The 144,179-nt window shown below is 36.5% G+C and overlaps 4 protein-coding genes and 1 long non-coding RNA gene across 15 annotated transcripts in view; 3 read left to right on the top strand and 2 right to left on the bottom strand.

Moving 5' to 3' along the window:
- Positions 1 to 7,025: 7,025 nt before the first annotated feature.
- LOC104598642 (Protein kinase superfamily protein) lies at positions 7,026 to 17,736 on the bottom strand. The gene is made up of 6 exons (XM_010260810.3): positions 16,002 to 17,736; positions 9,536 to 9,657; positions 9,088 to 9,284; positions 8,826 to 9,000; positions 8,381 to 8,515; positions 7,026 to 7,415 (listed from the first exon to the last, which is right to left on the bottom strand). Exons 1-6 carry the CDS (start codon positions 16,327 to 16,329, stop codon positions 7,206 to 7,208), a joined length of 1,167 nt encoding a protein of 388 aa, XP_010259112.1. The 5' UTR covers positions 16,330 to 17,736; the 3' UTR covers positions 7,026 to 7,205.
- An 8,444-nt stretch (positions 17,737 to 26,180) lies between these two features.
- Positions 26,181 to 64,210, bottom strand: MCCA (methylcrotonyl-CoA carboxylase alpha chain). 4 transcript variants are annotated; one of them, XM_010260811.3, is made up of 16 exons: positions 63,776 to 64,210; positions 52,970 to 53,091; positions 52,505 to 52,652; positions 48,968 to 49,105; positions 48,602 to 48,697; positions 48,459 to 48,518; positions 42,650 to 42,742; positions 42,457 to 42,568; positions 32,717 to 32,821; positions 32,072 to 32,208; positions 30,640 to 30,874; positions 30,389 to 30,555; positions 29,942 to 30,058; positions 27,875 to 28,117; positions 27,692 to 27,787; positions 26,181 to 26,521 (listed from the first exon to the last, which is right to left on the bottom strand). In XM_010260811.3, exons 1-16 carry the CDS (start codon positions 64,115 to 64,117, stop codon positions 26,513 to 26,515), a joined length of 2,220 nt encoding a protein of 739 aa, XP_010259113.1. In that variant the 5' UTR covers positions 64,118 to 64,210; the 3' UTR covers positions 26,181 to 26,512. The 4 variants fall into 4 exon arrangements, with proteins under 4 accessions (XP_010259113.1, XP_088745748.1, XP_088745747.1 ...); XM_088889622.1 differs by lacking the exon at positions 63,776 to 64,210 and adding an exon at positions 53,771 to 53,961; XM_088889621.1 differs by lacking the exon at positions 52,970 to 53,091 and having other exon boundaries at positions 63,776 to 64,180.
- Positions 64,211 to 73,604: 9,394 nt separating this feature from the next.
- Positions 73,605 to 81,338, top strand: LOC104598645 (uncharacterized). Of its 4 annotated transcripts, XR_735416.3 has the most exons (6): positions 73,605 to 74,594; positions 78,366 to 78,467; positions 78,839 to 78,881; positions 79,508 to 79,594; positions 80,820 to 80,948; positions 81,029 to 81,338. It is a non-coding gene; the product is annotated as an uncharacterized LOC104598645 (long non-coding RNA). The 4 variants fall into 4 exon arrangements; XR_016077222.1 differs by lacking the exon at positions 78,839 to 78,881 and having other exon boundaries at positions 73,610 to 74,594; XR_735415.3 differs by lacking the exon at positions 78,366 to 78,467 and having other exon boundaries at positions 73,623 to 74,594.
- A 21,569-nt stretch (positions 81,339 to 102,907) lies between these two features.
- Positions 102,908 to 111,879, top strand: LOC104598646 (protein tesmin/TSO1-like CXC 2). 2 transcript variants are annotated; one of them, XM_010260813.3, is made up of 11 exons: positions 102,908 to 103,095; positions 104,100 to 104,260; positions 104,356 to 105,139; positions 106,656 to 107,140; positions 107,257 to 107,331; positions 109,314 to 109,494; positions 109,581 to 109,676; positions 109,759 to 109,825; positions 110,170 to 110,335; positions 110,431 to 110,804; positions 111,490 to 111,879. In XM_010260813.3, exons 1-10 carry the CDS (start codon positions 103,045 to 103,047, stop codon positions 110,801 to 110,803), a joined length of 2,439 nt encoding a protein of 812 aa, XP_010259115.1. In that variant the 5' UTR covers positions 102,908 to 103,044; the 3' UTR covers position 110,804; positions 111,490 to 111,879. The 2 variants fall into 2 exon arrangements, with proteins under 2 accessions (XP_010259115.1, XP_010259114.1); XM_010260812.3 differs by having other exon boundaries at positions 110,431 to 110,826.
- A 16,118-nt stretch (positions 111,880 to 127,997) lies between these two features.
- NET1D (kinase interacting (KIP1-like) family protein) overlaps positions 127,998 to 144,179 on the top strand; it is a 17,325-nt gene continuing 1,143 nt past the window's right edge. The window contains exons 1-6 of one of the 4 annotated variants that reach the window (XM_088889208.1): positions 127,998 to 128,130; positions 128,285 to 128,488; positions 129,054 to 129,347; positions 136,860 to 136,970; positions 138,320 to 142,584; positions 143,961 to 144,179. The exon at positions 143,961 to 144,179 is cut by the window's right edge and continues 1,143 nt beyond it. In XM_088889208.1, the coding sequence (XP_088745334.1) occupies positions 129,245 to 129,347; positions 136,860 to 136,970; positions 138,320 to 142,584; positions 143,961 to 144,179 (4,698 nt within the window). In that variant the 5' untranslated portion in view covers positions 127,998 to 128,130; positions 128,285 to 128,488; positions 129,054 to 129,244. Of the gene's footprint in view, positions 128,131 to 128,153; positions 128,489 to 129,053; positions 129,348 to 136,859; positions 136,971 to 138,319; positions 142,585 to 143,960 lie in introns of those variants that run through there. The other 3 variants (XM_088889209.1, XM_088889210.1, XM_010260816.3) reach the window with 3 other exon arrangements.

Here is a 144,179-nt window from a genome sequence, read left to right as displayed (position 1 = left end):
GTTTGTGACCTCGGCCAGGCCATTCGTCTAGGGGTACCCCACCGAGGTGCACTGTTGCCTAACGCTGAGGGAGGTGCACCATTCTCAGAATTTAGCGTCATCGAATTGCTTTCCATTGTCCGTGACCAGCATGTGGCGGAGGCCGAAGAGGCAAACGGTGTTCTTCCATAAGAAGCTCTGAATTGTCTATGCAGTGATAGTGGCTAGGGGTTCAGCTTCCACCCATTTAGTGAAGTAATCCACAGCAACGACGAGGTACTTCCTGCCTCCCGTAGCCTGAGAGAAGGGGCCGAGGAGATCCATCCCCCACATGGCGAAGGGCTAGGGGCTGCTGAGGGCCGAGAGAGTGGTCGCTGGTTAATGGCAGAGGTTGGCATGTCTCTAACACTGATCACATTTCCGCACCAGCTCGGCCGCATCCTTGTGAAGTGTTGGCCAGAAGTACCCTTGCCTTAAAGTTTTCTGGGCTAGGGTTTGGCCGTTGAGGTGATTGCCACAAATGCCTTCGTGAATTTCCCGGAGCACATTCTCGCCCTCCTCCCTATAGAGGCATTGGAGGTAAGGCAAGGTGAAGGACCTCGTATACAACTTTCCTTCTAGTGAAGTGTAATGCGCTACCTATCATCGAAGTTTCTGGGCTTTGTTCCTATCATCCGGTAGCATTTTTGTCAGTAGGAAGTCGATGATACGATCTATCCAAGATGGTTCAACTTCCACGGGTAGTAGTTGGATCTCCTCTATGGAGGTTTGGGCTAGTCTTTCCATTCGCACAGAGCGGTTGAGGGACACATCCAAGTTGCTCGCCAATTTGGAGAGGGCATCAACTCAGGAGTTCGCGGGACTTGCTATAGAGAGAAGAAGCATTGGAAGTGGTGGGCTAACTCTTGAACTTTGGCGAGGTACTTAACCATGCTTTGTTCTATGGCCTCATACTCACCGTTGACTTGGTTCACCACCAGTTGCGAGTCGCTAAGGACTTCGACATGCTTGGAGCCGAGGTCTTGGGCGAGCTGCAACCCTGCCAAGAGGGCTTCATACTTGGCTTCGTTGTTTGATGCGAGGAACTCGAATCTCAGCACATACTCTATGACGGTATTGTCGGGAGTGAGGAGAATGAGGCCCGCTCCACTTCCTTTGGCATTGGATGAACCATCAATAAAAAGTCTCCATGTGGGAGGACCACCCTGGCCGATCGTTCTTCTTCTAGCTCTTCTTCGCGATGACGACTGAGGGGCCCGCTGAAAGTGCTTTCTGCTATGAAGTCAGCCAGGGCTTGCGCTTTGATCGCAGGCCTCGGCCGGTATTGTATGTCAAACTCTAACAATTCTATTGCCCACTTAATCAGGCGTCCCGAAGTCTCTGGCTTAGCGAGGACGGCCCTAAGGGGTTGATTTGTCAAGACTACTATGGAGTGGGCTTGGAAATATGACCTAAGCTTCAGGGTACCGGATCTCAGCGCCAGTGAGGACCTTGCTGACATAGTATACCGGTCTCTGAACTCCATCATCTTTCATTAGGACCGAGCTAACAACTTCGTCCCTGGCTGACAGGTACAAATACAGGGTTTCTCCTAACACTGGCCGAGCAAGGAGCAGGAATGAGGCGAGATACAGTTTAAGCTCATCGAAGGCATGTTGGCATTCCTTCATCCATTGGAAATCTTTCAACTTCTTGATGGCGCGGAAGAAGGGATGGCAGTGGTCTACCAATTTCGACATGAAGCGGTTGAGGGCGGCTATTTTACTGGTGAGCTTCTGAGTCTCCTTCACTGACTGAGGGGGTGCCATGTCTAGTATGGCCTGTACCTTGCTTGGGTTGGCTTTGGTTCCCCTTTGAGTGACGACAAAGCCTAAGAATTTCCCTGAGGTAACCCCAAAGGCATACTTGCTCGGATTGAGCTTCATGTTGAACTTACGCAGAGTATCAAATGTCTCGGCCAAGTCTGAGGTGTGCGCTTTGGCCTTCAGGCTCTTCACCACCATGCCGTCCACGTAGGCTTCGACGTTCCTCCCCATCTGATTCTTGAAAATCTTGTTGACAAGGCGCTGGTAAGTGGCCCCTGCATTCTTGAGGCCGAACGACGTCACTTTGTAGCAATATGTGTCATGCTCAGTGATGAAAGATGTCTTCTCCTCGTCTTCGGGGTGCATCTAGATCTGGTTATTCCCGGATAAGGCATCCATGAAGATGAGTAGTTCATACCCTGCATTGGCATCGACGATGAGGTCTATCCTCGACAAAGGAAAAACTATCTTTCGGGCAGGCTCGGTTAAGGTCTGTGAAGTCAATACAAATCCACCATTGTCCATTCGCTTTCCTTACCAAAACCACATTAGACAGCCAGTTAGGATAATGTACCTCACAGTTGAAGTCGGTGTCAAGTAGCTTGTCAACTTCCTCTCCTATAGCCTTCCATTATTCCGATGCAAAGTTCCTCTTCTTTTTCCGAACTGGCTTAGAGCTCTGGTCCTCGCTCAGCCTGTGAGTAATGACCGTAGGGTCAATTCCAAGCATGTCAGCAGCGGACCAAGCAAATATGTTGGCATTAGTTCTAAGGAAACTCACTAGTTCAGATAGGCGTTTAGGGGGGAGGTTGGCCCGACGCGAACTGTCCTCTCTGGGGATTACTCATCCAGGGGAACCGAGACGAGGTTCTCGGCTCATTGGTTCCTCCCGGGGGTCGAGGCCCTCCAATGATAAGGCCTCCATATTTTTTCCTTTTAGTGTCGCCAAGTAGCATTGGCAGGCGATCTGTTGGTTCCCACGAACGACACCGACGCCGTGCTCGGTGGGAAACTTAAGAGTCAGGTGATAAGAGGACATGGATGCCCCTAGTGCATGAAGGGTTGGTCTTCCCATTATTACGTTGTAGGGAGAGGCAACCTTCACCACTAGGAACTCATGCATCCAAGTCACCTGGTGTGGCGCTGTCCCCACCGCGATGGCAGGGTAATATTTCCTTCTGGCCTGGTGACGCTACTGGAGAAGCCGACAAGAGGAGCGTCAGCTGGCTGGAGCCTCTCTGGCGTGAGCATCATTCTCTCATAGGTGTCATAGAAAATGATGTCGGCTGATGAGTCGCTATCCACTAAAATATTCTTCACCATAAAATTGGAGATGATGGCTGCAACCACGAGGGCATCATCGTGGGGGACAGTAACCCCCTTTAGATCCTCGTTAGTGAAGACAAGGGCATGTGAACCTCTCGGGCTCTGTGGAGAGTCCAGGTATTTCTACTTCTTTGGGGCAGGCTTCTGGATGTTGAGCTGTTTGGCGTAGGCTTTTCGAGCCAAAGTCGAGGCTCCACCTAAGGCCATACCCCCGACAATGACGTTGATGACGCCTACCACTTGCTGGTGCTGCTGCTATTGTTGTTGGGATGACGAGGCGCTGGCCTCTCCTCCGACGAACTACTTGAGGTGTCATCGACGAATGAGGGACTCTATTTCTTTCTTTAGTTTGTGGCAGTCCTCGGTGTCATGTTCGGTGCTGCGGTGGTACTTGTAGTACTTCGTAGGGTTCCCCCTCTTGGGGTTCCACTTTAACTTCATTGGCCACTTCACGAACTTCTCTTCCCCTATCTGCATCAGAATCTGGGTGCGGGTGGAGTTGAGTGGCATGTAGTCCCTGTGGGCCAAGGTGGTGGGCTTCTTGTTGTCTTTGTCGCCATTGTTTCCAGGGTGGTGCTGGTCTCCACTTTTCCTTTTCTTCTCCGGGGGCCCGTCGGGGCGCTCGGCTGCCCTTGCTTGGTTGTCTCTAGCCGAAGCCTCTTCAGCCGCGATGTATTTCTGGGCCTTCTTGAGGAATTTGAGTTTGGTCTTTGGCAGGGTCTTGACAACCGAGCACTTGAGAGCTAAACCAGGGCAGAGTTCGTTGATGGCTGCATGCATGGAGACCATAGGGTCGAGGTCTCGAACTTTGAGCTCTTCTTTCTTGAAGCGGTCGATGTAAGACCGCAAGCTTTCACTCGGCTCCTAATTGAGCGACATCAGAGATACTATGCTCTTCTGGCATCGCTTGCTACTGATGAAGCAGGCAAGGAACATGGTTGTAAATTGCTCCCACGAGCTTATTGATCAAGGAGGAAGAGTGGAGAACCAACGACGAGCAGCTCCCCTGAAGGTAGCCTAGAAGGTCCGGTACGTCAAGGCGTCGGAATAGCCATACAGTATCATGAGCACTCTGAAACCCTCCAGGTGGTCATCGAGGTCAGTGCTTCTGTCATACGTCTCTAGTGTGGGAGCCTTGAAGTGTGGGGGGAGAGGCTCCAAGATGATTTCCTAGGTGAATGTGTCCATGCGATCAGTAGAGCTGTCGTGACTGGTTGGGGCGTTGGCTCGGCTCTCCTTAACTTGGCGGAGCTCGTCCTTGATGGCCCCAATCTCGGCTCGCAACTCAGCAATCCCTGGGTCGGCATGGGCATGGGCCCTACTCTTGTCTTTGTGGACCCGATGGGTGTTGGCTCGGAATCTCGAATACTCCAAGGCAGGGCCGCATGCTCCTCTGCGGGTGCGACGGTCATTCAGAATGTCCCTGAGGTCTGAGACGGGAGGTGGAGTGGGATGGCGTCGGCTCTCGCCTCGGGAGTGAACTCCAGGGCAGTCGAACTACCTACCATCATCCTGGGGACCTCCCTACGACAGCGGTGGTGCTATTCCGAAGATTGATGATTGTCTTCGGATTGAGCGGGCACACTCTCCCTTCGGCTCGGAGGACAGACATTCCTTCGATGTTAGTCTGGGAGGTTGTTATTGCCCGATTCTGATGGTTCGGCCAATGGATTACCGTGGCCGAGAACCGGTATCTCGATGTTCTCATGCTAACCCTGATCCTCTGACTCCCCAGCGGGACAATCGCCTTGAGAGGGACCTCCTGCTCGGGGGCAGACTTCTTCCATTTGTAGGTAACCAGGTTTGGGGTGTTCCTAGCTCTCCTCACCATGGCTTCTGAGCTTACAGGGATTTTGGATCTTAGAGTGTTATTATTGTTTATCCTAAAGTGGGGGTCGTTTTAGCAACCACTTTCCCACAAACAGTGCCAATTGTTGTCGTGTGGTTTGGCCGAGGGCAACGAGGTAAATTTACTCTTCAAGTTTCGAACTTTATCCGAGGACCCCGAGGCCTCGAAAGAGGTTGACCAAAGTCGAGGACAGCAAACCGTGGCAAGGACTAAGGTAGCCAAGGACTACTGGTTGATGCAAGGTCCCTGGTGGCCTGAGGTACTGCAAGACATAGAGTGTCAGAGGCCTCGAGGTGGATACCCGAGGTGGAGGCTCCGATGCTCAAGTTAGTATGAGGTGTGAAGCTGGAGAGAATGCGAGAGTGCTCCTGAAGAAAGTCCTCGGATGCACTAGATCTCCCAGAATTAATGTTAGGCAGATAATGTATGTGTAGGAAGTAAATGAGTGACTAAATGTTGGAGTTACTCCGTTCCCGCCCCTTTTCAGGGGTAGTTACCTCTTATTTATACTCGAACGTGCTGGTGATAGGTAGAGATAAATGCCTCGGATGAGAACCGTACGAGATCAGGCTGCAGGCCCTGACAGTACGCCAGATAATTAAGTGATTGGCTCCATACGAAGACAGTAGGGCTCTCACCTACTGTGATTGACGTTAGCAGGCGTTAATGGGCTGGGCCCTCTAGTCATATGTGGGCTGGGCCAAGCTAACCCACATCTCATACCATCGTCAAGTACAATGTTTTTTACACCGACGACCCAAATAGCAGCGATATCCAAATCTCTTTCCAATTTTAAACATCCACAAAAAGCCAAGCCATAGCTTCATTTTCCTCCAGCGATGAGCATATAAAGGTGTAGTTCTTCCTAATTCCTATCAACTCCACATCCCTTCAATGAATAAGTGCCATGAACACTAGTATTATGTTGCCTTGATGGTTTTCGTGCCTCCACAGAACACAGAAGCAGTCTTTCATTGACTCCAATTTTGATACATGGGTATCATGGACGGTCCTGTCCTGTACCAATGCCTTGTAACCTGACTCATGCCTGTGAACTCACCATGAGGGGTTTTCTGCAAATTTATCTTGAGCAATCGCCGGTAGGGGTGTATCGGGCAAGTTGATACTTTTTTACTTTTTTATTTTTTTTAAAACCAGTTCAGAGGGCCAGTTTAGGGTTCCTCCACCCCCTAAACCAATCAGACCCCTGATACACCCACTATAGGGACGTATTGGAGAGGTCCCGAAATGATACATATCAGCTGATACATGTGGATACTTTGAACCTTGAATCAAATTCACTCGACAAAATAATGCTACATCGAATCTTTTTATGGACTACTTCATAATTCCAGGTTTTTGCAGAGATCAAATCAACCCCCCACAACACCCGACAGCACATCCCCGCCATGTATTGGAAACATCTCCCAATAATAATACAAAAAATAATGATGTCATCATTGGGAGGTGTTCCCACTACAAGGGGGAGATGTGCTGTAAGACATTGTGGGGGTCTGATTTGAACTCGTTTTTGCACAAAGATCAATGAGTTCAGCAACCTTCATTATATCAGCCACAATAACATTTCCCTAACATGCTCAAAAACTAGATCTGCTCCCAACAAACACTTCCAACAAGTCGCCCAAGACAATAAACCACACATCAGAAACATCTCCCCATGAATGACAAGGGTCCGGCCCCTGTTCCAATCATATGAGGTCAGCTACATGGATCCTGTTATGATGTTAATGATAATCAAGCATCATTTCTGATACCTCATGCTCAGCAGCAAATTCAGCACCGTGATTGAATGAATATTTTTGGGTGCATTTGGATCAATACACCTACAAATGTTGATTATTTAAAATGCCCCAGAGTTGCTAACTTGGCCAATCATGGCGTTTCAACACCATGTTTTTTAATGTCCAAGCTTCAACAGCAAATCCACACTCCTGTATATTATATTCAGATGCATGGGAGGTTATATGATAAACAACAATTTAATGGTCTATAAAGCATATATACCATTTGATATTAACGTTAGAAAGCTTTGGAAAGATTATATATTGCGGGAAAAAATAAAAACATTCAATAATTCTTTGCTTGTGCTGTGGTCAATATACAACAAAAAGGCCAATTGCCAGTCAATAATCTCACAACCGACTGGGCAAGTTTGCTAAAACATTTATAGACATACTTTGGAATTCATTTCATCAATAAACACAATGGAAAAGAAGGGAAGAATATCAAGGACCACGAGCTGCGCTAAAACAAAAACAGCCATGGGGAACCTGGTCCTCTGGTATCATGCCGCCTCCTCTGCTTGTGTCAACTGCTTCCAACAATCTCACCACCTCATCCATCTCAGGCCTTCTATCTGCATTTGCATCCCAGCATTTACGCATGATATTTGCAAATGAGTTAGGACAACATCTAGGTATTTCTGGTCGCAAATTCTGTCAAAAATCACAAGTAAAGCTCACATCAACATCAATAATTTCAAGTAACACCAACCTACAATTGTAATTAGACAAAGGCATACATTCTAATTATATAAACTTGATTTTTTTTTATTTAGAACACATAAATCTCCATGTTGCAATTGCAAAAATAACAAACCTTATACGCATCATAAAAGACTGCAATTTGACCAAGGTAAATCAATTTAACATAAATTTATGTTAAAAATTGCTAGGAGCCGATAATAGATTTTGCCACTCTAATAAATATAGGAATAGATGACATGCATAGGCTGTTGATAACAATAAGACACTGTTTTTGAAGATTAAGTTGTGCATTTGACCTGTGATATTATACATATAAGAAACTTGGAATAATATAGATGAATTGTAGAAAGCAATTATAATACATAATCTTAAGGCTGCAAATGGATCAGACCAAATTGGGTAATATCTAGATCCAAATTTGATTCATTAATATTCGGATTGCAATTGGATAATGGATAGCATTAATGAATTAAACTAAAATGGGAAAAAAATTGAAAACTTGTATGAATCTTGAACCTATGACTATTTAGTAAAATACATCATTGAAACCAATTTTACTAACAAATAAAATATAAGTTTTTTAAGTATATATATATATATATATATAAATCAAACCAGAGGATGGAATTCAGACCACCCTTGACTGGATTGAATTTGAAAACTTGTCATCTTAAACAGTTGGGACTACCAGAATTTACCCATAGCAATTAATAAGTGCTGACAAAAAGCACTTATATGGTCCACATAACAAATTGGTCAACAAGGAAATTGAAGCATATCAGTTAGATCCACCAGCATCAAAATGTTCGACTTCTGAAACACTGAAAACCATCTATAAAAAGAAATATCGAATGACAGAATGTGAAACAACAGGCAATACAAACATCCAGATGCCACTAGCAATTTTCTACTACCTGTCGTACAACTGCAGATGAGACTTCAGAAAAGCTAAGATCAGCATATGGCATGTCGCAACAGTAGATTTCCCATAAACATATGCCAAAACTGTAGACATCACATTTTCTATTGTAAGGCTTACCATCAAGGACCTGCAAAGAGTGTTGTTAGTAATTTTTCAAGTCAAAGAAAATAATTGTAGAAAATAACAAAGAAAGAACACAGTTCTTCCAAGTTCAAGTACTCTAGTTGCAAATTCGGAAAAAAAAAAGTACTCTAGTAGTAAATATAGTTTATGTGGTGTCAACAAACTATTTGCCATATTCATTAGACATCTTCTAAGGTTAACAACTTATCCTTTTAATTTTTAGATAAATGAACTCAACTATCATTGAAGATGACCCAAATAATCTAAAATTTTATTTCATAAATGTCTAAATATCTACAAAAAAGTGAGGATACCTCTGGGGCCATGTAGCCAAGAGTACCAGTTTCACCAGTCATGTCCCTTGGATTTTGAGCTTCAACACGAGCAACCCCAAAGTCCGCAATTTTTAAATTTCTATGAGAATCTAGCAACATATTTTCAGTTTTGACATCACGATGCACAATCTTCTTTGAATGTAGATAACTTAAACTGCAAATTAGAAGAAAACTGATTATTCATTTATCAAAAAATCCATGGTACAAACTTTTCAACTCAACCATAAGAAAGGTTACTCACCCTCTAGAAAGGTCCAAAGCAAGTTGTATCACAATTTTATATGCAAGTTTTTTCCGTCTGTTTCTTATCAAAAATTGCTTTAGTGTCCCACCTGGAAGATATTCCACAACCACACAACATGCTCGAGAAGGAAAAGAACTCTGACCCTCACTTGAAGGAATCCTAAGATTTGAGGTTCCCATTGAAGCTCCAACAAACTACAACAAAGAAGATACATACAAGTTACAAGATGACCTTAGAGGTTTTAATATGATTAACAAAAAATAAATTATACCTTGCACTTTTTTTGGAATATTACTATTTCAAATCTTCAATTAAAGTCATACATAAAAAAATCAAATACATTTCAAACCTTCAATAGCTTCACCTTCATATGATTAACTGCTCAACCATCCAGGACTTGAGGATATGGTGTATGTGCTTGAAAAGTATGAACAAAGAAATTTACCTTCGTAATATTGGGATGATCAAGCTTATTCCAAACAGCAACCTCTTGCCGAAATGATGCCCGAAGAGCAGCAGTTTCTGCACTAGTGGCAAAACCATCCTCTCCCCAATCCAATACCTTCACTATAATATTGAAAATAATATTGTATTGTGAGATTTTAATTGGGACTTAGATTCGTTTCATAAATAACAGTAAATAATCCATTCAAAGTGCTAAATGTTTGTAGTTCATACGAGCGGATGGAATAATATTTTAGCATTATGCCTTAATAAAGCCACCTCTCATTCTCTCAACAGGATAACACAGATAGTATATTGTATATAAATATTGAAAGGTAATGTAAACCAACAACTTCAAAGCAACCGACTAGTAAAGCCAACAATTAAATATCAAGTGAAGATACTGGCTACATGATAACATCAGCAAAATGAAATAAACAAAAGGCATAGGTCTTGGGCATGGTCTCTTAGTGTATGCCAAACAAAGACCCTCCTCCAAAAATGTATGCCCACATTCTAAAAATAAATATTCAACCTAACCATCTGCTTCATTATAGTATGAAAAATAATACCATGTAAAGAGTGCAGTTAGATGAATGAGTTGTTACTGTTGTGAATTAAACCACAAAAGTTTAAGCATCAATACTAATATTAATAATCTAACTAATTATCTAGTAACTTCCAACTAAAATAAGGCAACCCACTATCATTTCAGTTAACACCAAGGCATTAAATTTTGGTTTTTCTTTTTCAATTGGGTTTCAACTAAGAGACCAAGTTCTATTCAAAATTTCTCTGAATTTCAATAATCTGTACATAAACAAGAATTATGATATTAGCTGTTACAACTCCTAGCATTGGGATTGGAGTTGAACCCTATATAATCTTCTCTAGTTGCAACCCTTGCAGCTCCTACTCTCCATGTAAAAATAGTGACCTCATGGAGTCAGGGGTCCAAAATTGATAAGGATAGACATCCCTGATTACAGCAACAGGAATGAGATATAATTATTTGCAAATGCTCTGCCCATCAAAAAATAGTAAGGGGTTCATAATATGAAGTTGGCATACTCCAATCCACCAATTTCTGAACATTGCCCACCTATCACGTTAAAAAACACTAAACTATTTTTCAATCCAAAGGTTTTTAAAAAAGGTTATCAGATTTAACCAAGTTTCCCTTCAATTGTTAGAAAAAAAAAATATATTGATAATTATTTTCTCTTGTATGCATTTCAAAATTGCATCTTGTAAAATTATGTTCTTTATAACCAATAGTAATGTTACTAATATACGAGTCCGGGTCTGATGAAACAAAAATGCTGTATACAACACCCAACAACTGCACATCAAGAACATCTCTTATGTCATTCGTGCAGAGATGTTCCCAATGTGCAGTTGTAGTGCCTTGTGCACAGGATTTGGCCAATATTTTGTGGTCAAGAACTCCTACTATACTTTTTTTTATAAATATATACTTCCCTAGATTTTAGGATAGAAGAAAAATACTTCACAGGGAATAATATTTTAGAAACCATCTTTAATGAAATAAAAGTGTCTTAAAGATCTAGGAAAAAAGAGCTTAAGGTTAGGAATTAGGATATCAGGTCTCTGGAAGAGGATAATTTTATCCTGAAGGAGAGTGCATAAGTGACCAATCAGTCATCTAAATATAAGAAAATTTTTTATGAAATTATAAATTTTTTTGAGAAAAGATGATGTAAATTTTATTAGATTTCAGAAATAAAAATACAACAGAACACCCAAGGGGAGCCCCTTGGGAATCAGACACCCCCCCCCCCCCGAACAAGATTACAACCCAAATAAGCTTCTTGCCCTCAACAAAGCCCCTATGGCCGAGGTATGGAGCCCTTTTGCAGCCACAAATTATAATTTTTGACGAAATTACAAATAATTCCATGAACTTCCTATGTTTAACTCTATTATTGTTAATCCAGGAAAAAGTAAGAGTAGATGCACATAGTTACCAAAAAAAACAGAGAGCAGATGCACATAATAAAATGTTTCCCCTCAATCGGTAACCTATAGTATCCCCAGTGTTTTAAAAGTGCAAGGCGAGGTGCACCCCTTTTTGAAGCAAGGTGCAAAAATACAAAAAGAAAAAAATCAAAAATTACCAAAATGCCAAAAAAAAATGCAAAAAGATAAAAAATATTAAACATAATATTAATAAAAAATATAAACTTAAGTTTTAAAATAAATGTTTGAAAAAACCTATTACCTAAAATTAAAATACATAAACATAACATGTAAAGTGAATTCAAATGAAAATTTAAAAATAAAATCAAACATACAAAACATCTTTAAGCATGTAAAACCCACAATCTTTTTATTTCCTCAATTGCATTACTTCAAATAGTTAATGTGATGTAAAATGTCTTGTATTCCTAATTCTACGAGCCATGTTTGTACCAAGTCCCTCGAGGCAAGTGCAAACAAGTCCATGTTACCCCCTATTTGCTAATGTTGTTCATTTACTCATCCTAATAAAATATCTTCTTAAAAGGCAATTAAAATTTTAAAACCTTTTCTTTGTATAGGGATTAAGACTTTTTAAGACCCTAACATGGACTTCTTTGGGCTTGCCTCGAGGGACTTGGCTGGGTGTCCGGGGGGCAGAACCCACAGCCCGTCTGCTAAGTTCAAAAAAGAACAAAAAGCACAAATAATAAAAAAGTGCACGCCTGGGCTGAAGTGGAAGGCGCACTAGGCGCCCGCCTAGGAGCACCATGCGTGTGCCTTTTGAAAGTGTTGCGCCTAGGGCCAAGGTGAGGCACATACCTTAAAATGAGCGTTGCCTGAGACGTGCCTTTTCAATCACTAAGTATCTTAATGTCATGTATAACAAACCAGATGGAACCACTGACACATAAATGTAAATTGATAAGAAACAGCCAACCAAGTACAATCATAACCAGTCTTATGCTCCCTCCACCATTTTCTTTATCATCTCTCACTTTCACCTGCTTCTGAACTACCAATTCTACTCTAAAATTCTAAATTGCTTTCCTTATGCAAAAACTTAACCCCTTCTATTGTCATAAAGAAGTTCCTAATAATGTCCTTTCAGCTACATTTGTAATTTTGAATTTCTCATTGCCATGAAACAACTCCAAATTGTATTTTCTTAAGAAAAGTGAATTGAAGTGAAATAAAGTGCCCGTTTTCTCAAAAGATAAAAACAAAGGTTGTGCAATTGGCTTCAAAAATTTAGTGGGACTTCCATAAATGTTTCTCTCATATAGAGTTTTTTCCCTCTAGAAAACATAGAAAATTAGAATACTATTTTCAGAGAAAACATAGTAGCACCTGCAGATATCCTTTCTTTTTCAAGCTTTATGCTTTAGAATCTAGGTTGGACCCTCAACAGTCCAGTTAATTTAAAATTTTCTAATTCCTTTTTGTTGACAATCAAATGACTTTATGAAATGGTAAAATTCCTTCATTTTTTTATTTTATTTTAGTTTTTATTACAGCTATGAAGCACCCAGCCAGACATGAAATTACTTCACAAGGGGTTTTAAGATGTCAAAATGCAAAACAATTTTTTCTAAAAACTTAGGTTCTAAACCATATAGAATAGTGGTCCAAAACCAAAACTTGAATCTTTGGTTTTGTACCAAACAAAATTTCTAACAACTAGAACCAATTTTCTTCTACCTAGGAAAAAAACGGAATAAATAAAACATGTAATGTTACATCATCATCATGTAAGCCTTATCCCAACTATATGGGGGATAAGGTTTTAATGATGATGTTAAATACAGAAGAGAATAGAATATTAGCATGCCTTTTTTATTCTTGTAAATAATTTTAAAGATGCTATATGTGCAAAAGAAAGAGATATTGAAGGGGAATTGACAAATGAACTATTAGTGGGAGAGTCTTTTCCAAAGAAGAAGAGGTACAATGAAAATTTTCCCAAGGTATGATTGGCATAGGGCTGCAAACAAGTTGGATCAGATCCGATTCGAATCCGATATCGATCCATTAAGAGGTGGATTCGGATATCCCTCTTGATCCTACAAATCGGATTGGATCAGAAAAGCCGATCTGTTAACCTAACGGATCGAATTCGGATATTGGCTGATCCTATCCGTTGTGGCCCGATCCGATCCATTAATTATGAAATATATATTCTATATATTATTTATAAATTATAAATTATATATTTTAATATATTATTATATTATATAAATAATATAATATATTATTTATATTACATAATATAAATATAAATATAATATGATATTTATAAATATAATATAAATATTATTACATTCAAATTCGAATTCGAATCATGCTTTTGAAAATCCGACGGATCCTTATCGGATTCGGATCAGTCGGATTTTCTTAATGGATTGGATCAGATGTGCCCTTACCAAATCCGATCCAATCCGTTTGCAGCCCTAGATTGGCAATTTCAGAGGCATATCAGTATAGAGTGGAATTTCTAATAACTGGCAGAAATAGGAATTTAGAGAGAATTATGGGGTCAAAGATAAGAAATAGACCACATATCACAAAAGCAAACAAAACTTAAAATCATAATTCAAGGAGGTTCTGCATGTCTATGGGGCAAAAGAATCAAAAAGAGAATAATAGAAAACCATGAAATGAAAAATGCTCCACTGTTGCACCATAGTCTTGGTACTAGCACCACTTTTGGTGATACACACACCCATAAATATTGCATGCAAGCATAATGGATTGCCTCTACAATATGAAACCCATGCTATAGAACGACAATATATGCTGAATTGGTTTTCCCAAGATCCTCTTATGTATAGAGCGCATCGGGCGTATTGTACCGTATCATATCTTTAGGGGTCCAATACCCCTGTTTGCAGGTGTTTTTGGGAACCCTTTTTTAATGAATAATATATACAAAAAATATGTATAAAACCGAAATTTGGAAAAGAAAAAACATAAAAAGTGCATGGCTTAAAGTACTGACACACCTCTGCCGATACACAGGAGTGTATCGATACTTTGAACCATGTCTAGGACAGATTATGAAATAAAACAACATGCATGACTCCTTTTCTGAAAGAAGACACTATATAGTATAAAACAATGGAACAAAATCCACAGATTGTCGAGTAAATACAAATATGAAAGTTCAGTAAATTCAGAGTTCCAAAATTCATCTCTGATATCTCCACTAGGAGTTAGTGTCCAATATTCTATAACAGGTAAATACGCAAAGAGTAGTTGCCATTAGGAGCATTAACTATTAGGTATTCTACAGTCATGAAAAAAATTATACATTAGAAAAGTGTGACTAATTTTCCTCACATTCATAAGGAGCATAAAAATTAGGCTTGAGCCATAAAAAAGTTAAGTAAGAAGGTATAACTTTTCTTTCAGTCTTTATACATTAGAAAGCTGACTAATTTTGGATGCAGAACGCATGCAAATATGTGTGTGTGACACACACACAAATACACAAACCCAAGACTGTACATAAAAGACATCATATTCAAGCCTATGATTAAGAAGAATACAATACAATAGGACCAGGAATCAAGGTGCATTTTTCAACAAGTGGATCATCACTATGGGTCTGTGGGGCCAAATGAGTGCTGGCTAGGGAGAAATTAAACCATACAAAGGCAACATCTTATACATATATTCCATGCATAACTTACCAGTTCACCACACACATAAAGGTGCCTCTCATTCCTTGCATCATCTAATCAATGTAAGATTTAATTTGCTTTTTTTTTCAATATTTTTTGCTGTCTACCTCAGATTCTATACAAGAAAATCCTATTCCAGGAGCTAGACAATAAGTTTATATCTCTTTTCTGTAAAGTTCTTTACTCTATGCATTGACTAGCCCTTATTGAACACATTCATACACAAGGAAATTTGTCTAACTGATCCACAACATTTGGACTCAGACTTTGTTGATTTTCTCTCAATTTAACTGATCTAAGACTTTGTTAATCAATTAATTGGCGAATTAACTATTGAATTCATTTCAAAACCTTCTCTGCTACAGATGAGTTGAGGACAACTAATATATATAGGCAAGAACCAGGATGGTTCTCTTGATAGATATTGTATAGATGCTTCTTCTACTAAGAACAGGTTGTCAATGAAACCTTCCAGTTCATATTGACATGAGCCAGACAAGGCTCTCCAAATAATGTAGTATAGATATTAATAGAACTTTTTTCCCAACTACTATATGGACTTTTTTAATTGAAGAAAGGAGTTATAACCAAAACAATAATCAAATCTTGGAAACTAAATGAAGAACAAGCTATGAAGGTTCAAAATCATAATTTTGTTTTTGATAAATAGGTTCAAAATCATAAATTTAGACAGTGAGAAAACAGATAAACAAGACTAGTACAAAATCTAACACCAGGACTAAATTTTCTCCAGGTTCATGCAAAATCCAACTAGGATGTGATGAATAATGACAATAATGTTACCTGCAACATCTTGCCCATCATAAACACCTCGAAAAACAGTACCATAAGTCCCATGAGCAATAACGTTTCTTATGTCCAGTTTAGAGAGATCAATTTCCCACTCTTCCTTTGTCCTTGGGAGCTCCTTATTTCTTGACCAGACCATGCTCAGGTGCTTCTCCAGCTGGACATCCAAGGCCTTCAAATCAATCTTATCTGCTCTGAAAAACATATCATTGCTACTCATGCTTCCCACCCCCCTCACTTTTGGACGCAAGGCTCCCTCTCCAACATCAAAATTCTCAGCTGCTCCAGCACTTCTACCTTCCACACCGTTCCTTGAACCCATTTTTGTGAATCCTGAAGAAAATTTCAGAAGCCCAGAAAAAGGATACCGGGAAAAACCACAAACACTAGAGAAAACCTCAAACCAGCTAAAAAGGCTCAATCAATTGCAAGCAATTTGGCAAAACTCAATCCAATTATAATCAATAAAGACCTAATCAACAAAAATTCTCATTGTGCTGGCATCATTACAATCGTTGACGTAGAAATTCCCTGCAAAGAGTGCCAAAATCAGAGAAATGAGACCAGAAAGGGAAGACAATTTAATGGGAAAGACCACCTTTGCCTCTCAATTCCTAGTTAAAACCGACCACCAGCTTTTTCACTGGGTCAAGCACCAATCAATTTTTTTTCTTCTCTATTCTGTGGAAGAAAAAAAGAATCCACAAAAGATCCAATAAACCCCGAATTTGCAATCCCAGTCCAGTTCCAATTTCCTCCTGTATCGACCTAGAACACCAAACTAATAATTATAAACACAAAAAGAATAAATAAAATCAAAACCACTAGAAAAGGAATTGATCTAATAAACCCTGAATATCCTAATTCCAACTCCACGATATTGACTTAAGACCCAACAAACAATTCTAACCACTAGTGAGTTTTTCCCTTGAAAAAAAAAAAAGAAACTAAACCAGCACGCCAAGGAGAAAAAAAAAATAATGGCCTTTATCAGCTCAAAATTGCTAAATTCATTGTCAGCTATACTCCCTTCTTTCTAACTTAAAAATTCCCACCACTAACCTGTAACGACTCAGAACAAAAAAGATAAAAATTTTAAAGTAAAAGTGAACAGCCCACCACCCACGGCAATTAAACCCAACAAAATTCCAAACGAAAAAAGGCTCGAATTCAAAGACCAAAAAAAACCGCCAAATGAGGAAAAGCAAACCAACGGGATGAAAATAGATAGATAGCTAAAGGAAAAGAAAGAGCTGCGTTGATAAAGAGGGGGGATGATAGAGGGAAGGCGAGAGCGAGAGAGACGGAATGGTTGACCAAAATTGAAAGAATGGGTGGTTAAAGCCTCAAGTCGAGTGGCTTTTGTCAGATGGAAAACGCAGTTGTAGACAGTAGAGCCCATGACATCATTATCGACATCAGCGGCTCAATCTATTGCGACCGAAAGTAGGGTTCCATTGGAAGAGATTTAAAGCAAAAGCAAATAATATATATTTATTTATGGAAATTAAAATAATTAAAATAATTAAAAAAAAATAGGAGGAGAAGAAACAGAAGAAGAGCCGGATTAAGAAAATGAAAGAAGAAGAAGAAGAAGAAGCAGAAAAGAAGGAAGAAGAGATGAAAGATGAGAGTTGAGAAAACCGCAGCAATCAAAACCTAAAATCAGACACAGCAGGGAAGAGGGCGTACTGCGTACAAGTGCAAAACTCTCTTCCCAGTTCCCTCCCTCTCCTTTTAACGAATTTACCGGTTCATTAAAAGAATTCTTTAAAGGACTAAACTGCCCTCCTTGTGACAAAAGTACTCTTTATCCTTTTATTTATTTGCCTTCACATGAGGTGGAGATGGCCTTAGAATTTCCAGATTTTATCAAAATCAATGTGGGGAATAATATAACCACATCACCCTAGGAATGTCTGATGATATCCACACAAGTGGACCATATAACTATCGATCTATTCTATTACCATATAATAGAAGCAAAAAAAAAAAATCTATTACCATATAAAAGCGGATACGTCTATCCCTCATGCAATTAAATCAAAATATCATGTATCAAATATTGTTAAACCAAATATCCAAAAACAATTACTGTATAAAATGGATATCTGATTTGATTATATTATCCCGGTTTGGAATCAGTTCCACCCGGTTTCTGAATTGTTCGAACCATCGTTAATTCGAACAATTAGATCGTTCGGCCCCGGGACCATACAAGTAATTGGTTCCATTTCACCCTCAACCTTGTCCTTGGTCAAAAACCATTGATTTGGTTAATGACTTGTTGATTCAAGCGGTCGAATTGTTGATCCGTTCAATGGTTTTTTGTTTTTTATTTTAATTTTTGTATTTTTTCAGTTGAAATTAGTCATCCGTTTGAACCTTCGACTCAAAAATCGGTGGTCAAAATGGTTCTAGTTCTGAGTCGGTTTTTAAAACTTTGTATACATATATAATATATAATTAAATATATACAATATGTTAAATTATATATATATATATATATTTTTTACTATATATTAAATAAATTAATATTATTTATATAACAGGTTTATTATAATCGGGTCCACCGGGTTAGCCTAATTGTCTTATGAACTGATTGGTTTGGTTGTAGGTCTAAAATTATAGACCCTAACGGGTCCAATTTGGTTCCAGATCTGGGTCCTTAGTATTTATTGTGAGATCGGTTTAGGTTCCACCTAGACCTGACCCATTAACAACCCCAGACAGATTATGAAAGTTAAATTTAAATACCACATATCTTATATGGTTAATAACCTAATATCTGCACAAATGTGTATAGCACATTAGCACGTGATTTTACAATAATTGTTCTAATATAGGATTCAATTCAACTATGATATTAGAAAGAGATGGTACCGGAAAAACTTACATCCAATTCATGAATTGATCAATCAGATGGTATTCATCAGAATTCATGAGGTGTTTTAATTGATCAAAGCTCTTTGGCACCATGTCTTATCATAGATTTTTGGTTTTTTATATCATATATCTAATATATAAGTGGTTAATCCCACTTTCAAACAAAATCTTTCTTCCTCAGCAATATATTTACTCACTCTAAAAAAAATAAAAAGAGTATGAGCTTTTACCTCCATTCTCAAAAAAGATTAATGGTAGTTGACTTTACTAAAAAACAAAAATTCATTTCAAATAATGTAAGATCCATAAAATAGATTATTATTTAGAAATAAAATATAATTTGATCTCTAAATTATATAACAAATTTATATATAAAAAAATATCAAATGAAATAATAACATAAATCTACAACATAAAAAATGGTTGTCTAACAAAGTTTACCAAAATACTGGCCCGGTACTTAGTATTGGGGTTTATTCTCTACTTACACATTAGAGGGGATGAAGGGGTGGAATAAAACAGAGTGCATGCAAGGTCCATGCCTATGGTTATGCAAATATGATCTTATGTCTCATATTCAATAGCAGTGCAACTTGGCAATCTTAGGTTGAAAATTTGTTAAAAGTTTAATGGCACGTAGTGTAAATGCTTTAATTTGGGTACCTAACTTGCACCACTGGATTCGAAAGGACACTAAGGCTCCACTACGACCATCCTGAGACCTTACCAATTAGTTGGTTAGCACTTTGGACGATCTAAACTTTTGGGTCATTAGATACGAGTATTCTTGAGGGATAAATTAAGTTTAGCCAGGTTTATATTATCTATGGGGATGTTTGGAACCGTGGCTGTTTTTAAAAAAAATGGTGTCATATTGGATTTATATAGGCGTTTCAACAAACGCCCATGTATCTTATTGTTTGGTTTAGCCGATTATTAAAAAATTGGGATTCTATCGATGCATGAAATGACAATTTGACGTTTCATGCATTGGTGAACCGTTTCTCCTAATGGTTGACTAATGTGTATCCTATGTGGTGCTTACCTATCAATACATACATGAAAAACGGTGATGAAAATCACCTTACCAAACATCATAGTGTTACTCACTGCCTATGTGGCAAAAGCGTTTTTTTTTTTTTTGTGTGTGTGTGTGTGTGTGAAAACGGGTATTGGAAGCATGGGCGTTTTTTCTTGAAAATTGGTCCCAAAAAGTGCTCATACTTCCAAACACCATGTATATTATTATAAAGCATTTTTAACCCACCGTTGACCTGATTGGTTGAATAGTTCAAATTATCACTCGGAGAAGATTTCAGGTCCAGTTCGAGTAAAACCCAGAGAAATGTCAAACCTTGCTAAATTTGTTAAAAATCATCTGACCTAGATGGTTGGACTGTTGACCCAGTCAACCTAGTGATCAGGTTGTAGGTTGCATACTAACTGTGTATGCAAACTTTGGGAGGCCATAACTTTGCACTCTGATATTTGATTGAACTGGTTTTTTATTTTGGGTAACTTTTCAAGATGTATGTGTCCCAAGGTATCGTAGGTGTCTTGCCCCTCTATTTTTGTGAAAAAAAACCATTTTTTATAAATAAAAAATTAAAAAACTGAATTAAAAACATAAATTAAATATACAATAATACATATATCATATTCAAAATATAATTATACATTATTTATTGATAAAATATGTATTTGTACACACACACTTAAAATACATACGCGTTGACATGGCACAATCTGAACCGTTTGACCTGGCCGGTCGAACCTAGGAATGACAACAGGGTGGGTTCAGGGCAGGGATCATATTCCCCGTCCCCGACCCCAATTCTGAAATTAACCCCCATCGAGGATAAAATTTGTCTTCCATCCCCGATCCCTGACAGGGATGGGTTCCCCATAGGCAAGGTTCAAAGTATCGACACGTATCAGCCCGTATCATGCTGATGGCTTCCCAATACACCCCTACAGGGGTTGTATCAAGTCAGCCACTAGTTCAAAGGGTAGCTAGGCCTTAAACCGGCCCATCTGAACTGATTTTGAAAAAAATAAGTAAAATATATAAAAAAAAGCATCGACATAGGCCGATACACCTTACTGACATATGGGCCCGTGCCGATATTTAGAACCTTGCCCGCAAGGACTCGAATCCTTGAAATTTTTTATATAACAGTTTTTTTTAATAATTTTACTTAAAATAAATATAATTTTTAAATTATAAATAATGTTTTAAATATCATATATATATATATGTATGTATGTATGTATATATGTGTGTGTGTATAATCGGGAGCGGGGACCTCAATCCCCATCTCCCAACCCCGATTGGGGATTCCTATTAATCCCCATACCCATCCCTGCCCCCACAAAAACAATCCCCATCCCTGACCCCACCGAGAAGGGGAAATTCCCACCCCTAGTTGAATCGGTGACTACAACCCGAAGGCAAAAATAGTTTGGCCTCCGAGTCGTTTTTAAAACATTGTTCTAAAGTACATACTTGCCTTGATATTAATGAAGATCATAAAACTTAAATTTGACAATATATCATTAAAATATGTTTACCTTTACTTGCACACATGAATAAATATCCTAACATCAATATCATATAATATAAATTATTATATCATTAAAAATAATATATTTAATGATAAAGGCCCAAAAGTTGGCATATATATATATATATGTATATATGTATTATTTATTTTATTTATGTTTATATTACTTTTTTATAATTTTTATAAGAAAGTATATATAAATATGATGAAAATAATTAAAGAAAATACTTAGAATTTTTTTTTCTTTATATAAACTATTATATTATTTTTAATTTTCAAAAATTAAATTGGATCAAATCATATTCGATATCCGATATTATTAATGGATTCGGATTTGAATCGATATTTGTGAAATCGGATCGAATTTACTATTTATACTGTCATATCGGATTGGGGATATATGTTGAAAATCCTATGCGATCCCTTTGCATCCCAAGTTTTCCAGGGAATCTTGGGAGTTCTTTCGTAATCGATGAGAAAATTCACATAGTAGTAAGGGGAATTTGGTAATTGTACCTGGTTTCTTACGGTTACAGATTAAAGCCTTAAAGGGCACAATCGTTGAGGCTGACCGTTGTTGATGCGCTAGAAAGGGAAAATGTTAATAATTAATCCTAAAAAGAGGAAATAATAAAAATCAAACTTGTCGAATTTTCGGAGTCACCCATGATATTGCATTGAAGGCCAATATTCCTACCACTCTTTTTGGACGTTGGAACCCTATGAACTTTGATAGAAAATCCGACACGACACAAATGACAAAAAGGAGGGAGTAGGTGATAGAAAATGCAATGTATTAATCAATCAGTACCATACCGAAATGGTATGGTACCTAAATAAACTGACAACCACTGAATTGAAGTTTTTCCAGGTTGTATACCTTAGATGCCATAGAAATTTATGTAGGAGAAGTGCCCATGTATTAATCAATCAATGCCATTCATTTGGACCGGGGTATATATATATATATATATATAAAGTTATAAGTTTTTTATATTATTCTCTGATTTCAATATTAAAGTCTAAACCAAAGTTCAAAGTATCAATATGAATCACAGCATATCGTATAATATGCATTCATTGGTATGCTAATTAATAATTACTAAGATTTAAGGCATGTGGTTATAATTGATAATTAATATCCTCCCTAAACATGTTCAGGTTCAAAGTTAGACGGTGGGAACATTTTACATTGATCCTTTGAAATGTACAACAAGCAAACTTTTTGCACATCGATAAATTGAACCTTTTTCTTTTTCTTTTTTTTTTTTAAAAAAACTTAACTTTGTATCACTGATCTTCTTCAAATTGTATCAATAAGTGGTCTACATTTCTTGCAACAAGCAAGGATCAAATATCAATATGATCACATCATCGATGCTGTTAAAATAAAAATTAAAAAAAAAGTAAGTATATATACACAGTATACTGATACCCAAGGTGTTGGTATCCACTGTATCCATATTTTGATTATTGGGAACAAGAAAGGAGTGTTAGTTTTTAACTGTAGGTCATGGATTTCCTTTTCAAAACTTCATACAAACAATTGCTAGAGCACAAGTCAAACCCTTCAATTCTCCCTCAAAGGTTGATGGTCTTATAGTTTTGCTTTTGTGCAAAGGAACTGGATGTGTTGTGTCCAACCACTTCACCGTCCTACTCATTGATCTGATGGTGAGGAGGTACCAGAACAGCCCATCTTTCTTGATCGTTTAAAGTGTCAATGGACAAGCTGATCCCACATCACATCATATTCCTATTGTAAATCTAATGGTGATGAAGTAACGGGCCTGCCTTTTTCTAAGTTGTGGAATTTGTAGGGTTCAACTATGATATGGAAAAGATATGATATTGAAAAAACAGCTGATCAATAAATTGGAATCATAAACATGATAGTGAGTCAAGTGTCATTTATTAAAATTTATGAGTGGGTTTTGATTGGTCAAAACTCTTTTCATATCACATCTTTCCCGTATCATAGAATTTTTTTCAGAATTTGTAATAGAAATTCAACCAAAAAGTCGTATGACCGTTATAAGTAGTACTGCCAATTCAAAGAAGTAGTTTAAATTATGGTTCAAAGTATTGATAAGGGTATAATGAAAGGCAAATTTAAAAGATGCTATAACATGCTAAAAAGGCATGGATATATTAAAAATTAGGGTAAAATACAAGAACTTCCCTAAAAGTTTATGACAATCATAAAAACCTCCCTTATAGTTTCATTTTAACAAATACCTCTCTTGAACTTTTGAGAAACTCAACAAAAATCTCTCTTCTGTCACCTTCCCTGATGGAAAATGTTAGACTGATGCACCATTTTTTTCCAAATACCTATCTACCCTTTTATAAATTATTTTACATACAAAATGATTGAAATAACCCTATTTTAACTTGACAAAAACATTAGAAGATGAACGTTAAAGCAGGTTTTTTGTCAAATTAAAACATGGTTATTTTAGTAATTTTGTATGTATAATAATTTATAAAAGGGTAGAATGGGCATTTGAAAAAAATGGGTGCACCAGTCTAACGTTTTTCGTCTAGGAAGGTGGGTGAAGGGAGGTTTTTGTCAAGTTTCTCAAAAGTTTAGGGGGGTATTTGTTAAAATGAAACAATAGGGAAGGTTTTATGATTGTTAGAAACTTCAGGGGAGGTTTTTTGTGTTTTACCCTAAAAATTAAAATCGGTATAAATAATCTAAAAAAATTCATATAATTCTCAAGAATACATCTACATTCAAGGTTCAGAGTATCCAAACAACGCTTGAGTGTTTCAACTTTAAGATAATCCCCTTTTTTATTATTTTTGTATGATGTTTCAGGGTTGAGTATAATAAGAGAGGGTCTAACCATTAAACCTATAGATCTCCCCACCCCCACCCCCACCCCCACCATCAAAAAGAAATAAATAAATAAAACCCTCTAAACCAAATTTGGGCATGTTTGAAAAACTGATACATATCATCTGATACGCATCAAAGCTTGCAATATTTTGAACCTTATATACAACACCAAATTCAAGTTTCAAATGGTTATAAATAAAGTATTATATAGAAGGCAGAATTTAATAATTTATATGAAGCCTGGACTACCAAAATATACTTGGAGAAACATTTGAAAATGATGGAAGAATTATGGTGTAATTTAAATAAAGAAAAAAATTAGTTTCAATGATCAATTAATTAAATTACTCCTTAATTCTCTATTGATATAGTATTGACAAGAAGATGTTGGGTTGGATAAAGATGGCTTAAATGTTACGCATGTGTCATTGTAACAAATTGTAATAGTATGTATAGCTTTGTAGTAAGAATCTTTCTTTCATATAAGTAACTTGTATTTGAATATTTATGAATATATGCTTATAATTTTTAGCTGCGCTACTTAATAGTCAATTCAAATTTAAAATAGGTCTATACCAACTAAGTATTAATTTGTTATGCAAGGTGCCAACTGGCATATTGATAAGGTCTCTTATTGGTTGTAGCAGAGACTTGGGATCAAATCCCACCTGCACTAAAGTTGGGAGGGATGGGTTATGGGCTACCCCCCTTGTATAGCCCTATGGGGCAAAAGGAAACTGAACATTGATTTGTTATAATTTAGAAAAAATCTATGATACAAAAAAGACATGATACGGAAAGAATTTTGACCAATCAAAATCCACTCGTGAATATTGACAAATCCAACTGATTGGTTAACAAATTTATGATACCAGTTGATTGGTCATAAATTTTTCGAATATCTTGTCTTTTCGGTATCATAGTTGAACCCATAGGGCAAATTATGATGCTAGAAAGTATGGGTTTGTAACAGTTTTTAATAGTTAAGCATCTGCCTATCGGCACCGAAGCAGGGTCATTTCAATTTTCATCCAAGCCACATGCCATAGCAATAAGCCCAAAAATCATTATTTTATCAATATCTAAATGTTGGTTCAAAGTGTTCACCAGACACCAGCTGGGCAATCAGCCACTAGTACGATCCTTGTTACCTTTGCAAATCTGTGCTTTACTTTTCAAGTAAATTTGTTCTGATTTTGGAAGAAAACCCAAGGCATCACCATCAATCTTTTGTCAAAACAGAATATAAAAATCACACTAAGAAATGATGAAAAGAAAAAACTGTTTTGATACCAAGTCTCAACTTGAATATATATATATATATATATATATAACCCCAGGTGCATGGACCATCCCAATGAGCATTGCCACCCATCACTTTCATTACTGTCATTGATGCGTCAGCACCCATGCCATCTTGTGGTGCATTTGAACTTGCACGCGCAAGTTATAGCAATGAAACCGGTTATGTTGCTAGTTTCTCCTTCAAATCTGTGGACTCCATGTAAAGGATTCCCACTTTGTAGAGTCAGCAGAATCAGCTGAGCCTACCATCCAATAATTGACTTCTTTTTTTTTTTTTTTCAAAAGTCAGCTAATCAAACTTTGCTGGGGAAATAGGGAATAGTGATTATGAGTGGGTGAAGAAAGGTTTCAAACCAGGCCTTTCGTATCACAAATTTTATTCATTAAGCTCATTATTACCTTCTTCCACTCGGCATTTCCTCCCTGGAGTGTATCAGTGCAAGAATTAGACAATAGTATAAAGTGATCCACTAGGCAGCAATTGAAAATACATAGCCGGATAGCCCTATGATCCTAGTATTTTGATATTAAAGTCCATGAAAGGTTCTTAATAGGAGGTTGCAAAACGAAAAATTAAAGGAGAAAGGTAACATATACATCTCCAATATTGATTGACTAATTCTTTTGTTTTTACAAATTGAGAATATACAAGATTCCTTTTGATTTGCAGTAATGACAAGCTTTAAGCCATAATTTATATGGTGACACTTGGTTTCATATAAAGAAATAAAAACTACTAAAAGAAAATATCTTCATTTTTTCAAGTTATTTATCATAAGAATTTTCTTACCGAAGCAACGTAGATTGGCCCTGCTCGCTGCTGCCATAAAGCAGTTCAAACTCAGAGACAAACTGAGGCCTTGTCTGAGCAGCGCTTTTCTGGACAAAGGAGCTCAGTACCACTGCTATTCATCCTGGAACATGGAGTAAAAGTCACTTCATCATGTGTAAAGTGCATGTGCCCCTATCCACATACAGGCTACCTGCAGGTTTGCAGGGGTTGAGCCGGGATTATTCATTTCAGATGGCCACCGTAGAAACCTTAAGGCTGTGTTTGGTTTGAAGGAAAAGGTAGGGAAAGTAGGGGGTACAGGTTTCCCTACCTTTTCTTTCAAACCAAACACAGCCTAAAAGAAAAATTAGGGAGCCACTCTATTTAACATGAGCCAAACCTCGGGCCTCCTATCAACCAGATGAATATCAAGGGTGTTTTTCAAAACTTAGGCAGAACATCCAGAACCCTGAAAGTTTCACCTAAACAGATTTTCAACATGAGTAAATACCCTGGCACACTAGATTTTGTGTAGTTTATTATTATTTGATAAATTTGTGATCTATTCTCCAAAGCTAAATTTTTGCATCTAAAAGACCATGAACACAAAAGATGTCAAATGTGGAAATAACCAACCAAATAAATATGCAATAATGAAACTGGAAGAATTCTAGCCAATCAGAACCACCACCCCCGGGTGATACCAGTTCATTGGTTTTCAGTTTTTTAGGCATCATACCTTTCTAGTATCATAGTCAGACTCCTTCACAAAATGTAACCATGTAAGCACTGTGGTGAGGTTCTATTCAATCTCTTCCAAATAAGAAGTGATTTTGTCTTTCAAAAGCTTGAACTCAATATGCATACCAGTATTTATTATCATAGAGTAAATAGTAGCACAAAAAACAAGTGCACCAAACAGTTTGTATAGATCATAAAGAAATACAATTATAGGTTTCTTATCTCCTGAACTATAATGGTTATTGTTTACTTTTTCCGTTTGTTGGCTTAAACTTTCTTTAATAGGCTTATTCTTTAATTCCATTAGTTACAAGATAAAAATGGCATATCAACATCTGCCTCCCAAAAAAAGGAAACAAAAAGAAGCTGGTGTACCTCACCAGTTTTTAAAATTCTTTCACCTTTGTAAGAAAGAACTGGGCATTTAAGCCCATCAACATATGACACATGAGCAAAACAACTAGTAATTTTTGCTTAGATTGACCCTGCAGTATGACAATTTGCAGGCATCCTTGATAATCTCTAGTGTCTATAGTATCTTTGTTACTCCCTGATGTGCAAAGAGAGTTACCTTAATACTGAGGAGAATACTGCTGTCAAAAACCTGCTGGCCATTTTTGACTTGAAACCCACGGACAAATCCAGCACATGGTGCCTTGACAACATGCTGGAACAAGCAGAAAAATAATCAGCATTTCTTCTATCATAAAAAAAAATAAAAGATGTAAGACAGAAACATGCATGACTAGCATACCTCCATTTTCATTGCTTCTAAGACCAAGACAGGCTGCCCTTCCTTCACTTCCATCCCATCCTTCACCAGTAATTTTACTACTAAGCCTGCCATTGGTGCTACCACAGTCCCTCGAGGATGGGATGCTGCTTCAAAACTTTGCTTATCCAGAGAGCCTTCATCGTTTGACAGATCAAGACCTATTCTTTGTCTAAAATGATGATGATATTTACCATGCCAAATATGGATGTGCTTAGTATACCCCTACAGCACAACCAAAAAACTCCAAATGAGAAAAAGAGGCTAATATTTTTCTTTGGCTATATTTTTACTAAAGCAGAAAATTATCAAAGAAATTTGCTACTTAGGTTGGCAAAAGGAAACTTTTGTTTTTCTTTGTTTTCCATTATTTTCATTTTTGATGAGTAGTGAAGGATAAATTTAGTAGCTTGAGCTGTAGTCTACATCCTAGTGAATATTACTTGCATAAATAATTCAAAAGGAAAATCTGTTAGGACCCAAGCTTTCATAAACGCTTATGCAAAACTCCCATGCCAAGCACATTGTCATGATTACAACACTCAGACTAGGATGTCAATAGGCCGGGTTCAGTACATGTTTGCCTCAACCCTAACACAACCCTCCACTGTCTCCACCCAATCCTGACCCAACCCAAGTTAAGAGACCACTGTTCCCAAACCCGCCCCAACCCTATAGGGTTGAATCCGATACCAACCCAACCTGACCCAGGTAGTGCTAAGAATCAGTACGAGAGGATTTTTAACCAAGAAAAAATAAAAATTAAAGCAAAAAGAGTTTCTGAAAGAAAAAAAAAAACAATTAAATTAAAGAAAACCAATTATGGTTATAATTATTTTATTGAACTTAAATTACTCCTCATATTCAATTTCAATGTTTGATGAAATTCCAAAGAATTTTCATTTACAGTCCAGATGTAAAATTGGTGAAATGGACATTGTTATAATTTTTAAGCTGTTTATTAACCCAGCCAGCATCCATGGTGGGACAAAGAAGCAATACAGACGAATAAAGGAAACAAACAAATAAGAAGAAAATAGTCGGTCAGACCTGGATTTGAACATTTATTAAAGAAGCAAGAAGAAGAAATGCTCTCTGTAAGAAAACCCAGTAAAACTAGCTCTTTTATTTTATATTTGAGGAACCCCAAGTTTTTTAAACGTGCAAACAACCAGAGAAGCAATAGGTAAGAAAAAATTCATTTCTTAAAGAAGGAGATGACTTACTGGTGAGGTTCCGAAGGAAAAACTTTTGCTAATGTAGTAATGTATGAAAGAGGGGAAATGAAATAAAAGAAAACCCTTGGGATTTTCAGCTGGAGCCTGGAGAAGTGTCTCCACTGGTGATCTTGAGAGGATGTTGAAGATGATTTCAAGAGGGAGGTCTTCCATGTTCTAAATGTGAAGAAGAATCGGCAATGACAAGCAAGAAAAAAAAAATTACTTTCGGTGAAGAGAAATTGGTAGTGCAAGGAGGCCGATGCCTATTTCATATATATATATTTATACACTTGAGTTAAATTAAAGAGAAATGATCAGAATACCTCTGTTCATTTTACCAAAAACAAAACACCCATTGTTGCACTATATATATATATATATATTAAAACAAATCCCTCAGACTAGAGAGCTTCTCCCTTAGACAAGTGTCCTATTAGTTTCTCAAGAAAGAGCATCTCAAAAGTGGTTACTCCCACTCCAAACAAAAGCTTCCTTCCTCAGACACGTGTCTACCCACTCAAAAAGAGTATGAGCTTCAAATGGTAGTTATCTCCATTCTCAAAAAGGTTAGTGGTAGTTACCCCCACTAAAAGAGGGAAAAAAAAACAAAACCTCATTTCAAATGATGTAGGATCCATAAAGTGGGTTAATTTTTATAAATAAAACTTGATTTAGTCTCTTATATTAAATAACAAATCTATATATCGAAAAATATCAAATAAAACAATAACCTAAAATTGCAACATAAAAATGGGTATCAAATAAAGCATATTAATGGACCACCTTTCTGATAGGTAAATGAAAGAATGTGTTTGCAGAAAGAGTTTACCTGGGTATAAACAGCTAAACTAACATCCATGCTTAATCCATCAGTTTCAACTCTGAAATCATGATGTCCAAGGTATAGAACTTTAATTTCTATCCCACGAGAATCACCATCTCCTCTCTGTTGGGTGCATATACAACACTTTTTGAGTAAAAAAAAAAGAAAAAAACTTAAGGCTATGTTTGGTTTGATATAAATAAGAGAGTATCAGAAAGTTGAGGGGAATTCTTAACAATTTTTGTGAAATTCCTTGAGAACTTTCCCTCAAGTTTGCTCTCTCATCTTCTATCAAACCAAACACAGCCTAAGAGTAAACACAGGGATGGAAATGAACAGAGAACAAGTATAGGTAGAACAGAAAATCTGATGCAAACAGAGAACAATCTGAATTTGAAGTACAGAAATTGGAATTGAAACCATCTCTTTATGAATATTATAAGTAGGATTTACCTCAATGAAATAGTTCCCATCTGGTTGATATTTGATACCAAGCTTCAAAATCTTTGAGATACTGTTATCATACTCATCATCCCACTCAAGTTCCATTGTACACCTTGCAGAATGATGGACTCGGAAAGGTGGATGAGCATACCATAAAGAGAGTAAACTACTATCCCCTGCAAAAGCTTGTAAATTTGGATATTAAGACACCATGAATAGTTCAGTAATACCACCCAACATGTTTATATCACTGAACTTACCAGGAAGACTTTCCCTGTAAGCTACTTGTTCCTTTTTGCAAATACAAGCAGCAACCAATGTTGCACCCAGTGCAGCAGCATTATATGCATCTTTTGCCAATATTTCATTAGATGGATCGAAAAATAGGTCATCTTTAAAATGCTCAATAAAGTGAGTTTCCACTTGTCCATTTTCAAATGCCCAATGTTTGGCAAGCCTTTGTAGGAAATTAATATTGGTTGGCAAGCCTGCGACCTGCAAATATTGCTAGCATTTAATATTGGGGTTTAATTTAGAAACCTCAATGATACAAACATGACACCCCTGAAAATATTCAATAGAAGCTATACAGAGGCATCAAACCAATCAGAGGTGACAGATATTATATTTCACAAGACACCTAAATAACCCACCTAGTGGACTATAGTTCCAAGAAGATAGTGGTACACTTGAGGCACACTTCTAGAAGATAGGATTCAGTAGCAAACACGCATGATTGAGAGATATTGAAAGTGCAAATTCAAATTTGTCATGTGCATAGATGACCAATAACTGCACCAGAAAGAAGGAGCAACTCGGTGCATGTAGAAGACTCCAAAAGAGAAAAGGGGAAGACCAAAGAAAGTATAGGTTGAAGTGCTAGGAAATTATCTAAGGGCTTATAATAGCTCTTGATAGAGCATGACAGAAGGACAGAATCCATGTAGCTTGCCCCAAATAGTTGGGATTAAAGTTGATTGAGTTGAACCATCTACCATGTTTTCACTGATTGTCCAATCAGGGCAACAAAGTGCATGCAACCGTACCATGAAATCAGACGAGGGAACCAGATTTATAAACAAGCATTTTTTTAGTGTCTGGATGTCCCAAAGGTTATATAGATATAAATGATAAAGATACATAGATATTTTAATGATGCAATATTGTCATAAAGATAACCGTAAACTTATAGATGGTTTGTCTGGATATTCTTTCCAACTTTATTTTACTTTTCATTATTATCTAATCAGAGCTACATCTATATTACATAGAACATCTAAATCATTTTTACTGTCTAGCAATGAAATATCTATTGCATTTCTGCACTAATGAAAGAGAGCTTTGAATTGGTATACTGGAGGACAACAAATAATATTAAATCAAACTCCCAATACTATGACTTCTGAGAGAGGAGTTCCAAGAAGGTTCAACTTCTGGGAAAGGATTTGGAAACTGTTTCACAGATGTGTCAAGAACTTAGATGGATATAGTATCAGATCGAAATTTACACTAAAAATTGAAGCATCTGACATGATACGACAACATTGTAAAGGTATGCTGGTATCATAGTTTGGAAAATGACAACCCTGTATAAGATGATACAGGCACCAACTGTAGACATACTGGTGTCAATCATCCTGACAATAAAACCTGATAACCACATTTTCTTCAAATTCACAAAACTAGATATACCTGAAATTTTGACAAGCAATCCTTCAATTTAACCAATGCTGAATCACGATTTTCTCCCCATACTACAAGCTTAGCAATCATTGGATCATAATGCATGCTAACAGTGTCTCCCTGTTCCACTCCTGCCTCAACTCGAACTGCTCAGTAAGCAGATCAGAAAGTGGCTTCAGTTAACAGAATGATAATGTCAGAAAAATAGCTAGCATGAAAAGTAGATGCATATTCTAAACATGACAAAAACACCTAGAACATCCTGACTACAAGGGCAGCCCAGTGTACAAGGCTCTCACTAATGCGGGGTCTGGGGAGGGGCAGATGTATGCAGCCTTACCCCTGCAGATACAGAGAGGCTGTCATTCTTTTGAATTGCAGCAATATGTTCACAGATTGTTTATGTCTGTGACTGGTAGATATCCCAATAGACATTCTATAGACTGGATGGCTAGGATCATTTGATTGGAAAAATCCTGGACTAGAAATCTTCTACATGGAACCATCAAAATGGTGGTTATCCATCTTTGAATAAATCAATAGTGTCAGGGGGAGACAGCTTCTTCTTTCCTCACCCATTTGAATAACTTCTACAGAAAAAATAAAAATAAAAACAAAGTATGGCAGCCTTTTTCCTTCTACATGTGCATGCACCTGTTGGTGAGACAGGGGCAGGATGATAATGATGGAGGACTCCAGTTGCTGGAAGAAATCCTTTTGGAACATTTTCGGCATATATCCGAGCTTCAAAGGAATGACCTGACACCAAAAGTAAGGAATTATAAACAAAGATCACAATGTGAAAAGAGGCTATATAACTTGAATATGTGGTAAAAAAAACATAATAATAAAATTAAAATGAAAATAAATTCAGCTGCATAACCTCCATAGACCAGGCTGCAAGATGAAAAATGAACTAACACTATGACTTGTAGGCAAGCCAAATTTTCTTCTATAGTTGACCAGCCTCAAAAAATCCCATTACCATGGTTTCAACTGCTTTATACCATATATAATTCTAATATACCCCTGACTTGGTGGCAAAGCTGTTCAGCCTAGATCTCTTCTGATTTGTGACAGGAAAAAGTTAGTGGTTGTGACGTAGGATGGCACCAATTAATGTAGAATCAATAGCTCTAATACAGTCGTAACTTGTAATAAGAAGGGTTGTTTAAATGTGGTGTATTATTCACTATTCACACCCATAGACCAAAGAATTCTAATATGATGACAAATTACAATAGTGCCCTTATTTGGGCACCCAAAATATAAACAGGGATAAAGACAAAAATACCCTTCCAATAAAATCTGTTCTTAACACTTCCCCTCAAGTTGATCACAGATATCTATCATGCCCAGCTTGTCTAAATTACTGTCAAATTTTGTTTTGTGGACTCCCTTAGTGAGACAATCAGCAAGCTGGTCTTATGATCTCACAAAGGTTAGAAAAATCTCTTCACTGGCTATCTTCTCTATGATGAAATGTTGGTCTACTTCAATATACTTTGTACGGTCATGTTGCACAAGATTATAAGTAATGTTTATAACTTCTTGGTTATCACAGTAGAGTTTCATTGGAGTATCTGTCTAGATTCCCATCTCTGTCAATAGGGTCTTTAACCAAAGCAACTCAAACACTCCATGTACCATTGCCTTGTATTCTACCTCTGCACTAGAACGAGCAACAACTGATTGTTTCTTGATTCTCCATGAAACCACATTGCCTCCAACTAAAGTACAATAGCTAGATGTAGATCTCATGTCATCAATAGATCCTGCCTAGTTTGCATATCTGTATAAGCCTCAACCTTTAGATGTCCATGGTTGGAGTATAACATCTCTTATTGGGAATCCCTTCAAATATGCAAGAATTCTATTGACAGCTTGCATGTGAGAGGTCCTTGGTTCATACATATAGTGGCTTACCACATTAACTACATAGGATATGTCAGGTATAGTCAAGCAAAGGGAAAGGAGCCGACCAACCAATCTTTGATAAAACCCTCCTATCTAGAAGAATATCTCCAAAACTAGCACTCAACTTGTGATTAGGATCACTTAAGGTTTTAACACGCTTGCACCTCAATTTCCCGACCTCATGGAGTAAGTGTAGAACATATTTTCTCTGAGAAATGAAAATAACTTCAATTCCAAGGAAACATTTAAGCTCACTAAGGTCCTTAATTTCAAACTTAGAAGCAAGGAAGGATTTCAACTAGTTGATTCCTAAAAACCATCTCCAATATCAACAATATCATCAACATAGTCGCTTGTCCATTGACTCTTCTTATGAAAAGAGTATGATCAACTTGAGATTGAGAAAATCCAATCTTCAAAACAACCCTTTTAAATCTATTGAACCAAGCTCTAGGAGACTGTTTGAGACCATACAAAGCCTTCTTTAAACGATAAACCTTCCCTTCACTGTTAGGGAGGATCACCCTTGGAGGCAACTCCATATAAACCTCTTCTTGTTGGTCCCCATTGAGGAAGGCATTCTTTACATCCATCTGATGTAGAGGCAAAATGTTTTGGCAAAGAATGAGGTGACTTTGTCTCAGGCTTATACTATGGTGAGTAGTGAGGAGAGCAGAAGACAGGTTCAGTCTATAGAGCTATAGGTTGATCACTATGCTAATGTTGGGTGAAGCCAAAGGTTAACATTGGGAAGAAAGATGTTGTCTGTGAGTACTACAAGAAGCCTAAACATACTAACGACACCTGTTGGAAGCTGCACCTAGAGCCCATTCTTGCCAAACTCAAGTGTCAAGAATGGAAACAGTGGAAAAAGGATTGAGAATGGAAAAGGTGGAAATGCAAATGTATCCACCTCCTCACAGAATGAATAAGGGAAGAGTGGTGAGAAGTTAGTGGGAGAGCAGCTTGCAGCCACCAAGGTTGAGTATGAGAAGTATGGCTGAATAATTAGTCATTTGGAGTCTACTGCTATAGCATCTAATTCATCAGAGACAGTTCCTTTCTTTGTGTATGCACACTCAAGCGTGCCATTGCAAATCATGCTACTATTTTAGGTGCTTATAAAATCCCTTAGATAATTGATTTTGGTGCCTCTGATCATATGACCAGTGTTTCACATTTATTCACCTCTTAGCAACTCCTTTCTAACCGGGACAAGATATCCCTTGTTGATGGCTCACTGGCTCCTATCATGGGAAAGGGAGACATCAAGACCTCACATGCCCTAACCTCATCATCTATTCTTAATGTACCTAAACTTAATACCAATTTGCTTTCAATTAGTAATTTAGTTAAATCCTTGAATTGCAGTGTGACCTTTTTCCCTTCATATTGTGTTTTACAAGACATAAAATCTCAGAAGGTGATTGGGAGTTGACCACGAGGTGAATGGGATATATATGTTAGACATGCATGAGCAAAGCCAAGTACAACCTCAGAGAACTGCTTTTGTTTCAGAATCCACTAGTTGTATTATATTATGTCATAGTTGTTTGGGTCATTTGTCTTTCTCTTCATTGAGTCAATTGTTTCTAGAATGATTTAAAAGAATAAGTCTATCGAGTCTACATTGTGAGTCTTGTGAGTTCTCAAAGCATTGTAAGAACACTTATCCTTCAAGTAATAAAAGATCAAATATTCCTTTTAATATTATTCACTCTAATGTGGAGCCTTACCATTTACCTTGTATGGGTGGCTATAGATATCTCATCCTATTTATTGATGACTTTTCACGATATATCTGGATTTACCTTATGCACTCTTGTGTAGAAGTGCCTAAACTTGTGCTACAGTTCCATGAATATATATACTTAATCAGTTTGATACCTGCATCAAAATATTCCCATTAAACAATGCTAAGGAATATTTTGAGAAGGATCTTACCTCCTACCTTAAAAAATTTGGGATTGTTCATCAGAGTTCTTCTACCTGTACTCCATAGCAAAATATAGTGGAGAGGAAAAATAGACATATTGTGGAAGTGCAAGGGGTATTCTTTTTGCTACCAATGTTCCTGTGAAATTTTTGGGTGATGCAGTTTTAACAGCCACTTATCTTATTAACCATATGCTTTCCCAAGTCTTGGGGTTAAAGTCTCCTTTTGGTGTCTTCTTTCCTAGTGTTGAGGTTTTCTCCATTCCTCTATGTCTTTAGTTGCACTTGCTATGTCCACATTCCCAATTCAAAGAGACATAAGTTTGAACCCAAGGCTCAAAAATGTATCTTCCTTGGTTATGCCTCCATACAGAAAGGGTACGTTGTTTTGATCCCATTAGTGGCACCCAGTTTATTTCCATGGATGTCACCTTTGCAGAGCCAACTCCTTTTCATAGTCACCTTTCCGAGGGAGAGAGTTCTCTTGAACTGTTTTCTCTATCCCTTCCTTTACCACCTTAAATTGAGTCTGGTGTTGAGCCCTCCACAGTTACTTCTATTCCCATGGAGGGGTCCTCTCTTTCGATGTCTCCCATTCCTGCACCTCCCCCTCCTCCTGTTGGTCCTCTAGTTTTTACCACTCATCCTATTCTCCAAAGTAGTACTAGTGGCAAAGATTAAGGCAAACATAGGTTGATCCCAAATCTCTAGTTGAATCTCAATTGCTTCCAATCACCAAAGAGAGGACAAGTCCGACATCTCCACTACTAGCACCCTTGTTTCTAGGCCTTGACCTTCCTATTGCTCCGAGAAAGGGTAAGACGAAATGCACAACTCATTGCATTTCCAAACATCTTTCTTATAGCTTGTTGTCCCCATCCTACTATTCCTTTATAGCCTCTATTTTCTTTCAACCCATTCCAGAGTCAATGACTAAAGCCTTAGCCAAACCAGAGTGGAGGGATGCTATGAGGACTAAAATGGAAGCACTTCATAAAAATAATACTTAGGATATTATTGACTTGCCACCTAGGAAGGAACCTATTGGGTGCAAGTGGGTCTACACTATCAAGTATCATGCAGATGGGTCAATTGGGCGATATAAGGCACATCTTGTTGCCAAGGGATATACTCAAGTGTATGGGATAAATTACACTGAGACCTTCTCTCCAGTTGCTAAAATGACTTCTGTGAAAATCCTTTTATCTTTAGCAGTGAGTTGTGATTGGCCTCTTTATCAGTTTGATGTTAAGACTTAAGAATGTATTCCTAAATGGTGATCTCACTGAAGAAGTATATATGTCCCTTCCCCTGGTATATATGGTAATGAGATGCAGGGTAAGGTGTGCAGATTGAAGAAGTCACTTTATGGCTTGAAAAAATCTCCACATGCTTGGTTTGACAGGTTTAGGGCTGCTCTTGTTCAGTTTGGCTACACTCAAATCCAATCAGATCATACCCTCTTTGTTAAGAGAAGAAATAATCGGGTCACATTTCTTATCATTTATGTGGATGATATTGTTGTTACTAGTAATGATACACAAGAAGTTCCTCAATTCTAAATTTGAGATCAAAGACTTGGGGGAGATGTAGGATTTTTTGGGCATTGAGGTTGCTAGGTCCAAAGAAGGTATCTTTATTTCTTAGTAAAAGTATGTGATGGATCTCCTTATTGAGGTTGGGAAACTTGGTGCTAAACCTGCCTTCACCCCTATTGATGTGAATCATAAACTTTCAGCTTATGATAGAGAACTCTTAGTTGATAGGGGAGTGCTTCAAAGGTTATTGAGGAAACTTCTTTACCTACGTATAATTCATCTAGACATTTCATATGTTGTGAGTGTAATCAGCCAGTTCATGCATGCTCCTAGAGACACACATATGGTTGCTACAGAAAGGGCACTAAGCTATCTTAAGGGAACTCCCGGTAAGGGTATACTATTTGATAAACATGGTCATTGAAGGTAGAAGCATATACAGATGCTGATTGGGCAGGTCATGTTGAAGATGGGAGGTCCACATCAAGCTATTGTGCTATGGTAGCTGGGAATATTGTTTCTTGGAGGAGTAAAAAACAGTCAGTGGTTGCTAGATCTTCAACTGAAGCAGAGTATAGGGCTATGGCCCATGGGGTTTCTGAGTTATGGCTTAGATCTCTCCTTGATGAGATGGGTGTCTTGTGTGACAAGCCACTGATGTTATATTGTGATAACCAAGCTCTATTAACATTGCTCACAACCCAGTTCAGCATGATAGAACTAAGCACATTGAGGTAGATGGACACTTTATATGGGAGAGAGTGGCTTCAGGAGACGTGGGTCTTCCTTTCATTGCATCAGAAGAGTAGTTAGCAGATTTTCTAAGGGAGTTCCAAAAGCAAAGCTTCAACATTATGTAAGCAAGATAGGCATGATTGACATTTATCCTCAGCTTGAGGGGGAGTGTAATGAGAATGGGTTGAATGGGCCTTAGTTTCTTTATTTCTTTTAAGTTATGTTTTATTTTATGTTCGTTCAGTTATGGGCCTCTTTTGTTTTGTTTTATTAATTCTTTAGGGGTGGCCAGGGCATCTAGGGAATTGTACTCATTTTAGAATTCAGAAAAATATAAGATATCTTGGGGGGGGGGGCTAGAGAGAGGATCAAGCACTTCTCTTCTTTCTTCTTTCCTTCTTTCACAAACTTCTATTGAAACTTTCCTTTCTTTTTCCATAATTCTGAATTATTATAGGTGTGTTTCACAACTATAATCACCCAAATAGAATTCATTTTAGCCATAGGAGCAAATGTCTCATGATAGTCTACGCCATAAGTTTGAGTATACCCCTTGGCTACCAAACACCAAACAGGCCTGATCATTCTCAATTTAACCATTAACCTTGTGTTTAACAGTGTATACCCATTTTCACCCAACGGGAATCTTGTCCTTAGGAAGAGAAACAATCTCTCAAGTTTGGTTCTTTACGAAAGCTTTCATCTCTTGGCTCATAGCCTCCTTCCACTAAGATAACTACACTACCTCTACAACACTGTGAGGAATGGAAATAGACAAAATAACAAAAATATAGGCACAACAGGAGGGTGAGAGAGCATCATAGGAAACATAAATAGCAATAGGGTAGCTAGTGGTGCATTTCCGCTTTCCTTTACTAGTGGTAATAGGAAGATCAAGATTATAATTTGAGGTATGAGGTTCAATAACAGATGTGTTAGGTTCAAGATTACCTTAATTTGGGAGTTCAGATTTTGGTGGACACTCAGCATCAAGAGTCACTCTCATATTGTGCCTAATAAAAAACTACTGCCAAGATCGAGGCTGATAGATAGGAGGAGGAGGAGGTGAAGGAATATTACCACAGCAAGTAAAAGAAGAAGTAGATGGATAGATAGATATTGGGGTAGGAATAGGGAAGCAAAAAGGAGTCCAATCTTTACTAACACGATCCCCCTAAAGAACAAGACACGATAACCAGGAGAAAGGAAAGAACTCAAGGAATGTGACATCCTTAAATACATATCTCCTTCTAGAAAGAAGATCAAAACATCTATATCCCTTCGGAACAAGAGAATAACCAAGATACACTTGATGGGCTTCGGATCAAATTTATGTTTAGCAGAACTCATGTCATGCACAAAGCAAGTACAACCAAAGATTTTTAGGGGTAAATTAAACATTGGTTCATCAAGGAAAAGGAGCTAGTGAGGAGATTGAAGACATAGTGTACTGGATGGAAGTTAATAACCTGTAGTCTCAACATCACCCCAAAAATGAGTGGGAACATGCATCTAGAATAATTGTTCTCGAGCCACCTCAACCATGCATGTTCTTCCATTTAGCAACCCCATTTTGTTGAGGGGTATGAGCACATGAGCGTTGATGAATAATTCCTTTCCCTTCAAGAAATACCCGTAGATGTTTTTCAAAGTACTCCTTTGCATTGCCAGATCTTATGATTTTAACTCTTTTCTAAAATTATGGCTCCACCATATTTAGAAAATTTTGAATAATTTTAGGTATCTTATCCTGACTCTTCATCGAATACAGCCATGTATATCAAGAATAGTCATCAATGAAAAGAAAGAAATACTTGTATCCACCCTTGCAAGGAATAGTATATGGGCCCCAAACATCAGTATGTGTCAAAGAAAAGGCAACATTACTTCTATTACTCACAAAATTTGTTCTACATTGCTTTGACAAATGACATGCTTCACACTAAAAATTCAAGTTTGACAAAGAATTAAACAACTTTGGAAATAAACGTTTCATGGAACCAAAAGACATGGCCAAGACAACAATGCCATAATTCTAAATGACTCAAATTTTCATTAGGATAGGACTCAATCTGGCACAACAACCCTTGTTCAGATGTGTGATAAAAAAGATAGACTTCATCAGCCTCATGTCCACTTCCAATCATCCTCCCTCTGCTCAAGTCTTGGAAGGCATAATAAGTAGGAAAGGTCATAAACAATTATGGGATTTTGTAAAGGAATTAACAAATAATAGATTTTTATGCAACTGAGGCACATAGAGGACAAAACCCAAAGTGAGGCTACTAGTAAGTTTGACTTCACCCAGACTAGACATTAGAGTTTGAGAACCAACGGCTACTGTAATTTTACCCTTCCCTAGAGCTAACTTAAATGAGGTGATGGAAGAAGACACACCGGTCATGTGGGCACTAGCCCCATAATCTACAATCCAAGAGTTGTTAGAGGAGGAACAAGCAAGTGCACCTATCTTAGCAAAGGCACTAGACTGATTCTTAAAACTAATAGATGTAGACGTCCCACTCTTCTCCAAGTGCAGCAAGAGACTCCAAAATTTATCCAGCACATCAAAGGAGTCTAAGGCAGAAGATGAAGCAGAAATAAGCTGAACATCATTGCCAACAATTGCCAAATGAACACTACCTTTCCTCCCTATCTTGAACTTCTTTGGTTTCCAATGAAGATTTAGTTTCTAACATCTGTTCTTGGTATGTCTAGGCTTCTTACAATACTCACATACCACATCTTCAGACTTTTCATCTGCTTGGGTTTAGATGACAAAGGCTAAGTGCTCAGCCACTAGAGGCTACATCATAGTAGCTTTTCTACTCTCCTCCCCCTGCACCAGGGAGTAGGTGGTTGAAAGAGAGACAATATTTGCACTAAGAATGTGTTGCCATGTAAAGTCAAACTCAGGATTCAAACCAACCAGAAAACCAAAGACTCTATTCTCCTCAATATACTTCCGGTACTGATCACCATCCTCAGGGTCCTTCTGTTCCAGAGCCTTCAAGTGATCCATTTGTTCCAAAAGTGATTGAAGGGAAGAAAAATATATGGCCACTGATCTTTCCCCCTAACACACACTACAAGCTTCTCTCCAAAGCTGATACATTCTAGCTATATTCTTAGTCTGGAGTAGGTAGCAACAACTCTATCGCAAACCAACTATGACATCACCAACGAGTTGTCTTGCTCCCATTTAGCAAACTTTGAATCTTCAAGCTTCGGTTTTACTTCTTTGCCTGTAATAAATTCCAACTTACCTCTTCCTGTGATGGTAAGCTTATCTAATTGGGACCACTCCAGAAAATTTGTCCCATCCAATTTCATAATAGTTATCATGCTACTGGAACTGTCCACATTTCCAAGAAGCACATCAAAGGTAAATGACACATCCTTGGACTGCTTCATACCTCTCGACAGCCAATAGAAGAACCCCAACAACAAACCAACACACAACAGACCCGAAGAGATAAGTCAAAACACAGTTGGAAGCCAATCTACAAACATAAAACGAGAGGTGAGAAAAATCTCCCAAAAATTTTCTAGGGTTCAAAAAAATATAGGACCTCTTCCCGTCAATCTACAAACATAAAACGATCCAGGGAAAGTTGATTTCTCGATTACAGAAAAATGCCCAGCATCGAACAGGATATCTAGGCCTCAGTTCTTTTTGACCATCTCATTCTTAAAGAGTAAAAAACTAATCAAGGGGTATTTAACTAACTTAATCAAGGCCATGCTGATGTAATACTTTTTGTTTATTTAATTATTGTTTTGAGCTCTGCTAAAAGTTGGGCTTTGTTTAGGTTACCAGTCCCAGGCACAAATAGGGGAGGTTGAGACAAAGCAATAGTCAAGATCAAATTTGTATGTCTTTTCTCATAAATTCTAAAAAGAATTGTGGAAAAGGAATTTTGTAGCACGTCCCAAGTAAATGGGATAGATCATCTTCGATGATTTATTGACTTTACCTGCCATTCCCTCTTTTCTTATTCTTTTTGGCTATTGATCAAAAGTCTGTTCAGCTTTATCCTACAACCTCCTCAACTAAGAGACATCTGTAACCAAAGGTATTAAAGGAAAGGGGAAAAAATATGACTTTGAAGTAAAAGAAGTTCCAAATATGACATAATCATAACCATTTTTTGATTGTACTTAAAAACGAGGTGAGTTATGGTTTTAAAGCAAGCACAAGGTGACCTAGTAATAAGCTAACAGCTAAAACTTATTTATAAGAGGTAGTTCATCTTACAAATTGTTTACCTCTCAAAGCGACCTGTGACTGACTCAACGGAAGAGGTTCTCCATTTGCAACACGGATCTGCCACTCCACAAGATCTTGACCAACAACCATCTCAGTCACAGGATGCTCAACCTGCAAAAAAGTTGTAGATGCTTCCAGTCAAAACCATGTATTAACTTAAAACTTCAATAACAAGAACAAAATGTGATTCACCTGAAGCCGGGTGTTCATCTCCATGAAATAAAATTGACCTGAAACTCTATCCACTATGAACTCCACAGTGCCAGCATTATGATATGCAACTGCCTTCTCAGATGGTGAATATCAAACAGAAGTAACCAAATAAGTTAATCCGAGCTAAAAACTTGCAATCGTACCAAGTAACCAAAGATAAAAAGCTAATAAACTAAACAGGTAAAAAAACATTGAAATTTAAACTAACTCGTTACCATAAAAAAAAAAAGAAAAAGAAAGTTCAAGTAGTTAAAAGGGCCATTGCCCAATGTTGTCCCACCTATCCAGGGTCATAGGAGGGGTGGACTAGATATTAACCTAATATTTGACATTTTTTGCACAAAATGGAAGTTCTAGACTCGAATGTACATTCTCACGCTTGTCAGCCTGAGATTTTAATTTTTACCATTGCACCAAGCAATGACCATTAGAAAGCTCAACCAACTGATCAATGAAAAATCTATTAGTGTATCTGGATAAGATTTTTCTCATAAATAGTAAATATTGTATTAATGAGTAGGTGTAGGTAGTTTCCAAAAAGTACAAGAACTGTAGACAGTTATGAGGTTAAACCATGTACAAACTGTGCTATACATCAAAAGAAGAATAAAAAAAGCATTCTGTCCCAATGTCTTTCCTTCAATATTAGGGAGCACCCAATCATTTTCATTCAACTCTTCATATTACCTGAATTGGGGAGAGACTCTTTCCTTAAAAAATTTGACCATGTCTTTCCTTCCATATCCACCAACACAGATTTCCATTGTAGTAGTCTTCAACAGTGAAAAATGGCTGCCAGGGCACTAGAACAATCTTTTTAATTGTAGAAGACCATGCTACATTTAAAAGATCATCAATTGAAAAAGAGGTAAAAATTTTCCTTGTTTTGGCCCAATGTGCCACTTTCACCTTGATATTATCCAACATGGTCTCCACACTATTTGCCTTCCCCTTGAATATTCTGTTATTTCTTCCTTGCCAAATTTTCCAAAGCATTGCCATTCTATTAGATCCCTAAAGGATTCTTCCTCTCTTTCTAGGTAAAGTAAAGAAAGATGGAGATGGCATTTCCATGTCTATAGGACTCACCTGCACCCATAGAGAGAAAAGAGCCATTCCCAATGCTGGTCACAAATGGACAGGAGATTAGAAGTATAGAATAGATTCCCCATTTGCAAGACAAAGAAAACAAATATGTGAAGACACCAATAAGGTATCCTTTTAAGGATATCAAATGTGTTAATTTAACCATAGACCACTACCTAGTAGAAAAGGTAGTGATTTTATGCAACATCGCTCCACTCCAAATGTCCTTCACCGGGAAATTTTGTGGCAAGGAAGTGAAAAGGAAAAGAGAATTGAGAAAAGAAGAACAAGAGAACAACCCCAATGGATCAGAAGTCCACAAACATGTATTAGGAAAGTTCAGGGTCCAAAAAGACTTTATGGAGGGTGTTAAGCAAATCAATCAAAGCAAGTATTTTATCATCCCTCAAGCCTCTTCTGAATCCAAGATCCCGAGAAAGACCACCAGACGAATTGGATACAAAGACCTAAATTGGTTTAGAAGTGTAGGAGGAAATGGCAAAATGTCTAGAATAAAAGACTTTAAGAGGAAAATTTGTAACCCAAAGGTCTTACCAGAATTTGATTTTATTGCCCAAGCAAGCATCTAAGTAGACAAAGTACAAGAAAGAAGAGAGAAGGCCAATAATGCCCTTCCAAAAGAAACCCTAGGGTTTAAATCTGCATCCCACGAATGTTACACACCACATTGTGCCACTGCCCATTAGACTCCAAAAGAAATCTGTACAAACATTTACCCAACAAGGCCCTATTCTTGACAGTCAAATTACCTATTCTCAATGATGGCTTATTTGTTTAATTCTTCTTTATGTAGCATTCATTCCCCCAAATCCACCATCCATCTAGGAAGGGGTGTGGGGTACCTGATTGCTATAAATCCTTCCTTGACTTGTTGACATATGACTATCCTGGTGCGATACTTTGTAGAATTGTTGCTCCTAAGTAGCATATTGTGAATTTCTCCCCCTAGCTTCCCATTGAAGCTAGGTTAAGATCAGAATTTGGTGTCTTACCAACAAATATCTTCTTCTCCAACCAATTCTTAGGGCTGCAAACGGATTGAATTGAACAGATACAGGTAGATCCAAATTTGATTTTCTTATATTCAAATTTGAATCAGATCTTATCCATTGGATTTATGTTGGATTCATATCAAAATTGGATTGTAATCGAATATAGGATAAGCATAAATAAATTAAACTTAAAATCATCAAAATATTATATATTATAATAAAATGAATTTGATATTGTATTTCATAAACAAAATGAATTGAGAATTACTTGTGTGAAACTTGAACCTATGAAATTTTAATAAAAACACAACATCAAAACCAACAATTATAGAATATAAATATAATGTAAAATTTCTAAGTGTGTGTGTATGCATGTATTAAATTGAACCAAACCGGAATATATCATATTGGATAGGAGTGGATCCATATTTGATCTAATTATAAATTAATCGAATTTAAATCACCCCCAATGGAATTGGATTCAAATTCGAATTTGGACATTCACATACCATTTGCAGCACTACCAATTCTCTTTATTTCTTTTTGTTCATTTGTTGTCTAAGAGTGCGATAGACCAGGTTGTATCATAGTTGGGCCCAGGTTCATAGGTCTCTACCTTGCACATATGGTGATGTTTAGATGCCCATTTGATGTCTTTTTACCTTTAAAATCAGGTTGGTTGTAATGGCAATATTTGCTAGACCTATTCCTCAATTTATTCTTGTCTTTTGTGGATACCATTTTTTCCCTAATCATATACTTGTGCAAGGACTTCTCAAGTAATCTCCTTGACACCTTCCCTGCATTCATCTAAATGTTTTGAGCATTTCAATTTTGAAAATTTGGCTGATCTTGGGATTTGAACTGATGGTTATGTCCAACACCTTGTGGTTTTGGTTGTTTGACATCAGTGTTGCAAGACTTGGACTGGACCAGCCAGTCAGACCAGGAACGGGAGGCCATTCTGGTTTTCTTAATACCCTGGTTTTCCAATCAAATTGGTTAAAAGCCAGTGGAACCTATATATTATGAATAAAATGCAAGTTGCAAGACTTGAATCCTGGGCAGTTGTATGCTGTATCAAAAAACAGAACTTCAGCCATCTGGCTGCCACTTAGATATGTGATATTAATCACAAAATTTATTCTTTATATTATTTATATTACTCATGGTCAAACCATTTGACCTGGAGATGAGCAAGTTTCCAGTTCTGTGTCTAGTATAAGTCTTACAACATTGCTCGACATTGCCTTAGCTAGTCGAGCATGTAACAGACTTGAAGCTGGAGAATAAACCATTGGTATGACTCGTTCTATTTCCACCTCCTTGATAGTAGAGCCAAGATCTTCCCCATCCACTTCCTTCCCCTTTCTACTATGAGCATTCATTGATGCTCATATTAATGCTTCCCTAGTATTGCGTAAGATGCTTTCATCATCACCATTAACCAGCTTGTCACTTTTACTATCTATTCACTGAGATTTGGGTTTTGTAGTTCCCAATGCCAATGCACAATATACAACAAATTCTTCAGAAATCAGAACAACATTATCTCCGGCACCACTCCTCTCCATTGCACCTTTACATGCACACCACTCACAAGAGTAGAGCTTGGATTATGAGTTACATATGCATACCAACTCTCTACAATAATCTCCCATCACTTGAATCATGTCCAAACACCATAGCATGAGTGGCATACCAAATCACAAATCCAAATCATTAAAAACTCTGACTTTTGTCAGCTCATTTGATGCACAACCAGCCCCAGCACTCCAATAGTCTAGGAGTTTGGCCAAATTGCCATGAAGCCTCTTTTAAGATTTGTTCAATGTCTCTAGGGAAAGCTAGAATGAATGGAAACATACAATAGTCAATAGATTAATTTCTTAATGTTCACCCTGTAGTTGGTTTCCATGGCTCCAAGACCCACTTCGCTGTAACATCCTGAAATAACACCTAGGTCTGTTCCAGCATCTTTGAACCCATGGGAAACTGGCACTGCTCTCCCTCATTGGTCCTTCATCTGGGAAGACACATCCTTCACCAATCACTTTCTGCAGTCACCCTCCATTGCCAACTCACAACTACAGATGGAATTGAGCCCTATAATCCCAATTAAGACCTACTTCCAAACCATATGCATGAACCACCACCTTAGATAACAAGATCCTCACATTGTAAAATGAACAAAAATTCCTAATAGGACAGAACTGGAGTCTGAAACTTTAAGCTTCAGCTAATATACCATGTAAGAGATATATACACTCAAGAAGGCAGTATACATGGGGATTTAATAGTCCCTTCAAGGAAGAGTGTCTTAATGCTCAAATAGGAGTGTAAGTTGGACACCCGGTTTAAAGAATTTACACAGCACTAGGCTCAGGCCTCGGGTTGGACCCATTCAAATTTTAGCAAATCCTCAACCCAAGTCAGCCCAAGTTGCACATCTATGCTCAAAAGCACGGTTTATGGGATTCAGTGGCAAGTAGATTTTAATTTCTGAGGCAACAATATTCATGAGTTCAACCAATCCACTCTATGTCTAATCTGACGTGCCAAAGAATTTGGCACTAGTATTATGGCTTGAGTAATGACAAGAGAAAGGAGGGAAAAGATAAACCCAACCAAGAATTTTAATAATGATTGCCAACCATTGTCATGAATATCAAATAAAATTCCATTGCCAACTAAAGAATGCATATCACCTTGCTGGGATCATCCAACTTCAGAAGATACTTGCAGATAATCTTTGCCACAAATTAGGCTAATGTGTTACCAAAATTGGTGTAATAGATATGGTTTTGGGGTTTTTTTATATAGCATTAAACATAATAGAATGGTGAAACAGGATATAAGGCTTGGAAGATGATGACAATGATAATATGATTTTTGGATTTTAGCAATTCTTCTTGGGCAGGCTAGAATAATTCAAGAAATATTATTAATGGTCAATTGGTCACTAAGAACAGCTAGTTGAATTAAAACTTAATTTATTTTTCCTTGCGGTTATATTAATGATTTAACTATATGTTATGGTAGTGCAGTTCATTATAAATTGTGCTTTTGGTTTTCCTTTTCAGTTAAAATTCTGAAACACATAGGCCTACTAGATACAAATATTTAGGCACATATATTGTAAGTAGGTTTCTTTAATAAATAAATTAAAAGAAGGATATTTTTTATGCTAACACGCATATAAACAAAAGGACCAAATCCACCTATTTCATTACTTTAAAAACCAAATGTTCTTCTGGAAACTTCAGAACAGTGCTAGTAAACAATGCCTTTATGCAACTCCCTAAATTCATCACCCTACAAACAAGGTCAAACCCATGAAAAGAAAATGACCAAATATGTTTTGTAATATGTCTTTCCATGGATCCCACTGTGTTTGTGGGCCAAAGAATTCAAAGGATTGCATGGATAATTGTTTACTAACATTACTCAGAACTTTATTAAAACCCTTACAAGTTTGATTTGATCTTTGTCATAACATGTATTGTATCATCTACCAAATAGCCACGAATCTCTCTTCCACCCCCCCCCCCCCAAATAGCCACGAATCTCTCTTCCACCCTTACAAACCATAGCCACAGATATCGACTTTTTTTTTAGAATCAATAAGTGTGTTCACCAAATAAATTGAAATCCATCATGTTCAGGAAACCAATATCAAGGTTTATCACCTTTGCTGCAGAAACAGCAGCTTCACCTAGGTGGGCGCGGAAATCACTAAGAACATTTGGCTGCATCAATGAAGATTTTGTTACAAGCTAAAGATACCAAAAAAAAAAAAAACTAAAACAACAATATGGAAATCAAACAATACTGCTGGTGCTTCTTCAATAATTTTCTGGTGCCTCCTCTGCAGGCTGCAATCTCTCTCATAGAGATGTAGAACATTACCGTGTTTGTCCCCAAATATCTATGTCATCAGGCAGATTTAAAGAGAATTGATAAATTACAACGTGCATGAAATAGAGCAAAACTTTTTCTATCAGAAAACAGCAATATAAGCTTGTCAAAGGTTTAAACAGAAAAAAAAAAAACAGTTAATGAAATTGCAAATTCTTTAAAAAGAAAAAATAAATAAAAAGGAAACAGAAGGATACTCTGGTTTGGCAGATATAACCATATATTATGGACTAACTGCAGCAAAGCCACTTAAAAGTATAACAATATTGAAGAACACTACCTGAACTTCTATATGTCTTGGTTGAGTAATATATTTCTCTAGTAAGATGGTATTCATGCCAAAAGATGCAGCAGCCTCACGTTGTGCTCCCAAAAAAGATTCAACAAATTCATTTGGACTTTGCACAATCCTCATACCCTGGGATAATATTAAAAATTCATGTAAATAATACTGGAGAGAATTTTATCTGAACCAATATCTATATCTGCAAATGAACCAAAATTACAAATACTGAAAACATGAATAAAGAATAAGTGAGAAAAGTTGAAGAAAATGAACAAAAAATCTAAAACAATGAAAGAAAAATACAATACAAGTACTATAAATATGCATAAAACAGAAGTGAGAAAAGTTGATGAAAACGAACAATCAATCTAAATCAATGAAGACCAAATCCATAATTGTCCAAATGAGGATGCACATCTCACCATACAAATGGATACATTGGTCATATTCTCCTTATTGGAGACATCGCAACATCATTGCAGAAATCAAAAGGGAAGAAACAAAGAGTAACCTGTCTTGCTCCCATAGAACTACAAGAGGACAATTTTTTTTTTCTTGTTATTCCTATCCAGAACTTTAGTAGCAATGCAGAAAACACATTGTGATGGTTATTTTCTTTTTTTTTTTTGGGAGGGGGGTTGTTGTACGGTGACATTGAATTGTAAGATGTGGCTTAGTTCTTTTAGCTCTCCTCTCAGGTGATATCTTATCACCTTCCTCTTGTATTTGCTTTTTAAATCCTTTTTCTTTTATTATTCAAAAAAAAAAGCAGAAAAATATGTCAGAATACAGCTGTCACCATACAACAAAACCAATTCCAACAATTCCCCTCCCCAGCTTAGCTAAAAAATATTTTCAACTCCATAATTATTACCATTTTCAGCATTCAGCTCAAACCAGTAAGAACCATCCAATATGGTTTAGTGGAATGTGGGCTAAGGATTTTGTTTTTGGCTATGGTAGGGTTGGCATCAGGGAAGCTTGCTATCCTGCTCCATGGCAGCTGGTACTAGATGGGACCTGGTCTATTATCCTTTTGGCTTAGGGCGGTACTGGGTTTCTTGAGGGGGTTTAGAGGTTGGACGAGACTTGTCCATAATTTAACAACAGATATGGGATTAAACAGAATGGAATGGTGAAACAGGACTCGTGTTGCCAACCCCATATAGTTGGGATAAGTCTAGGATGATGATGATGTATTTGTGTTTCTGCATCTTGTTTAGCCTTCCTCATCTGATATTTCCTTGTTTCTTTCATACCATTTTCCTTCTCTCCTTGACAGATTATCATTACCATGAGAGAGAGAGAGATGGTTATTCTAATGTGGTAAAAATAGTCATATACACATTGCATCTTAGTACATTACTGATCTTATGAAAACTAGAAGGCAGCATAAATAATACACATGGACCATTCATTATACCCTGCTTTCACAATATCGGTGAGATTTGGCAAAATTCCCCCATTTTGCTAAGTGGTGATGGGAAATTTTCCAAGAATCTTTTCTTTTTTCCTAATATCTCCTATATTTCAGTGATATTTCAGATTTCATTGATAGATTGTATATTTGAGGTTTAAATTTTTAGAATATTATTAAATTTTTTTATATATTTCACTAAAATCATCATACATTTTATAATTTCCTAAAAAAACAAATAGGGATTCGGTGATTGGATAATTTGCTTACAATTTTGATATGATTCAATTAATAAATCATTATAATTCAAAATAAAAAGGAAAAAAGTGCAGAACTACAAAAGAGGGTTCTAAATCCAATCAAAACATATAGTAACAAAAAAGACAAAAGTCAAAATGACAAGTAAATGACATATTTGATGAAGAGAAGGCTAAAAGATTAAAAGGGAGACAGAGAAAAATGCCTATTTAAATCTCTTAATCTTCTCTTATTTGATTTACACAATTGTTTGCTATGTTTTTTTATAATTCTTCTAATGATTCCTTAATGGTTTATTAATTAATTCCTGTTTTTAGAAAAATTCCCCATCTCTACATGCTAAAATGTCCATCAATGTCAAAATTGTGAACAATTATTTATACCATGTCAACAATACAACAAGTATCATCTATCAAATGGTCAGTACAATTCAAATACAAAATGCTAGTTGTGTTGACTAGAGACAGAGATGCTTAAATTGGATTTTGGATATAACATGAGTAGCAATGTCAATGGTTCAAGTTAAATGGTAAACCTAACCAATCCAACCTTATAGGACCGGGATCAGGACAGCCTTGGTCTGGTTCAGTTTCAGTGAGCCTAACAGCCCTAGCCTGCATTATGTTCAGGTTAAGTCAAATACATACCAAACCCGACTCATTGACATCCTTAAGTCATAGTTTTGCCTTCATTTACATCTTGCTCTATGTGTTTACTTTGCTGGTTTATACATTAAAGTCATAGTTTTCAAGGCACCAAGGCGAGGCTGGGCATCAAGGGGGCGCCTTGTCGCCTAGGCGGTAGTCTTTTTTTATATAGAAAATATAGATCCTAGGGTAGTTCCCTAGGTACCATAGCCATATTTCCTTAATAATTATTCATAATTTTCATAAGAAAAGTATAGAGTTCATGTTAAAGTATAGAAAATCAACATATTCATGAGAAGGAAAAAAAAGGAAGGAAAAGAAAATTAAAAAAAGATAGTAGTAGTAGTAGTAGTAGTAGTAGTAGTAGAAAATCAACAAACATTTAGCAATGTTTGTATTGCTTATTGGTTCTTCCATACAACATTTAGCAATGTGTTGATTAGACAAAATTTTATGTTCTTCCATACTTATTGGTTCAGGTTTTAAAGTCTCTAAGGGTTCAATACAACATTTAGCAATGTTTGTATTGATTAAATCCTAACAAATAAGAAAATAATAAAAACAAATTACTATATAAACACACAAAATGAGTATTTTAGTTTAACAGTGCCTATTTTATAATTATAATGTCAAAAAATAAAGAATAAAAAAGTATTTTACAATACATAGTACAAAACTACTAGGCGATTAGGTGAGGCGAGCCTCAAAGGGTGCCTTGTTGCCTAGGCGGTCGCCTTGACAACTATGACTAAAGTACATGGAGATACTTTAGTGATGTTACAGTATGTAACTAGGTTATGAATGTTGTATGTAACTTAGTTATCAATATAGCCTTTAGTCTTCACTAAGAACAGGGTTAGTGTTCATGGGGCAGCTGGGCAGGGCAGGGTGGTATAAGTTGGGACTTTATAGGGTCAGGGCATGTTTCATCATCCTATGTCATTAAGTTGGGCCATTAAGTCAGGTTGGACTTGGTAACAGATTTCTTGATGTCAAGTTTAGGTTAAGGCAAACCCAAACTGAACCTGACCTGTTTATATCCCTAGACATAAATAAAGGGAAGAGGTGATTTCAGTATAAATAGTTTTTGAACTTTTTATAAGGGTGCGTCCATGGAATGAAGCCTCCAAAAAGTTTCCATATTATAACAGTGAAGATATAAGAAACATTAATGAATTCATGTTGATGAAAGACCAAGGATAAGCACACCTTTCCTCCACCTCCATGGGTTGGCTTAATCAAGATAGGATATCCTATCTTGTCTGCTTCTAACTTCATAAAATCAATATCTTGTTCATCTCCATGATATCCAGGCACAAGTGGTACCCCAGCTGCACCCATTATCCTCTTTGATGCACTAGTAAACACCAAAGAAGGAAAATATGCAAGAAAAAAGAATAAAAGGAAATCAAAAGGCAATAACAAATATCTATATAAATTAGGGAAGAAATAAGTTTAAATTTACTGATAAAAGATATGGTTGATATATATGTGCATAAGGAGAAGAGAAGAATGATAAGAATAATCAAGTAAAGGGGCATATAACATGCATTAACGAGCAATAGGCACATAGCAAGCCAACTAACTAACTAAGTGCATGTCTATAATGTGTTTATGTGAAAAGTATATGTATCAAAACACATACATACAGAGGAAGAAGAACATTATTTATACCTTTTATCACCCATGTCCCGAATTGCAGATGCTGGAGGTCCAATAAATGTAAGCCCCTCAGTTTCACAAAGCTGAGCAAACTCAGCACTCTCGGATAGAAAACCATAGCCAGGGTGTATAGCCTAAATATAGAAAGAAGCAATACTGAAAAGCAAGTCTTTGTAAATGCTTTACTTCTAATTAATCTCTTGTATCTAGCAAAGTTACCAAGTTGCTTCCAACCTACGATGACCAAAGTTGAGCTGATGAAGATACAAAGAGGTTACTCACAACAAAATGCCCAAATGTGCATGGAGTAAAGTCACTCCATATTTCAAGATACAAAATCACTGTGAATAATGAAATGTGAGAGATTTTATGGAAGAAAAATCAGGATGTAATGCATGACAATCTAAACAGGAAGGGGGAGATCATCCCAATAACATGGTTGCTTAAATGGTGGCTTCACAAAATGGAAACAAGAAAGGAAGAAAGAGAAAGAAGAGAGGGAAAAAGAAAGGGGAAAAGGTGGATAACAAGGAGAGCCTCACTAGTTAATCTCCAACCCACAGATTAGAATTTCATCAACCAAAAAGAAAAGTGATAAAGTTGAAAGGGAAAACAAATTTATCATTCTGAAAGAAAGAGAGTACAATGTCTAGTTTTTAATTATAAAAGTCAATCCTTTAAGGCAAATAAACCTTGATTAATGCAACAAAAAATCACATGGAACTCTAAAAAGATATATATGTATTATGAAGGTATCTACATAAATGTATATATAAATAGGTGTATGCATTGAGTATCTAATGGTTCCCATACTGTTGGCTCCAAATAGTTGGGATAAGGCTTTGCCAAGATAGCTTAGAAATGATTCTCATGCTAACTGTTGCAGTCATCTCTTTCTTCAAAATGCCCAGATAGGATGGGCCTGATTTGTGGGATCAATGTAAAATCCTCTTGCATTAAGCCTATATGATATGGAGGCCTTTTTAGGCCTAAACCTGTCAGCAAGCAGATACAGCCCAATCCTGTTGCATCAATAGCCTGCTTCAACTTATCAAGTTTTGGAGAGAGAAATAAAAATGAACAAATTAAAAATAATAAAAAAAACAATTTAGGGGTGCAAGTCAGGTTTTCGATCTGAAGAATTTCAACTACGTGGGCTAGAACCCATTGAAAATTTAACAAATTCCCAACCTGACCTAATCCAAGTTGCACATCTAGTAACAATGACAAATAATTACAGTACTCAAACTTTCAGAACCATGAAGCCCCTGTGAGGAATGCAGATGACTTGCTTATAGTAAAGAAATTGTTTCTTATTGCCCGCAGTCTTCTTTGCCTTGCATTGCCTTGTTACTTGGGATAAGTTTAATTTCCAAGAATGTAGTCTCACATCATCTCTAATTTTTAGATCTGCTCTAGCCCATTTTCCAAAGGGAAAATTGTCATATCTCGATCCCTGATACAGAAACTTAGGTTAGCACCTACTCAATAGTGACTTAGGTATATGCTCCTGTTTATATTGCCAATTTTTATTTGCATTACCTGAGCAACCACAATCTCCTTAAGTAGCAAAGGCCATGTCTATGAAGAAAACCTTCACAAATACAAATACATATGCATATATACTTATGACTTATGAGTGTATAAATATATGTGCATCTATCTGGGCCTGCATAATACAAGTGTGCTTTGAGCATTTGGTAGCTTGGTGTATATCCAAAGCAATCCAAACCCACCATCAAAGGAATTTTATATGATCGTCCCACCATGAATCCTGCTTTCCCATAAGATCAGAATTCATCTCTTAAGAAAAAATGGCAATATTACTAACCAAGCCACCAGCCTGGAGGATTTTATATGATCGTCCTGATGGTAGAGTGGTCATAGGCCCTCGTTTAATCCTCAACATGTTGGAATATCCAATGGCCATGTGACAAGCCACATGTTGATGGAAGATGATTTTATGGTTATCTCCATGCAACACTCTCACACAATCATTCATTTTAAATTATTACTTATTTATTTATTTTCTATAAAAAAATAAATTTATTTGATTGTTTATTTGAAAATGTTTTTATGCATGGAGATACCAATATTGCTGGATTATTCTGGATCCAAATTCCAGCTCTTATTGGGTCAATGAATATCCATTTGACCCAGTCTAGACTGGATGACCATGTGGATAGATCCTTGGTTAGTATGAGACATTTGTCTCAATCTAGAGAGGCCTTGACTTGGTCTTCCCTCCAAACGTTCAAGTCGGTTACGCTCCCTCCTCAAAACAAGGAAGGGAACGTTGGGGAAAGACCTATATATATGGCTATCACAAAGATAGCAGAGTGTGCAAAATCAAAGATAACTTGGAAGGTCAAGCAACCTCCAAATATCGGCTCCATCCAGATTTGACAGTTCTCTCTTGCATTTTGTTTGAGAGATAGGTGTCTTGAATCCTGTATTGTGCAGCTACTCTTATTCTCTCTTTGTATGCAGGTTTGATACACCAAGATCTCAGTTGTTCACCTCTGCATCTACTCGGTCCTTCACCGGTATTAGAGCCAAACATTGACTGGCACAGTTTTCTGAGTGTAGCCACGCCACACCGGATAGCACCCCATCTTTTAAGCTTCAAAAAAGGGAGAGGAGAGAGAATACAACTAGTTCGAGAGTTTCCTCCTTTCTCCACCGAAGCACTGTTCGAGGGTTTCGTCAGCTCTCCCATCTGCGCATCTGTTCGAGCCTCCAACTGTAGTTATTCACTGTGAAGAAGAAGAACTAGATCGAAGTTTTCTCATCATCCTCCACCGAAACCCTGTTTCAGGTCTTCTTTCTTCTTCGTCGAGATACAAACAAGCTCCAACAGCTGCTCATTATTATTATTCTTGCTTCGGCGACTCGAAACGAATAGAAACTCTAGCGACTCCAAACCTGGTTCCAGTTTCCTTATTTTTTTTGTGTTCGAAAGAGACGCCTATTCGAGTTTTCTCAGAAAGATATATGAATTTGCTGCTCGAAGAACTGCAAAATTTTATCTCAGATCTGAAGTCTGAAGCAAGAAACCCTAAATAAATTCAGGGCTTTTACTGTTTTCGTTCACTACAAAACAAATCTGGTTAGATAAGGTGGATTCGACCAGTGAGCCGAACCCAAGCATCTCAAATCGGGTATTAGAGTTTTATTTATTTGCTTATTTCTCCCATTTCAATTTTTGTTCGGTTTTGCAATCGTTGATTTCTACATCTTATTAATTATCTACTATCATTTTTTTAGGCTCCAAACCACTTAGAAGTATCATTGCCGAATGCCAAAGCTGCTGCTGAATTAAAAGGAGCAGTGGGAGCTGGACAAATTAAACCTGTTGGATAACTTAGCTGCCGATTAGTATTTTTGCGTAAACAGCTAAGTACTTTATTTATTTATTTTTGGCCTTCGAACTTGAGTGACAGTCTCATAAAATACAGCCAGTTGATACCTGTATTTGCTTTATTTATTTTCGAATATTCTTGCTATTTTGAACAATGTCTTCTACTGCCTTATCCCAAGAACTCAGTAAAATTGAGAAACTGAATGGCACCAATTATGCTCTCTGGAAACGTAGGATTAGAAGGATACTTGATGAAGAAAATGTTGATTATGTTTTAGATAAATCTATTCTTGCTAAACCTGCTGATGATGATTCCTTGATTGTAATTCGTGAATTTCAAAAATGGGAAAAAGATAATAGAAAGGCAAGAAATTGTTTGTTAACTTTTATGGAGCCTGACATAGAGGTTGTATTTAAAGAATATAATAATGCTAAAGATATGTTTGAAGCCATTAAAGAAACATATGGAAAAATAATTGAAACCTATGTTCAATTGTTAATTGAAAAATATTATGGCTGTGAAATGAGAGAAGAGGATTCTATAGTAGATCGTGTTAGTAAAATGAATGTGATTACCAAAGAGTTGGCAACCACTGGGAACCCTATTCCTGAGAAAATTCAAGTCTCCACCATTTTTAATAGCTTCCCATCTTCTTGGAATTCTGTAGTAACAACTTTAAATCTATCCGGAAGAGAAGTTAGCATAAAAAACTTACCTACCTTGTTAGGATTAGAGGCTGAAAGGAAGAGGAAGAAATCCCAACCTTCATCCTTAATGGTTACTCCCAAACCAACTGAAACTTCCCAAATGGCTTAAAAGCCTAAGGGCAAGTTTTTCAAAAATAATAATGGGAGGAAATTTAATAAGAAATTTAAATTCTCAAAAGGATTCAAGAAGACTAAGGGTAAACATTGCTTTAATTGTGAAAAACAAGGCTATACAAAATATAATTGCCCCGAATGCAAGAAGAATAAATCAAACAATGAAAAGGGAAAAACTGAAAAGAAAGACATAGTCTGTGCAGTCTCTGAATCCTACTTTGTTGATTCTGATTTTTCTGATTGGTGCATAGATTCTGGCTCCTCTAAGCATATTTGCAAAACTAAAGAAATGTTCCTGGAACTGAAGGAAATGAAGACAAGAGAACACAGAATTTTTATGGGAAACAACACCTACACTGATGTATTTGGAACCGGAAAAGTGAAGATCCCCATAAATGAGAACACAAATTTAATCCTTAATGATGTATTGTATGCACCTAATTTTGGGAGAAATTTATTGTTTGTACCTCTGTTAGATGAGAAGGGTTTTGATGTACGTTTTAGGGGAGGAAAAGTAACCATAGGAAAGCATGGTAGAGTTTTAATGTTTGGGAATAAGTCTGATGGATTGTATCATTTGACTATTAATAAAGTTGATGCTCTCTCTAGTTATGATTGTACTTATCATGTGAATGAAAATGCGTACATATGGCACATGAGACTTTGTCACATAAACAAAGATAAAATGATGAGAATGAGCTCCAATGGCTTAATTCCCAAAATAGAAATGAATTTCAATTATTGTGAACCATGCCTTAGTGGGAAAATGACTAAGCTTCCTTTTAAGAAAGGAAAGAAATCAGAGGAATTATTGGCTATAATACACTCTGATGTTTGTGGCCCTTTGAATGTAAAAACACATAGGGGTATGGAATATTTTGTAACTTGTATAGATGATTCCTCCAGATTTGGCTTTGATTAAAAGAAAATTAGAAGTGTTAGAGAAATTTAAAGAATATAAAACACTTGTAGGAAACCAATTGGGTAGAAAAATAAAAACTCTTAGGAGTGATAGAGGTGGAGAATATATCTCTAACCTATTTAGTGACTTTTGTACACAAAATGGAATCATACACCAATTAACCATGTCCTTCATGCCACAACAAAATGGAGTGGTTGAACGGAGAAATAGGACTTTGTTGGATATGGTGAGATCAATGTTATCTCACTCAAGTCTAAGAACACACTTTTGGGGAGAAGCCTTAGGTACTGCTGTATCCATTTGACGAATTGCTCTACCATAGAGCTCTAAATGGTCACGGAAGGAATTCATAATGTCCTCCCTCGGGTCAGGTCTAGTGAGATGTGTCTGAGCCACAATAGAAATGGGGGGCTGATTCTCCCGAGTAGCCATGTTGGCCATGTGATGTTTCTTTGTACTTTGCTGTTCGTACTTCTTATTCACCTCTGAACCTTGCTTCTTAGTCAATCTTGAGCCCATTTTGGTTTTCCATGAAGATCCCAACAGGTATCTTTGGTGTGTCAGAGTTTCTGGCAATGAGTGCACCACAATTTTTCCTTATCTTCTGTTTTTTTCTGGAGATCTCCTTTCCGGGAAGAAGATCCCACACCAGTAGATACACCTCCTTTTGCAACTAACACAACAGCATCCCCACCAGGGTTGTTCATCAAATTTCTCCTGCTTTCTTCCGATTGTACAAGAGAATAGACTTCTTGAACAGAAGGGAGATCCTTAGAGCTGAGAATCTGAACCCTGATAGATTCATACATAGGATTCAGACCATGTAAGAATGCAAACACCCTTTGCTGGGAGACAAGCTGTTTGAAATTCTTAGCATCCTCATCACACTTCCAATCCACACTCTGGTAGTGATCCAACTCCTTCCAGACAGATGTTAAGTCAGAGTAATAGACCGATAAACACCTCTCCCCCTGTCTACAAGTAGAAGATGATGCCTGCAGTTGATAAATTTTGGCATAGTGTCGCAATTCTGAATATGTAGACTTTGCTTGTTCCCAGATTTCATTCGCTGTTTCAACCCATATGAAATTCTTCCTGATTTGAGGTTGCATGGACACCAAGAGCCAGGACATAACAATACTGTTCTCCTGATTCCATCTATCATATTCAGCACTCCCGGAGGATGGTTCTTTTATCCTCCCATTAATATAGCCTATCTTCCCCCTTGCAGTGATGTATAATTTGATCCCTCTTGACCACTCCAGGTAATTTAAACAATCAAGAGGGACAACAGCCATGGGAAAGGATAGGTCACCCCCACCCATTCCATTCAGCATTGAGGAAACTCTAGATGTGGCTGAATCTTCACTGCCCATGATATTTGAAGAAAAGGTTGAAACAGCAACCAAAAAAGGCACAGCCGTACAAGACTATTTCAGAGATAGGTCCTTCTGACCACCGGTTTCATTGAGAACAAAAGAAAGAACACTGCTGTTGCAGTACAAGAACAGGTCCTTCTAACCTACAGCTTCACTGAGAACAAATAACAAACTGAACACTGCTGTTGCAGTACTGAAACAGGTCCTTCTGACCTACGGTTTCACTGAAACAAGTCTGCACACTGCTGTTGCAGTACAAGAACAGGTCCTTTTGACCTACGGCTTCACTAAGAACAAATAACAAACTGAACACTGCTGTTGCAGTACTGAAACAGGTCCTTCTGACCTACGGCTTCACTGAAACAAGTCTGCACACTGCTGTTGCAGTACAAGAACAGGTCTGAATGACCTACTTAGTAGGGCTTAATAAGATTGATGTTGAGTAGACAATCAGTCGGCTAAAACAGACCATCAACAGTCCATAATACCAACAACAAAAAAGTTTGAATACAGTTACTGTGTTAAGGAATACAGTCGCCTAACAGTAGGGTAGCCGAACAGTTCAGCAAACAATGGGTATCCGAACAAACAAGGATGATAGTCCACAAACAATAGGCATCAAACAGTAGGCATCAAACAGTTCATCAGTCGAACAGACAACAGTAGGGTAGCCGAACAGTCATCAAACAGTTCAGCAAACAATAGGCATCCGAACAGACAAGGATGATAGTACCTCATTTAGTTTCAGATGATAGTCTCCCTTATGGTAAACCAAAGCTCCTTCTACGAATCCTCAAACAATAGGCAGCCGAACAGAAGATGAGCAATTTCTGGGCTAGAAGACGAAAAGACTCTGTAACTTCTGGGTTGAACTGACTTCACCAGATCAGGAGTTCGATTGGAGACAGCACTGGATGCAACAGTAGTTAGCTTGACACCACCCTTCAGGCCTGGACGACCAGCTCTGATACCATGTTGAGCAAGAGCAAGTGAAGAGAGGAGGGGAGAAGAGAGAAAAGAGATGAGTTGAGTGACTGAAAGCCCTCCAGAACTTAGGGGGCGAAAGAATGATTTTATTATTTATACTAGTACAGTCGAACAATATGAACAGAGGAGAAATTACAACAATACCCTTATGGTACTAAATCTGAATACATAAACAACTGACAACATATTCTAAATAAGGTTCCAACTAAAGTTAATAGCTTAATGCCCCATGAAATGTGGACTGCTAGAAAACCAGACCTGACTGACATTAAAATTTGGGAGGCTAGTGCTTATGTAAGAGTGCCAAAGCAGTAAAGAAGCAAGTTAGATAACAAGAGTCTAAGGTGTACCTTTATAGGGTATAGTGATAATAGCAAAGGGTATAGATTTGTTAATCATAAATCTGATGAAACAGTTGAATTAATAGAAAGCAGGGATGTTGTTTTTCTAGAAGATCAAGTTGAGGATAATAAACAATTACCCAACTTATTTGAAATAAATAAAGAAATTATAGAAGTTGAGACTGCACCTGATAGACAGGTTTCATCTAATAATGACACCTTAGGTAGAATTCAAAGAGAAAGATTCCCTTCATCAAGATTAAAAGATTATTATACCTACTTGAATGAAAAGTCTCTTGATGATCCAATTGACTTTGAAGATACTATGGATGCACCTGATAAAGAAAAGTGGTGTGAAGCCATAGAAGAAGAGTTAGACTTAATAAATAAAAATCAGGTTTGGGAATTAGTTGATTTACCCAAGAATAGGAAACCTATAGAGTGTAAATGGATATTAAAGAGAAAACTCAATGTTGATGGGTCTATAGAAAAATATAAGGCAAGATTAGTAGCAAAAAGGGTACACCCAAGTAGAAGGGATTGATTATGAAGAGACTTACTCTCCAGTTGCCAAGTTTACCTCTATTAGAATCCTAATGTCCTTAGTTGCCTTTTTGGACTTAGAGTTGTGCCAATTAGATGTTAAAACTACTTTCCTCATTGTAAACTGAATGAAGAAATACACATGACTCAACCCAAAAGTTATGTAATAGAGGGACAATAAAATAAAGTGTATAAATTAAAAAAATCATTGTATGGTTTAAAACAGTCCTTTAGGATGTGGTACCATACCTTCCATGAAGCAATCTCTAAACTTGGATTTATACCTAATCCGTTTGACCATTGTGTTTATTCTTTGAATAGTGGGAGCAGTTTTGTTGTTCTTTCATTATATGTAGATGATATTCTTATTGCTGGAAATGATGTGTCTATGATTAATGAAACTAAAGGTTGGTTAAAAACCAACTTTGAAATGAAAGACATGGGTGATGCTAGTTATGTACTTGAAATTAAAATAGAAAGAGATATGAACTCTAAAACCTTAACTCTTTCACAAGAGCATTACTTAAAGAAAATTCTAAAGAAATTTATTATGAAAGATTGTAATGGAGTTGAAACTCCAATTTGTAAAAGAACCAAATTAAGTAGGGATATGGCTCCCACTAATGATGAAGAAATAGAGAAAATGAAGTATAGACCCTATGCTCAAGCTATTGGTAGCTTGATGTATGCCATGCTTTGCACAAGACCAGATATCTCATATGTTGTAGGTCTTGTTAGTAGATACCAAAGTAACCCAGGTAAAACACACTGGAAGTCTATTAAAAGAATATTTAGATATTTGCAGTTAACAAAATACTTCAAATTAACCTATCATGCAAATGATTTAGAGTTACTGGGTTATTGTGATGCTGATTTTGCAGGTGACCCGGATGATAGAAAATCCACAACCGGGTACTTATTCCTCTTAGGAGGAGGTGCTGTCTCATGGAAAAGCAAGAAACAAAGCTGTGTAGCTAAATTCACCATGGAAGCTAAGTTTATCTCTTGTAGCTCCGCGGTATCTGAAGTAGTTTGGATTAGCAGATTCTTAGAAGAACTCCGAATTCCTAATGTGCCAATAGGAGCTGTAAAGATTTTCAATGACAATCAAGCTGTTATTAAGACAATTAAAAATGGTGAGATCGGCCCTAAAGGGAAACACATAGATCTCCATTACCGGTATTTATATGATGTCTACCAATGGAATGAGATCCTGGTAGAATATGTGCCTACAAAAGATATGATTGTCGACCCTTTGACTAAACCCATTGCAATTACAAATTATGTAAGGCACGTTAAAGCAATGGGGTTGGTTGGCACTTATTCATCTCGGGCCTAACTGGCCAAGTGGGAAATGATGGTAGAGTGGCCATAGGCCCTCGTTTAATCCTCAACATGTTGGAATATCCAATGGCCATGTGATAAGCCACATGTTGATGGAAGATGATTTTATGGTTATCTCCATGCAACACTCTCACACATAATCATTCATTTTAAATTATTACTTATTTATTTATTTTCTATAAAAAAATAAATTTATTTGATTGTTTATTTGAAAATGTTTTTATGCGTGGAGATACCAATATTGCTGGATTATTCTAGATCCAAATTCCAGCTCTTATTGGGTCAATGGAAATCCATTTGATCCAGTCTAAACTGGATGGCCATGTGGATAGATCCTTAGTCAGTATGAAACATTTGTCTCAATCTAGAGAGGTCTTGACTTGGTCTTCCCTCCAAACGTTCAAGTCGGTTACGCTCCCTCCTCAAAACAAGGAAGGGAACGTTGGGGAAAGATAGGTGTCCCGGATCCTGTATTGTGCAAAATCAAAGATAACTTAGAAGGTAAAGCAACCTCCAAATTTCGGCTCCATCCAGATTTGACAGTTCTCTCTTGCATTTTGTTTGAGAGATAGGTGTCCCGGATCCTGTATTGTGCAGCTACTCTTATTCTCTCTTTGTATGCAGGTTTGATATACAAGATCTCAGCCGTTCACCTCTGCATCTACTCGGTCCTTCACGTCCCACCATGAATCCTTGATTGATTGCACAGTATAAGTCATTCTACAAGTTGAACCTTACCAGGAACCCACTAAGTGGGAGTTGGAATCCTTGAACAGGCGAGTCGAGATTAGTCTATGTCTTCCATGTGCTCAACACAATAATTTTAGAACGGATGAATTGATGAATGTATGCAAAATCATTATTAAAGAAACTACCTACACTAAGGGGCGTTCGTCAATGTGTATGATTTTTCTTTTGAGTGCCAAGTTAGGTATAAATGTGTTTTAATAAGTCTCCTTGTAATTGCAAATATGAAACAAAATTCTTCATGTCTCGCAATTGTGATTATTTTAACAGTGACAAAAACTAATATAAAGATAATGCTATATGAAACTGGCAGGCACAATCAGAAGAAAAGAATAAAGCAAATCTTAGTTAGGGAAACGTCAAATATATTACTTGTGCACCAGTACGAGTTGCAGCTTCAATGATCGCCGAAGCATTCAAATAGCTCAATCGAGCCGGAGGCGGCCCAATTCGAATAGCTTCATCCGCAGATTTTACATGAAGGCTTTCTTTATCTGCATCGCTGTAAACTGCTACAGTTCGAATCCCCAATCTCTTGGCAGTTTTCATAATTCTACAAGCGATTTCTCCTCTGTTGGCGATTAGAATTTTCTCTATGCATGGCTTCTTATTCTCCGATGAGGAGGCCAACGTTTTTCTCTGCGACAGTATATGGTACTGCCCCAGCGAATTTAATCGGATTCTTCGACGAATTATGGAAGTCATTAGCGCCATTTTTTCCAGTTCGAGCTCTCTCCGCACTCCGCTGAGCGCTGATATACGGGAGGAGAGATTTGACGACGATAAGTACTATCTTGTTGGAGGCTATACATGAGCTGGTGCTTGCGTGGAAGAAGAGTTCAGATAAAGAGCATATTGGTTCGGTAGGTAGACCCACGTGTGCCCGTTGCTAACGTCAGATTGAAATCTAATTAACAGCCTCAACATTTATACCCTTCGGACACTAATCCAACGGCGAAAGAGTAGACAATGAGTAGGCAGATTATACATCTCTCAACACGAAAGATATAGGATTCGAATCGGATACATTGCATCCATTTTGAACAAGGCTGCAACTTGGGCCGGGTTGTCCCGAACCCAACCCTAACCCAACCCGAAAAAAGTTGGATTGGGTTGGGTCGGGTTGAAATTCGGGTTAGAGTTAGGGTTGAAATTCATGAATCCGATTTTACTTTGGGTTGGGTTAGGATTGACCCCTTAGCCAACCCGAACCCGACTCTATAGTACATGTAATATATAAATATAAATTATATGTAATATATAATGTACATTGATTTGTTTAGATGCATGATATTTGTATAGCCCCCATCACATAGTATCATGTATTTTTTTAAGATAATCATTTCACTTAATCCTAATAAGAAAGACTAAAACCTTAATAACATTATTTTATGTTTTTTTGAAAATTTTATTCTTCATCTCCTCTATGTTGTTTGCCGCCGAAAAAAGATCTATCGTAAGTCATAACTCATAATAAACTATAGTCATTTCTAACACTTGTTTTTTCTGAATTTTGTATGAAAAGAACAAAAAAAATATATCAACAAATAAATACTAATGAAATATAGGATTAATATATGTAGTGAAAGTTGAGTTAAGATCTAAAATCGATAAATTCTATGAGGTTTTAAGAGATGAGAAGAATGTTGGGTTGGGCCCAACCCGAGCTCAACCCAACCCAAAATTGACTTCGGGTTGGGTTGGGTTAGGGTTAAGGTTGGGGTTTAGAACTTAAGGTTGAGTTAGGGTTGGCCTCAACCCGACCAAACCCAGCCCGACTTGCAGCCCTAATTTTTAACCGTTGAATTTCGGAGAGAAATTCGAAGAGGAAGATATGCGACGCAATTTTGTAGTAAACGGATCGGATGATCCGATATACATAAATACAAATTTGATTCATTTATATTTGAATTCCAATGAAGATCACTGACATTTTATATTTGAATTCAAATTGGATCGTATCCCTCTTGGATATCTAGCGGGTTTGAATCGAATTTGGATTATAGGAGGACAATAAGAACTCGGTGGGAAGTGGAATAAATATAACAAAAAACTCCGTGGGAAGTCCCTTACAATGTAAAGCTCCATTCGGCATCTTTTTTCATGCAGGTTGTCAGTTTTTTATAAGGTTAGGTTGGGTTGAGGCTAACCCTAGCCCAAACCTAAGTTTTAAACCCCCAACCCAACCTTCAACTTGATCCACGCAACCCTAACCCTAACCCTAATTAAATTCATTCAACCCTAACCCAATCCAAACTTTGGGTTGGGTTGGGCTCAACCCAACCTTCTTCCCATCACTTAAAATCTTATAAAACTATTTAATCTCAAATCTTAACTCAATTTTCACTATTAATCCTATGTTTTACTAGTATTTGTTTGTTGATGTTTTTATTGGTTCTTTTAGTACAAAATTCGAAAAAATAAGTATTTGAAATGACTATAGTTTATTATGAGTTATGACTTATGGTAGATCTTTTATGGGCGGCAAACATTAGAGAGGAGGTGAAGAATAAAATATGTTATTAAGGTTCTAGTTTTTTCATTTGGGATTAAGTGAAGTGATTATTTTAAAAGAAAGACATGATAGCATGTTGTGAGGGCTATATAACTATCAATACATCTAAACAAATCAATGTATGATATATAATATAGAGCATATGACATACTATAGAATCGGGTTTGAGTTGGGTCGGGTTGCCCAAGGGGTCAACCCTAACCCAACCTAAAATAAAGGCACGTTTATGAATTTCAACCCTAACCCTAATTCGAGCAACAACCTGACTTTTTTGGGTTGGATCCGGGCCAACCCAGCCCAAATTGCAGCCTTACATTTTTTTTCGTCTACTCAAGTCTCGTCTTCGCACGGAAAGACACCTCCAACCAAACAGTCTGTGGGCTACCAAGTTCTTTATGTAAAGTGCAAACTATCTTTCAGAAGATCTTTCAAAAAAGACTTGCCAAACCATAGTGATTCAAAGCTGTCACAATGGATCAATGTAATATGCCAAAAAGAAGCTTAACAATATATTGAGCACAAGGTTTTAAAAATTGACTTGAAACTGGAACCGCTTTGGCCATCGATCAATAGTTCGACCATCCAGTTTGAATAGACGACCCATTCCAATAAAAAAATAAAAAATAATAATTAAAATAAAAAACAGTAAAAAGCTATTGAATGGGTCGATGGTTTGACCACCTGAGTCAGCAAGTCACTGACCAATTCAACGATTTTTTGCTAGGGACCAGGTTGGGGTAAAACAAAACTGGTTGCCTGGACAGTTCCCAGGCTAAACGGTCAGATCGTCAGGGTCAACGATGGTTTGAAAACATTGACTAAGCATCACCTTCAATTAGGAGTGTTCATAAAAAACCAAAAAACTGATCCAAATCGAGAAAATCGAACAAAAAATTTTGGTTAATTGAATCGATTAATTCGGTATTTTTGAAAAATCGAAGGATCGTTTTGGTTTTCAATAAACCTAAAAGACTGATGTTTAACCAAACCGGCCAATGTGTGTGTGTGTGTGCATTATATATAAATATTATATTTATAATTATATACTTATAATAATCTATTCTATAATGTATAATATATTATATACTATATATATATATATTTATAATATACTATAAATATAAAAACCAAGAAATCAAAGAATCAAAGCAATAAAAAACTAAAACCAATCAACAAATTAATCAGTTGATTTAGTTCAATTTCAATTCAAGGATTTTTCAAAATCAGTAGTACTGATTTGATTTCAAAAAAATACCCCATTGTTCAATTAATCGAACTGTGAGCACCCCTACTGTCAGCACCCGATTTTTGCTCGATCCGCCACCTAAACCCCAATTCACCCCAAATTCCCGATCAGACCCTTCTGATCCTTTCTTAACACCCAAAAACCCAATAAAGCTGAATTTCACCTCGAGAGCCCTCAGATCCACTGTTAAAACATGCCTGATATCTATTTGATGGCCTCGATCGACCCTCACTTACACATCAACTGTTAGATTAGACACAACCATTAGATGCAGGACCTCTCAAAACATCTACCCGTAAAATCGGGTTCTAACACCTACCTTCAACTATGACTAGTGAAAGATGTAGCTCTTCAACAAAAAGAAGACCTTCAAAAAAAAGCTTAAGCTTTAGATTTAAGAATAGAGCAAAGTGGAATATGAGATGATCTGGCAAAGAGGAACTCCCCATTGTGATCATGTGCAATTAATTGAATAGTTGTAGAGGCAGAGGTGACTAAAGCATCAAAATTAATTTTAACTCTCTCCACTAAAATTGTCCATGGGTCAGGCTTAGGCTTGGCTTTTGCTAAAATTAGAATGGGCTTGACCCAAAGCCCGAGCCCAACATAATGCAAAATCAGGCCCGAAGCCCGGCCTATGAACAAGTCTACTCCAAGCTGTAATTCTCTCTATAGTTATTGTAGATGTTGTCTCCTTACAAATACTTTTAGGATCTAGTAAATACTCGATGGAGGCATTAGCTTTAGAAATAACACTAAGGAGATTAAGGCTATGTTTGGAAATGATGCAAATGGAGTGTAAATCCCAGTTTAGGGTAAATTTGCGCTATGGTTCACTTTTGCCTGTGTTTGGCAACATACATTTATGCATTGACAAATGACAGATCAATGCATATTTACATTGATAATAAGATGTAAAAGTACATCAATAAAAAAGAAGTAAATTTGCATTCAAGAGGGCTTTTGATAAAAAAAAAAACATAATCTTTATTGGAATTCATGTTTGCGTCGTCCATTATAGCTAAAAGGCTGTTTGGTAAGAAGGTAAATTTGTCAGTGCAAAACTAACCCAATTTTACAATTTACGTGAACCGTTTTACACTCTACATATTTTCATTCACACTTGTTTGCATCGTTCCCAAATGCAGCCTAAAGGAAATCTATTGACCATTAATAAAAATGGGAATGGTAATCGTCCCATTCGTCAAAACTCCTGATTTTAATTTCCAAAATTACCCCTATTGACCATTAATAAAATTGGGAATTATAATCGTCCCATTCGTCAAAACTTCTAATTTAATTTCCAAAATTACCCCTATTAACAATTAATAAAAATGGGAATGGTAATCGTCCTAGTCGTCAAAACTCCTAATTTTAATTTCCAAAATTACCCCTCACCATTATTTCTATTTGTTTTTCCATTGTTTAAAAGTTCATTAGTTTTTGTTGGAAACTCTGATTTTTATTTCCAAAATTATCCTCATTATTTATTATACCATATATATGCTTTGCTCCTGTAACTATGTTTATTAATTTATTTTCTTAAAAACCAACAATAAGGCTCCATTTGGAAGGAGTACAAATACAAATATATGTAGAGTGTAAAACCTTGTAATTTGTATTATTTTGTATGTATTTGTACTGTACATATTTGTATTTGTATTCCTTCCAAATTGATCATAAGGGGTAATTGTAGAGGTATAAATCGGGCCGTGTCACCCGCGGCCATGGTTCAACATGATTTTGAGTCAGCCTGGCACGATCGAGTGAGCCATGCCGCCTGTAACCCGCATGATGGCATGGGCACAGCCTAGTACGACCCATATATATATTTTATATATAATATATAATATGTATATATATATTATATAATATATTAATATATATATAATTTTATTATATTATTATATATAAACAATTGTATACATCAAAATTCATATAAAATAAAATTTTAAGATGTTTTTTAATTTTTGTATATATTTTTAAATTTATGTTAAAATTTTCATTATTTTTTTAAATTAAAAAAAAACATGACTTGGCCCGGTTTGTGGCCTGGCCCGACCTGCACTTTGCACAAGCCACATGTAGGTTGTGCCATGTTGGCCCAGCATGGCCCGATTTTACACCTCTAGGTGATTGATTGGAAAATATGTGAACAAAAATAATGTATGTTTTTAGATACTTGGAAGTAATGGAGTTCCAAGTGTTTTTGTTCTTCATTTTTTATCATATTTAGTCTTTTGCCTTTCATCTCAAGAAAATTCAACAACAACATATGGCAAAATCATACTCAATATCATGTTTATCACAATTGCAAAGTTCTATTATTTCTTTCACTCTTTTATGTTATGAAAATGCAATAGGAGTTTTGATTTCACATCATGCTTTAGTTTAAAATTGAGTTTCTTTGATAATTATTTCTATTTAATTAATTTGAGGGTTTTGGTTTAATAAGTTTTGATTTATAAGTTTCAAGCACTTTTCATCTTTGGGATTAACTTAGTGTTTAATCATGTGTCTTTAACAGGCTTACATTTGCCCAAATCAAGTTTGTATTTGTAATTTCTAAGCATTTTCTAGTGTTTTGTAACTTGTAAGTTCTCACACACCTAATTCTCTTAACCATTAGCGAAGACACCATAAAAATACCAAAACTTAGTGTTTGTTCTATATAAAGATCCAAGTTGTTTGCTTTCAACATCTTGCACTTGCAAGCTAAGAGCAAAACCCTCGTACTGGTTTGCTTTTGGCATCCTCTAGGTTTGGTTTTAACATCCTACACTAGAAAGTTGAGAGCAAACCCCCTACTGCTAGTCTCTTTAATTGAATTAAATCTATGTTACACCGTTTCAACTAGGATCAGTCCTTGGGTTTTAATTTATGACTAGCACGAAGCATTATGGTTGGTTCCATAGCCCTCTAAGCGATTGTACTAATATTGCAATATAAAGCTTTTTGTGTACTTATATACACACACATTACATTATATGTCAAATGGAATCCTTAATCATGTTTTAAGTCAGTTTTGTTTTCTTTAGCATTATACCACTCACACTCAATTAGGATAAAGTAATTGAAGTATGATTTTATTTTATGACAATCAAATAGATTGACACTAACACAAGTGAAGAATCAAACAAGTGACCACACCCAACTTAGTTAAGATCTATATTTAGTTGTGGTATGGTTCAAATATCCTGTGCGATGCCATTCTACTAGTATCATTAAAAAGGAGATCATTGAGCGCCAACCATAAGTTTTTTGGGGGCAAACCACAATTCAATACATCATTATCCACAATGGATATAAGAAAATTTGGGCACACGGACCATGTATAGGTTCTACAAAGGGAAGTAGCCATTTTAGTTAGACAGTGCACAGCTACATTAGTCGTACGACGGATTGCTTTAACCGAGACAAAGGGAAAGTGTCGAAGTAAACTTCTAAAATCTGCAATAGGTGTACTAATGCGCCACAATGGTTCGAAAGACTCCACCAACAAAAGTTGAACAATAAGTGACAAATGTAAATGAATCCCTAAAAGAATAATCCCCTATTTTCATCATTATTTAATTTATCAATAGTCCACCAAGTCAAAAACAACTCACCTAGATCTTGAAAGTGGAGGCCCTCAAAGTGAAAGTTCAACATGGAGCCAAAAAGAATAGCTTTCATATCAATAAATCAGTGACAAGGTGCAGCAGTGACTCTTCTCCATTAGCTCAGTTTGGAAGGAGTACAAATACAAAATACAAATATGTAAAGTATTTGCACTCTACATATTTGTATTTGTACTCCCCTTCCAAATTGAGCTATTAGAACAAATTGGACAGGTGGTATCCAGCTAGGTATGAACTGTGCCAAATGATCATGTGTGTAGGTAACAAATTCTTTAAACATCTTCGAATGAAAAGTTTTAGAGAAAGAGAGGTCTTTGTGGACTAGAACTGCTTCCGTGTAAGGTTGCCAAACATGATAGAATCACTTGAACTTCCAACCATTGACGCTATGAGCACTTTAACACCTCATGAAGATGAGTGCCTACAATGAGACATTTATGTCCAACACAACTCATATGATAAATTAGCATCCCTCCCAGGCAATTGAAGAAGAGAAACCATATTTCACTGCTTGGAATGTTGATCAATAAATTGTGCAACCTTCACATTCGCAATGGTAGAATTCACATAATCACTGATTATGTTGCATTTGTTTGAAGTGTAAATTCACTTTTATACTGACGAAAAAAGTGGTGCCGGTTCAGTGATGGATGGAAAATGAAATCGAATGGATTTGAATTTTTACGCTGATGACGTTTGGTTGTCACGATGTAAAAGTGAAGCTTCCTACTCTCTTTCTGCTCTGAAACTCTTCCTTCCATCAAACCTAGTTTTTGCTCTATGGAACTCTCCCTACTCTCAAATTCTCCTCAGTGGCTTCTGTTTCTGCTCTAAAACATCCTCTTCCTCTGACCTCTGGCAGAGATCCAAAGAGGGCTCTGCATCCAAACGTCCTCTCCACCCACACTGCGACTATAGTTGTTGTCTTTGTAATGAAGATGCAACGAAACTCCTGGACTCAAGTTCCAACGTTGGAGAGGTCAAGAAAACTTGAATGGGAACCCAGTTGCCCTGCGCCATGAACGACAACATTGATCTTCTGCGCTCTGAGATGATGGAAATGCTGGTTGAATCCAGTTGACCATTGCAGCACTTAGAAGAGGTGTGAGCTCTGGTTTGTTGTCGTTTGGTACCAACCTGGGTGAAGGAATCAAGTAATAGATGGAAACTTCTTACACTAGTGTATAATCTTGCGGTGTGGAGGCTGAGCAAAGAAGGTAATGTTTTGTTCAAATATGATTGAGCTGCAATGCTCATCTTGCAAATCTGCGCGGTTTAACACAGTACATAGATCTGCAACGCTGATGGTGAAGTCTTCATCATTGGAAACTTAGATTCTCTGCTCTACGGTGGAATGCCGATGCAAGTGAGATATCAAAAAGAAATAGTACCTGATCAGAAAAGGGGGGAGAACCGCTACTGCCAGAAGTTGTAGTGGTAGGTAGAAAAGAGGAGGGTGAAATCGGGGAGGAAGAAGAATATGAAGGGGAGAGAGAGAGAGCGTACATTGAGTTTTGAGAAGATAAGAGTTTTACATCAATTTTATTGGTGGTAACTTCGATGTAAAACTTACCTAAATGGAGTTTTACACTCGTTTACGATATAAAATAACATATCATCCAAATGTTAGCAAAATTGAACCAGAGTGTAAAATTTATCCCAGCTTACATTTAAACCTTAAACAAATACACCCTAAGAAAAAAACCATTTGCACACCATGGGTCTTGATAGAAATACATTAACCAGCCATTACTAATAAGCCCATTGAGGCACCCTTCCTTAAAAGCTCTTTACTTTTCAACATGCTTGACCGAATAAATGAACACGGAATTCGCACCATGAAAATATTTAGTGTTCAGAACTTCAACCCAATATTAGTAAGAAATCTCCAACTAAGTTTAGCAATCAATGCTATATTCTGAAGTTTTACAACTATCAAGCCAAGACCACCATCCTTTTTTTTTTTATAAAGAACTATTATGTTACTAAAGGGATTTGAACCCAAGTTGCTTAATTTAAACATAAGTATTTTGACCACTAGACCACCCCACCATAAGTATTTAGATGTCAAGCAACATAAAACTGAACAGCAAATCAAGGAGAAAATAAGAAGAAGAATTAGAGATAACACCAAGATTTGACTGCTTCGACTTGGTAGCCTACATCCACGAGAGGAAGGGAAGAATATCCATTATGAGAACAAGAGATATAACTCTCTCTCTCTCTCTCTCTCTCACACACACACACTCAACCCTAATCCCACACAACTACCCGCTTAAATAAGAAAAAGACTGAATTATATCACAATTACACATAAATCCCTTTTCTCCCATAAATACATAAAGGTCCCTATAATTTATCAATATTACAAATATACCCTATAACCTCCAACAGCCCAAATACATTATATCTCTTAACACGCCCCCTTAAACTCAAGGTGGAAAAACTAGCTTGAGTTGCAATTAACGATATTGAAGTAACCTCCATGGAAATAGGTTTACTATTGAAGCAGCAACCATGAACCTTGAGATGTTGAAGGGACCTCTGAACTAACAGTTCACCAATACACGACAAATTATCACATCACTACACTTTTCGTGAACACCAAGGGAGCTTCACACATTCACCATCAATCCACCATTGCACCACAAACTATCACATCACTACACCGTTTTTGAATACCACCGGAGGCTTCACACACTCACCAACAAAGTTATCACCACACCACAAACCATCACCAACTCACAAACATCTACAACTTGAGGAATCAAAAGCCTCTTTTCCAACTCACAAAACACTACCAATTCACAAACAGCCACAACTTGAGGCATCAATACCTCTTTTTCCAACTCACAAACAACCACAACTTGAGGCATCAATGCCTCTTTTCCAACTCACAATACATTGAGGTTAGTAATTGACTACTACCTCAACTGAACTTGAAATGGTAGCAACTAGAAGACCTTCATAGATCACAAAATCACTTATCATACCACTATTAAACTCTTCACAACATTGATCACTAACCTAGAAATATTTCAATCACAACATTCCCTCATGGATTTGATCCATTAGAGGGATACACACCTCATTGTTCACCTAACACAATAGTCATGTGATGGTCAAAAACCGCCACTAATCACCGAGAAAGAAAGGTAAAACTGGTTTGATCCCTTGTAGTAGTGAGTATCAACCTTCCAAAAAGAAACCCTAGATAGATCAACTATGAAAGGAAACCCTACTAGACCTGTACCCAAAAATCAGTAGCCCTCAAGAGATTTGTGAGTGAACATGGAGCAAACATAGATTATAGAGCAACATGCTCCAATACCATGTTAAACAACATAAAATAGCTTTCATACTATGTCAAGTAACATAAAACAAAATAGCAAATCAAGGAGAAAATAAGAAGAAGACGCTACAAAAGAATACACCTCCAGTGGCAATTCAAGAAGTGGATATAGGTCAGTTGCTGCTAATAATACTAATATATAGCGGTAGTCACTTAAAACTGCCGCTAAAAACATTGTTGACTACCGCTATAAGGTTGGCATCAAATTTCCTTTTCTCCTCCCCCGCGTAAATCCCTAAACATCTCTCTCTCTCTCTCCTTTCTCACAATCGGAGAATGATATCGGTCAAATCTTCTCACAATCGAATGGGAACCAAAGGGCAATCTCAATCTTGACTTTCTTGCAACCAGAGAACAACCTCGGTCTGGATTTTCTCACAAATGGACGACAACCAAAGGGTGACCTCGATCTTGACTTTCTCAGCACCAAATAAACAACCAAATATCGACATTAACATGTGAGACTCTCTCTTTCCCTCTTAGTGTTCATTGTACATGCTTCTAGAACTTATTCAACTGAATTTTAGTGATTTCTTAACTTTTGTAGGTTTAGATCCTTTTGTTTGTTTATATTGTTTCTTTCTAGTTAATATATTTGAAAATTTTCTTGATGATAGTTAAGTCAATAGTAGGTATAAAACATACATTGGTAGTAATCACATTTAATGATGTAACAGGTCTAGTGAATTTGAATCACAACCCTAACAATGATCTTCTTTCACAGTTTTATTTTCTTCAAGTGTTAAATTTGAGGTGATCTCCATATTTCAATAATAATAGTTCATGTAGAATTGGAGTTCTTTATTTTAAGGGGCAATTGTAGTTCCTTGTATTATATACCTAAAACATTTTGGAGTTGGAACATTTGTAAACTAGATTTCCAGAAATGTCATCATTTTTGGGTTTGTTATGTTCCTCTATCTTAGTATGGGGTCTTGTTCATGAGATTTGAAGCATGATTTTGAGTTTTATCCCTTGGATAGAAAGCAAAGAAAGAAAATGTCTCCTAAAGAACAACCATTTAAGAATTTACAGGCTGCAATGGAGCATGGACTTACTTCAGCTAAAGAGTATATAAAACAGAAAAGGTTTTGCACTATACAGATTTGTATTTGTACTCTTCCCAGACTCAACCTAAACAGTACATGGAAAACAAATTAATCAGAATAAAAGGAAGAAATATAGTAAAATATATATCCCATGTTGAGTACAGAGACAACCATGAGAACTTGAAGTGGTAGCTATGTATAGGTTCTCATTGTAAAACCGGATTTCAATGTCAGAGTGATTGTGAGTGGACTTAAGTCTTTTTTAGATTATTTTGGAATTTGTTTAGATTTAATAGGATTATTATTAGGTATTTAGAGTTGTATTGAGAATTAGATTCTATACTTGAGTGTCCTAGCAGGTTTGTCTTAGTTTTAAAGTAGTGTGCTTTGTTCCCTAATTCAGAATTTCAGATGAAGTACACTATAGTAGGAATTTTTTCCTTGTGATCTCACAAAGAAAGTGCTGAAAACTGGGCAAGCCGAACCCAAGTTGATCTATGGGATGTTCCAGTCACCCAACTACTCTCACCAGAAATGTTTGTGAGAAAGCTCATATAAGCAATAAAATCAGTTTGTTAATGAAGGAAGATGGTTATGAATGGCTCCATATGGTGAAGCTTACCTTAGAGGAGTTTTCTCTAGATCAAATAAAGGACCAGTTATTGCAAAAGTTACTGAAAGAGAAGTTGCATGCATGGCTTCTTTACAAGGTAATTGAAGATGAAAAAGGTTCTAGTGTATTAGATAAGGGAGGGTAAGGTGTGCTGCATTTAGCAGCTGCTCTTGGTTATGATTGGGCCATAGAACCAATAGTAGCTGCGGGTGTTAGTATCAATTTCTATGATGTGAATGGTTGGGCTGCACTTCACTAGGCAACATTTTATGGCAAGTGAGGACCTTTAAATGCATTTTGTTGTCTTTTTATAAAATATGGTTATCTTTTTGTAGCCATTAGGTTGTTGCCTTATCTCCAAATAGCTAACTTAAGAGTTAAGATATGAAGACACTCCATGCACATGCAAAAGCAATCTTTTGAAAACTGTATTAGGTGCTGAACCAAAAAGGGACCTGATTGTATTTTCTTGATTTAACTCTATGTTTCAACCACATAACTATAAATGAGCTTATTTTATTCTTTAGTAATTTTTGGTCATTAATAGCCTAATTGATAGATTGTCTAGCTCATATTAACATTATAGTTATGAAGAAGAGTTAACAACATTAACTTTTAATTTAATCAAATTGAATTTCCTTCTTCTATAGGACCTTTTTCGGCATTAATTCTGATATGCATGCAACTTTCCCAAGGATCCCACTTTGCCATATTTGTGAACTATTGCTGTTTTTGTTAAAGGAAAAAACATAAAAAAAATATACCTAATTAAATTGTTTTGTGCATTGATCAAAATATTAAATTGTTTTGTGCTTAATGGGGCAGAACTGGTTAATAAAATCTTTAAATGCATCATTTGGCATCCATGGGTTTGTTGGTGAAAGCTTACTGTTTGGATATATTGGATCAATTGTCTAAAATTAAACATTACATGGGTCTAAACTATGGATTGGCTCATTGTTTGAACCATGGGTCTGGCCCATAGTTCTGAACCATGGACCTGACCCACAGTTCTGAGCCACTCACAGGTCTGAACCATGTTCTGACCCACAGTTCTGAGCCACCCATAGGTCTGAACCATGTTCTGGACCATGGTTCTCCCCCTCCCTTCTCACATTTAGGTGTTAGGCTCCCTGAAAACAAGATCTAAATCTTCGATGGATATGGCATTGAGAGTGAATGGTAAAACAAGATTCATGTAGAATTCATAAAAAAAAAAAAAAAACAAGATTCATGTAGCTTCATGCAGTCTAGAAAATGCTTAATTGAGTTGAATTGAGATTCAGATCCAAATCTTATTGCTCAAGAAGAAGTTTTAACATTTCTTGAGTTTTCTAAACTTAGAAAACTTGATAGCAAGCAATTCCTACATACTTGTGCAAGAATTCGACATCCGAATCTTATTGTATTACTATCATTCAAACATACTATTGTGAGCAGGAATTCAACATAGACGCTTGCATATACTTGCATGAGGATCAAAACATCCATTGGATCATTGTCCTCAAGAGTGTACATGGAATGAAACCATAGTTATGGGGATATACAACTGATGAATAAAGTACATGATCGACCTGCAAATGAAACCCTTTATGAACATGAATGGAATGTCAACTAAGAAATATGCCAAACAATGGGTTCCTTGGTTACCTTGATCATGTCAGTTTTCTAGTCCAGTTCATATTTCACCTTACTCCCTTGTCCTATTTCAACCACCTGCAAGAATTGGAAGTTTCTTTAGTAAAACCCAATAAGCAAAACGAGCCTCATCCACCATAAAACTCAAAATTTTGACCCCCCCCCCTGTGAAAGCTTAATGGAAAATTAAAACCTTTTATGTCAACACATACTAGAAGATTGCATTCTTTAACCTTTTATGTCACCCTAAATACTTGGTGATCATAGCCTGAAGTCACAACATAGGTTCATTGTAGGCCTAAGTCAAGCTTGAGAATTCTTTTTTTTTTTTTTTTTATCTCAAGCCAATCTAGGCAAGACTTGTCCTTTTTACAGCACTGGCTTAATTAAATGAGTCTTAAAGACTTTTGACGAATGATAGAGTAGGTGGATTCTTTTCTCAGGGGAGGGGATAAAGGCTGAAAATTTCTTAGTTTCAAATGTAGGGAGCAGAGATTACAGGTAGATTTCTAAATAGAAGGTTTTGTGTGGAAAAGGGCTGAGAAAATGGTGACATGTTGGGGATGTTCTTTGTATGAAGGTTCTTTGTATCTTCCTTTCTTTCCTAGTTGTGCATCTATATATAGTGGTTTTACATGTTGGGGGTGATCTTTGTTGATAATGGCTTTAAATAGAGCGGATTGGCAAAATAGGATTAATGTACCCGACCCCATATAGCTGGGATAAGGCATGAATGATGATGATTACAATTATTTTGTTTACTAATCCTCAAGAAAGTAAAAAATAGCATTCCTAACTCCCATGCTCTTACCTTTATTTCAAAACTTGATTTTCTTCTAGAAGAGGTAATAAGGTCAAACATGGGATGCATATCAATCAATTTATTCTCTCTCTCTCTCATGCCTGTAATTGTGGGATGGACCATGCAGGTTGCATTTAGGACAAAGGTTTTCCACCCAAATATTAACAGCAATGGCAGTATTTATCTTAACATATTGGAGCAGTGGGGCCCTGCCCTGACTATTTCCAAGGTTCTTGTTCTATTACTTCTGATACACATAACAATTACTTTTTGAAAGCTTATTATTAAGCCCATCCTTTCTATGAAGTTGGGAAGTGTCTAAATAGGGTGCAGAGTTAATCTCTGGGGTCAGAAATCAATTCATAAATAACTAATTTTCAGATGGTCATTACTATAAAAAAGAAATTTCAGATTGGTCATAACAAAATGGTGAATAATTATGATTATTTGATCATTTTTCTATGATCTAGAAGACATGATGGTAAATGACATTACCCTTGCATGGACCTTACTTTTGGCATAGTTTACAAAATTAGGACATTTTTGTCAACAAGTATTGTTCTTCACGTGAGAACTTGACAATTGATCATGTTCTGCCAGTTTCTAAAGGTGGAGAGTGGAAGTTTTCCTCCTACACTACATGGTGAGTAATAGCTTAAAGCTCATCTAATTGCATAATTGAGTAGAATTCCTTTATTCAATATCATGTAGTAAGAATTCCTTTCATCTTCTCTATGTTCAAAATGATAGCTAGTCTAGAACAATATAATTTTTACCCATTTGTTTCAAAAGATCCAATCACTTCTCAAATGACCTAGTAAACAACCTATTGTCAAGTTAAGCTAAAATTTTTCCCATAGAGGTGTTTCTATCTGATTAAAGTCTTTGCATTTAACTTTATTTTTTTCCCAGTTTCTCCTATCTGTGATCAATCCTTTGATTGCTAGAAGTTGGTATCTCATGATAAAAGATTTACACCTATTCATATTATTCCTTTCATTTGGAATCTAATCTAGGAAAAATCAAGTATATAATCTACAGTGTGATAATATGGTTCCTTTTGGGTGGACAATAGGTCTTCCAACAATACAACAATATCTTACTGAATTATGAATTGCTTAGCTCAGAGGAGAATGTTCAAACTCCTTGACTAGGTAGAGCATGAGTTGGCAAGCACCAGCAGTAGAAGAGATTATCTGAGTTCTGTATCCAACCAAAAGGGCAACATCATCCCAAGCATTAGCTGACAAATGAGCTAATTTGTTTCAGGTTAAAAAGTCAGCACCCAAAATAGATGGAGATTTATTCTGTGAATGCAAGGTTGTTCAGCCTCTATGACTGCTAATAGTTCAGTTGGTACGTATATTTTGTGAATAGAGATTCCTTCACAAATTTTTATTTATCTAATAGCATTTGAACATTGAACCAGCTTATAGTCATGACATGAGAGGCTTGTTTCTTCATGAAGATAAAAAGAGACCAAGCTTAACCCATAGATGACTGAAACATGGGCTGTCATCTTTTTATTTGAGGTTTTACTTGTACTAAAGCCGAATTTCTGATTGGATTTGGATCAAAAAGCCTGTCAACTTGACTTGAGCTGAGCGCAAAGTGAGTTCCAACCAATCCATGGGGCCTATTGCCAGCTAGAGCCAGGATCTTGAGGAGACAATAAGAAGGCCCAGCAGTCTTTTGGGTACCAGTTAATGATTGCCCATATCAAAATTTTAGGCTAATAGAACAAATTTTCATCAAATTTTGAGCTGCATTAGGCTTTGGATTTACGATTGATTCTAACAAGGATAAGAAAGCATATAGAATCTACTCTTACAGCAGCCAAACAGGACTTTATTGGTTGTCCTTAGTACTAGAAAAGACCCCAAACTAAATCTTATATGATATCTCCATCTAGCAAAGGAAAACCATTATTTTTGGCCAACTTGCTGAAAGGACATTCCAAGAACAAACTGCATAATCTGATATCAATATCATCAACCCATCAAACAACCCTACAAGAGAACATGCATGTACAAGGCATAAGGAAATTACATGGCATCATTACTCTAGAACCACAATGCTTACTCAAGTCTATTGTCTAGAGGATCTAGCTCTAGGCTGGAAAATTAAGGGTTGTTTGAACAAGTCCAAATTGTTGCATTCTTATATCCTTCAATCCTCTAGACTTATCAACTAGATTAGTCAGATTAGCCTTGTCTAAGATGGTACGTGAAGATGAAGCCTTGAGTGGGGCAGAGTTACTTTCAGTTGTCATCCAAGGGGCTGAGGATGTTGAGGGAAAGCATCACAACAACCCTTACGCTCTTATCTATTTTGGAGGGGAGTAGAAGAAAACTTGGATTAGAATTTTCCCTTTCTTCCGAACTATGTATGAAATAAACTGTGTTCACTAGGAAGTTTCAATTTGAGATGATTCTGATGGTTCATTTCTGTTTAGAATTCTCATCAGGTATCATCTTGTTAATGCGCTTTCAAATTACATTATCTTTCTTATTGCAATTAATTAAATTGTGTTTTGAAGTATTCTCTTCATCTCATTTGTGTCTAATATTGTTTGCTATAGATGATGAGGAAAACTCGGGACCCATGTTGGAATGAAGAATTCCAGTTCATGCTAGAACAAGCCCCTTTAAATTAGAAGCTCCATATTAAAGTCATTGGTAAGCGGGCATGCTTAGGTTTCAGAGGAAAGGTAAAATTATCATCCATTAATGTTATAATTTATGTACTCCACAATCTTTTGGTCTTGATTTACCTCTTTGTGTAATATAGGAATCATTGGGACATGTGGACATCAATCTTACAGACATTGTGAACAATGTCTAGCAGCAGCTCAAGTGGCTATTTGAGAGAGGAGTCAATCAAGGAACATAAAGCAAGACCTCTTGCTGTTTTAGATAACTTTATATGCAGGAATTATGTAAATAAATATGGGTTTTGAAAGGAGTCAACCAATTGCAAGTGTCTTGAGTTTTGAGAATGGATGATGAAATTTGTATTAGAGAATGTATTAATTTGTGATTCAAATGTTTTTTTTGTAGAAAAATATTTTGAGAGTGGAAAATAGATCTTTTAATTTGCATTTGTATTTCATTCTAATTTAGATGAATGTAAACAAAACATGTTATTTGAAGAAAAGCAAGAATAAGTTAAAAAAGATATGAATTATATGAAAAAAAGACTACTGCTAAAGAAGTCCACGGCTGCTGCTAAAACAAAAGCGTGCCAAAGTTATGACTGCCGCTAAAAATAGCGTCGGCAGCCGAGAAAACTGCCGCTAGAATGTCTAGTGACAGTTCTTTTAGCGATAGTTTTAGGGATAAAAGTCATTTTTCTTGTAGTGAGAATTAGAAAGAACACCAAGATTTTATTTGGTACAACTTGGTACCCTACATCCATGGGAGGAGAGGAAAAATATCCATTATGAGAACAAGAGATACAACTCTCTCTCTCTCTCTCTCTCATTCACTCACTCACTCAACTCTAATCCCACACAACCACTGATTTAAATAAGCAAAATGCCAAATTACATCAAAATTACACATAAGCTCATTTTTCTCACATAAATGCATACATGTCCCCATAATTTATCAATATTATAAATATACCTTACAACCTCCAACAAACCAAATACAATCAAATATAATACATCTCTCAACATCAGACAACCATCTTCTTTTGGCTTTAAGAGGTATTTCCAAGAAGTTAGGTGAGCTCTTGTGCTTTCTATGGGCCTTACCCCACCAAAAATCATGTCAAACTCCATCCATTTTATTACATATATATATCTAAGTAATAAATGGATTTGCATGAGATACGTTAGAAGTGCTTCCAGCGTAGATTTGATAAGCACTAGCCAACCTACCTAAGACAACAATTTTATCTTTGATAAAGGTCCACCTAAATATCTTTCCTTCATACTCATAGCACGAACCCCCACCGTAGTAGCTATGCAAAGACAAAGACACTTGTGAGTGTTTTACTAAAAAATACGGTTGATTTTTAGTAATTTATAATTTGCCCCGACCATTAACTAAAGACAACAATCTATTGTTTTATATAATCAACTTCAATGAAAATGCACTTATCAAGAATCAATATATCATCAACAAAGAATAAGTGATTCAACTTGATGCCTGACATTCCAAATCTAATACCAAGCAAATATTTCTCTTTTTAGACTTTGAGTGAACATATGAATAGATAAGGAGATAAAAAGCATCACTTTCACAATCCCCTATATATATATATATACTGGTAGCTAGAGCTAGAGCCATTTACCTGTATTTCCAGATTTAAGGTAGATATACAAACGAAAATGATATTACAAAACTGATGACCAAAATCCAAAGAAGTGTTTTCATCACAAAGCCCCACTCAACTCTATCATATGCTTTTCAAAATTCTAGTTTAAGCATAAAATTGCAATGTCTACCTTTTGTTTTTGAAAGGAGTGTACTATTCCATGGGCAATAATGATGTTATCAATGTTGAGAATATATCCCTATATTTTTGTTGTGCAAATGAAAGAGACTTATCAACAATTAGCAAGCATACAATAATAAAGTCAAACAATCAAATACAAAACAAACAATAATAGAAGATACCAAGATTTATATGGAAAACCTCTCAATGTGACGATAAAAAATCATGAAATTGAAGCCCAAAACTTCTATTATCAACAATAATAATGGGGTACAATATTTTTTTATCTAATTACAATTAAATATAAACATAAAAAAAATATTGAATTCAAATAACAAGCATCATCAACAAAGATAGATAACAAATAAGAAATTTCTCATCAAGAGTGGATGCACAACTGAAAAGAAAGAAGAGATGTTGAAAAAACGATTGTTGTCTCCTTGTAGTATCATCTTCTAGAATTGTTGAGAGAGAACTCATCCAATTAGTTGAATACCCAAGAGTATCTAATATATATATATATATATATATTAAAGTAATGAAATCCGGCCAAAGCCTCTCCAGTTAAACATGTGGCCCTCCTCCATTCAGACATCTGTCCATAAAAAACTCAGGAGAGAGTTTATTTAGTTTCCCATTAGAGATGTGACCATACAATATATGAGCTAGGAGGCAGTTTTAAGTCACATACCTATTTTTCAGCAGAACAAAACCCCTCATTCATTTCAATTGGAAGGCCACCATCCTAAATTGTAAGAAGAAGAGAGCTTAATGGGTCACTAGGCTAGCTTTCAATTTTCGAGTTCAATCTGCCCAAAACTTCAATTTTAGAGAAATAAGACATTCAATCTGGTATTTACATTATGCTCAATCTCTGTTTTCTTTTCATCCTCTATTTCGTGTATTTACATGTTTCCCATTTACATGTTTCATTCTCTGTACAGCCTCTGCGGTCTACAACCTTCAATTTCATTATACCTTCAAACTGCACTTTTTCAGCCTGCATACTTTCAGGTATTAACTAAACCTTCCATTCTACCTTGGATCAATCTTCTTCTATTCTGGAACATTTAAAATTTTCTACAGTTAATAAAAAAAAGTGGACTGATTCTGTACATCCTCTGCGGACAACAGCCTTCAATTTCATTTGAGGTTCAATCTGCATCAAATTGCACTTTCTTCAGCCCGCAACCTTTTTGATATTAACTAAGCCTTCTATTCTCCGTTGGGTCAATTTTATTTTATTCTAAAATATTTCAATTTTTCTACGGTTAATTCAAAACCTGGACGGTACCTCTATAGCCTCTGCGGTCTACAGTGTGCCCTTTCATTGGACGTTGAATCTGCATCATACTGCACTTTTTCATCCTGCAACCTTTCAGGTATTAACTGAACCTTCCCTTCTCCCTTGAATCAATGTTGTTCTATTCTGGAACATTTAAGTTTTTCTACAGTTAATACAAAAGCTGTACCGATTCTTACAGCCTCTACAGTCTATAGTGTGAACTTCCATTAGACGTTGATTCTGCATCAAACTGCACTTTTCAGCCTTCCTTTCAGGTATTAACTAAACCTTCCAGATGATCCAGTTAAGAATCCTGTGATTATAGATGTCTGTAATTATTTGCTATGTTGATTTAGAAGACAGAAGGGCCATATTTTAAATTGGGTCCCATTATTTGTTGTGTTGATTGCTTACTATGTTTTGGCACATGTACCAAAATGCGAATTTACTGATCCATCTAGGGACAGGCACCAATCAACCATGGCGGGCTAGCTGTTTCCAGCAAAATAAATATTGACCCAACACTGCGTGTAGTTTGGTTTCCGATACAGCCTTGATAACGTGATTTACTCAAACCACTTGTGTTCATTTACATCAGTTCGCCGGCGACCAGGAAGGTCATACGAGGTTGTTTATGGCGCCGATGGTCAAGTACCGCACTCAGCGGTGGTTGAGCAGTTGTCGAGTTTCGTAGTGACCGTTGTCTTCATTTTTTTAATTTTTCTTCATCAATTTTCGCATGTTTAAGTTAGTTTTTTTTGGTTGAAATGGGTGATAAACCACACGTCTGTGCCCAGTCGACGCCTGTTGAAGTTTTCAATTCGTCGCTCTATCGAGCGACAGCCTGCTATGGTCGGGTTAAGAAGGTGACTTGATTGGTTAAGTGGGTCGGGTCGCGTTGACCCGGTTTATAGCGATTCAGTTTACATGTTTTACATAATTATTCAGATCCGGTTTGTTTCAACACGGGTTTAATGCATTTAAACCCATATCATATAATTTTAATTTCTGATAATTAATTACTCAAAATTAATAAGGAAATTAATAATTAATAATTAATAATCTTATTAATTAATAATATTTAATTGATAATTAACTATTACCACTAATGTTAACCATTAAACCGGTTTAAATTTGATTATTACTAATAATAATTACTTATAATTAATTAATGATAATAATTAATTACAGATAATTACTTATTGAGTTACTGGTAATTAATTAATGATAATATTGATAATTATTAATTTCGACTGATAATTAATAACGATTTTAATAATGATAATTATTATTTCGGATATATTCATTTAATATTTATATTAATTCATAATAATTATTACATAAATACATAAGGGTCAATTTATCAATTGATTGTAGCCATACATGATGATGATTTGGTTGTAGTCATATATTTTTCATCTCTTACTTTAGAGGATGGATGCATATGCAAATGTTGTTTGGCATGGATTGTTTTTCTTAGCAACTCTTTGAATGGATATTCCCATCAATCGAATCACTTTTTCGAGAAATACGAGACATCTAAGTCGTACAAGTAAAGAGATCTATTCATTGATAAGAAAAAGAAAAAACGTGAATGGTGATTGGATTGATGATAAAATAGAATCCTGGGTCGCGAACAATGATTCGATTGATGATGAAGAGAATAAAAATGTTTTTTATCCATTCATATGTCCCTAAATATTAAGTAGTATTGGTGATATTGTTGTAAACATACATCTAAGTTTACTATTTTATAAATAGATTAATGATTTCAAAGTTATTGATATTTTTTTGGGGGGTGGGTTGTTATTTTTTATTGTTAAATAGTAAATTTCAAATTAAATGATACTATAGTTGCCCCTTAGTATGAGGTCATTGTCTAGATAAAAACATGGTAAGTCTCTTAAATCAAATAAAGAGCATACCCTAAATGTCTATTATAAATAATAAAAAAATGAAATAATGCAGACTAAATAAAATAATTACTTACTCAAAATTACTGAATTAAGTAAATAATAATAACAATCATCAAGTACTTATTTAAGTAAATAATAAAAAATGAAATAACAATCATCAATTATCATTAATGTTTATTCAAAGCATGCCCCATAATAATTACCAAATACAATAATTAAACCTTAAATAAGAATCAATATTTATTAATAGTCATTAAAATTGTTAAGCCAAATCATTAATGTTTATTCTTAAATGGAAATATGAATTAACAAATCTATTATATAATAATTATACTCGGTTGGAAAAAATATTTTAAGTAAATATTTAAATAATTACAAATTTAGTTAATATTATTACTAAATAACAAAAATTTTAAATTAAATGCTAAAATAATAATAATAATAATAATAATAATAATAATAATAATAATGGTTAAATTACGGGTTTGACATATAAGGGTCAATTTATGTGGACCCGTAAACTGTATGAGTGTCTTAAAAAATGGCAGTTTATAAACAGTAATAAAAAATGGTAATAAAAATCATTAATGTTTATATATATATATATATATGTGTGTGTGTCTAAAATAAAACCTTTTGTCCTGTAAGACAAGGCAATACAAAACCTTTTGTCTTCCACTTTAGCTTTTATTTGTTTTTTACTAGTGGGTCCCACCCTGCATTTCTGTCACCATCACACCTCCATTAAGTTCTTTAAATGAATTAGACTAAAAATAATAAAAAATGTACTAAAATGACTTCAATTTTATATTTTATGAACAAAATGAATTAAAATTTGCTTCTATGAAACTTGAACCCATAACAATTTAAAGAAAATATAACATCTGAACAAACTTTACCGATAGTTATAATATAAATTTTTAGTATATATAAACATATATATTTTAATCGAATCAAATTGGATTATACTTAGGGGTGATCATGGGTCAGGCCGGGCCCGAGACAGGGCTTAACCTAGTTTGGGTTCCAGGCTTGAAACATAAAGCCCAGTCTTATTTTGAGGGTTGGACCGGGTTGGGCCAAGGGGTGAGTATTATTCGGTTAAAACCGAAAAACTGAACTAAAAATTTCGGTTTTGATTTTTCAATTCATTTTTTTGGGAATTTTGGTTCAGTTAATTCAGTTTTTGTAAATTTCGGTTTTTGGTTTCGATTTTCAGAATTAAAAAATCAGTTAATTGAAAAAATCGAATTAACTAATATTTCGATTTATTCGATTCGGTTTTTAACTGAATAAACCAAATACTCACCCCTAACTGGGCCTATGTTTTCTTTATATGAAATATTACACACATATACATATATAATATTTATAAGTGTCACATTATAATATTTATACATAAAATATATAATATAACATAAAATAATATATATACATATGTATAAAATACGTATATTTAAATATATGTGGGTTGAGTTGGGATTGATGTATTAAATCCAAGCCTAACCCTATAATTTGTAAGGCCTTAACACAAATCCTAAGCCCAAGCCCAAAATTTCTAAGCGGAATTTGTACGAATTTATACTTGGATCGGGCTGGGTGGACTGAAACGATCCCCTAATTATCATATCAAATAGGGATAGGCCATATTTGATTCAATTCTAATTATAAATGGATTCAATTCGAGTCATCCTTAATAAGATTGAATTTGGATAATTGGATGTCATTTGTAGACCTAATTTGTTGGGCCATTTCGTTGAAAGATCGGTTTTGAAATTTAATTGGACTATTGCAGCGTAGTCACATCTACCCCCAACCCATGTAGTGTCACTTGGGCCTTAGAACGTATAAAATTCAAATCGGATATTGTATCCAAATTTTAACAGCGGAAAGATGTGGTCTTTCCCTTTATTTGTACAAGTACATGATTTGGGTCCTTTTTGTTCATATATGATTAGGGTTTTTGGCAACAAGAAAGGAAAAAAAAAAAAAACAAATAAAAGCATATAGGATTCGAATCGCATATATTGTATCCAAATTTAAATCATTAATATCCGGTGCAGAATCATAATTCATAAAAGTGGTGGTAGCCAATCAAACAGGTTTTCGTCAAAATGTCAAAGCCTTTCCAGCATCATACATTTAAATGTTGCGTTTCATTAATATTTGAATTAGAAAAATTAAAAGGTGACAAAAATATTATTTACTAGGGAAACTTCCCAGTCAGTACCTTGTATCTTGTACTCTAGCTCGAGTGGTAATTTGGTCCCCAAATTTTAAAATGCGACAATCCAGTACCAGAGCTTTTAAAATGTGATAATTTAGTATTCAAACTTTCAATATGTGACAATTCAGTACCTGTTGTTAATTAGTCTGTTAATCAGTCGTTAAGTGACATTTGAAAAGTCAAAAATGCCCTTCGAATGCCATCTAATTCTTTTTATCAATCATCTAAATGTTAACAAAAAACTGAGCAGTCTCAAACCCTAGCATCTTCTATTCAAAAAAGTTGATGACTGTTTAGAAAAATCTAGAATTTTGGACTATTCATTTTATTGTCAATGTTTGGATGGTTGATAAAGAGAATTAGATGGCATTCTTAAGGCATTTTTGACTTTTCAAATGTCACTTAACAGCTGATACTGAATTGTCACATTTAAAAAGTTTGGATACTGAATTATTGCATTTTAAAATTTGGGAACCAAATTATAACTCGACGGAATACTGATTAGAAATTTTCCCTATTTACTATTAGTATTTCCATTGATGATAGGTTGGGTGCATGGATACGTGGCAAATAGTTCAATATGTTGTCATGAATAAAATTAGGTTAGGGTGAAAATATGAAAGACTACCGTGGTACGTACAACCACTTTTGTGCAAGGATCAGACACGAGATCAAGGCTTGTAGACTACACCATAAACTCCACGTAGCCATCGACATGTGCTAAAGCTTTGACATCAAAGCCAAACTGATTGAACTAGATCAAACAAGGATCACATAAGAGATTAGAACCCCGGCCTCAACCAAAGCAACGCTGGTTGCATGGATGTCAGTTTCTTGGAAGTTGGGACCTCCTTTTACTTTGTCAAATAGGAGGCAAAATATATGGAACAACCTATGAGTGGCTGGATATACCAAGGTTTGCCACCTTATTACCCATCAAATATATTAATACTAATGAAATGAATGAAGCACTTTGTTCTCGCCCATCAGGCCAAGAAGAAGTAAAAAAATGCTACTATGTTCTCTATTGGTGCTCTCAATTCACCCGGACCAGATGGTGTCCATGCTCTGTACCTGGCCAACTATATAGGTGAGGATCTCACTACTTTAATTTGCGTCTCCGGACCTACCCTTGTGCTCATCCCAAAAAACGAATACGTTTGCATTATAAATGATCTTAGACCAATTGGTCATGCATACAAATGGATTAATGTCCCATATATACAAGGTGGTGACTACGATACTAGCTAGTTCACCATCTCAACAAGATAATAGATTCTCTTATCAACTCGTATCAAAATGCTTTTGCTTCGGGAAGACAAATTCATGACAATAGAATTCTTGCCTCATAAATTGTCCATACCATGAGGAAAATGAATGGCAGACAAGCAAGTTTCATGCTTAATTAAATTAACCTTTCAAAGTAAAGATGAGGCTTCAACCCTCATTTTTGTTCTCTAGCTAGCGTGTGCCTGCATCTCCACTGCTACTACGTACTTATTCTATTTTGCTCAATTTTCTTCTTTAATGTGAACTCATGCGGCTAGTTTGGTTTGGCTATTAGAATGGATGCCTATATGTATCAAAGCCTTGATGAATGGCCGTCTTGCTGATGGGACCAAATCAATGACACCCCTCAAGATGGCATTTCTTCGTTCAGCAAATTCTCAAGCTGAGGACCTTGAAATCCAAGAGAACAAGATATCAAAATGCCTTACGCAGCATCTGTCCACCTTCTCGTTGGTCCCCTCTTCCAAAACCATGTATTAAAATTAATGTTGACGATGCATCTATCCACCTTCTCGTTTCGTTTGTACTTGCATCTGAACGTTACATTGTATATTATATTTCTACATCTTGTATTTGCACGGTATATATTTATATCAGTCCTCTTCCCAAACTGAGCAATATGTACAGTATAAATACATACAAAATACGCTAGATCTACATATTTGTATCTTTACTCCTTCCAAACTGAGCCTATGAAAAGCTCAAGAAAACCACTTGAATCTGCACTTCCAGAACCGGATATGAAGTAAACAATCCGCCCGGTCCGGTGGTTACTGGTTAGCTGATCTGTTTCAAGTTTCAACTTACTATGTGTTTGGAAGTGTGGACACTTTTTGGAACCAATTTTTAAGAAAAAACGCCCATACTTTCGAGACCTATTTTTTACAAAAAAACGTTTCTACCACATAGGCTGTGAGTAACACTATGCTGTTTGGTAAGGTGATTTTCATCACCGTTTTTCATGTATGTACTGACAGGTAAACACCACATAGGATACACATCAGTCAACCGTTGGGGGAAATGGTTCACCGATGCATAAAATGCCAACATCGGCAGGCCCCTATTTTTGAAGCATGCCCGATTTTTTAATAATCGGCTGAACCAAACAATGAGATACATGGGCATTTGTTGAAATGCTTATGTGGATCCAACGTGGCACTGTTTTTTTTTAAATGGCCACAGTTTCAAACATCAACTTAGGCTGTATTTGGTTTGAAGGAAAAAATAGGAAAATGAAGGAAAAAGTGGAAAAACCTTTACAAACCTTGTATGGCATTTGTGATTTGATTTCCCTAATAAATGGAGTTGTTCAATCCTGTTAGGGCCTGGGCCTGGGCCTGGGTTCTGTTTCAGCAGGTCCACTTGTGTCTTCAGGCTGGTTGCTACATAAATTTGACATCATCCAATTGGTCCATTTGATTGACAGAAATTTTCATCCCTTATTTTAGTATATTCACTGCGAAAGAAAAGAAAAAGAATGCACATTAGACTTTGATGGACTGTAATAGTCAGTCAACTAGCCGACATAGAATACTACAGCCTGTCAGCCTTCTTCTTTTCTCAACTGGAATCTGCACTCCCTCTGCAAAAGATTTCTTTAGTCCCTACATTTCTTTCAAGATTCAGTCACAAAAAGAATTAAACAAGTATTATTTTGATCGGTTATACTATGATCATGATGATTGATGAATCACATTCCAGCATCTCACCCGAGTTGAACCAAGTAGTAACTCGGTGTGATGGGATCGATTTGGTAGTGGAGACTGGAGACTGGGACTTTGTGGTGCATTCATAGACTCATTATTCAGAAACACTCAAGTAAAGGGCTCACCGTGCTTGTTGGCTACTTGCTGACTTTCTGAGTTCTGACTGCTGAGTGCCTGAGTCAACAACAAACCACAGCACCCTCTCAATACGGCATATCTCTTTCTCTGCATGAGCTCAGATAAAGTTTTGTCGCGAGGCACGTGCTAAAGTGCGCATGGGGGGGTGGACAGTGGACACCATAATCTCTCTTCATTCTTCAGTCTTCTCTCGCGAAAGACCTCACAAACCCCAAAGTGTGGGGACGCGAAGGGAAGGTGCGGTTACTAGGTAGCTGCTGATTCTGGGCCTGTGAAGGTGGGGGAGTCGCGTCGCGTGATGGCCTTTTATGCAATGGGACCACCGGCCCATAAAGAAAAGACATCCGTGATCCGTCCCATTAAATATCGCCAGACTAGAAAACAGACCAAGCCAAACATACTGCTCACATAATCTTGGATCCTCGGATTGTTGGGCCCATTAGTCTAATCGTACACGTGTCTTGCTAATTCATGTACATTTGTCCTCAATCGTCATTGGGCCCAAGTGTTCGATGGCTTTCTCTTCTGCATTGATTGAGTTGATAATGATTTTATTTTTTAATTTATTTAATCATGGGCCGATCAACTTGATTGAACGGTTTGATTCAGGGCGGGAAAACACGTGCATGCTTGTAGCATTTTTAATGGAGATGGAATTTGGATAGGCTCCGATCGGCCCATTCATTCATTACTTTCATGAACCAGCGGCATTCACTCCAATGTTGGCCTGTTGGGATGTCCTTCAGGCAAGGCTTCAGTTTCTGAGAGAGTTCCACTACACCTTTCACTCTTTCAGTGAGACACGGTACCACCATCCTTCCGTAGAATACACGCATTCTGTGAATCTTTTTCCCTCCTGTGGCGGGTGGTGTTCCCTAGCAAGGAATCGAAATTCACAGTTGAATTTTTCTCCTGTTTGGGGAGTCGAGGAGTTTTACTTTTTAACCATTGAATAATGTAAGCGTAGCTAATATTTAATTAGCGTTGACAACTAAATTCGAGAAGGGTTCTGAGTAGAAAGTGGAGACTGCAAATATGAAAATTAGTGCCTCCAAACACTTCTTTTTTTTTTTTTTTACTATGTTTCTTGCTCTTACTCTTGGCGGGTGGAGAATGGAAATAACAGTATGGGCGTGATGTGGTCCACCATGTATGATGTATGGACCATCCACCATTATATGTGATCATAACAGCATCAAGTAGTTGATCCACAACATCCAATTGAATGAATTGGTACGTAATGGCATTTGGGTGATGGTAGTGACTGGTAAAAAATGTACCGAGTCCCTACCGTACCCATAATACAGAACACCTTTTCTGCTTCTATCCATAACTCGGACCAGTGAGCTTATTGGTATGGGACGGAGAGAAGACCGGACTGCTTACTGGGTCATGGTTTTAACAGTTGACCGGGTCTGTTAGATTGTCAACAGGGGTACAAGTTTGGCCGGGTTGAGATTAACCCTAACCCAACCTGAGCTGTGGAACCCTCAACATTAACAGGCTAACCTAACCTAAGTTTTTGGGTTGGGCTGACATCGGACTGGATTTGGGTTGGACAATTTTTCTTCCTCTCTTTCTTCTTTCTTTTTGCCAAATTCTTCAACTCAAGGGTTGAGGTTAATTCAATTTTGGCAATAAAGGGCATGGTTGTCATGCTAAAAAATATTCTATCCTTAAAAAATTGTTGATATATATATATATATATATATATATATATATATATATATATATATATATATACACATACATGCATATCAATTATTGATATGGATAGATACATACATATTGAGGACTTGTATTGTTTGCAGGAATAGGGTCTGGAATCAGAATCAGACATTACAATTACAATTTTATTCGTTGAGCAGAATTGGAATCCCATTCCTATTTCTGGTGAAATGGCATTTCTCCATTTGATCCTTCTTTGAAAATAAAATTCCACTCCAACTGATTCCGATTTCCTTTTCCACTTTTGTCTGAATCAAAAACTATAGGAATAGAGCATTCTGGTTTCGATTCCAACTATGGTTTTTAAAACTGAACCGGACAATGAACCAGTCAGTGGCCTGATTTCCGGGTCAAATGGTCCAACTGTTCGAACTGAACAGACGGCCCGTTTTGACAAAGAATAAAAAAATAAAAAAATAAAAAATAAAAACTGGTCAAACCGTTGAACGGTTTGAACGCCTAGGTCAACGGTTTACTTGCCAAACCAACGATTTTTGGGAAAATAATGGTTTTAGAGTAAAATAGAATCGGTCACCTGACCGATTCCCAGTTTTTCCAGTCCGATCCGGTTTTGAAACTAAACGGATCCTTACATTCTTATCTACAAGACTACAACCTTAACTTTAACTGAAACTTCAATCCAATCCAACTTTTTCGGCTGAGTTCAGATTGGATTTGTGCTAACGGACCCAAGTCGCAGCCCTAATTGTCAAGGCTATGAAAACTGTAAAATAAATAGGACCACAAGAGTCACCGGTTCAACCGAGGGTTGATCCGGTTCTGACAACGCATACAAGTGGAGGGAGATACATTAGTCAGCTCAGTGAGGTGAGAAGACGGGGGGTTGTTCGGTTGTTCCTTGTTCGCAAGATCGCCTTATCCAAAGGAATGTCTTCTTTAGCTGTTTAGGAAGAAAGAAGAACCAGAGATCTGGGCAGCGGATAAGACGAACAGAAAAAGAAAAGGATATATACTAATGGACAAAACAAAAAAAAATCTCCCTCCTCATTTATGAGTTATGACCAAAATGCTCTAAAGGCGGGAAAATTGGAATGTAAGAAGGCATTTAGATCGGATATTATTTATTCTCCTCGTAGTAGAATCTTTTCTCAATCCACAACTATCCAAACAAACAAACTCTGTCTTTTTATCTTTTTTTTTTTTCAAAATTATCATAACAACCAAAACTAAATGATGAGAGTTTTGGACCGAATTGAAGGTTAGATCCAATTGGGTCTTATATTAGATTTCTTTTTGGGTGAATGTCTTGTATTAGGCTGTTAATTACAAATTTATCCCCACTTCTAGGGTTACATTTATTTTTCATGGAAAACAAATCATTAAAAAAATTTAAAACACTTGGGGTTATTTTGGTTCCTACATCCCATATTAGATGTTAGAGCTACTTAAAATGTGAGTCAATTAGTAAATTTAATTTTTATATATGTATACATGTATAAGTTAAAAAAATAAAATAAAATTTCTAGATTTTTTGAACTTTCTTCATTTTAAGCACAATAAATCAAAGTTTGGAATACAGTATAAATCTAACAAACTAGATTTGGATCAAATTTGGACGTAGTTAAATTCTCCAAGAATATGACCTAAATACAACACTGATAGACTCCAAGAGTCTACCATCTAATGATCCAATTCAATTATCTTAGGTAGTCTTTGGCAAGTCTTTCCGTGCAGTCTTCTGGGCTTCAACAAATTTGAAGGACTGAAAATTGTGTTTTTTTTGTTTGGTAATCAAAAACTGAAAAGATGTATGTATGAAAAAACTTGAAAAGACCGAAAACACCAAATTTTGGGAAGCTTCAAATGAAGCTTTCTAGTTTTTTTTTATAGGATAGATAGCCTCTAAATGCATTTTTAAAAGTTTGATAGACTGAACTGCTTATCAAATGGTCTTTATCTTTAAAGATAAGACCTCAAAAGCTCAATATGTCTTTTGGCCATTTGTACTAATAAAATATCTTTTTAAAAAGACTTGTCAAATGACACCTTAGATTCAAACAATCCATTCATATAATCAGATTGGATTTGGATTTTTAAAATCCTCATTGGATTCATAATTGAATTGGATATGGATTTCACTCCATCTGGTCCGATTAAAATTGAAATCCAATAATACTTTAATATATATTGATTTTAATATATTAAATATATATAATTTTATATATTACAGTATATATAAATTTAATATATATATATGCATGTATATATATTATTTTTTTAAGCAGAATCCGGAATCTTAAATCCAACAGAATTTCAGATTTTGGATTTCCACTAAATGAATCGGATTCAGATTTGGTTGAATAAATCCAATCCAGCACTTCCTACTTGAGCAGTTGAGCTCTTTATTGCAAGGAACAACCTTGCATTCCTATTGTCTTACTAATTCCTTCAATAAACGTGGTCCAAAGGATAGGTGTTCAACTACCTCCATCAATTCAACCTTTTATGGTCTTGCCAATCATATATCCGCCTGAACATGCTCTTACACAGCATGTCTTCATTATATCAATTTATACGATCAACAACCAGTACGACAAAAAGGAATGCTAGTCTTGTATGTGATTTATTTTTTTTCTTTTTTTTTTTCCTTTGCTAACTTGTTATAGAGCAATCATGCATGCAACTCCTCCTCTCCTTTCAAAAATCATTTATATTCATTTAGTGGAGGCACTTAGACTTCATTTTAACAATAATGAGTCAAGAAAACATTCCCATTGAATCTCCCTTCCTTAAGGCTGTGTTCCGTTAGACAGAAAAAGGGGTCTGTTTGGTTTATACAGAATTAAAATTGAAATTAAATTCCATTGAAATTAGAATTAGAATGGTCTATTCCCCTCACCTGTTTGGTTTAATCGTTTAGACAGGAATTGAAATTGGTTGGAATGAATTCCCATTCCCAAGGGAGGGGATGGGGGAATGCCATTCCACTAAGAATGTCCAACCAAATGGTCAATTCCTATATTAAATCCATATTCCCATGAACCAAACAGACCCTATGAGAGAAACATGAAATGGAGGGAAAGTATTCATGCTTTATGATATATATAATCTACTTGGGCTGTTTAAGACAAGATTTTTAATCATCTATTAGAGCTCCCTTTTTTTGTTGTTAGACTTAGGTCCTGTTCGTTTTTCGTTAAGTTACTTATCCGGGTAAATGCAATTACCTAGGTAAGCTTTTATTGGGAAACACTTGCCCAAGTAAGTGCATTTACCCATGTTCTTTTATTTCCCATGTAAATAAGGCAATGACCATTTTAGTCATATAAGCCCATTATTGAAAGGGGCATTTTTGTCTCATTCAAATGTTGGGAACTTTCTCCCAAGTGAGAAAGTTATTTACCCACCTAAGAGATGGATACCACTCACCCGGGTAAATGATACCCAAGTAAATAAACTTTTCCTTGTCCCCGCATAAATCTGAAAATAAGAATATGGGATTCTTAGTCAATGGGAACCAACTTCACCCCCTGTCAAAATCCAAAAAAAAAAAAAGAACGCCCCCTTAAGGAAATGTATGTTAGAAGGGTCTCATGTTTGATCAGATCCCACACCTTCTTTTTTCTGGGGAAATACCAAGTGACCATTTCAACTATTGGAACGTCGGCTTCAAAGAAAAAGGTTATTATCTAAAGTTTCCCTTCATTTATATTTCCATTTCTCTTAAAATTATCATGTTATTTTCAAAATTAAAACCTCCATAGAACCCCTAAGAGAATTTTTGTTAACAAAAACTTACCTTCCATCAAGTCACCGTTAGTGACCATTAAAGATGTTATCTTCACTAACTATTTCTAATGATCAAACTATCCCCCTAATTCTCTGTCAAATATTTGTTTAAAAAAAGATAAAAAAACAAAAATATTTATTTTTTCTTTTATCCTCTTCCAACCCAGTGGTCTTAAGTCCATTTGGATGAAGAGATAGACCCCCAAATCTCAAATGGAGGGGATAGTAAAATAAATTTATCATTATGCAATTTTTCATTCATGGCAAACTCAAAGGGAGGGGTAGTATAGTAAATTTATAAAAACGCACACATCTCATAATGTTAGATCTTTTGAGAGGGGGTCTCCAGTGGTTTTAAGGCCCTGTTCATGAGTTTACCCTGAGCAAGTGTTTCCCAAGTAAATATTGTCTGAATTCCAACATTCTTGTGTGATACAAGTCATCCAGGTAAAGGGAGAGGGAGGGAGAAAGCGTTATTTTAGTGCGAGTAAGTTGTTTACCCACTCTCCAAGAGGGTATCAGATCAATTACCTAGTAATCATTGCTTACTGTGGGACACAATATAATGGCAAATGAGTGCAAGGATTGTGGTCAATTACCTGATTGACCAAAAAAAAAAGTCAAGAAAAGTTTATGAAAAGGGAAAGTAAAAGGGGAATTTTAGATAATAGCCCTAAAAAAAAATTCGCTATAATGTGGGCTGAGGGAACATTGGTCAAGTGCATGGTAAACCAATAGCCTAGTGGGTACAAGTGCTTCCAATTTATATGTGTTTCATTTTACCCTTAAAAAAACACAAAAAAATATTTGGTAGAGATGGGGTTGATTGGGCCTTTTTTTTTGGATTATTATTATTATAATATAGTTATAATAATAACTGTATGACATCTTCAAATTTTAATGTGCCACATCATCTTAGTGATTCAAGATCAGGAAGGCTATTCAAGAATCATCATTGCAACAATGTTTTTTTTTTTTTTTGAAAAAACAGATTGCCAAACACGGTTAATATGCATTTCTGTTTTTTCCCCTGAAGTGTCAAGCTTATGAAACAGAATACTTGTTAAATGCTCTGCTGCCAAATGCCTACCTAGTGAGCCAAGTGGAGCACTCAATGAAGGGGATAGCCTTGGCTGAATGGAATAGCTGTTCAGCAGGCCAGGGGATAAGCTCTACACCGGTCATAAATACATGTAGCCCACAAGCATTGGCGTGTAGTATTATTATTGGTTTCACAGCCTGCTTTACAGCAAAGGCGTTCAGCTAACTCGGATTCTCAATGGAGAGGTCCACATTAAACAAGCCTAAACAACTACAGGATTAGCATTCTCATGTAGTTTGGACTTGGGGCTGTCTTTGCATGGTTTTAACTTTTACGTGGATTGGGCAAAATAAGCAGATGCGCTGATCCACATTTTGGTTGTCATTATGGCTTACGTCATCAAGCTGCCATGCAAATACCTTGGCAGCACTGCCAACAAAGCCCTGCTGCAATATTTAATTGCCCTTCGCTGCAATTTGTTTTATCCAAAAACTTACCCCCTTTCAATTTTGGGAGAATGACGGTTCAGCGTAGGGTTAGAATTTTTAAGCCCAAAGTGCAGTTGGGATAGGTGTTAGTTCGGAATTGATGTCAATTCATGGATGAACATTATTGTATAGAGTGTAATTTTTGACATTTTAAATGTTTATAAGTCTAGTAGAATTTAGAAATCTGCACCGGGCCTGTCCATACTTTTTAGTTCATTTTTTTTTAGTTTCTCAACATCTTTTCTGTTGGGATAGAGTATGATGCATGAGGTCCATTGCCACAAAATCAAATAACTGTTCAACCTAAAAACTTAAGTTTGGTGAAATATCTGAATAGATTTTTTTTTCTTAGGGGGTATTCTATTTTTTTTTTTGAATTTTGATTCCCATTAACCAAGAAACTCGTGTTCTTTTCAAATTTATGTGAAGACTAAAGGAACTTTATTTTTCTTGATAATAATTCTCCCACAGGAAAATTTGTCAAAACTTGAATGGGACAAAAATGATCATTTCAATAATAGATTTTCATCGCTAAAATGGTCATTACCTTATTTACCTGGGAAATAAAGGAACATGGATAAAGAAACACTTACCTGGATAAATAACTTACCAAAAACGATCGGAGCCTTAAAAAGTGTCAAATGACCATCTCAACTACGGATTTGAATCTAATCTTAGAGCTGCATTATATGAACTAAAAAAAATGACTCTTCTGAAAAGCCTTTGAAGAATTTCATTTAACAACAATGAGATTTACATCATTCCTTTCATTACAAACTGTGTTCACACAACATTTTGGGACAGTAGAAAGCCACATTTTAAATTATATATGAGAAGCTGCTTTTTGGGCAGAATATCAGCCAATGAACCAGGTACTTGTCAAAAAATGCTTCGAATTCAGTAATTATTGGTGTATGATAAAGTTTTTGAGGATGAAATAATCACTGCAATGCTCTTTGGCAATTAGTTTAAGCAAGTCATTAAATGGTTTATGTATATATAGCCTAAGAGCTTGTTCGATTGTTGGTAATTTTGTTCCTAACAAATCCCTTCTCTGAACACATTAGATTCCAGCCCAAACAACATGGTTTGATTATGTAAGCATGACATGGCAGTTACATCGGTGGATTTCACACACCAATAAAGCTCTGATGATGTTTCTTTTGCTCAACAACAGTCGGTGAATGGTACAGGTACCTGTGAATGACCCCACTGTCAATGCTTATACAGTCCAAAAAATAAAAACATTATACAAATGTATTATGGTTTTTCTCAAAAAAAAATGATATATTTTCTCAATCATATCACAATTTTTAAAATCATGAAAGAATAGCAATTAGGCACAGCAAATAAATAAAGTTACTAAACTGCCCATCAGTGTGTGTGTTTCGGTGCTATGCACCATTAATAACTTCCCTCTTACCCCTTTTTTCAAAGTGCAGGTTGCGGGATTTGATTCTGCATTAACGCTGGAATAAACCATCTAACACACCAACAAGCCAGTCCTCGGTTGGTTATCTGAGATTCTATATAATGATATCAACAAATGTCAAAATGATGAAAATCTATATCTACCTATAAAAGAGCGAATGCCCTTTTTTTCTGCAATTTTCATCAGACGTTTTCTATTCCCCTTGTCTAAACATACAATGGGCATGAAGAGGGCATATATGTCCTATACTCTTATTTTAGAAACTGTCCACTTATAATTGTTCAGAAACTTGCCACTTATAATTGTTCAGAAAATGTTCATGAATTATAAATAGTTTTGTCATAGAGATACTACCATGTGAAAATGCACATATACGTTTACTAGTAATTATTCTAAAGTAGGAATTGTTTCTTAAGGCAATGATGAACCAATCAATTCTTAAGGTGCTTTTAAGATGAAACCTATTGAAAGAACCAATCAATTCTTAATGTGAAGTGTGAGAGATAGTATTTTAGAAAAAGAGAAAACCTATGATGCCAGAAAGATATGATATCTGAATGGCTTTGACCAATGACAACCCTCGTGAATTTGGATGAAAAACACTTGATTGGTTCCTATTTGTATTATGTTAGTTGATTGGTTGTTAGTTTTCTCATATCATATCTTTTGGCTTCATAGTCCAACCCATTTAATAGAATATTCATAAAATCAACTAAGAAGGTATTTGGTAGTCAATCTTCAAAGGCATTTCCACCTCCATGTGAACATTTCCCTCACTTATTTGTTTGAACATTTTCAAAACATTTCAAGCAACATTGTATGCCATGGTTTCAGTGAGAAAAACTTTTGGAGAGAAACAATGTTTTCACCTTTTGCCTGTGTGGTGCCTAATTGGCACCAAATAACAATATAAAATATGCAAAGGAAGTTGTTTTACAAATTCCACGTGACCAAAGTGTGTCTCTTATTTTGAGAAAATGGTAATGATACCAAACATCTCCTCAAGTTATCCTCACGTTAAGTTATTTGGAAAAACAAGAATAAAACTATTTTTACTAATAACAGTACAACACTTCTTTTGTGAAGTTAATTCAAGCCTTTCTCTTGATGGGAGAGTCAGAATCTCTAAAGATTGGAAACTTATTGTGTGGAAAATTCTAAAAATTGGGGTTATCAAAATTAACATTGACGCATCATGTAATTTGGAGGGTAGGTGGTCTATAGCTTGCATTGCAAGAGATCATTCAGGAGCGGTTCTTGTTTATTGATCTCAAAGTGTACTATATTGGGTAAACCAATATTAATGTTGCTAAAGCATGGGCCGCATGGGAAGCACTAAACATTGCCATCAACATTAGGGAATACTCAATTTTGGTCAAAGGAGACTCGAAGCTCATCATCGATTGCCTCGGGAAGACCGTTGCCCTGTTGTGGAGATTGAAGAATATTACTAAGGAATGCGTTTGTGTGAGCTCTCTCTTCCCTGCCGGTGTCTATTTTCGTCATTCTTTTCGAGAGGCAAACCAAGTTATTGGCTGGCTTGATTGTAACACCCTTACTAGTGAGAGTGTTAATGTTGGGTGGCTTCTGAGGGATTTGAGGTTTATTCGCTTCAGTGATCTGTGGGGATGTGCTATCCTCTGACTTGTGTAGCACATTTTGGCTTACTAAAAAAAAAGGGAAAATTCTTGATCAGTACCTTGAACTTTAGGGATTGTGTCAAGTCAATCCCCAAATTTTAAAGCATGTATGTAGTACCCCAAACTTTTAGAATGTGTCTAATAGGCCCTTGCCGTTAACAATTCATTAGTTAATTTTGAAAATATTAAAACTATCCATCAGGTGTAATCTAATTTTCTTTATCTACCACTTCCACATAAACCAATTTAAACAAAACTCCTTTCCATTTAAATCTTGATTCTAGTAAACTATGTTGTTGTTTCACCTTGATTCCAAACAATCCTATTTTCTAGCTTGTGGAATGATAGATTACTGCTTACCGACAATGAAACTGTGAGCGAGCTACAATATAATCAACAATCAATAGAACATTTTCCTTGTAAATGCTAAGATTGACATTATTTCCTCTTGCATCCTAACTGAGATAGGAAGGTTGCAACAACTATCCAAGATGGATTTTAGAAATTATAATATATAGGAATTTTTTATTAGCTACATAAAATTAAAAAAAAAATTAAAGAATATATAGGAAACCATAGCAATGGTAGTTTTAACCGTTGTCGAAACTTGGTCAGTTCCTGATACCATCGTTGGCTCGTTCAAATCTATTCTTGGCACCGTTTGTCAGTTCTCGACACTGTCGTAGCAATGGCACAACTCTTCAGTCTCAAGGTAGGAGACAATGAATAATATATTCTTTTAATGGCACATGTCATCACATGATATAGATAATTGATGGACTGTTAACGATAGAACCTATTAGATACATTCTGAAAGTTTGGGGTACTGCATAGACATGTTTTAAAGTTCGGGGATTGACTAAACACGGCCACACAATCCCTAAGGCTTCATTTGGATGCAGTGTAAATTAAGAATCGATGTAAAATTTACATTGATTTGGTTTTGTATGCATTTGGAAAGAGGATATAATTATTATTGACATAAAAGTACACTTCGATTCAGTTTTATGTGCATTTGAATGGAGTATAATTTTATGTCAACAATCGATATAAAACCTCATCAGTTCTAAAATTTTACATCGACAATCGATATAAAAACTACATTGATTTTATCAATCATAAAACTTCACACTTCCGCCCATCACTATTTTAAAAAAAAGCAACATCACTTTTTGAGTGTAAAACGTCATCAATATATTTTACACTGATTCCAAACGCAGCCTAAATTTCAGGGGTTGCACCCACGAATCAAAAGAAACGCGGCGCCCGAATCACCGGCCAAGTAGAAATTTAGAATTTGTAGAAAATCGTAACGGTAGATGCATAAAATAACTGATTAATTGCACATAATCGCCGTTCTTAATTATTATTAAATTATAATTATACAGCTAATTCAAGAAAGAAAGCGTCACAGAGAAAGAAGAGAAGAGGGAAAGATGACGGTCTTCAGGTAACAGTCGCACTCAACGTGGCAAAGCTTACGGTGAAAGTGCCATGAGAGACTCAGAGATAGCAACAGTTTTATTTTTTTCATTGAAAAAATAACTATTTTTATTTTTGGTGGTAGGGTCGGCCGGTCGGGTTATCGCCACGAGAAAATCTTCTCTTCCCGCCTTATGCTCCTCCTTGAATCTCCACAGTTTGGTCGAGAGAGAGAGAGGAGAGAGAGAGAGAGAGAGCTATGTGGAAGAGCGCTGTGAGCTCTTCGAGCTTCCCTCTCCATGGATACGCCCGATAGGAACCAGATCAGCACCCCAATTTCCAAATTCGAGGTGATTCCACGGGCTCTGGTGCTCTCAATTTCGTATCTGGTGTTGTTTTCATCTTTTCTGCACTGGTTCTTAGTGGTTTTTGAATTTCTTTTTGGTTCGGTTTGAGATCTTTACTAGCTGTTGAGCTTTTCGTTGTTACTTGGACTATGAGGAGTTGATTTAATTGTCAAAGTTTTCAGCTTGGTTATTTTAGACTGGTTTTGGGTGTTAGAGGATTAGATCTTTTGTCATTTACTACGTTCTTTTCGTTGTTTTTGATGTTGTTGTGTGATGCATTTTGAAGACTTAACTGGCTTTTTTTTCAGGTTCTTTCATGTGTTTGGGTTGATTGGCTTCAAATTGTGGTGATTTTAGGTGTGATTAGGTTTTGCTTTCCTAGTATGAGGTGATTATAGCGATGCACTGGAGTATTCTTAGTGGTACTTGATTTTTCCCATCTCCCTTTTCATGTATCGGAGCTCGAGTTCATTTTTATTTTTATGTTTTATAAATAATAATGGAAGTTGAGTCTATTTCAGTGTCAATTTGGTGTAACTAGCTCTGCTCCGGTGCTTCGGGTTCGGTATTCTCACCATTTGATCTTCATCTACTGCTTGCAAACTTTTTGAATTTGATGTTGCATTTTCCGGTGTTTTGTTTTGTTTTGTGTTTCTTTTTCTTTGGTTACTTCTTTCGACATGTCCTTGCTTTGTATTTTTTTTTTTTCTGATCTTTAGTTGGTCCAAGAGTGTCACGGGGAGATTTTTCCCTTCGAGGTTTCTGCTTATTTACGTCTGATTTTTTTTTAAACTCTTTCTATTTATTTTCTTCTTCTTCTTCTTCTTCTTCTTCTTAATCATTTATTTATGTAATTTTAGTTTGAGAATCGCTTCTGGACTTTTAAAGCTTGTGCCCTATTTTTCTCTTTGCGCTTCATCATGCTTTTTTCTTCTTTTTATTCTTTATGATGGTGATTCTTCAAACTTGGAAGGCTGTATTGAAAGAAAATTTCTGTTTACATGCAGGATTCTCCCGTCTTTAACTATATCAACAGCCTTTCTCCCATCAAACCAGTTAAATCTGTACACATTACTCAAGCATTCCACTCCCTTAATTTTGCATCTATTCCATCTATTTTTACTTCGCCACATGTCAGTTCAAACAAGGAATCAAGATTTTCAAGAAGGTAACAGATGTTTCCTAGCACATATATGCAAACAATTATCAATAACTATCTTCCATTTGATATCTTCTTTCATAATTTGTTCCTTTTGCCTTCAGGTATCACTTCGCAGATCCATCAAAGTCTGGGCTTTCGGACAACAAAAATGAAGGCAATACAAGTGCAGGTGTATCGGAGGTTGTTCAACCATCTGAGTGCTCTGCTGATCAGCAGGGATGCTTTGCTCCAGAGCACTCTATTAGGGAGGTCAATGTTGAGCCACCTACTGAGAACTTGAATTTAGCTATTGAGCTTCCGAGGACCTTGAGGTATGATTGTGGTAGCCCTGATGGTGACCTGATGCCTGGCAATGATACTAAAACCAACCCTGTGCCAGAAATGGCTGTTACACCGGTGTCACTGGTTCAATTTGTCCAAGAGGTCTCGGAAGAAAGATGCCAGTCATTTGAAACTGAAGCAGAGTTACAGGAGATGCATCAGGCTGAGCAAAATAAAGAAGAAGGGGCAGGATGTGATTGGGAAAACTTAATTTCTGATACTGCTGATCTGTTAATTTTTTATTCTTCCACTGATATGGAGGTTTCCAAGGGGCATGATCAGAACTTAGTGGATCCTGAGACTACTTCCTTCACTTCTCTTATGTCAAAGCTTCCTCAAGAAAATACCAATGATTTACATAAAACACAACCTGTTGGTCCTTTTGGTTCCCGTGAACAACACAAAATGGAGGATCCTACAGCTCAACCAAGAGAATTAGAGCAGAAGGAAACAGATCAAACAAAAAACATCCTTTCAGCTACTTTTTTAAATAAGCAAGTAGTTAGCGACCCGATTGAGAAAATGGATGACAAAGCAGGAAGCAGCATCTCATTCAGTTGCAAGGTAAATGTTGCAACTAGGTTGATTGAGCTCTGTGAATATGAGTTGCATGAATTTAGGTATCCAGGACCATGAGCACTTTGATTTTGCACCATAATGCTTTCTCCATTCTTATTTTTATTTGTACTGGGGTTCGATGATATTTCTTTCAGTTCATGCAATAATTCTTGTCTGTTATTGGTGTTTGTGAATTATCTTAAATTGAATTGACATGTCACATGTCTAATTTTTAGGACAATCCTTCTTTTATGATGCTGTAAGAAAACAATTAAGTCCTCACAATTTTACAATACTACAATAGATATGGCACTAAACAGAATGTAATGGTGAAACAGTGAAACAGGATTCATGTAACCAACCTCATATCGTTGGGATAAGGCTTAGATGGTGATGATAATCCTTCTTTTATGTTGCTGTGTTCAGTTTCTTATATCATCCATTTTTTCCGGTGTGTTTTCTTTTTTGTCCACAATGTAATTTACCAGCGGAAATGGGGTCTCCAAGAAGACAGTGGCAGAGGCAATTGGAATTGTCAGAGTTATTTTGTATATGTATGGACTAAAGATCAAGCAGAAATACCTATATTCCTACAGTGATCTCACAAAGACTGTATGGGTGCATAACTATGATAAACTACAAAAGGCTCAATCAAAATAAGAATATTTAGATTCATTTGAATGAACTCAGTTCATCCTGTTCTTCCAACTATAGAGAATAAGATGTATGGTAAAATTCCTTCATGCATTTTGTTCTTGTAGGCACGTCTATTGAGTCCAATGCTTGTATCTGTATACAAGTAGGAGGACATATGAAGGCAGATTTGCACTCTGCCATAGTTGTCAAGGCGTCTAGGTGACAGTGGGGTACCTAGTTGCCCAAGTGATAGGAATTTCATAAAGTAAAAAAAAATAAAAATTTCCCTTGTTCCCTAGTTTTATATATCATTCAGCATGCATATGATTGAAAAATAGTAGGCACCTGGTTGCCTAGGCAATGCCTTGACAACTATGCACTCTGTATTGATGTGTTTTGTTTGTTCAGAGAAATAGTAATTTGGAACTCAATTTATGGTTAAAGTGTTCTTAACTAAGGAATGCCTTCTGCTTTGGCATTAGGGCAAAATGGTATGTTCATTTTGCTTGTCTGAATAGTAGATGCCAAGAAACATGTGACACCTGGAAATTATTGCTTGTAAATCAATAATGGGAATATTAATAATACAAAAAGAGATTTACAACTATTGGTCAAACAAAAAGAGGGAAGGAGGGAGGGAGCATTCAAATAATTCATGGAAAGGAGTTTGATCTTTTCTCTACTTCCACCTTAGAGGACCTGTTTTGCTATTCTTTTATTTTACTTTTTTCAACCAAGTGATATTTAATTATGCTAAGCTTTAGGTTGTAGTTCTGGGACTTCTTGGTTTAGCATTTACTCTGATCATTAGATTATTTGTAACAAGTGTTTATCCATAGTATTTTCAATTGTACATTAAGGCATAAGTGGTTTTCTTTGTGTGCAGCCTCACCCTGCCAACCAGCGTGGCATGCGGAGGCGTTGTCTAGTTTTTGAGATTTCTGGAGCTCACAAAAAGAAATTGGCCAATGATTCTAATAGCAGTTCTTCAGTCTCACCTCAATCGGATGGAAAAAATGCATCTGATGAAAAGCAACTGGTTCCTGTTAAGCCTGGAAGTAGATCTTCACCATGTATCCTTCCTGGTATTGGTTTGCACTTGAATGCTTTGGCAACTACCTCAAAAGACTGTAGAATTGTCAAGCATGAATCTCTGCCGTCTGGACGACAACTCATAAGCATGCCAAGTTCAATTGCTTCTTTTCATTCTTTGACATCTGGTTCAAATTCTCTAAAATCTATGACTCTGAATTCTTTGGAGAAAGACACAGGTCTAGCTGATAATGAAGCACAGGCTATGCAAGATGCTTCTCAGGTGTCTGCTTTTGGAGTTAATGAAGAGTTTAATCAGACTAGCCCCAAAAAAAAGAGGCATGCATCTTTGCTTGATGGAACTCTTATTGATGTTTGTGATATTTTCTCACATTCCCCTTTTTTCCTCCCTCTTCCACATTGTGGATTTTAATTCAAGGCCACATATCATGCAGACGTAGATTAGAACATGTGGGAGAAAATGATGCTTGCAAGCGTTGCAACTGTAAGAAATCGAAATGCTTGAAGCTGTAAGTTTCTTACATATACTTTGGCTTCTGTTGAAACTCAAGTGTTTCAAATATTCTTTTCCTACTAATTTTTCACCATGAACCTTTTTACAATTTTCTTGAATCTTGATCTGATGTTTCCAAGTAATTAAGATGTCCCATAGCATTATTGTTAGGTGTACTGCTATTTGTTAGGGTTTTAAGTCTATTGTCATGGTGTCTGTTTAAATTTGGTCAAGTTTTTTGGATAACTGTCACAGAACCTTCACTCAGGTGGGCTCAGAAACATCCTCCTGTATCCCTGGCTTCTTTGAGTGAGAAATGATTTTTATTGGAAATGCAATTAAGTCTTAATGATATCACCCTTTTAAAGAATACTAAATTTGAGTGATTGAGTCATCTACGAGAGTTGGTACATTTGCACAAGGTTGCATGTTATCCATTTTTGGTGGGATATGATCAGTGTTTTAAAAGCGCAAGGCGCAAAAAAGGCGCAGGGGTCAATTTGCGCCTGAGGTGCAAGGCGCAAGGCGAGGTGTGTGCCTTTTTGAAGCAAGGTGCAAAAATACAAAAAAAAAATTTAAAAATAAAAAATGTCAGAAAATTCAAAAAAATGCCAAAAAAATAAAAAATATTAAACATAATATTAATAAATTATAAAATAAATGTTTTAAAAAACTTATTATCTAAAATTAAAATACATAAACATAAGATGTAAAGCATATTCAAATGAGAATATAAAAATAAAATCAAACATATAAAACATTTTCAAGCATGTAAAACCTCTAATCTCTTTTTTCACTCAATTGCATTACTTCAAGTAGCTAATATAATGTAAAACTTATTACATTCCTGATTCTATGAGCCACCTTTGTGCCACGCCCCTCGAGGGGTGCCTACTAAACACATGATTTCCATCTATGGCTATTATTTCTTGATAAATCTTATTTAATGTTTGACGTAATCCTGTTTTTTCTTCCTTTTGTGGTTTAATTAAAAAGGAATCCATTTAAAAGCCTCTTCTGGAGATCTTGAGCTTTTTTCTAAAAGTCCAGATAAAATAGTGCAGAGAGCTGTGGCCTGTGGTCAAGTTATTGTCTTGGGTGTCAGTGATGGAGGAATTTAAACATCAGAATTTGCGTCTGTTGTTTTGTTCTCAGTCTTGGATGAGATTGTAGTCTGAGGTGGTCCCAGGCAGCCTTTAATGGCCTGGGCTCTATTGGAATGTTTCTTTGGATGAATATATTACCTTACCTTTTACAAAAAAAAAAAAATTCCCTCTTTGCTTCCCAAAACATAATATTGCCAATTCTATTGGAACTGGAAATATAAAGTAGATCCTAAGAGACATGTGCTCAACTGTGGGTGGCCTAGATCCTATGTGGGAAGGGTTCTTTTATATAGTGAAAACTCTATTAGAAACTATTCTTTTTCCTTTCTGGTGTGTGTATGATGAATTGGGACTGTATATTTTTGTAGCTTTTATGAAGAAAATAATGATTACATTCTTTCTTTCTCTAGGAGGTTTTTTATCTGCATGTAATTTGAATTATTTTTTTCTGGGATTTGGCATGCTTAGTAGACTACCTTTTTAGTTTAATGCTCCTCTTTTCATAGTAAATTTATCTTTTTATTACGATGATACAAAAACAAGATCCCATGTGTTCTTTTTTCCATAGTAAAAGTTATATTCATGTTTCAAAGAAAAACTCCTTGGATCCTATGATATTATATTGCAAATCGCACAATTTTCAGATCCAGTTTGAATTGGATCATACATGAGCAATATTATAAATCATCTTCTGTTTTGTTTGTTTATATGTATGTAAGCAATTCTACTCGGTAAGTTCATAATTATCTGGTTTGATGTTTCAAGTTGATTGACCTTTGATTGTCACTTTTCATTATGGCATGAAATTTCATGTTAGAAAGTACTTAGAATTTAGGTTTCATTCTTCACTAGAATGCCCTCATGGTTTTAACATTCAAATTTTCTCATGTAGTTATTGTGAGTGCTTTGCTGCTGGTGTCTACTGCATAGAGCCTTGTTCATGTCAAGAATGCTTTAACAAACCTATTCATGAGGATACTGTTCTGGCAACTCGCAAACAGATTGAATCTCGAAATCCCCTAGCATTTGCTCCTAAAGTGATTAGGAGCTCCGAGTCTATTCCAGAAACTGGGGTTGGAAAATTAATCTGAACTCTTTTATTTACCCAAGAGTTTGGAATTGATGTTAAAAGTGTTGTGCTTTTTCTCTTCTCCTGCAGGAAGATTTAAACAAAACTCCAGCTTCTGCCCGACATAAAAGAGGATGCAACTGCAAGAAGTCAAGTTGTTTAAAGAAATATTGCGAATGCTATCAGGTTTTGCTTCTTGTGGCTCATGGCTCATCTTATATGCTTCTCAGTCTTTTATAACTTCTGATTTGGTGGTTTGCCTTTAAAGGGTGGCGTTGGATGCTCAATTAACTGCAGATGTGATGGATGTAAAAATGCCTTTGGAAGGAAGGATGGTGAGTGTTTATTTGATGATTTCAAGTCAATTAAGATCTTAACACACTTGGAAATTATTATTATTATTATTATTGTTGTTGTTGTTGTTGTTGTTATTATTATTATGTTTTTTCGTTTTGGTTATTTTAATAAAGTAGGCGATTAGTTGAACATTAGTTTTTTTACTCCAAAATCTTGATTTATATTCTTTTCTATCAAATATAGGCTTCTTCCATATTTGTGAAGTTAATTTATTAGGTTGATAATTGTTATGTTAACTGTTCTATTCTGTTTCTTTCCCATTTACTTCTTACAGTGAATTCAGTTATTGTTTATTTAAATATTTATTGTTTCTTTTATGCAGGATTTGCTTCAATGGGAATGGAAGAAGCTGAACCAGAGGAGGAAGAAAAAGAAACTTGTGAAAAGAATGGAGTGGATATAGGCGTCCATAATAATGAGATTCTGAAGAACGAGGAGCAATATTCAGATTCTGTGTTGCCTATAACTCCATCCTTCCAGATGTGCAGGTTTGACATTCTAAAAGTTGTTGGTTGGCTGATGTTATTACCATTTATTCTCAGTGTAATCTTATTGAATATTTGAATTCTATATTATACGGCAGACCATCTGAGCAACTGCCATTTGCCTCTAGTGGAAAGCCACCAAGATCTTCTGTATGTTCTATTGGGTCATCTCCTCAGCTGCATACTAGCCAAAGACTTGGCAAGCCGGATTTGCTACACCCCCAACCCAAATTTGAAAGGCATTTCCAGGTGATTCCTGAAGATGACACTCCTGAGATTCTCAAAGGCGATTGCTCACCCATCAGTGGTGTGAAGATGTCTTCTCCCAACTGCAAGAGGGTCTCACCTCCTCACCTTGGGTTGTCCCCTAATCGAAGGAGTGGACGGAAGTTGATACTGCAATCTATTCCTTCATTCCCATCTCTCACTCCTCACCATGAAAGCAACAACTTTCCATTGAAGTTCAGCTGAGGTGCTTCCTTTTATGGTGTTGGGTACGTTTTGTAGTTGTACCAGTAGTCTAGTTTTTTAGGGTACCTGTATAATAAATATTATATTTTTTCCAAAGTTTTGTAATATTATCCAACCATTTCTGTAATAGTGTAATTTATCCTTTTACTATATTTAAAATCTAGTTTCCTTTAATATATTGAATTATTTAATTATGTGCTGTCGGATGCCAAGTTTGTTAGTCATTGCCCAGAGCTTTTTATACTTTTTTTTTTTTTGTGGATGCATAGTGTTAGAGTGAATAAGTTTTTATTCTCTCACATCCCTTCACGTGAAATTCCACTGGGCTTGAAGCTTGGATAATCACAAGCCCATCCATACCTTATGCTGAATTTTAATTAATTATTAATGGGGCAATGTGATTTGAACACTAAACCAGTTGGTTAAACTGGTTCTGATATCATCCCAAGGAACTGTTCAACCTAAAAGCATAGAGGTTCTGAATTAGTTTTTTTTTTTTTTTTTTGCCTCTTTAACACATAGTATGATGTAGTGTCATTGGATAATTCTAGTTATCTCATACGTAGTATCAGCCTCATGATTCCTCATATTTGAACTGTTTCAGTATTTCTCAAAGGTATTGATGGTTTACTGAAATAGTGAAATGGGTCAAGACTTTTGGAATCTTATTTCTTTGATATTTACAGAGATGATGATGAATAACTTGAAGGGTTGAAGGCGGGAATTCCCTCATGAGTCTTTCAGAAGAAAGTGAGTTTTTCGTTTACTTGGGGAATAATGGACAGGAGCCTTTATTTATGGTTAAGTCTCGGCTGGCAAGCCCACAAATAGCTCGGGCCAACATTGAGTAATGAGCCTTGCCTGACAGAACCAGGTTAACATATGGGATCAACACCTCAAGAAAAAATATTCAGCCAGATGTATGTTTTCTGAGGCTTTTTTTTTGGGAAAATTCCTGATAGGTATATGTATTTTAGGCCGTGTGCCAATTTAGTATCTGAACTTTAAAATGTAACAATCTACTTCATTTTATGACAATCTAGTACCTACTGTTAGTTATTTAAGGCTTTTAAAAATATCACGTGCCCTCTTGTGTTATTTAAGGCTTTTAAAAATATCAAAATTACCCTTACACACTGCTAATTTTCTTTCTCAATAAAATGAAACAGAATTCAAACACACTGAAATCTACAGAAACCTTCATTAACAGGAAACATAAATTTTAAAAAAATTAAGACCAAATGTCAAATCAACTGGATCCAGATTACTGAATCAACTAACAAATAATATCTGTAGCCTGTGACGAATCACGGAAAAAATTTAAGGAAAGAAGTTGTAAAGCTAAGAAGGTGAAGAGACTAACTTGCGCCTGGGAGAGACCAGAGGGGCACGTTAGCAGGAGCATGTATGAGGAATGATGGACCTCAGTCCTCGCATCAGCCTCCGATTTCTCCATTAAAAAAAGCGCGTTTGTAAAGCAACAGGTTGATGAATTGAGATCCGGGTGCAACGACAGTCGACAGAGAAGTTTCACTTTCAGTTTCAGCGACCCGTTCGATTCTACACCAGTAGTACACCGTGTCCGTCAATCCGTCTGTCCGTGGAAAATAACCAATGTATTGAAACCCGAGCGGAGGCTGATGTGAGGACATTCAGTTTCACCAGTATTGAAACCCTTCGTTCGAACAGAGTTGCAGCGGCGACGACACCCCTCTCAGTCCGATCTCTTCCCCTTCTCTCCTCTTCTCAGCACTCCATTTCAGCAACAACCCATCACTGCCACCACCATAGCTGCCGGAGTCGTCAGGGAGCTGTATCCAGAGGGCCCGAGTAAAGCACAGCTGATAGCTCTGTAGCAAGCTGTCGAACTCAGCCCACCATTTCAGCAACAACCCATCACCGTGGGGAGCGCTATGCACCACTACTGTTTGAGAGCTTGAAGAGGATGAACAGTGACGAAAAACCGGGAAGCTTACACAGTTGTTGCTGATGGTTGATAAAGAAAATTTGATGACATTTGCGCATTTGTTTCATTTCCCATAACACTTAACGCTGATTAACAATAGATACTAAATTGTCACTTGGGTACTAAATTGTGCATAAAGTTAGTGTACTAAGTTGGTAGTCAGCCTAAAGAACAGGGTACTCATTGGGAATTTTTCCTTTTTTTTTGGATGTGTAGGGGTGCAAATTGGTAGGGTGAGTCAGATTTTAGTTCAACCCAGGTTCAACCCTAAGAATTGGATCTAAAGCCTGAGTTTGAGATTAGGCCGGGCTGTATGTGTGTGTTAAACCTCTTCATGGACTAGACTTGGGCTTGACTTTTGTCAAAATTTGAATAGGCCCAGTTTGAAACCCGAGCCTAAAACAATGCAAAGCTGGTCCCAAAGCCTGGCCCGTGAGCAGGTCTAGTATGTGTATGCATGTATGCTTATATGTATAGTTTATTAAAAAATATGCATATATGCATGCATGCATTCAAAATCGTACCGGACCAGACAATCGGATTGGAGAAATCGGGAACCGGTCAGTTTTACCCTAGAATTGCTATTTCATCAAAAACCGTTGATTTGGTTAGTAAACCATTGACCTGGGCGGTCAAACTTTTTGAACCATCCAATGGTTTTGGCTGTTTTTATTATTATTATTTTTTTATTTTTTTATTTTTTGTCAGAACAGGCTGTCCGTTCTGTTCAAATGGTCAGACTGTTTGACCAAGGAACCGGACCCTGACCGTTTCATTATTTGATTTGGTTTTAAAAACCTTGTATAAAGATATACATGTATATAATCGGACTAGGCTTGGGTTGGGATAAGGTTGGGCCAGGCTCGTACTGGGCTTGGGTTGGGTTTGGGCTTCCTAAGGGCTAGGCCCAAGCCTGAGAATAAAAAATTTAACCTCAGCCTTTGTGAAATTGCAGACTGGATCGGTCTGGGCTTGGGTTGGGCCTGCCCAAGTTGCACCCCTAGATGCGCGGTTATGTAGTTTGGCTCCTTAGCCTTAGGCGCAAGGTGCTGGTTGGGTTAGGACTTTAGATAATAGATACATGGTCATTGGTATGTTTCCTGAGGCGACTATGGCCTCGTCAATGGCATCCATTATTTGGAGTATTATTAAACAAGGTTCAAAGTATCGATACGTATCGTTCTGGGACCCCTCCGATATATCCCTATAGTGGGTGTATCAGGGGGTCTGATTGGTTCAGGGGGTGGAGGAGCCCTAAACTGACCCCCTTGAACCAATTGCGAAAAAAATTAATAAAAAAAAAGCATCAAAAGCTGTATTGATTCATCCAATACGCCCATACCGGCATATTGATATTTTGAACCTTGATTAAACATAAGGTTCAAAATATCTATACAGCCTGATACACCAGTAGGGGCATTTTGGACTGTATCGGGGCTCACTCCTCTCTTTTTTGGTTTTTTTAAAACCTGGTTCAGAGGGATCGTTTAATGCTTGTCTACCCCCTGAACTGGGTTAAACCCTGAAACACCCCCTATAGGTAAGGGTGTCAATGGACCAGTTTTGGATTGGACCCCATCTAGTCCAAAATCAATTTGGACGATGGATTGGATGAACCAACAAGACATATTGGATTGGACCAATCCAGTCCAAAATATTTATTAGATTGTATTGGACCTTGTCCGTCCGTAACAAATTTATATTAGGTTGAGTTGGATTAATTCAATATCTGGTCCATTGATTTAAGATAAGAATATATGTGTCAATGGGCTGGGTTTTGGTTGAAACCAATCTAAACCAAAATGAATATGAACAGATTGAACGATCCAGACATTGAATTGGACTGGTCCAAATTGGTCCAAAACATTTATTAAATTGGATTAGACCTGATCCATTTATAATAGACTCACATTGGACTGGATTGGATTGGACCAAATCCAGTCCAATTGACACCCCTACCTGTAAGGGCGTATTGGGAAGCCTCGGATATGATACACATAGGCCGATCTGACCCAATACATATCAAAATTGTGAACCTTAAATTTTAAACAGAGAAATGTGTGAGGGATATAACGGGTTTTGGCTTGACAAATGTGATGTGGATAAGGTTCTCGTAGAAATCATCCTTCAAAATCATTGGCAAGTATTGTCATGACATCCAAGGTAGGGGGAGGGGGATCTTTTAATCTGGTGGAAACCTGCAGTAGATACTCGATAGTTCTCAGCAGATCTGACATTCGGGCCAGATTGGCAATTTGGTAAAGGCTGATAAATTAGGATTAGGGTCAATCATGGGTTGAAAACATTGGTTTGGAAAAAGGGTGATGCCACCCTATGATCCAAACAGTCTAATTTGTTTTCGATTTCGGGCCATTAGATAGGAGACCCTAATCCGATTTTTTGGGTGGGTTAGCGAGTCGGGTTTTGGACTTTTTGCCACGTCTAAATCTCAGTCAAAGACTCAAAACAACGGCTGAAATGGTAGGGAGCCGAACGAATCAGTCAATGAAGTATACTTGTTGTTCGTTCAAAATGTGGCATTCTGTATGCCCTCCAAAGATCACTTGTTTGCTTTTAGTTGTCATTCCGCAACAGCACAGTCAAAAAAGTGGCCTCATTAATATTATCTCATAAACGGGATCCAGTGACAACCAACAAATCCCTACTAATTGCCTGATGCCTCAAGAGTGGGGGTGTCAATGGACCGGTTTTAGATTAGACTTCATTTAAATCAAAATCAATTTTGACATATTAGATGGACCAATAAGATATATTGAATTGGACCATTCTAGACTTAATGAGTTAATGGTTCAAAGTATTTATTGAAGATTGGACCTGATCCATCTGTAATAAATTTATATTGGATTGGATTGAGCCAATATTTAATCCATTGATAGAAGATAAGAAGGACCAGGTTTAGATAAAAATAATCTAAATTAAAATAAATCTGAACAGATTGGATGGTCCAAAATATTCATTGAATTGGATTGAACATGATCCATTTGTAATGGACTCATTTGAGAGGGTTTCTGAGGCATTCTGGGCTAGGTCCCACATGAGAACACTATAAATTATGTTTGCTGAAAATCCGGAAAGCATGCCATTGCGTTTTGGACACGAGAAATGTGACTATAATATAAAACTATTCTAAATAGATTGAACACAGGTGCTCAACCATCATCGCAATTCACTTGTGACATAGAAGCTATGTCAAACGGGCTTTAAAACGTCATAAAAGTGCTTTGAGTTGGAAGGACAACGTATATTTGGTCATGGTTCATGGAACATGGATCTGCATATACAGCAAAGGTGATTCGTGTGCAGTGAAAAGGTCCAGAAGAGGGGTGCATTCAGATGAAATTGAGTTTCAAAATGGTTGTAACAAGTTGTGAGTGGGTGTTTGAAAATGGTTTTATAAATATAACCAATCATCTCATTCTCAGCTCGTGGTGAAGAAGGCTGAATTTCAAATCCTTCTGGCTATTAATTGGGAATAGTAGGTATGATTTAATGGGCTTTAATATTTGTTGGATCAAAGTATGGACCAGTTTCCTTCCTTGTGCCATTGATAATCATGAATATCAGGAGCAGTGGAGCAGTGGAGCACTGAAGCATGATTAATTAACATCTTTTCATTCTTGACTTTCAATAGACTTGCATGACTTTGTTAACCATCTTTGCCTGCTCATCCTATCCGTCGACTGTAGTTCGTTACTCGGCCTCAATCTATATCTCTATGTTGACCTTAAGGCCGTGCTTGGTAGGGAAAACCATACAAACCTTGTATTAATTTTCCTACCTTTTCCTTCAAACCAAACATAGTAAAAGTAAAGGAAGGTTTTCTTTTAGTGGATTGGATTGATTATAACGAGTTGATTGCCCTAACTTACCAACCACATCATCAAGTGTTACAAAGAGGGGAAAACTAATAACATGTGAGATCTTGGCCAGCCCAAAAGCGAAAATGCGATCCGGGTCTAACATTTTATAGAGAACTGATCATCACATGTTCTCTATCCTTTGCTTTGTGGGTTTAAATAAAAGTGAGATTCAAAGTTATGGCGGGGGTGATTCTTTGGGTTGAAGTAGGAGCGCGTCAATAAACTAGTTTTGGGTTGGTCCTATCCAAATTTAATGGTCTAAAGTATTTATTGAATGGATCCCATCGGGTCCATTAATAATGGATTTATATTGAATTGGGTCATGTTGAACCAATATATGGTTCATTGATAGAAGATAAGAATACATGTATCAATGGATTAGGTTTGAGTTGGTATCAATCTAAATTAAAACCAAATTGATTAGATTGGATGACCCAGACATTGAATTGGACTGCTCCAAAATGGTCCAAAGTACTCGTCAGATTGGATTGGACTTGATCCATTTGTGACAGAATGGACTCATATTGGATTGAATCAGATTGGACCAAATCCGATCCAATTGATACCTTTAGATGTTGGGCACCCCACTTAAAACGAAAATGCGATGTGGGTACAAAGAACCGGTCATCACATGTTCAGATGTTCTTTCTCTTTTGCTTTGTAGAAGAAAGGTGAAATTCAAAGTTATGGTTTTTTTGGCTTGAAGAATATTTGAGAGGTAGATGGGAATGAATGTGTTTTCCATTCGAGTTCTTTACCCACCAACAGAAATGGTTTTCATAGGCTTTTTCTTGCTTAGTTCATAGGTTCTCAAGTTTCTACTAACTCCTCCGTATAATGGGTTCTACATTGCAGTCTCTTGAGTTTATTCTTCTGCAACTTGCACGATACGTGGACGGTTTCTATCTGCCACATCAGCCATCTATGTGGCAAAAAATAGGATAGGTTGTGTAAGAATTTTACACGTAAGCAAATTAGTTTGAATTTCCAAAGAGGTGATAATGACCTTATTAGGCGAGGACTTTGTCATGAATGTTTTCAACCCACGGTCAAACTGGTCTGTTGGACCGATCAACCCAGGCCCCAGCCAGACTTGTAGGTCCGTTTCACCCCGAGGGCTGAGGCCCTGAACAGCTTATTTGTAAAAAAATTGTTGACTGGATGATTTGGTCAGTTGAGCCATTAATCTACTTGACCTGGTCAGCTGGTCACAGGTTAGACGGTAATCATGCTTTTTGTTTTTCTTTTATTTATTTTTATCTTTAGTCATGGCCATTATGAATAGTAATAATAATTTTTATTTATTGTACTTATTTTTGTTTAATGTGTTGAATATATAATGTAAGATATGTCCAATTTTTTCTACAATAATCCATCACCTGGACAGAAAAGCAATTCCATTTTTTGGTTTTTAAAAATATTGGATGCGGTTTGTCTTAGAGAAACAAGAATTTGATAGCCATTGTGCGAGTGGGTGACTTATATTGCATTGCCACTTGTTCTTTGGCTCAAAATCTATACTATTTATAAAAGAATGAATGTCCCTTCTTTCTAGAATTTTCATTGGACGTTTTCTACTCGTGTTGTTTAATCATACAACAGGCATAAAAACGGCATATGTATATCCTTTACTCTCACTTTAGAAACTGTCCACTTATTCAGAAACTGCCCACTTATAACCATATAAGAAAAGGTCTACTAAAGAGTTTTTACAACGAGTGTGTCATGGGGATAAAAAAGAGAAATAATACGTACAACCCCTACACTTTATCATCAATACATAGATAGGGCTTAAATAAACACAACAAATGCATGAAAGTATAAAACAAAACAAATCTGCATTCATCAAAGGCACTGCCACGTGCAAATGCACGTACACGTTTACTAGTAATACAAATATACACTCATAAAACTCATCTAATAGTTTGACAGATTCATCGTCGTCATAGCCTTATCCCAACTATAGGGTCCGCTACATGAATTATGTTTGCCATTTCATTCTGTTTAGTGTCAATATAGTACTTGGTTCCCTCATCTGTGGGGAACCAAGTACATGATTACTTATAATTACATAACTAATAATGAAAACAATGCCTGAGTGGGTGTGTATTTTCTTAAAACTATGATTTTTAAAAGTGAACCGGTCAGGGCACCGTTTTCCAGTTTGGCGGTTCAACTATCCGGGTCGAGTAGTTCGACCCGTGATGTCATAAATAAATAAATAAAACAAAAAATACTTATATATAATAAAAAATAACATAGAAATTTAAATAAAATACAAAAAACACACAGAAAAATATAGGAAAAATAACAACATATGAAAAAAAAATAAAAATATCTAAATATAAAAATAATAAAATACAGAAAATACAAAAAAAATTCCAAAAAATGTAGAAATTTTTCCAAAAATTATAGAAAAAATATGTAAGCAAGAATATGTAATGAGCACCTGTTTTTTTTAGAAGAAAAAAGCATATCCGTTCAGAAAAATTATTTGAACATATTTTAAGAAGAAAACATAAATTTCATATCAAAACATATTTTGCGAAGAAAAAAAAGAAAGAAAATTGATTGATTCAGTTGAATCAAGAGCTCACACATTAATCAGTAAAAATAAGGATTAAGGAGTTAAGTGTCCCCTTTAGAGTCATTTTCTTTCAATCTCAAGTTAGAAATCCTACCAAAGAAAAAAATCTCTAGAAAAATTAATTCATGCTTACTAACACCCACACACACACACACACATATATATAGGGTTAATGACAACAAATTATACCATTCTAGCAGATCCAAAGAATTCAAAAAATCAATTAAATCACAAAAAAAATGAAACAAAAAAATTATACCTTCAGGGATCGCCACCGGTGGACCGGTCGCCATCAGATGCCGGAGTTGATGGTCGCCGCAGGTGGTAGGGTGTGAGGGTTGAGACTTGAGAGGACTGAGGAGTGAGGAGGGAACTCGAGTACCCTAAAGGCTAAACCGAATAAGGGACTGGGGATTGGGATTCGAAAATCGTGGGATATAATTGACATTTTATTTTTTGTTTTTTTATTTAAAACATTAAAAATAAAAAATATTAACCTGCGAACCGCTGCTCGGGTCGAACGGTTTAGCAGTCTGACCGCCCGGGTCAATGGTTTTTTTTGACTTTTCAACATTTTTTCAATTTTCCGGTTTCTAGTAAAACCGAACCCGGATGGTTGATTGATTATCGGTTTTTCTGGTCCGACTGTCTGGTCCAGTCTGGTTTTGAAAACCATGCTTAAAACAAGATGAACAAAATTTTCAAATAAAAAACATTATTTCTGATACCAATAAAATGATTATTAAAAAAAAAACTGTTTTCAGTTCTATATGTAAGGCTGAAGTGGGATACTATTTTCTTTGTAGTGTTTCTTTTTAGGTTTTTTTCTTCAAACCCTTTGAGTTTGAGGTGTGCAGTTTTATTGAAACCAGAACAAAGAAAACAATTCATGTTGGTGAACATTCCCAAAAGTGGTGTTTGTCAATGTGACCATTTCCTTCAGATAGTTTTTTTTTCAAGCAAATGGGTGCACCTAACTAATGTGTTTACACTATTTTCACAATCTGAAAATAGTGGAAACCCATTCTTCTTTGTTGTCTGCTTTCATTTTTAGGAATGAAGAGTCCACCGACATATTAAATCAGCAAATATGCAGCCAATAGACAAAAATCAGTAAATATGTAGTCGATCAACACATTTGAGAACTTGTTTCTAGATTTTGGGAACTTATTTACAGGTTCTAAAAAGCAAAAGACATTTTCCTCCAAAATTTGAAGTCAAAGATCACAATAAGGCAATGTCTGCCATGCATGCAAAAACAGGAAATTTCCATAATTCAGAGCATAATCCCTAAAATGTGAAAATCATTAGCAATTATTATTCATAAATCAGAAGTAAAGTGGAATAAAGAGAAATGCATGTGGCAGGTCTTAAGGGTCCCCCTGTTTGATGGATGGTTAGGATCTCCCATGCCATAAATAGAAAGTCACGATTACTGTAAATTTCACACCTGGCAGACCCACAACATAATAAGTTTCATTCTCTGTATTCTTCAACTTTTTTTTTTTGCTTCTCTTTATTTTGTTTATTTTTTATTTATAAGATAAGATCTTTTGTTCTTCATTTATCTCTGAAAGAGATTTGTAGTTTAATAATGGATACGGCACTAAACAGAATAATTGGGACAAGGTCCAGATGATGATGATCTTAGAAAGCTTTTAAGGGGCTTGTGTTAAGCATGTTGTCTTCCTTTGAGAATTTTTCTCAGCATCTTATCAAAATTTAATAAAAGAAAAAGAAAGAATCCTATGTTAAATTGATGAGACTCCTTAGATTTTTTCAGTCTATATTACATGTGATAGCAATAGCTGGGTTCCCTTTTACTCTTTTAGATTTACATTTTAGGTGGTGTTTGGCATCCATGCCGTTGCTCCAGAAAATAGGTGTTATGTTGGAAAAACCAGTACTCTAGAAAATGGTAATATATTTGGAATTGTTTTTTCATAAAAAATAATATTTTAAATCATGCATTGAAAATCGAGAAAGCGTGATCTAGAGAGATGCCAAATTTGATGTTTTCTCAATTTAGAGCTCGTTGTTGCTAACGAAGACATGATTCGTTATGACAGTAACATGGATTTCCTATAATGGGTATCAATGTTAAAAAACAGATATAAAACATTGATACCAAACAAAAGGTGTTACTACTGCCCCAAAAAACATCCGACAACGTTTCTAAAAAAAAGACACAATTTTCATAAAAAACGATACTTCCAACCCATACAAAAAACGGTGCTATATATACAGCATCGATGCACATATACTAGTAACTGGTTACATCTAATCCAAACTCACCCCTCTCCATCAAATATTACAGGTTACAACTATGCTTTTGTTCTCTATACTTAATGCCCTTCTGTTTTGTGCTTTTCCTTCTTTGCAAATGCTTGGGTCTAAGAAGATAGGCCTGGAGCCAAACTATACTGGTTAGGATGATCAGGACCTACGTTTAATGGGTCCTACCTTGAGGACTAATAGGACAACAAATCAGCCTAAATCCTTGTCCAAAATGTCTAGAGGCAAAATAGTTGTATTCTTTGAAGGGTCTGAAAAGGATGCATGGATCATACAGCCTGAAAGCATCTGACCATATGAATCTTTGGCCCACACTCTCTTGGGTGGGACCCATCGAATGATTTGTCCTTTTCTTTTAAATATCATCCATGTGATAAGTTATGAGGGCTTCAGTCTGCAACTAGTGGTCCCATGTTCCCAGACCTGAGCCAATCCATACCTCTCTCCAAATTGGTTACATCTTAGTGAGTTGGGGTCTGCTACGTACATTGGCCATTAACAATTACTACAGTGTGCCACCTCTACTAAGCACTACTACTACTCACTGCACTGATACATGATTTTCACTGAAGGTTTGAATTGAGATACTAGCACAAGTTCACTGGATATAACACATTTTGAAGACAGGTGAACACTGGTAAAGTAGCAGATCCAGATTCTCCATTTGGGTTTTGTTCAGGAGTATCAGACATTGCTATTCTGCAAGTTTCTTTCATTTAACTGAAGTTTGAGAAGTCAGTTCAGCCAATTCAATCCTTGTGGAATCCCAGTAGAGGTTAGAAAACTCCCCTCATTTATGTTTATAAATGACCCATATGTAATATTAAAATTCTCAGGGAGGAGAGACCCGCATTAGTTTCAGAGGTTTTGATTTCATTGTTTCACTTTTGCTGGACCAACTGACCCACATCGAGGTTTTAATTGAGGGGTTGATTTCAGAAGGTCCTTGGCATCTCTACAACCACCCCACCTGTAAATACTTTACTGTTTTTATTAAGCCCCATAGCTTTTTTTTTTTTCACAGATCAACTATACGTTTTCTGCTGCCTCTTCTTTCTCATCTTTTGATGCAAAACTAGAATCCAAAACAGACATCTATCTACGGTGTATTTGCTTAGGAACCTCTTTGGCTTTGGCAACCCAACAATCAAAAGCCTCCAAAGCTGTGGCCTTTTGTCTAGTAATATATGCATCTACATGCACGGCTGTTGATTGAAAGACCAGACTCTTGGCCAAAAACTGAATACTCTGACCTCATAGCCTCATAAGCTATTCTACTAAACAATCCAAAATTCTACGGTTCCAATAATTCAGCCTCAAACGTCTTTTCCCATAAGAAAGCCCAAAAATTAACCCTCCCCCTCCCCATCTCCCAACCTTTTGAACTTTTGAAAACTCTGTCAACCCATCCCATCCCATCAACAAGATCTTGATGGGCAAGTTTAGGGCATGTACTGGAGCGGGTCAGGTCCGAGATCTCCAATCTTTAACACAGGGTTGGATCAATACAGATGGTTCCATATACAGACCAAAACAGTTGGATTAGATTGAAAATTGAAACCCCTTATGGTTCCAACATGGCCAAGCCGGGTCTGGATCAGGATATGAGAAATTGAGAAGGGGAAAACCGTCTCATATTTGGACCCAGAACTGATAAGCAGAATCCTTTAGATCTGAACGGTTCTCATAACAGTAGAGTCCATGTCCAAACAATTGGAATGTGAGCGATGATTGATGGATATGATTGGTCAAAATTGTTTGATTTGTATGCCATATTGGAGATGGAGTTGCACCCGTGAACGGCCAGAGAGTGCAGCCAAGTTTGTAGCCAAACGAGGCTATAGTTCCCCTTACATTCAGGGCAAAATTTGGGTAACAAACAAATTACGTACCAGAACCAGACAACTGCGGCCAGGATTTTACCAGAAAATACAGATAGACAGAAGCTTTGACCCGGATCCTGATCAAGCTATTCTTTTGGGCCCATAGCTTATACGGGTAGCTTATGTCTGAGCGTTGATTAGGAGGGAAAAAAAGTGAGAAAATTCTCAGTTGACTTAATAAAAATGAGAAGATCTCGTGGTTATCCCACTTAATCAAGTTTTAAAAATTAGTACTATGGGAATCATCCCAATTCCCAATTATACATAGTATGGTAGTAATGATTCAGTTGCGTTAATGGGGCTAGCTTATTTGGAGGGCCCAATGGGCCAAGGTGATTGAGCCATCTTAATCGTTAGTCCACAATTCGATTATCATTTATTCATTAGAAATTTAATTAATTACTCACGTGAACAACACTTCCCATATTCTTCAGTTATGATCTAATTAATTAAATTTTTATATTAATTTTTTAAGAAGGGAATGGTCATCAACTCAACTATTCATTCAGTTTGTCTCCTACATTGGAATTTCTTAATTGGTATTGATGACCGGCGCCACCGCCCAGGCGCTGCTGTCCAGTGCCCGCCTTTAAAATTTAGAAGGTTTAAGTTGAATGATGAACCTAAAGACCAGATCACACTGTGTTTGGTTGATCGCAAAATAAGAGCTTGTTTGGGAGGGTTTCTTCGTTGATTGAACTTTATTATCGAAAAGTTGATTTTGCAGCTCATCATGTAAGTCTATTTTCAGCTTTTGGGAGTTTTACCGAATATAAAATTTCACCACACCACATTTCAGGTTTTTCAGCTCATATAACGCTATGAAAGCCTTGATCTCTCAATTGGACACTAAACCAAACCGGACCCAACTTTCTCATTCTTCTTGTTTTTTAATAAACCAAACGGCACGGGTACCCAACTTTCTCATTCTTCTTGTTTTCTCAGCTCATATGCCGTGTATAACTAATTAATACTGAATCTCCCCACGAGTTAATAATACTTAATAGTTTAGGACATGACCATCTATATAAATTAAATTATGTTTTGGTTTTGGTAATGGTAATAACCCATGTAAGACATGACCTAAGCAGCTCCAAAAATTAAAAAGCTTAATAAGCTATCCGAGGCATCTTTGTTGTTGAAACTTAAAAGTAATATATAATTACGAAAAACAGGGTGGGTTCTGTATTTGCAACGAAAGTATGATCTTAGACCTCTCCAGTCTTCCCTGGTTAATGAAATAACCGCGGATTCTGATGAAACCACCACCAATTACCAAAATCTGCTCTCTCAGCCTCAACACGACCAGGCCAAGTCAATACCAACTTGGAATCAAATCTTTAGCAAAGGACGATTGGTGTGACTTAAGAAGCAATACAGGACTCTTCAACTATGCGAATCCGATGACGACAAACGGCAGCTCTACTTCTGTTTTTTCATTTTGATTTGATTGGGTTTGGGACTCTTGAAACACGGACAGTCCCTCCCTGCAGAGGTATAGTAAACTGGGCTAAAACTTTGTTCCGGTTATCCGGGTCTTCAGTACGATCTTCTCGCTGCTCTCTCACTTGTCAGAATCCAACTCGCATTCTCATGTTTGTGTGCCAACCACAAACCAGGCTTCCTTGCTATTTGCGATCGAGCAAGCAAGCTGTAATCCTGTTATCTTGATATCGCAAGGCCAACTCAAACCCAGAGCTTGAGCTTTCAATGCGGGTTCAGGGCTGTCGGACCCTTAAATGGGTCTGGTGGGGTCGCCGAATTTAAATTATTTAATCACATTGGTGCTTGTTCGGATTTGGAAAACAAATATTTTACTACCCAAAATTTATCACTTGGAGTTGGATGGGAATGGGACCCATTCACTGGTGGGTTTTCATCATCTGATCACGCAACACATGACTGAGTTCCGGGACAGCTCCATGATGACTTACGGATCCTGCACCCCCTAAACCCAATTTATTACCAAAACACTCAATGGCCATTCTGTGGGCTGTGGGCACTACTACTACATATGTTGTTCGTATGTGGTACTTAATTTAGGTACCATTTTCAAACAAATAGTGGAAGATCTTTTGATCAAATGAACCTTATAAATTGTAGGTACCATTCAGAAGGGAAAATCTATGATAATGGAATTTTCATTTTTACTTTCCAATTATTCAGAAAAAAAAAATCGATTCAATTTTATCGTTTTTGTTGATGTGGCAGTTTGCTTTTGCTTTTAAAAACAGATTCGATTATATTGTCAAATACCTTTTTTAAATTTGTTTTTTTTTTTTTGTGTAAAAAATCTTCGATTAAAATATAAGAATTGAAGACTAGCTCAGATTGAGTCTGATAAGTACCAATAATACACTACCAACAGAGCTTCCAACATGAATGCCAACATGATTTAGAGTCGCATATCTCAAAATGGTTGTGGTTTTACAAGTATGACCTAATCAATGACAATATGCAAATACGAAATAAAGACTAGCTCAGATTTAGTCTGAATAACTACCAACATGATTTATAATCGCATCTCTCAAAATGGTTGTGGTTTCACAAGTATAACCTAATCAATGACAATATGCAAATAAGAAATAAAGACTAGTTCAGATTGAGTCTGAATAACTACCAATAAAACACTTAAGCTTCCAACACGATTCATAGTCTCACATCTCAAAATGGTTGTGGTTTCACAAGTATAACCTAATTAATGACAGCGTATAAATACAAAATAAAGACTATCTAAAAAATTGAGTCCCAATAACTACCATTCACACACTACCAACAAAGCTTCCAACACCATTTATAGGCTCACATCTCAAAATGGTTGTGGTTTCACAAGTATAGCCTAACCAATGACAGCATATAAATGCAAAATAAAGACTAACTCAGATTGAATCTAATAACTACCAATAAAACACTACCAACAAAGATTCCTACATTATTATAGCAAAATGGTTGTGGTTTTACAAGAATGACCATTAATCAATGACAACATACAAATACAAAATGTGTTTGAAATGTGCGGGTAGAGACACATTGAAGACATTGTTAGTAGCAAATTTATTTATTATTTTCATAATATCATCACTAATATCTCAATTGGAATGCTAGAAATAGGGGTGGCAATTTTTCTCCCAATCTGCTGAACCCACCCAAGCCACCCCATATCTAATTCACCCAATCCGCTCATTTATTTGGCAGGTTATGTGATTAACCCATCACCCAATTCGCCCATTTAAATGGGTTGGGTTGTGGATAACCATTAGGTTAACCATTACAAACGTAAGTATTAATTCTTTATCCTTTTCTTTTTTAAATTTTCTTCATTTGAATTAAATAATTTATAATTAATGCATTAATTTTCTATTAATTATTGAATAAATTTAGTTTTGTCTTAAATCAACACACTTTACCAACATAAATCCAAATCAATTTGACCCGAGTCCGGACTAGTTCAATGCGGTCTAACCCAATCCAACATATACTGATCTAGGTCGACCCGAATCCAAAATAGACCTCGGGCGGGATGATTCGATATCACTTGCTTTGCCTAGTTTGGGTCGTTCAGTCCAACTAGTATTCACACAGCCTGACCCGACCTGATACAAGCTGATTTGGTTTGACTCGAATTCGAAATGGTTCCAGATTGGATGATTCGGTGTTTGCATGCTTTGTCCCGGTCTGAACCGTTTGGTCTGACAATATCCACACAACCCAAATTGAAACCGGACTGACCCGATCCAAAATTAAACGGTTCAACCACCATTGATGTGATTAGCTCAAATATAATCCAATTAGATAGTTCAAGTTGGTCTGACCGATTTGAACCAAAGTGGTTCGATCAAACCCAAAATCCGAACATAGTCAAATGGCTCCGCCACTTGTGTAAAAATAACATGCATGTAATGAAATTTGAACCTTCATCACTTATATAAATAATAAGTACTATTACCACCAAGTTATGACCAACTTATTTGTTAAGAAAGAATTAGTTTGTTTTTTATGTCCATAAATATAAGATTAATGGGTTTAGATGAATTGGATTGAGTTAAAACGGGTTTGGGTTGAACCCAACCCATTTAATTTTATATAACTGTATCATTAATAGATTAGCGGATAGCTCCGCACAATTGCCACCCGTCGCCAGAACCGAAAATGGTTGACTTGGTCAAACTTATCCTTTCACGTTTTTTTAGTTTTGTTTGACAGAATATCAAACGGTCGAAGAGGACCTTAGTAATTTAAGTAATTTGTCAGTTGTTTGGTAATTTAAGTAATTTGGTTTATCTATCAGAAAGGAGAAAACAAGTGCAACTACTCCCAGTCAACCGCCCGAGAAAAAACAATGTCGAGATTCTAAGCTAAGGCTAGTTTCGTAATTTTGTTTTTTAGTTCCAAGAAACAGTCGCTGACACATAAACAGAGCAGCGACAAAAAGCCAGCGAACCCCGAAAAGCACAAGTAGAATTTGTTTGTGCTTGAGCAAAGTGGGATTAGTGATCACAAATGCGATTATAGTCTATGAACACAGCTTGAGGTGTTAATATAAACTTTGTTTTCATTAATTAACAGAGCCAAAAATCTGGAAAAATAATCCAGGAACCACGTGTTTTGGAGGGCACGAGATTCGAACCTGACCGGATTAAGCGACACCCATAGTTTCAGTCCGACGGTTTATGGATTTTTTTTGTATAATCCGGCGGTTTATATATGGTTCTTAGGTAAGCACGTTCATTCTGAGAAAAATAGAAAGAGTTTCAGCATTTGTCTCCTTTTTTTTCTTTGTTCTTTGGTTATGTATAAATAAGCAAATCTTCTTCCTTTAACACTTCGCTCTCCTTCCTGTTCCCTGTTTTCCTTTACTCTTTTTGACAGAGTTCGACAGTCTACAAACGGTCACAAGACACAGAATATAAAGCAAAGCAAAACAGAGAGTGAGAGATAGAGAGACGGAGAGTGAAAGAGAGGGAGGGAGAGAACACAGGAATCTGGCGAAATGGGGTAAGTGGAGAAAAAGCAGCTGAGGATCTTTTTAACACAGCTGCTGATCAAAGCAGCATTGCCTGTTTTGATTTTCTGGTAAGCTATTGATCTTGTTAGTGGCAGAAAGAGCATGTTTTCCATGTTCTTTTACTTAAAACCAGTTCTTCAACCTCTTCTTTTGTGTTTTTGTATTAATGGGGCTCCAAACAGTACGCTTACTATTTCTGGGTTCATGCTTCTTGAGTCATTTGTGCTGGTTTTCTGATGTAGGCATTGTTTTATCAGCTAGTTATAATGTGTAGAAGGTTTGGATTTTTGGGTGCTCCGAATTTTACTGGACATTGAGTGATCATGTTAGATGAAAGAGTAATTTGCGTGTTGGTTCCTGGTTTTTGCCTGAATCAAGTAATTCTGAGTTATTGCAGATTCAGGAAGTTTGTTAATTAAGTTACTGGCACATTATAGCTTTTCTGGGTTCTTTAATCTCAAGGTCCCCTAGAGACTGACCCGTTGTGTAGTTTGCATGCTTAAAATGAAGTTCCTGATCTCCCACCATTTTGACATGATCTCGAGTAGCTAGTTTCATCTGTATTATTGGTACTACAGTCTACAGCTGATTTGTCTATAACTCATCCTTTTCTTTATCACTCTTCTTTTGCAGATTTCCTCTGTTTAGGTACAAGGAGTAAAGTTCAAAGCTTCAAGCTATTTTTTCATTATCAAGTCGGGTATATTTAGACTTAATTAAGCATAATTCTGGCTTGGATTCATTTTCCCGGTTTTTATTACTGGTACAAGGATCAGGCTCATGTGAGATCAGAAGAGTTAGTACTGGTGGTGTTGGCAGGAGTCATGGCAACCCTTTTACATGCCGAGTCCAGACGACTGTATTCTTGGTGGTGGGATAGTCATATAAGCCCAAAGAATTCAAAATGGCTTCAAGAAAATCTAACAGGTGTGTTGCTTTTTTCCCTTGTCAGTTTTTGCTTCAAGGTTGAACTTGGATTCGGTACATGCATTGCTTCTCTGTTTCAAAGAAAATGAAATTCATTCTCGTCCAATCTTCTACATACAATTTTCTTTTAGATCAAAACCTACCGTATTTTCTTTGTTAAGTTGTGTAGTATGTAAATATACTAGAGAAATAGATTGAAAGGAAGTAGCAGAGGCAAGAAAATAGAAGAGAAAATATTGAGGGATGGGATTAAATGAGAATAAAGAAATTTGCACTTCTGTTCAGTTTATGCGTGGGGTTACAAAAGGAATGATGGAAAAAGACTGTTATGCCCTTCACAAGTTAAAACCATACAAGATATAAATAGCTTAAACTAAAAGGACAAAAAGTGGCCTCAAGAAGAAAAGAAAAAAGTATGCAGGCTTATTCTCTACAGAAGTTAATGTGTTGTACAGAAAACAGGAGATAGTGAGCCACAGAAACGTGTTACGGTGGTGCTTTAACAACATTGTCTACACCATGATTTTTCAGAAATGGTGAAAAATGCTGGTTGTATCTAGGGCTGTAATTGGGTTGGATTTGGATCTGATCCAACTACATCTAATTATCCAAATCTGAAGCATAATGATGATTATAAACTTATAATGCATATGGGATAAATCTATATAAATATAAAATTGATTATAAACTCAATTATCCAAAAAATGTTGATTATAAACTTTATATAATCCTTGGAGTCCAATTATGATACCAGAGAAGCACAATGCCTAAAAAAATTTATAATCAATCAACTGGAATCATAAAAATGGCAATTCATCAATGGAGGGGGGGTTGTTTGGTCAAAGTTATTCCGGTATCATACTTTTCTGACATAATAAATATTGCCTCATTATTGTATATAAAATTTAATAATAAAATCCAAGGTTCAACGCATCAATACTTTCGATGTGCAAAATTCTTCTTTTTATTATTTTTGGTTCTGACATTTTGTTAATGCATATGTCACATCAACTTACAACATTTAAAACAAATAAAATCAAATATCTCTTAATGTATGGACTATGGAGTACTGGTGACCTGAAAAAAACATGTGTTGTATACGGTATGATATGTATTGATACATTTTTATTAGGTGATTTGGTCTTTACACAAGTTCCTAACATTATTTCTAAATAAAGATCAAAATATTGCAATATATATCATTTCATATCGTATGAAACCAAGGTTTTTAAAACCGAATTGAACAATGAACCGGTCAGGTCCGGTTCCCAGGTCGAACGGTTTAACCATTTGAACCGAATGGATGGTTCATTTTAATAAAAAATTAAAAATATTTAAAAAAAATTAAAAAAAATAGCCAAAACCATTGGACGATTCGAATAATTCAACCACCCGGATCAGAGATTTGCTGACTAAATTAACGATTTTTGATGAATAATAATTCTAGGGTAAAACGAAACCGATCACCTGACTAGTTCCCAGTTTTTTCAATCCGACTGTCCAGTCTGATCCGATTTTAAAAAGCATGTATGAAACGCATCACATATGTAAGCACCATTTAAAGAGATTTGGAAGGGGGGTGGCGGGGGTTCTAGGTCTAATAATTAGAATCTAGCCTTAAAACTTTGTCTTTGAAAGAATAAAATGGTATCATAGCTTAGAAATGTGCAAAACCCCCTTTTTGCATTTCATACATACCAATACTTTGAACCTTATTCCAAACCGGATTAAATTGAAATGTGTGCCAATATGGGTTTTTGTTGTGAATTGTGATAGTTTATCCACTAATCTTTGGACTGGATGGGACTCGTCATTTACTCCTAATAGTTAATGTGGTTTCTCTTTTGTTGGCTCCTTGATGTTGATAGATGCGTAAACTTTCTCTACTTCATTTTCTTTCTTAGTATTTCTTTGTCTGGCAATAGTAGAAGAAAGGTGCAATTTGTGTATTTATGTTGCCATTAACACTTAAAATGATTAATTATAATAATTCCTAATGTCTTACGTGATTCACCCTGTTAGCTCATCCATTAACTCATTTTTGTCAAATTCTTTCTCTTTTACTTAATTGTAGGAAATGCTGAACTTGTATCACATTTGCAAGGTTTTTTCTTATGATATACATTACAAAAGAAAGAAGAGGAAATGAGAAATGCATGCTAATGGCTTCTTAGAACAAATTTGATTGCTTTGACTCTGAGCTCACTTGAGTTAGGAGATTGTTTGAGAATTAACATTTTCCATTTCCTTTTGAATATTATCAATGCCAGAGTTTTCTCAGACATGCCTCAAACTCACCTCAACTAAGCCCTGTTCCAATTATATGGTCTGACTACATGAATCCTGTTCCGCCATTTCACTACTTAAATCCATGTCCTTTTGGTCTGCCCCTAACTCTTCTAGACCCTTTAACTGATGATTTCTTCTCATTCTAACTATAAATGGTCTTCTCTATAATCAAACCATCTCAGCCTATTTTTCCTCATTTTATATGACCCATTCGAGTTCACATCTGCGCCTCACAAGGGGCACCCCACCATACCTCACAGCACATCCCAACCTTTGTATTGGGAACCTCTCCCGATGATATCTCATCATTTCCATACTTGTCATTGAGAGATGTTCCCAATACAAGGTGGGGATGTGCTGTGGGGCATTGTGGGGCGCCCCTTTGTCGGGCACAGTTCTGAACTCCACCCATTCAAATCACTCCCAATCAATGTTTTAAAAACCAAGCTGGAACTAGAACCGCTTTGACCACCAGTTTCTGAGTCAGTGGTCCAACCATCTGGTCTCAACAGATGGTTCGTTGCAATTTAATAAATAAAAATAAAAAATTAATTAAAATAAAACAGCCAAAAATCGTTGTTTGGGTCAAACGGGTTGACAGTTTGACCACCCGGGTCATCAGGTCACTGATTAAGTCAATGGGTTGGCAAATGAACGGGTTAAGTGTGAGATGAAACTAGTTGCCTGGATGGTTTTTGGGATGAACGATTTGACCATCAGAGTCAATGAAAACCATGCTCCCAAGTTCCTATGAATAGATTCGTTTCTGATCCCAGCTTTTCTTGTTTTTCCACTCATCCATCTCAAGTTCCACTCATTCATCATCTTTTCGGCATGTTTCTTAGAATACCTATCTACTTTCATAAATTTCTAAAGTTATTTCTTTTCCAAGATGTACACACTTGGACCATGAATTTCTCTCTCAAAATGTTTCTTTATTACAATGTGAGTGCAAATTCTAACCCATCTCCATATAGTTGGGAAAACACATCTCACAAGGTAAAGCAACAGCAAGGATAAATACATCTAAAATTTCTTAGCACCCTCCTTTGGCTCATGGGCTACAGAAATGACCCCCACCCCAAATCCCAAATCTCTTTTACAACCAACCAGAGACCTTACCAACGAGCCCGCTGATGCCTTCAGTTTTGATAGCCCTAAATCAGTTACTTTGCCTCATCATTTATCAACAAGTACAACTATAGCTGATTGGTAGTGTTTGATTTCTTTTCCATACAGCACCTTCTTCTTCCCCCTTAATCTTTCATAATTCCATTTTTCTTCCATGATTGACAGATAAACAAATTTCACCATTTCATTAAACATTAGGGTTATCGTCTGGATCTTAGCATGAGCATTGATTTGATACTTAGAGAAGACCTGGTTTAGGTTCTTCTGCAAACAGGAATCTATTTGTTCATAATGAGAACTTATAGAAATAACAATTTTACTTGAATGATCCATCAAAAAAAAAAGATATTTTACTTGTATGCTCCATCACATTCTGTGCATGAGGTTATGCTACGTTATATCAACTTCAAATGGTTAAAAGGGTATTCACCAAGCAGCATACTTGGTGAATACAAAGCGAAGTATGCGCTTCATCAAACTAAAAGCACAGTTAAAGACAGTGCACAAGAAATCTAAAGTAACGATTACCTAAGATGGCCTATTGTTGGTTAATTAGAGCAGCGTTCTGCTGATATCACTAAGGTTGCTAGCTCAAGTCCTTGTTTTGGTCAGGTTAGGTCTTCTCAACAAAGTATAATGTAACATGCACTAAAATAGCAGAAATATAAATGTGATAAAAGGGGCTAAAATAGCAGAGGGTGGATGAAAGGCTCAGTTCAGAAGGAATACAAATACAAATATGCAGAGTACAAAATCTTATATTTTGTATATATTTACACTGTACATATTTGTATTTGTACTCCTTCCAAACTGAGCCAAAAGGAATTGCATGGAAGTGATTCAAGTGCCCATACTTTAATGAAGAATATAACACATTGAACAGAACGGAATGAGAAAACAAGATTCATGCAACTAACCCCATATAGTCGGAACAGGGGCTTAGATGATGATGATGGTTTAGCAAAAGTTATAGGGTAGCAAATGCCAAATGCTAAGTCAATAGTAAAACATACATGTCATGGTCATAATAATATTTACTTCACCCTTGTGTGAAAAGAAAGACATAATAATGGTGCATACATTTAATGCACTTTATGTGTTGGTCCAAAAGAACTCTTCAAATTGCAGAAGTTGAACTTGCTGGTTAGTACCCTAATTATGTGGCTTAAAGCATCATAGATGTGCTTCTTCACTGTGCTTTGGTAGATTTTGTGTGTTTTTGACAATACTGTATGGTTATTAAGTTCTCAAATATCTCTTTCAACAAGTTTACCGACCGGGTATATATTGTTGAGCTCAATAAAAGCATCTTTGTGTGTATCAAAATTGTTTATTTATTGTTAAATGCAATCAGAGATGTGACAGGAAGATGGTTTGGCAACTCTTAAAGACCAACTCATCTAATATTATACTAGAGGAAAACCCTCATATCAGAGGGCTTCTACTTCAGACAAGTCGCTACCTATTTTCTCAAGAAGAGTGTTGAGAGTGTGGTTTTTTCCACCCTAAGAAAAAAAATGTGGGAATAGTTAACTCCACTCTCAAAAAAAAAAATACTCACTTTAGACTAGGGGTAATCATTTCATCCCAGTCCAATCTACATATATTTAAATATATGTATTTCCTATATAATGTATACATGTGTAAATGCTATTTTATGCTAGTAAGTGTGTACGTGACAGTTCTAGATGATGATAATGATATTGATAATGCATCCAAAATTTTCTATAAATTTTATGCATTTTTAATTTTTTGTTTGTTTTTATTATTAATCGAATGCAGATTTCAAAATCCAAATCTGATTACATAAACAACTCATCCAAATATGTGATAATTGGATCAAGTTGTAAAGTTTCAAGTATCATTGATAGGCCTACTTGCTTTTCTAGACTCTTCTTTTGTAATGTTTTATCTTTTTTGTTTAGCTTTTTTTATTCATTTATAAAAAAATGTAAGATTTAAATAGAGAGAATTGAATGAAGTGAAAATTAGTAGTTCAATTTATAATTTAAACTTGACAATTAAATAGTGGCTAAATTCAAAAATGAGTATTTTAGTCAAAAAAAAGTTCCACAATCTTATTCATATTTTTAATAGTATTGTAGATATAGAATTATAGATGTGTTCAATTTTTCTATATTTTTTATTTATGTGTGTAAAAATAATTTTGATATGTCACACTTATTTTTTATTTAATATTATAAATATATGATATTGTACATGTGCCTAAATGCTCTTTTTTTTGCAAAATTTATGTATTTTTTTATTTTTATATTTTATTAATTTTTATTATTTATTTAAGACATTAAATGTTAACACATTTGACCCAAAAGTAGAATTATTGATCTTTCCCAAACAGTAACATAATTTCATTTTTGGTCAGCTTTAAATTATGTATTTCATTTTCATTATCAATAAAAGTAATTCTTGTTTATTACACTTATTTTTTTTTAATTTGATTAATAAAATACCATAAATGTGCCTATTTTTTCTACATTTTTTTGTAATTTCTATATTTATTTTTATTTTAAAAAATTTATTACCTAGCTATGACTTCATAGGTTAATCAATTTGATTCGTATGCTTGAATTGCTTAGCCACCACTTGGATAAATAATGGTTTTGTTTTATTTAGTTTCAAAATATATGGGTTTATATTGTTAAAAATATTTGACATAGAGCAAATTAGTAGCACTTATTAGTGAAAAATAACTTAAATATAAGATTTAATAAGAGAAAATGGGAGTTAATAACTTAAGTATTAGTTAACAAGAGGGGAAAAAATGAGGTGGAAAGTAATAATTGAAGTTACATTTTCTACCCTTACAAATTAGATATGGACTAAATACACAAATATGAGATTTTAGTAGTCATAAAGATGGCATTAAAACTATAATAAATGACTTTTATACCCTTTCTCAAAAATAAATAAATAAAATGTATTTTTATTCCAAAAAAAACTTTCACTCTGCATGATAGGGTAGAATTAGGCTAGGCCCAGCCTGTGTTGGGCTTGCAAGTGTTTCAAGCCTAGAACCCAGTCTAGTCCAAGCCCAAGTCTAAGCTAAAGCCCTTATCATAGGTGAAAAGCCTGGCTCAGCTTGGCCCATGATCAACCCTTCTTTAGACATGTGACTACCTGTTAAAAAAAACAATTATCCACTTCAAAATTCAAATGATGTGAAATTTATATTAACCTTTCTAAATGATTTATAAAGGCCTTCAATGGTGTGAGTCTCATTTTCTCAAATGAAATAAGTAGGGGTGGCCACGAGCCGAGCTCTTCATGAGCTACTCAAGCTCGACTCAGCTCGATTTCAATCAAGCTCGAGCCCAATTTATAGGCTTGTTTGTTGATCGAATCGAGCTCGAATAGCTATATATATAATTATAGAAAATAATATATAATAAAAATAGTATATATAACATTTTTATTTTTATATATAATAATAACTAATTATTATAATTCTTACTTTTTTAAATATCAAATAAAAAATATTATATATATAATTTTAAATTTTTATAAAATATTTTTTTCTCAAATTGAGCTTGAGCTTACGAGTTTTTGACTTGAGCCGAGCTCTAATTCAAGGTTCTAGCCCGAACTGAGTTTGACCTCGATTCAAGCCTTGTACTACCTTGGCGAGCCGAACTCGAGCCTCGTACTATTCGGCTCGGCTCAAATCCACCCTTAGAAATAAGTAATTAATTACAATTAAACCTGATTTACTTTTTTGAATTAAATAAGAAACCCAAATCGAATTAATCTCAAACAAAATAAATAATAGGCGTATATAATTGCCCCTTGGTACCAAGTACATGGTGTCATTAGGTAGTAAGGGGAATAATAATTAACCATTGATACTACCAAGGGATAGGGGCTATTACTTGGTGGTGTAATGATAAAATCTCGGGCAGGCAAGGAGAACCATGTTCGAGTTTGAGTGAAAAAAAGGGCAAGGTAAGGACTATATCCAGTCTATTCAATGGCCTTTTCTATAAACCAAGGGATGCAGACAAGTATTTCTAACAAGAAAGGAACTTGATGAAAGAGATGCAGATTCATAATCTAAGAATAAGAAATAAAATGCAGGTTCACCTGGCAAGAGTGGGATATTTATGGACAAACTTCATTTCGGAGAGTGGTTTTTCTATTATAAATTTTCTTGTCTTCCTTCGAGGATATCGATTAGCCAGAATTCGGGTATGATCTTTTCCTTTCCTATTTCCTTTTAATAAATTGTCCATATTACTTCATAGGGAGAGACGAAGTAAACAAGCACTATCATTTGTACTGCAGTTGATGAAATACATTCTTTCGAAACAGTAACAGGGAAACATTTTTAGGGATCAGCTTGTTATTTGGATGCTAGTTTTTTTTTAATGCTTTCTTATACTAACTACCTGAAAGGCTGAAAAGAATAAATCACCATTTGCTGATCTTCTCCGTAGTTTTGATAAAATATTCTTTCTTTTCGGTTGTTTGTCTTTACGAATCATTTCTTTACTGAAAACAAAGCATGAGGCACATTTTTATTTATAGAAATGCTAGGCTAGAAGGGGTGCTTGGCACACTTGGTATGCATCTTTCTCATTCTTTCTTATAAGATTAATTCTAGACCAAGGTTTTTAAAACCGAGTCGGACAATTAACCGGTCAGGGGTCCGGTTCCTGGGTCGAATAGTCCAACCATTCGAACAGAATGGGTGGCTCGTTCTGACAAAAAAAATAAAAACTGGCCAAACCGTTGAACGATTCGACCACCCGGGTCAATGGTTTGCTGACCAAATCAACGATTTTGGGGGAAATAATGGTTCTGGGGTAAAACAGGACCGATTACCTGACCAGTTCCCAGTTTTTCCGGTCCGACTGTCCAGTCTGATCAGGTTTTGAAAACCATGTTCTAGACCATATGGTGATCCTAATATTGTCATACGCATGGAGCACATGTTGATTGGTATATGCTGTCAAGTTATGGAACAGCCCATGTATTTGAATGTGGCTCAGAACTCATAAGTTACTTGAATTGGAGCTTTAACCATCTTCTCCACCTTACCCTTTGTGAAAATTTTCCACACTTGGGTTAATAGCTACAAGTAAATGGGTCTAGAACTTTGGATATGCATGTCATCTTGGATCGCTTGATCGTAATGATGAAATTCAGGAGATGGCCTATTGATGTGAAAAGTAGAATGTTCCCATGTGCATGCCTGGGGAACTCAATGCAGTGTGTATCGTTCAGAGTGCCTGTTACACAATGTCTCATTATGCTGGACATTACATATTACATATTACATATTCCTGTAAAGGTGTCTGAAGGCATTGTTTGGCTTGATTGATATGATGCATAAATGCATTGCATCTTCCTGCAAAGGGACCTGAAGACATGTTTTATACGTTGTGAATCTGCAATAATGTAACTTCTGATCGTGTTAGCTTATGTTTTGTGTCTGGTTGGTATCTAACTAACTGCTAAGGTAGTTATGGGATTGGTTGGTGCTGTATATTTTGTTTGAACAAATCTGATTGATGATGTTTGTTTTATTTCAACAGACATGGATTCCAAGGTCAAAGCAATGATCAAACTCATTGAAGAAGATGCAGATTCCTTTGCAAGGAGGGCAGAGATGTACTACAAGAAACGCCCAGAGCTTATGCAACTGGTTGAAGAGTTTTACCGAGCATACCGTGCTTTAGCAGAAAGATATAATCATGCGACAGGGGTGCTCCACCATGCTCATAAGACCATGGCAGAAGCATTCCCCAACCAAGTTCCCTTCATGCTGGCTGATGATTCACCTGCAGGCTCTTCCACCACTGTGACTGAGCCTCACACACCTGAGATGCCACATCCAATACGTGCATTGCTTGATCCTGATGATTTGCAGAAGGATTCTTTGGGGCTCTCGTCGTCCCATTTCCATGCCATAAATAGGAATGGTGCTTGTTCTGAAGAATCTGATTCTGTAACCAGCAAAAAGGGGTTGAAACAGCTCAATGAGATGTTTGGACCGGATGAAGTGGCAAAACACCAAGCAAAGTTTTCTGAAGGAAGAGCAAGAAGGGGCCTAAACTTTCATGAGGTTGAAGAACAAGAAGTCAGTCTGCAAGAGAGGGTGTTTCAGTTGTCAACTGAGAACCAGGCCATGTTTGAGTCTGAACAAGCAAGTAAAGCTGAAACTGAGGTTCAAACACTCAAGGGAGTCCTTGCAAAACTAGAAAGTGAAAAGGAAGTTGACCTTCTTCAATACCAACAGAGTTTGGAGAGGTTATCTATTTTGGAGAATGAAATCTCTCGTGCAAAAGATGATGCCACAGGATTCCATGAACGAGCTTGTAAAGCAGAAACTGAAGTTCAAACCCTGAAGCAAGCTCTTGATAAATTAGCAGTTGAAAAGGAAGCTTGTGTTGTTCAGAATCAACAGTGTCTGGAGAAGATATCTAGTCTTGAGACCAAAATCTCTTATGCAGAAGAGGAATCCAGAACACTTAATGAACGGACAAGTAAAGCCGAAATTGAATCTCAAATCCTTAAAGAAGCCCTTACTAGATTAGAAGCTGAAAAGGAATTAACTTTATTTCAATACAAGGAGTCCTTGGACACAATATCTAACCTAGAGATCAAAATTTCTCATGCCGAGGAGGACGCCATAAAGCTTATTCATCAAGCTAATAAAACTGAAACTGAAGTTCAATCACTAAAGCAAGATCTTGCCAAATTAGATCTGGAGAAGGAAGCTGCTACTCTACAGTACCAGCAGTGCTTGGAGAAAATATCTAATCTGGAGGCTGAACTCTCTCATTCACAAGAGGAGGCCAGGAAGCTTAACAATGAGGTAGAGATGAAGGTCAAAAAATTAAACAGCATAGAAGAACAATGTATTCTGTTGAAGAGAGAAAAGCAAGCTTTACAGATGGAAGTGGACAATTTGGTGAAGAAAGTCAGGAACCAGAATCAAGAACTTCTGGAGAAGCATGAGAAGTTGGAGAGACTCCAGACTTGCATTCAAGAAGAGCACTTGCATTTCCTCCAGGCTGAAGACACACTCCATACTCTGCAGAATTTACATGCTGAGTTTCAGGAAGAACAGAAAGTTTTGACATCAGATCTCCAAAATATGATTCAGATGTTGAAGGCCATGGAGTTCCAGAAGCGGGGATTGGAAGACGAAATCAAACAAGTTAGGGAGGAAAACACAAACCTGAAGGAACAGAACTTATCCTCTGCTGTCTCAGTAAAGAACCTGCAGGATGAGAATTTTAGCTTGAAGGAGACAAAAACAAAACTTGAAGTGGAGGTTGATCTCTGCTTGGACCAAAAAAATGTTCTTCAGAAAGAGATTTACTGTCTTAAAGAGGAAATAAAAGACTTGAACAGGAGGTACCAAGTTATAATGGAGCAAGTGATTTCGGTGGGTTTGAATCCAGAGCACATTGGATCATTTGTTATGGACTTGCTGGGTGAGAATGCAAAACTGAAAGAAATCTGCCAGAAGGACAAAGATGAGAAAGCGACTCTTCTGGAAAAAATGGAAGGCATGGAAAATCTTTTGGAGAAGAATGCCCTTCTAGAAAATTCCCTGGCAGGTTTGAATGCCGAGTTGGAAGGACTAAGAGAGAAAGTCAAGGTATTAGAAGAAGCATCCTGCTTGCTTGAGGGAGAAAATTCCTCTCTTTCTGTTGAGAAGACCAGCCTGGTTACCCAAGTAGATATTATGGTGGAGAGCATGAAGAAGCTTGCAGAGAATAATGCCTTACTTGAGAGTTCCTTTTCTGATGCAAATATTGAACTTGAAGGCTTGAAGGCAAAAGCAAAGAGCTTAGAGGAATCCTGCCGATCTCTTGACAATGAGAAGTCCATCCTTCTTACTGAAAGAGATGCTTTGAATTCTCAGTTGGAAATTATTCAGCTAAGATTGAAGGACCTGGAGGAAAGACAAGCAGAATTAGAAGAAAAATACTTGACTCTGGAAGAGGAGAAAGACAGCACACTTTGTGAAGTGGAAGAGTTACAGTTCTCCTTGGATATAGAAAAACAAGAACGTGCAAGCTTTACCCAATCCAGTGAGACCAGGTTGGCTGCTCTGGAAAGACAGATCTTTCTCCTACAAGAAGAAGGCCAGAGGAGGAAGAAGGAATTTGAAGAAGAAGAGGAAAAATCCATGGAGGCTCAAGTTGAGATCTTCATCTTGCAGAGGTTTATTACAGATATGGAAGAAAAATATTTCTCTCTGTTAATTGAGTGTCAGAAGTATTTCGAGAAATCCAAGTTTTCAGATAATCTGATTTCTGAATTGGAGCACAAAAATCTCAAGCTTCAGGTAGAATCAAGATTCTTGTTTGACCAAACCCAGAAGCTCAGAACAGGGATTCATCAGGTCTTGAAGTCACTTGAAATTGATTTGGATGATACGTGTCAAGATATTATCAAAGAAGAGCACATGAATCTGAAGCATGTTCTAGGAAGAATTAGAAGCATGAGAAGTACTCTTCTGCAAACTGAGGATGAGAAGCTACAGATTCTACTTGAAAAATCAGTTCTGGTAACTCTGCTAGGGCAACTGATATCAGATGTAGCAGATCTTGGCTCAGAAAAGACTGTCCTTGAACAGGATTTCAAAATCAAATCAGAGGAGCTACTGATGCTGCAAAATAAGAAACATGAGCTCCTGGAGATAATTGGAGAGTTGAAACTGGAGGTGAAGGCAAAGAAGCACCAGGAGGTATTCCTGAAAGCTGAGATTGAGAGTCTACAGGCAAAGCTTTCAGATTTGCATGACTCTTACCATGGATCACATAAAGAAAATTACAAGTTGCTTGAAGGAAACAGCTCTTTGAGGAAGGAGTTGTCAGAGTTGAAGGACAAGATGTGCATGCTAGAAGAGGAAAACAATGCTATCCTCTATGAAGCAATGGCTTTGGGTAATCTCTCTTTGATTTTTGAGACTTTTGGCACTGAGAGAAGTGTGGAATTAAAAGGGCTTAGTGAAGATCTGGACTGTCTTACTGGGGTTAACAATGACCTAGAGAAGGAAGTTAGAGAAATGGCAGAGAAGTTGGTAATTGCCCAAAAAGAAAATTTCTTTCTCAAAGAATCAGTTGAGAAGTTGGAGACTGAGCTGAGCAGAGTCAAGAATATGACTGACAAGTTAAGTCATCAAATTGCAACTGGAAAAGATCTGCTCTGTCAGAAAGAAATGGAGCTTTTAGATGCAGAACAGAATGTCACATTTATGCAGAGCAAGAATGTAGAGTTACATAGGGATATTGAGGATCTGAAGAAGGAAAAGGATGAGGGAAAGGTGATAATGGGAGAGCAACATAAGCTTATTCTTGAGCTATCTACAGATAACATCCATCAGAACAAGGAGATAGTGTGCCTTCGTGAAGCAAATCAGAAGCTTGAATTTGATCTGGGTAAATTACATGGAGAAGTAATAGCACTCAGGAGCAGAGAAGAGTGTATGCGTCACGACCTGCAAGAGAGAAGAAATGAGATTGAATTCCAGGAAGCTGAGGCCACAGCATTCTATGATGGCCTGCTGATTTCTAGTATCCACGAAGCTCTTTTTAAAGATAAGGTTCTAGAGCTTATTGCAGCATGTGAGGCCCTTGAAAGTGAAAGTTCTTCTAAAAGTATGGAGATTGAACTGCTGAAAGAAAGAATTGGTGTCTTGGAAAGGCAAAATGGAAGACTGACAGCTGAGTTGGCTGCATATTTTCCTGTCATGCTTTCTCTGAGAGATACTATAGCTTCTCTTGAAGAGCATGCCATTTTTTGGAAAAAAACCTTTATATCAGATAGTCAGGAACCAAAGGTATGTTTCTCACAGGATGGTAATAAACTTTATCTCATGTTTAGACATTCAGTCAGTTCAAACCATGGTTAGCTGAGTCAACTTAATCTGGTGTGAGATTAATATGGTCTCTTTTAAGCTTGAAAGATGTATATCGTTTAGAAAAACTTGATTTGACTCTCTCTCTCTCTCTCTCTCTCAAGGAAAACAGATTACACAAACCCGGGGAGGGGGCTCTTTCTGGTCTCAATTAATTGATTAGAGTCTCGGTTGAATCATTGCATGATCTGGGAAAAGTCCAAAAGTAATGCTGAGTCTGAAGTAATAAAGCATTTATTTTAAGCCATCTAAGTACTTGCCTGACTGGCAAGTGCATCTGTCTAGGTTTCCATATTGAGTTGAGTTCTACAATGGACTGGAAACTACCAGGCTAGTCAAGGCATTTTCTAGCCACTGACTTCCACTTAAGCGCACACACACACAGGCACACACACTCATGTGGACACACACATGAAAATAATTTGAATACACCACTAGGAAAGGTAAATACCATGCAAAACCAATTCCAGGAAGGGACAAACCACAATATGGCTCTTTCCAATTATTAGATGTTATATACACATGGCATGCTTGCATTAGCATATTATGCATTAAAGAAATAAAGGGAAAATCCACCTGTCTGACTGTCTGTCTTCACATGTTGTATTAAATAGATAAAATTAATTGTCACCTGAGCATTTGCCTCTTCTCTTTGGAACCTGTGTGATTTAGGCATTTCATGGTACCTTTAGCTGGCTGCATGGAATGTTCTGGACAATAGTTTCTTCCCTGAACATGTCATGTATTTAGAGAAAGAAAAAAGAGGAACCATATTTTGTATGTAGTAGATTGAATATGTTACTTAAGCATCGCCCATTACATTAGGGCTTACTGCAATTTTGGTAACATCGGCCTTCAACCACATTGGAAATTCATTCACATGCCGATAGCCGTTCTTATATACATTCCTGAACATTATTAATTAGCAATTCCATGTTGTTTTGATGTTGAGGGTGGGCCTTGGTGCAATGGTTGGGTTGCTCCATTGGGACATGGGTTACTAGGGTGTTCCAATGTTGGAAACAGCCTCTGTATGTGCAAGGGTAAGGTTGTGTACATCTGTCCCTCCCCAGACCCCTCATTGGGGGAGCCCCGTGCACTGGGCTGCCTTTTTTTATCTTGTTTAGATGTTCCTAGCACATGGTTAAAACTCATTGGAGGCTAGAAATTAGTTGTATGCCTTAACTTCAGGTGGCCTAATGAGATGTTTCTAACTTCTTCAGAGTTTCTATGTAGATATTGTATGTGGTTCATTTTCACTTACCCCCATGGCTTACATTGTATACACAATTTTCCAGGATGCTGAACTCACAACTCAGATTCATGAAACGGGCCATCAAGAGCCAAGTGAAGATCAAAGTGCTGCTGTACCAGATGGAGTTTCAGACTTGCAAGAGCTGCAGTTTAAGGTTAAAGCAATTGAAAAGGCCGTAATAGAAATGGAAAGGCTTGTATTGATGGAAAGCTCAAGCAGCAAAATTAAACTAAAGGCAGAAATCAAAGAGTGTGAGGAACTA

Source organism: Nelumbo nucifera, chromosome 6, assembly GCF_055504915.1.
Source record: "Nelumbo nucifera cultivar China Antique chromosome 6, China Antique-T2T, whole genome shotgun sequence".
NCBI lineage: Eukaryota > Viridiplantae > Streptophyta > Magnoliopsida > Proteales > Nelumbonaceae > Nelumbo > Nelumbo nucifera.
Note: the sequence above shows the minus strand (reverse complement) of the source record. Positions and strands in the feature narration are given on the sequence as shown.

Coding starts and splice junctions, on each gene's coding strand:
- LOC104598642 (XM_010260810.3), bottom strand. CDS start 16,329: ATGGGTTCAAGGAACGGTGTGGAAGGTAGAAGTGCTGGAGCAGCTGAG. Junction 9,658..16,001: donor TGATGGGCAAGATGTTGCAG/GTAACATTATTG, acceptor TCAATATTATAG/TGAAGGTATTGGATTGGGGA. Junction 9,001..9,087: donor GCTTTGGACCTTTCTAGAGG/GTGAGTAACCTT, acceptor TCTAATTTGCAG/TTTAAGTTATCTACATTCAA.
- LOC104598646 (XM_010260813.3), top strand. CDS start 103,045: ATGGATACGCCCGATAGGAACCAGATCAGCACCCCAATTTCCAAATTC. Junction 109,495..109,580: donor AGTCTATTCCAGAAACTGGG/GTTGGAAAATTA, acceptor CTTCTCCTGCAG/GAAGATTTAAACAAAACTCC. Junction 109,826..110,169: donor TGCCTTTGGAAGGAAGGATG/GTGAGTGTTTAT, acceptor TCTTTTATGCAG/GATTTGCTTCAATGGGAATG.
- MCCA (XM_010260811.3), bottom strand. CDS start 64,117: ATGGCGCTAATGACTTCCATAATTCGTCGAAGAATCCGATTAAATTCG. Junction 53,092..63,775: donor CAACTCGTACTGGTGCACAA/GTAATATATTTG, acceptor TTCTATATTTAG/GCTATACACCCTGGCTATGG. Junction 27,788..27,874: donor TAGAAGCAATGAAAATGGAG/GTATGCTAGTCA, acceptor TGCTTGTTCCAG/CATGTTGTCAAGGCACCATG.